Source organism: Macaca nemestrina, chromosome 2 (genome assembly GCF_043159975.1).
Source record: "Macaca nemestrina isolate mMacNem1 chromosome 2, mMacNem.hap1, whole genome shotgun sequence".
Classification (NCBI taxonomy): domain Eukaryota; kingdom Metazoa; phylum Chordata; class Mammalia; order Primates; family Cercopithecidae; genus Macaca; species Macaca nemestrina.
The window spans coordinates 63,255,054-63,399,232 of NC_092126.1; the positions used below are offsets into that span (position 1 = coordinate 63,255,054).

A 144,179-nucleotide genomic window follows, 5' to 3' on the forward strand; every position below is an offset into this window, starting at 1 on the left:
ACATTGAAGGGGCATAGCTGAATATAAAGGGGAGAAAAATCATAATTCACGGTGTGAGATTCCTAAGTAGCAGGAGATAGGATTCAAGACAGTAAGACTGCCTTGGTTATGAGGAAAGCTTCTCTAATGGAACAGTGAGGAGTGAAGGAGTGATATCTAAATGGGTTTCTAAGCTGGAAGTGAACTAATGGAGTTCCTTTCATATAGTTTCTCTTTGCCACTGCCCCATATTGAAATAGGAAAGGTCATCTACTAAGAGTGAGAGGGAAGCAAGGAGTTACAGGCTTGAAAAAACTGACGTCTAAATAGTTGAAGAAAGTTTGAATTTGGAGGTAATGAGTTTAGAGATACCAAGTCTAAATTTGTGTGTGCTCCATCAAATGCTCTGATGCAGTACCAAAGCAGCAGTTTGCCTAATGTATCATGTACATCTATCATTGCTTTTATCATGCTTTCATTTACCATTTATCTATCACTGCTTTTTATTTGCCTGTTTATGACTGTGTCTCTCCCAGTAAACTAAATTGAGAGCGCTTGCTACATTTAATTGGTTTGGTATCCCTAGCTCCTGGTTTACTGCCTAACCCAATGTAGGTTCTCAGATATTTGACAAAGGTAGAAATGAATAAAGCTTCTGCCTTTACTTGCAACAAACTTTAAAGGGAATTTCCCCTGGATGCTGTAAATGAGTGCTTATTATCTACCTATAATTATTGTGTATGCTTTACATGAATTAACTCACTTAAGCCATACGAGTAGGTACTATTACTATTTTCCATTTTTTCAGACGAAGAAACTGAAGCACATAGGGATAAAATAATTTCACATACATAAAAAACCAAAGCATTCTAATAATTTCATACTATAGCTGACTGCCCAAAACAGCAATCACTTAACTTTGTGGTTTGGATATTTTCTTTGTAAAAAATCTTATTATAATAGTTATTTCAATAAATCACCCATACAGTATTTCCAAAAAATAAACTGTATCAATAGTGTTAGACGATATTAGGTTACCTCTGCTTCATAGTATATAAAACTGGTATTTGAAAACCACGAGGATCCATTTCAACATCCTTATGGATGTCAGATATCCAGACCAGATGCTGGGTAAAATATCAAAAGTGAGGAAAAGGAAATAAGGAAATGGGCATTCATCTGGCAAGCTATGAAGTACCTTCCCTTTCTATTGAAGGCTTTCTAAAACTCAGATGCAATGAGACAAATTTAAAAACTGTACATTGAAGGCTTTTAGAGGTAGTCACTACAATCAGTTCATCTGAGAAGTTGCACCATTATCACAAGCGTTTATTGAGTACCCATAGAACTCATGGTACCTTCACGGTGTTTACAGAACTTTGTTTATATGCCGACCTTGCCCTTAAGGAGCTTACAATCTAGTGGAAAGAAAGACGGAGTAACTCAGATGTGATAGAGCAATGAGTGAACAGATACTACAGACTGAAAAATTACCATAAATATAAAACACATACTGAAAAATGAGGGTTAATGGGGATGGCAAGGATGATAGGTAGTCCTGGATATACTCCTGACTTCTTGAAGGAGATAAGTATCTAGAATATTCAAGGACGTAAAGTGCAGTTGAGAAAGCCAGGATGCAAACAAACACTTCCTAACTGCTGCCTCTTTTCTTGCTCCCTGCAGTTGAGAACTGCAGAAGAAAACGGGGATAGAAACTTTTTAGTATTCTTTTAGCACTTCTCATTCTGAGTTAGACTGGAACAAAGTCACCATTTAGGTAACTTAGTTATCCTAGATCATCCTAAACTGGTTAAAAGGAAAAAGATTTTAAAAACTAGCTTGTCTATATGAATTCTATGTACATATATAATTTAACCTTAACTAAAAGGTTAGGATGACTAGGACTGCCACTATGCTGAAGACCACTGAACTGAATATAATACTGACATGGCAGAAGTGCCAGTTTTATCAGTGATACACGTTGTGTACTGCATTGGGGGCTTACTAGATGTGTGGCAGAATATACCCATTTATGAAGGCAGCACATCAGCAAGTAAAAACCTAAGTGGAGGTAGGAAATACCTAGAACACACGATGTTTTATGCAGCTGAACAGGACAACCCTGAAAAGACAAGAAATACGGTAATACCATAGTGACTAAGGTTGTCTTGACTCCCCCCCAACCACAATTATGAATCAAAACATGGAATCTTTTTTTTTTTTTTTAAAGGTAAATACCCTCTTTAGCTGAGTCCAAGACTTTGGATATTACATTACTGTACCTAAAAAGGGTAAAATGGTGGCGAGGCATGGTGGCTCATGCCTGCAATCCCAGCACTTTGGGAAGCCAAGGCGGGTGGATCATCTGAGGTCAGGAGATGAGACCAGCCTGGCCAACGTGGTGAAACCCCGTCTCTACTAAAAATACAAAAATTAGCTGGACGTGGTGGCGCACGCTTGTGGTCCCAGCTACCCAGGAGGCTGAAGCAGGAGAATCGCTTGAACGTAGGAGGTGGAGGTTGCAGTGAGCCAAGATGGCACCACTGCATTCCAGCCTCGGCAACAAGAAAGAGTAAAATGGTAACTATGCACAAAGGATGGGGGAAAGGTGGCTCACAGGGCTCAAATATCAGAGAATGGAGAGGACAGGACAATGAGGGAATTATCTGGAAGGTAGGTAACTGGATTGAGAACCACAAAAAGTATGTAGATTTAAGCAGATTACAAGACATTTTAAACAGCTGTTTCAAAGTAAGAGTAAAAACAGGCTGGAGAAAATCTTGGTAAAATTAGAGTAACATAGTCTAGGATAGCAATCCATCAGTTATAGAGATCACAGGTAAGATATAGTCAGGGAAATCAGGATTCATGCTTGAAGAGTAATAGAAAAACCTAAGTGAAACAGGTTATTAAAATTTTCTTTATAAAGGATAAAACTGGAAGAGCTGATAGTCTGGAAAGGTGAAGTAATCTGGAGTAGGCAGCATACTTAGAGCTACAAAAGGTATGACATTTGTGGAGAAGGCAAAAATTGGGGCAGAAAATATAAATGACAAGTGAATACTGCAGTCCTCTGGTGGGAGGTAGATCAGAAAGAATCTGTAGGACCATTTACTGTTCTTCACAGTCAGCTGCTCTTACACCCAGAGCAGTAGCTGTCAATTTTATTGAAAACACACTTGACTTGGACATCCTGAGTCAAACTGCCATCACCTAAAGGGCCTGGATTTAGAAGGAATTTTCAAGATTATTGGAACTTCCGGGTTAAGTATTTAGGGAAAAAAATGTTAAAACTACCTTTCTTATACATGATTGGTGTGCTTAGTTTTTATCAATTTGACACTACAGTCCAGATTTGCTTCTGATCACATTGGAATATAGGTTTTACCAATGTTCATTATTTTTCAACTTCCTTTATTAAGACTGGTCGGGCACAGTGGCTCACGCCTGTAATCCTAGCACTTTGGGAAGCCGAGGTGGATAGATATTTGTGGTCAGGAGTTTGAGACCGGTCTGGCCAAAATGGTGAAACCCCGTTTCTACTAAAAATACAAAAATTAGCCAGGTGTGGTAGCGTACTCCTGTAATCCCAGCTACTCAGGAGGCTGAGGCAGAATTGCTTGAACCCTGGAGGCAGAGGTTGCAGTGGCCTGAGATTGCGCCACTACACTCCAGCCTGGACCACAAAGTGAGACTCTGTCTCAAAAAAACAAACGAAAGACTGCACTAACGCCATCAACGTGCATATTGATTTGAAGGCATCTTGCAGCAATTTTTAAAAGTTACTGTACATATATATTTAAAAGCATACACTTTATTAGTGTGCTTATTAAGACGTTTAGGGAAAACTTCTTTAAGTGTTCAAAATGTCAAGTTTGTTAGGCATCAATTTGTTAAGTGTTTGGGAGTATTGCATTGGATGTCTGGGCAAAATTTTTTCCCCCCATAATATTAAATTATTGGCTGACAGTTAATGAATTTTGCCAATGAGTACAATAATCAAGAAGTTACGAAAATGGTAAGATACTCAGCTATCTTGGCCTTCAAAACAGTCTATGGTGGATTCTAACTGAAATTTTATATATAAATGGTAAATAATCCACCAAACCCAAGGAGTTAACAATTAAAGTTGGCCTATTTATAGTTCACTTTAATAGCTACAATGGAAGATTCAATTTTGGAAACCCAAAAAGGTCAACTAATTTCAAAACTTCGGCAAGCTTCTATAACAATGTTACCCATTCCTTAGTAAACAAAAAAAGATCCAAAAAGCTATATTCACATTTTTTGCATTGGTTCACAAATTTAAATGAATTTAAATTACTTTTAGAATAGTAATTAGAAGCACTGGGCAGTATGGGAGTTGAGATGTGGGCCTTATTTGGCCCTTAGTAGCTGTGTGAGCTTGGGCAAATCACCTCAACAACTCTATCATCTAAAGGGGAGGGTTGGGACAGACTGTAATTCATGGACTCTTATGAATCCCCTAAAACTGTATGAAAAACTACCGTGTATATACACTTTTTGGGGAAGCTGGTCCAGTTTTCATTAGGTTCTCAGAGGCAACCTTGATCCCCAAATAAGCTTGCTATATTAATCTTGCTATGATAACTACATAAGGTTATCACTTCTAAATTGTTCCAGTTCTAAATAGTTATTTCCTTGTCATAGGAAGAACTCTAAGATGGCTCCCAAGATTCGCTGGTATACATACTCCACATAATCCCCTCCCTTGACTGTGAACAGGATCTTTGAATATGATGGATATCACCCCTGTGATTGGACTACAATGCAGGGCAAAGGTGAAGGGATTTTGCAGGTGTAATGAAGGTACTTCATCAGTTTGGCTTTGGGTTAATCAAAAGGGAGATCATCCTGGTGGGTAGGTGGCCTGATCTAATCAGGTGAGACCTTTAAAAGAGCGCTTAAGGCCCTCCCTGAGATCAGAGGTTCTCTTGCTGGCCTTGAAGAAGTTGCCACGATTTCTTCAGTTGCTAGGCAATGGATTTTGCCATATGTGCATAGAAGAGCACCCCCTAGCTTCAGATAAGACTGCAGCTCTGGCTGACACCTTTATTGCAGCATTGTGAGATCCTGAGCAGAAAACCATAACTAAACTCTTGATCCACAGGAATTGTGAAATAACGTGTTGTGTTTTAAGACACTAAGTTTATGGTAATTATACAAAAATTACACAGCAATTATTCTCTAAAGCCAAAATTTAGCTTTATCTTTGTAACTTTTTCCTTGACGAAACTGAGGCAATGGAGAATCCAAAAAGGGTGCCCCATAAATTAATGTTACAATAAACCCGGTCATTTTACAGTGCAGTTATACCTTTAAAGAAACAAACAACTCCTCACCCTATAAAGTGCTGCTGAGGTGAGCCTAAATGATACACTCCCTTTCCCCCAAATTATTCCAGATCCATTTTTAATGATTAATAGATAGCTCTAATTATAGAAATGCTCCAGGTTTGGTCCAGAGCAATGTGGAAAGTATTATTTCCACCATAACACACAATTACCAAAGTCTTTGAAAATTACAAAGGAAATATATTCAAAGATAGATTTTAGACTAGGGTGTCTCACACACCCGTAATATTTCTTATTTTTATAGCACTTGAGGTGGTCTCAATGCTCAAAAAGACAGTTTCAGACATGAAATGTTAAGAACATTTAGCTTATTAGGCATATTATTCTATGCCCCTATCCCCATCAGAAATAAGCCTGTGTTAAAAATGATCAATTTCCTATATCATTGGAGAATTAAAAAAAAGTGTTTAACTCAGGTAACCGTGGTGAACTGTCAACTGTACTGAAACAATTTCAGAGACAGAAAAGCCCTTCCTAGAATTTCTACTAGAAAATCAATGTTCTATATGAGGCTATAGATGGAAATAAAATATTTAAACGATAAGGTAGTCCTTATACCCAGAGATATTAATATCACCCTTACCTATTTTCCGTATCACTATTCTATACAATAATTTGTATATAAAATTTGTATACAAGCTTACTGGCTTACTTTGAATCCAATATTTTTTACTAAAAAACACAAATTATGTAAAGTATTGCTGTGTTCACCTTCCAATTACTGAAACCTTCTGTACTATGCTTTGTATACAATCCATCGTTTGGAGCTGTATGTTGAAGATACAGCAATACTCAAAATACAGTTCAAGTTGTCTCGGTCTGTTTTACTGTAGAACGAACGAAAGTTAAAACCTTGGTTTGGATGGGGAGAAAACAGAAGCACAGATGGTGTCAACTGGACAAATTCAATGGGCTAAAATATTACTATGTCCATACGGAAATGACAGAACCGAAGAAATTTCTTGTTATGCTGGTTCTAGGTAAAAAGACAAGAAGCTAATGTAAGCCATTGAATTATACTCTAACTTTACAAAAAAAAAAAAAAAAAAAAAAAAAAAAAATCCACACATCACACACACACGCCCCATGTAAAACATTGCTTTAAGTTTTAATGTTTATTTCCCCAAGACAGCCTAGCCTGCACTCTACTTGGATAAATTTTACAAGCTAGTTTTCTGCTGCTTCTAGTTTTAAACTTTAACCATGTTTCTGATGACAAGGAATGCTGCAAAAATACTCTAGTTCAACAAAGAGTTATGATCACAAAATAATTTTTATCCATTCTACAGTGTTTCAGAATTACCAGTTGATTTTTAAACACAAAGTAGATATAGATGCTAATGGTGGCTAATCTGGTATGTTTCTTATAGCAAACTGTTGTTCATGCAACACTTGTGCTCAAAGGGGAAGGCACAGGATTTCCTACAATGAGCCACCTTATAAAGAGTTCTTTTTGTACAAATTAATTTATGTCACATTTAATTTAGTGTGCATAACCTCAAAACTGAGGTATTATTCCAATTTATAAAAACCACTTGCATAACTTTTATGCAAGTTTTAAAAATACAAAGTTTTCTCCCTAAAGTGGCTCAAAATAGATTGTTCATGGCTGCCTACATCTAAGATAAAAAGATTCTAAAACAATTGAACAGATTAGGCATATTATTAAAGGTGTTCAAACCATTACTTGATTTGTACATCTACTCAAACCTCTTCATCGGTCTTTATTCAGCAGTACATATGCACCAAATTCCATTTTAGAAGTTTCCATATCATTTTCATAGAAAACAAGGTTTGAAAACAAGTAACATTTAAACACAGCACGGTATTCTACCACAACTGAAACTTTTTTCTTCTTCTTCTTTACAGGACTCAACAAAATCTAAAAATGAACTATGCTGTAGATTTACCTCATGCAAAGATCTTTATGTTATCTCTGAAAATGAAAAGGATGGCCTTTTAAGCACATTTTACTGTTTTATACTATTATGGCAACTTGTGTACTGCAACACAGTCTATTTTGAGGGAAATTTATGATTTTTTTTCATGCAAAAATCTACACAAATTAGTTTTGATGATATGGAAAGCTTTTCATAGCATCAAACATTCATCTGGTGCAAATGCACAGGGAAACCTTCCTGAAAAGTTTTCTGACTTGAGAAGCAACTAAAAAAAAGGCATACTAGGTAAAGTAAATAAAGACTTAAAAAAAAAAAAAAAAGAAAAAAAAAAAAAAGAGTGGGGTGGGGGGAAGGAGGTGGGAAAGGGGGAAAGAGAAAACACAGGCTGCAGAGTAAACCAATGTCTGCTGCTAAACCAGTCTTTGTTTTCATGTCCAGTGTACATTAACACTTATGATCTCATTTTGATGATTTACTAGGTTTGTTATCAGCCCCCTGAAGGTGAATCAAGCTTGCATGCGTTCACATACAGCACCACAACCACGCTCTCGTACACAGTCACTCCAGGACTAGGAGTCTGCTTCATGAGTGAAGAGCCCTAGATTTCAAAGATGAACCTGGCTCTCCATCACTGAGCCAGACATTCATTCAACATTGTCCATTCACACACTGCTTCATAGCAAGGCCTGGGCTCATTTTCCTTTGACTTATATGGGCAGCCTATTCTCTTTTATGTTTACAAGGCTTGAAGATGACAGTACTGCACTTTCCCCTCAATTGATATAGAGTAAGTCAATGTTCTTTCTCAGGCACTGACGATCTGTGACCTGTAGCCCTTTTTACTTTGAACAACCTAAATAAGCGTTCATGTAAAGTTTTCATTACATTTTGCCACTCATTCTCACTCGCACCCACTCGCCATCTTGACCTCATTTGGGCATTTTCTGTGATTCCAAATGAAATCTTCACATTTTCTTTCCCGATTTAATGCAGCAGCAGATCCCATGAGCCAAGCTTGATGGATCAAACCTTTTTATATATATGTATATATATATATATATATATATATCTCAGTGCTGCATTGTACCTAACTTCCACAACATCTTTCTAAAACTGGAACCCTTCTGTTGGTACATTGGCAGATGAATTGAAACCAAATGTTCCGCCTTGAATCGCCTCTGGAACAAGGCTAGGGTCTTCATCAATCTAGGTGAAAAAAAGGAAAATAATGTGATAATTAGTTTAAAAAATATATAAATAGTATTATAGTACTAATTCCCTTACCCTTAAAAAAAAGTCTGGAAAGATGATGAATGCCAACGCTGTCTTACCATCCTTTAGAAAACTGAAACACTTTATAAAAGGTTTTTTTTTTTTTTTTTTTTTTAAATGGGGTCTTACTCTGTCACCCAGGCTGGAGATCAGTGGCACAAACATGGCTCATTGCAGCCTCAACCTCTTGGGCTCAAGTGATCCTCCCACCTCAGCCTCCCAAATAGCTGCGACTACAGGTATGCACCACCATGTCTGGATAATTTTTGTATTTTTTGTAGAGATGGAGTTTCACCATATTGCCCAGGCTGGTCTCAAACTCCTAAGCTCAAGCAATCTGCCTGCCTTGGCCTCCCAAAGTGTTGAGATTACAGGTGTGAGCCACTGTGCCTACTCAAGGCTTTTTCTCAAGGGATGCCAAAATGAGAAAAAACTTAGAATATGTAAGACGGGCATTTTCCAAAAGAATGAAGGAACAGTAATGATGGCCGTAAGTCTCAAATAGAGGATGCAAAATTTGGTACTCGATTTCCCTTAAACCTGGGCAAGTATAGCTGGGCACGGTGGCTCACGCCTGTAATCCCAGCACTGTGGGAGGCCAAAGCGGGTGGATCACCTGAGGTCAGGAGTTCAAGACCAACCTGGACAATGTGGCAAAATCCCATCTCTACTAAAAATACAAAAATTAGCTGGGCGTGGTGGTATGCGCCTATAATCCCAGCTACTTGGGAGGTTGAGGCAGGAGAATTGCTTGAACCTGGGAGGCAGAGGTTGCAGTGAGCCAAGATTGTGCCACTGTACTCCAGCCTGAGTGACAGAGTAAGACTCCGTTTCAAAAAAAAAAAAAAAAAACCAAAAAAACCACAAAAGCCTGGGCAAGTACATAAAGACAATGACATTAAAAATGAAAATTAATGCCACCACTTTTGGAAAGTAAGTGAATCTTTGGTATATATCTTTCAATAGCAACTGGAGACAAATGGTATTTGGGCTTAAAATAGTAAAATACAGATTGAGTATCCCTAATCTGAAAGTCCAAAACAAAAAATACTCCAAAATCTGAAACTTTCTGGGCACCAATATGATGTTCAAAGGAAATGCTCATTGGAACATTTTGAATTTCATATGCTTAAGTGGTAGAAATAATTTAAATATTCTAAAATTCAAAAAAATCCCAAATCCAAAACTGTTCTGGTCCCATGCATTTCAGATAAGGGATACTCAACCTATAACAGTTCTGCTAATAATGGTTATTCTTATTATATACATTATTCTACATGCTTTACACCTAAAAGTTCCTTTTTGAAATTCCACAATATTACAAACCTGCAGTGTACTTCCTATAACTATGTATATCATCTGAATTATTCTTTTCACAATCTAAGACAAGAACGAAAACTACATGTTGAGGTATTAGAAATTATAAGGCTATTACAATTAGTCACCATATTGCAAATTATGATTTTCAAAAATCCAACTTTAAGACATACGATCAAAGTTACCCTTAAAAGAATATGCCAGGCTGGGCGTGGTGGCTCATGCCTATAATCCCAGCACTTTGGGAGGCCAAGATGGGAGGATTATTTGAGTCCAGGAGTTCAAGATCAGCCAGGGCAACATAGACAGATCTTGTCTCTACAAAAGACTTAAAAAGTTATCTGGGCATAGTGGCAGGAACTTGTAATCCCAGCAATTTGGGAGGCTGAGGTGGTAGGATCACCTGAGCCAGGGAGGGGGAGGTTGCAGTGGGCTGTGACTGTGCCAATGCACTCCAGCCTGGACCTCATCTTAAAACAAAACAAAACCTTTTCTGAATTTTATTTCTGGTTTAACTGGCCTTATATTCTAAATAGGACTAAGCTTAGACAACTATAAGTAAATAGTCTATAATTTTCTTTTCTAATATTGTCCTTGTCAAGTTAATGTCCAAACTATACATGCTTAACAACATGTTTAATAACATTCTATTCTTTTTGATAATATGGAAAGGCATACAGTAAAATACTTATACTTTGAAAAGTTGAGAAATCATTCAAGAAATCCTCTGGTGGCTGCATTGAATCACTATAAAATTTTCTAAGGAGCAACTGGTTTTAGATTTACTTTTCCAAAGAGGAAATACTAAAAATAAGTTAATACTTTAATTTCCACTACTATTACTAACAATCTGAAGATATTTTTGTATACTATACCTTACATTATACAGTGCCTTACATTTTTATTTCCATCTTTTTATTTTCATATTTGTTTTTGGTCATGAAATAAAAGTAACAGTGACCATCCATTCAAGTGTGGATTAACTACTGTCATAAAGAACTTATTATAGGATATACTAGTATCACTGTTTTGTTTATAAATATGGTATGCTATTAACAATTTTAAAAAATGAGAACTATAAAGACACCAAGTGAAAATAAAGTCTGACTCATCTAGTTTGGTCAAAAAAGTCCTTATCTTCTTGCCATTAGAGCTAATATGCCCCGAAGGGATCTTAAAATATTGAAATATTTATGTTTTCAAAGCTGGTGACATTACTGTCATACATCTATTTTAATTCCATTCCAAAAAAATACATACATGTACATCCCCCTAGCTTACTATATATATATAAAACTTCATCCAGATCTATGTTTATATATAAAACTAAGAAAACTACAAAATTATTAAATACATCATCTGAAGAGAAGAACTGATCAATGATCTCATAGGCCAATTTGTAGATGTCTTCATTTTCATGATTTTGAAGTTGTTCAATTTTCTCCAGTCCTGCAAGAAATTTTGTAATGTGAAACAACAGTAATATTTAAAGAGCGGTGACAAGTTAGAATAATCTTTGGAACACATAACCCAATTTCTGAATTGCAAATTTTTTGAATTACAATTTTTTGGAATTTAAAGGTGAATCTTAAATATAAAAAATCTTTATGCACAAAGATATAGCATATTTATCTTAAAATTAACAACCTGAGTATCTAACTGCTTGTAAATGTATAAGTAATGAGACATCTGCCTATTCATCAGAATACATAACCAATCTTTATAAACAGTAATAACATGTAAAATTCCATTTGTTTAAGTAAAAAGCAGAATCTTCCTACTTTCCAGCACCTGCCAAGTTTTTCTACTGAGCATGTATGAAAAAAAAAATTAAAAATACTGGTGATTAATAAATATGATGCTTAAGATACCTGTTAAGTTTACTGGAAAATGATGAAGATCTAACACAGTATTTCAGGGGAAAAGATAATTTTCCCTGTAAACATTAATGAGAATTATAGGCAGAAACACTAAAAAGTACATACTTAACTTGCTGATATGCAAATTGGATCCTGTTTTACTTTAGAGGAAAAATAATTTTAAAGTCTTTGAAAAAAGTGAAATTGCCCCTTCATGAGTGTTCTTCCTCTATCCATTTCTTAAACGGAGGAAGTTATCTTAGCCTCATTTCTCACCTACACACTCATTGTGGTGATCTTCCCATTAAAAAATTTGGTTACTACATACAGGCTGAGGACTTGCAAATCTATAGCTTCATTTATTTTCTGAGCTTCACATGCATAAAATTAAAATGCTTGTGTAATTCTACCAGGAAATTTCATAGCTACCTAAAACTCAAACTGTCCAAAACACAATTTGTTATTTGCCTTCCTCATTTAAACAGTTCATCGTACAGTTGTATTCTTACTTGGTGATAATCAACAATAGCTTGAAATCTAAGAGAAAGCCCAAGTTCCCCTTTCCCTCAATATCTCACAATCAAACCTCAAAAACTTGAAAGTCCATCCACTGGACTTTAAATCTCCTCATCTCCCCTTTGTCTCTATTACTACGACTGCCTTCATTTATTATGGCTTGGCCACTATATACTTACTTTTTTTTTTTTTTTTTTTTTTTAAAGACAGAGTCTCACTCTGTCGCCCAGGCTGGAGTACAGTGGCGTGATCTCGGGGCTCGTTGCAGCCTCTGCCTCCTGGGTTCAAACGATTCTCGTGCCTCAGCCTCCGGAGCAGCTAGGATTACGGGTGTGTGTCACCACGCCCGGCTAATTTTTTATATTTTTAGTAGACACGAGGTTTCATCATGCTGACCAGGCTGTTCTTGAGCTTCTGGCCTCAGGTGATCTGCCTGCCTCGGCCTCCCAAAGTGCTGGGATTACAGGTGTGAGCCACTGCGCCTGGCCATAAATACTTTCTTAACTGGTCTCTTCCTGCCTCCTGTCTTCATTTCATTTCAAGCCGTCATTCCAAAGGCTTCATTTCCCAGATATCCATGTTCCATCTGAACATATCCATCCCCTAGATCAATCAGCAATGGCCTGTCACCTCCTGTGGCACACTGGGGATTCCTGGGTCTTACCTCCAATGAGGTAGGCAATGTCCAAGAACTCATATTTTTATTTGAATGTATAAAGATATTTTAGTAATTAAAATGTTTACAAGTTAAAAAAAAGTAGTAAAAATAATTAAGTATTCCTATTGTTATTTTTTGTTACTTAATCCTTAATTAGTTCTGTAACACTATTCCCCATCTCTTGTTCCTAACTTGATAGTCACAGATTTTTTTAATGTTGTTGTTCTATCAGTCACTTTAGTAATTTTAAGTATATCTTTTCTTATTACATTAATTTTGAAGCCTCTCAACATTCCCACTTAGTTGAAGTTATGGGTTCTCCTACTTTTGCAGTTACCTCTCTTTTCATTAACTTTTCACCCTTCTGTCAGAAATACCTTTACTTTTGTGCTTATCCAGATAGATAACATTTACATTGTGTTACACAGCCACATTTGAAACTTTTATGTTCTGTCTGTATATTAACTCTAAGACTTGAAAGCTAATAAGTATTGTTTACATTCCAGGAGGCTCTGGTACATGGCCATGTTTGGAAACTACTGCCCTAAAGAATAAAGCATCTGCTGTGCCATAAAGCTTCAGACTTCACAGGAGGCCGGGCGCAGTGGCTCAAGCCTGTAATCTCAGCACTCTGGGAGGCCAAGGCCAGTGGATCACCTGAGGTCAGGAGTTCAAGAGCAGCCTGACCAACATGGTGAAACCCCGTCTCTACCAAAAATGCAAAAAATTAGCTGGGCGTGGTGGCAGGCACCTGTAATACCAGCTATTCAGGAGGCTGAGGCAGAAGAATTGTTTGAACTTGGGAGGCGGAGGTTGCAGTGAGCCAAGATCGTGCCACCGCACTCCAGCCTGGGAACAGAGCAACACTCTGTCTCCAAAAAAAAAAGCCTTCACAGGACGCTGGTTACTTCTCCAGCTTTGTCTCTTGGTGGTTTCTACCCCATACTGTGTGATTCAGCAACACTGAACTACTTATAATTTGCTGAATGCTATTTCTCACCTCAGACTTTGCTCATGGTGTTATCTCTGCCTGGAACACCTTTCATCCCTTTTTACTTTATTAATCCTTATTCATCTCTCAAAATCCAGCTCAGGTGCACTTCCTGCTTCTTCCAGAATGGATTAGGCATCCCATTTTGTTGTACATTTCTATTAGGGTAATTAGCACATTACATCAGTTCATATTTATCAAGACTAGACTACATGCCTTGAGGTCAAGGACTGTGTCTTGTTTACCACTGTCTTCCCAATAACTTATCACAGTGCCTGTTCAATATATGGCAGCAATTCAGTTACCTAAGCATATGTAAGAGGCTGAGCAGGATTGTACATATAGAATGTAATACTGACTTTATTCTGTTACTTCAATATCTAAGACAGAAAAACATAGATGTGCTCTATTAGTCGGCAAATAAAGGTAGTTACAAAGAGAACTTTAAGAAGTGGAATAAGAGCTTATAATAAACTTACCTCCACATTCTTCTATAAGATTGCCTATGGTTTCTGCCTCATCTTCAGCCATTTTTAATATATTACTTAGTCCATCGAGTACTACTTGCACAACTTGTGCATCTTTTACAGTCAGCAAGTTGCAAAAAGGTGGGATAACATTTTGCTGGATAAGGTAAGCCACCTGAAGAAAAAAAACAACATAAAATAATGCAATATAGGTAAACTTTGTGTGCCATGTTATCTCACTGGAATAATTCTGATTTTGAAATTTTGAGTATAGAAATATGACCTCATCTCTCTCATGTTAAGTGTGTCTACATTATTAATCTAACCTTTTTTTTTTAAATTTAGTTTCCTTTTTCCTGAACTTAGAAAAAAACAACATAAAGTTAAAATAAAGGAATCACTCAACTTCATATTAAACATTTCTTTGCCATAAGAAATATTTCCCTCAAAGATTTTTTTCCCTTTAAGAGTAAGAAATTATGAAATCAGTTAAGGAGGCTGTTAATGGAGGCTGTATGCTATTTTTATTTAATTAAATTAATTAATTTAATATATAGAGATGGTGTCTCACTATGTTACCCAGGATTTCTTTCTTTCTTTATTTAATATACAGAGATGGGGTCTCACTATGTTGCCCAGGCTGGTCTTGAACTCCGGAACTCAAGAGATCCTCCTGCCTCGGCCTCACAAAATGCTAGGATTACATGCACGAGCCACTGCATCCAGCCTGGATACTAGTTTCAAAAAACTACAACGGTTCAATGTGACAGCATCCAGTGGCTCTCATGTGCCTGGCTACCTCTCAATTCACTATTCTATTGATTTCATATTTTCCAATGATTTCAATATTTCATTAGTTATAATCTCCATGCATTATATTAGTATTTCTGTTCTGCTCTGTATTTATGTGAATTCACTGATAACCACCAGTCCACAGCTTTTTTGTTACAGTTATCAATTTACTGCTATTCAACTCTAAATTTGTTTTTACCTACTCTGAAACAGATCTCACCTCTTTAAAACTGCTTTTCCTTTGCCAGTTGGCACAATGTTAAGCTTTGTCACCTGCATGACCTGAGAGTGGGTGCCTCCTTTCCTAGACATCTTATATTCCTCACCCTAGTTCCTAAGTCCTAGCCATCTGGTTGAGTTTTTAATTCCTTGTTTGGTTTGCTGCTGAATTTGTTATTGTTGCTGTCTTTTTACTTTTTGTTGTTGTTGTTCATTTGTTAGGAGAATCTGTGATGCAGTTTCTTTCTTCCATATTAAGTTAAGAAGTCTGTTCATTTCTAATACTGTTAAAAAAAAACAAAAAATTCCTGACTATAGGGGCCTCAATTTTACCACAGATTAAAAAATTCTTGTAGGTCAACAAATTGGGAAAAAGAACACTTCTATGAAGTATGACTAAAGGAAGTCAAGGTGATACTTCTATGTGAAAAAGAAAGTTATATACCTGTTATATAAAAGTTAGTACCTGTTATCTTGCTATTATTTTATTTTTTTAATAGAGATGTGGTCTCACTGTGATGCCCAGGCCAGTCACAAACTCCTGGCCTCGGGTGATCCTCCAGCCTTGGCCTACCAGCGTGTTGCTATTATTTTAAATTATAACTTATTCAAATCTAAATCAAAATTACCTGTACTTTTATTTTACCAGTTTTGAGAAATAAATTTTAAAAAGCTCAACTTACTTGATCTTTCCTTCCACTAATTGTTAAGTTACTTATGGCCCAAGCAGCTTCTTTTTGAGTGCCAAAATCCCCCTGTAAAAAGGCAAAGCAAAAGGCTATAAAAATGGCCACATAAACTGGAAAAAATGTTTGCTGTGATGATTTTTCAACTGCTTATTTCCCAAGGTCTCCTTTTAGTCTTTCTGTATACATCATTTTTTCTTAAGACAGGTCTTTGAACTATACCCAATCTACCCTAAATACATGGAGACACTTTTCTGTGAACTCTCCTGGATACAAACTGAGTTGGTATTATTATTTAATAATATCAGATTAAATGAAGTTGGTGATAAAATGAAATAAAAATAGTAAAGAAAAAAATTTAAAAATCTACAATATCACTAGAGTCACGTAAACTAACATATTCTTTTACACACAAAGCTTTTACACACAAAAATGATACCCACCATTAATGAAACTATGATCAAGATGTTATACATTGCCTTTCAAATATGAAATGAAGAAATATTTAAAAGTCATTAAAAAATTCATATATATAAACTTCATAATCTCATTTTTGAGAATTCACCAAGAAAATAATATAAAGCAGAGTAATCCTTTCTATATATGGTTATCGCAGCACCGTAATAGCTAGAAAGTAAAAACAACTAAAATTCTCAATAAGCATAATTGTCTTATTATGGTAAATCTACTGAATAAGCAACTATTAAATATTAAGACAACTGGCAACCTGAAAAAATGCTTATGATGTATTAAAAAACCATATAAGTAAAAGAAATGCAAATTAAAATATCCATATCTCCTTTCATATTTATCAGAATAAGAAAATCTAAATATTTGTGTGTGAGGCTGGTAGGAGTATAAAATGGCATAATTCTTGTAGAGGGGAATTAGCCCTATAATAGCAAAATTTACATATATGTTTTTCTGTAGATCCAGTAATCCCAAATATAATTGGGCAAAAACATTAAAAAAAACTTACAAGCTATTCTATTTTTTTTTTTTTTTTTTTGAGAGGATCTCGCTGTTGCCTAGGCTGGAATGCAGTGGCGCAATCTCAGCTCACTGTAACCTCCACCTCCTGGGTTCAAGTGATTCTTCCACCTCAGTCTGCTGAGTAGCTGGAATTACAGGCATGTGCCACCACGCCTGGCTAGTTTTTGTATTTTTTGGTAGAGACGAGATTTCCCCATGTTGGCCAGGCTGGTCTTGAACCCCTGACCTCAACTGATCTGCCCGCCTCAGTCTCCCAAGTGCTGGGATTACAGGTGTGAGCCACTGCACCCAGCCACAAGCTATTCTTTTATTTATTTATTTATTTATTTATTTATTTATTTATTTATTTATTGAGACAGGTCTCGCCCCGACGCCTAGGCTGGAGTGCAGTGGCGCAATCTTGCTCACTGCAAGCTCTGCCTCCTGGGTTCATGCCATTCTCCTGCCTCAGCCTCCTGAGTAGCTGGGACTACAGGCGCCCACCACCACACCCGGCTAATTTTTTGTATTTTTAGTACAGATAGGGTTTCGCCATGTTAGCCAGGATGGTCTCGATCTCCTGACCTCGTGATCTGTCCGCCTTGGCCTCCCAAAGTGTTGGGATTACAGGTATGAGCCACCGCACCCGGCAGCTATTCTTTAAAGTTCTGTTTAACAACAAACACTGGAGACATCTCATATATCATCAATAATAGATTGACTTAATACATTATAGTGCATCCGTACAATGCAGTACTATGTAGCTATGAAAGGAGTAAGAAAAACAAGGAATAAGAAAAAAAAAAACAAACAAGGAATAAAGAAGCCCTCTATATAGTGCTATGGAAGTGACATTGTTTCTAAGTACATTACTCAAGAAATACATTCTAAAGGAAACCAATGTCAAAGAAATCTTAAAAGTACATTCAGTAGTCATGCTGTCAGGGGCAATATGGCTTTGTTTTTTTAAATATATATATATCAAAATATATATTTGCATCTCTTTTGTCTCATGCTGAAAATTAGGATAGTTTTTTTTTGGTGTCTGGGATATATGTCAATGTATATTGACATATATCCACAGATCTATACATACCAATATATAAGAAAAATAATTATGTTAATGTTTTTAGGAAGATTTTCAGCATAAAAGAGATGTAAATATAAAATCACAGGAATAAAAATTAAAAACTGTTATGTTAAATATCCAATAATATTTAATAGCTTCCTTTCATTCATGATTCATTTTTTATGAACTCTCATGTTCCTGAACTCATCTTTCACTTTCTACAACAATGCCTATCATTTACTTGGTTTACTCAGACCTAGAAAAAATGACAACACTGTAACAATGATCATCTTTATGGACGAAATATGATCCTTAAACACCATTCTCTACAAAACAAGATCAAGATATCATAGAAAAATAGTTAATTCCAGTTCTAGATCAGAAAACATGTAAGATAGGCTGGGAATCATATCATATCCAAAAGGTGTAGCTCTCAAAAACTAGTGATAACATAAAAGACACAGGTCACCAATTCTAAGAGGTTCCTGTTGGTCAGGAACAAACAGAGTGTCAAAAAGAGTAAACTAAAATGGATTATAACTTGCAAAATATATTTTAAAAATTCATAATTTCCAAATGACACTAAAAAAATCTACTCTGGTCTGCTTTCAAGGTTATTAGGAAATGTGTCATTCTAAAAAATGACTGATAAGGACAAAGAATCAAACATTTATCTTGCCTATCCTAAATGAACTATATTTCAAAGTATTAATAAACAACAGCTGAGAAAGAAATGCTCTTGGCCGGGCGTGGATGGCTCACACCTGTAATCCCACCACTCTGGAAGGCTGAGGTGGGTGGATCACTTGAGGTCAGGAGTTGGAAACCAGCCTGGCCAACATGGTGAAACCTTGTCTCTACTAAAAATACAAAAATTAGCTGGGTGTGGTGGCGTGTGCCTGTAGTCCCAGCTACTTGGGAGGCTGACGCACAAGAATCACCTAAACCTGGGAGGTGGAGATTGCCAGTGAGCCAAGATCGTGTCGCTGCACTCCAGCTTGGGTGACAGCAAGACCGTCTAAAAAAAACAAACAAAAAAAAAAACCAAAAAACAAGACAAGTTCTTTACTAAAGAATTATGGCCAATACACAAAAAATGACAGAATTAGAAAGTCACCATTTTGCAACTCCTAGTAAAACATCATTCCCTAACAATGATCACCAATGGCTACCTAAAAACCATAGGTGAAAGATTAATGGATAACTTTATAACCATCAGCTGGAATAGGCTGTAACACCTGAGGTCAGTCGTCAATCTTAATATCACTACATGTAAGACAGATTGTGTCTCCTTATGTGAATCATTAGGAAATAAGAGTTATGCATGACATATTCTTGCCTAAAAAACTGAACTCGATTTACAGGAAACAAAAACAGATTTATCTTCTCTTTAATTACAGATCAGTGTTCAGAAACCTCATGCTGTGATTGTTTCTTCTACTTTGTGTGTGTGTGTGCTTTTTTTTTTTTTTGAGACACGGTCTTGCTCTGTCACTCAGGCTGGAATGCAGTGGCATGACTGTGGCTCACCACAGCCTCAACCTCCCGGATTCAAATGATCCTCCCACCGTAGCCTCCTGAGTAGCTGGAACCGCAGGTGCATGCTACCACACCTGGTTAATGTCTTTTTTTAAAAAAACTTTTTGTAGAGATGGAGTCCCCCTATGTTGCCCAGGCTGGTCTTGAACTCCTGGGCTCAAGTGATCCTCCTGCTTTGGCCTCCCAGACTGCTGGGATTATAGGCGAGAGCCACTGCACCCACCCTCATGCTGTAATTGCGATAAGCTGTTTCTCCCAAATGCTAATATAAGCATGAGAGATGATAGGAAATATATGGCATACAATAGCATACTTATTTCCTATCTGATTTTGGACAATTTATTTGTCTATACCAGGGTTTCTTCATCTATCAAGTGGGGATAATCCCTAATCTTATAGGCTTAATCTCATTAAATGAGGTAATGCATGTAAAGTGCTTAGAATACTATGTAAGCATTTATTATCAACAGTAACAATATGAAATTTTAGTATGGCCTACGATAATGGCAATTTTGGTAAAAGAATGATACAGAGAAAGGGCTAGGATTTGCCCCCAACCCCCCAAAAAGTTTCTTGTATATAAAAACTGCTAGGTTCAAAAGTTGTAATGTTAATATTACTTTACTGTATTCATGCCACTGTATAGCTTCTAATTAAACAGAAAAGTATAAATTCACATAATGTCTTAGATTTAAATCCCCTTCCCCTTACATCAGATACATGATACATACAACATGATTTTCTTACCTTATCCAAAAGGTGTATTATCATTGGTACAAGATTGGCATCAATTACTGCCTGTACCTGCTGCTGATTTCCTGCAGTGATGTTGGAGAGGAACCACACTGCTTCCTGTAAAACAAGAGCATTTGAATATTTCTCATTAAAAAATAAAATGTGCATATGAACTAAGAAAAAAAAAGCATTCACTACACTGTCCCAATGATTTTATTGTGAAATGAGCTCCATAATAAAAATATCAGGAATCTCAATTCCTTTACACCCCCTTTCCATATTTTCTTTGGACAAATAGCTAATGGACCTAATTCAAATCACAATGAACTAATTTCAAGAATTCTGAAGAATTCTTGAAAACAATGCTCCCAAATAGTGTGACTCAAAAGAAGCTTGGCTGAAGAAATTTGAGTGAGCAAATATGAAATAATGAATGAGCAAATATGAGTGAGTATAATACAAATCCTAAAACAGCTGTAAATAAGATTCAGTGCCCTTCCCTCACATAATGTGCTTTATTCTCCATTCTATTCTGATGAAGAATGTTAGCTGAAGTAGATAAATATCAATTATCCACAATAATGGAGACATAAAAAACAAAATAGTACATTGTTTTAGTATACTTATTTGTAATAGTCATTCACTGCATCATTTCTCTCAAGGAAAAGTAGAACCAGATGTTTGATTGCTTTATTGGTCTATCTTAATAATCTTTTTATGTTACCCTTTACATCACAGTTGGTGCTACTTCTGACAAGATAATGGTGGCCTTAAGCGTTATAATCACAGATAACTAGTAAGTTTTACTCTAAAAAAATTAGTATTAGCTAATGTATACTAGGCTCTTTTGGATCAGATCACAGGACCATTTTAATGAACCTGTTAGAGATTTTAGGGTGCCGGGCTAGTTAGGTGAGCTGTTCTTGGGTTATAATCACTGGCAATGTTGTAATCAACAACCCATGTTATTTCTACAACGGCCTCAGATGCACTCCAATATCAGCATCACCAGTCAGTGCCCCCTTTCCACAGCCACCACAAGCACACACGCATGCATACACACTATACGCTATTAAGTACCTATAAAACACTAAACTTATAAGAATTACGTAACATACATATTAAAAATTTCCAGTCATACAACATTCAACACCCAATTATCTCTCTTTCATCATTTCCGAGAGAGCCAAAATACCACTTTTCATAATTGGTCTTATATATCAAAAAATAATTTATTAATGTTTGTTATAGAATAAAATTTTTATTTTCTCTTGATGTCTAAATGACAGCTTGTATTAAGAATCAATATTACAGACATTTCTAAGACTCTAATTTTACAAATAGAAACTGCTGACATTTTAAGTGCAATTTATTAAGTAGTATTTAATAGTACTTACTTTATTAATTTTCTCTTTGGGATGTGTCAGGAGTGCTGGGAAGTGTGAAAGAGCATCACAGTTCAAAACTACTTGTGTTTGCTCATCAGTTCCAGTAACAATGTTGCCCACAGCTCTAAGTGCAGCAGTCTGAAATGCACAATGAGATGATGTTCTATGTGAAATACTTTTTTTTTTTTTTTTTTTTTTGAGACAAGGTCTTGCTCTGTCCCCAGGGTGGAGTGCAGTGGTGCGATCTCAGCTCACTGTAACCTCTGCCTCTCAGGCTCAAGCGATCCTCCCACTCTAGCCTCCAGAGTAGCTGGGACTACAGCAGTGCATGACCCTGCCTGGCTAATTTTTGTATTTTTTGTAGACACAGAGTTTCACCATGTTGCCCAGGCTGGTCTCGAAGTCCTAGGCTCAAGGGATCTGCCTGCCTCAGCCTCCGAAAGTGCTGGGATTATAGGCATGGGCTATTGTGCCCAGCTGAAACACTCAAGGTGGCTTGTTAGGCACCTTATAAAAGATAAATGTATCCATTCACTCATTATTTCTTCCAACAAACTTATTTTTTTTTGAGACGGAGTCTCACTCTGTCGCCCAGGCTGGAGTGCAGTGGCTCGATCTTGGCTCACTGAAACCTCTACTTCCCAGGTTCAAGCGATTCTCCTGACTCAGCCTGCCAAGCAGCTGGGATTATAGGCACATGCCACCACACCTGGCTAATTTTGTAATTTATTTTTAGGAGAGATGGGGGTTTGCCACGTTGGCCAGGCTGGTCTCGAACTCCAGACTTTGGGTGATCCGCCTGCTTTGGCCTCCCAAAGTACTGGGATCACAGGCCTGAGCCACTGCGCCCTGCTCCAACAAACCTATTGTTTTTGAGCACTTACTGTCAGGCACTGATGGAGCAACAGAGATGTGAAGATAGATACATGTTCCAGCTCTTACAGAGCTTATATTATTGTAAGAGAGGAGTCAATAAACAATTAAGAAGGATAATTTTAGACAGTGCCATAAAAAAAGAAGACAGAACTTTAGATTTAGTGTTGAAAAAATAAAAACAGCTAGGTGTAGTGGCTCACGCCTGTAATTACAGCACTTTGGAAGGCTGAGGTGGGTGGAATACTTAAGCCCAGGAGTTTGACACCAGGCTAAGCAACATGACAAAACCCTGTCTCTACAAAAAATTAGCTGGGTGTGGTGGCACGAGCCTGTAGTCCCAGCTACTGGGGAGACTGAGGTGGGAGGACTGCTTGAGCCTGGGAGGTCCAGGCTGAAGTGAGCTGTGATCACACCACTGTACTCCAGCCTGGAGAACAGAGTAAGACCCTGTCAAAAACAAAAAGACAAAAAACATAGTGCTTTTCTGAAGGAAAGCAGACACCTGCTTAATATGAGATTTCACTATGGTATGAATTTGAATTATCGATTATTTTTCTGTGGTTGCATGAGGTCATTTCCCGTTAAGTAAAGCTTTTTACTCTAATTTTCCTTTCTACATGACAAATGATCCAAGTTTTTGAAAAAATTGAGATATAATTCATGTAACATAAAATTTACCCTTTCAAAGTGTACAATTCAGTAGTTAATATATTCAGAGTTGTGTAACTATTACAAGTATCTAATTCCAGAACACTTTTTGATCACCCCCAAAAGAACACCTGTATCCATTAGTAGTCACTCCCACACTGCCTTCATCCCTAGGTCCCTGGAAGACACTATGCCTGTCTTTAAGATTTTGGCTATCTTGGGCACTTCATATTAACAAAATCAAAACGTATTTGGCCTTTTGTGTCTAGCTTCTTTCATTTCACATAATGTTGTAAAAGGTCATGTTACAGCATGCATCAGTACTTTGTTCCTTTTCACGACCAAATAATATTTCACTGTGTGAATGTATCATATTTTATTTAACCATTCATTGGCTGACAGACATTTGAATTTTTTTCATTTTTTAGCTATTATAAATAACACTGCTGTGAATGCTTGTGTACAAATTTTTGTGTGGATATGCATTTTCATTTCTCTTGGGTATCTACCTAAGAGTAATTAATAGTCAGTTCATATTGTAACCTTATGTTTAACTTTTTCAGGCACTGCCAAAACTATATTCCAAAGCAGCTGTACCATTTTATATTCTCAACAGCAGTATATACAAATTCTAGTTTCTTACACCCTCACCAAAAGTTTGTTATTGTCTTCCTAACTATAGCTTACATCCTGGTAGGTGTGAAGTAGTATCTCACTGTGGCTTTAATTTGTATTTCCTTAATGACTAATGATGTTGAGCTTCTTTTCATGTGCTTACTGACCATTTGTTATATCTTCTTTAGAAGCCTGTTTACTCAAATATTTTGCCCAGTTAAAAACTGAGTTGTCTATTTTTGAGTAGTAACAGTTCTTAATATATTAAATATTTTAGATGTAAATCCCTTTGCCAATACATAATTTTCTAATACCTATTCTCTTCCATTCTATGTGTTGTCTTCTCACTTTCTTGATGGTGTTCTTCGAAGCACACACACGTTTTTAAGTTTTGTGAAGCCTGACTTATCAATTCTTTTTCTTTGGTTGCTTGTGGTGTCGTATCTTAGAAGACACTGTCTCATCTACGGTCACAAAAATTTATGCCTGTATTTTTCTTCTAAGAGGTTTACATTTTCAGATTTTATGTTCAGGTGTTTGATCTATTCTGAGTTTTTGCATATAGTATGAAGTAGGGGTCCAACTTCATTATTTTACTTGTCGATATCCGGTCATTCTTGCCCATTTGTTGAAAAGGTTATTCTTTCCCCAATGAATTGGCTTGGTATCCTTACTGAAAATCAACCAGCCGGGCAAGGTGGCTCACGCCTGTACTCCCAGCACTTTGGGAGGCCGAGGTGGGTAGATCACCTGAGTCAGGAGTTCGAGACCAGCCTGGCCAACACGATGAAACCCCGTCTCTACTAAAAATACAAAAAATCAGCCGGGTGTGGTGGCAGGCACCTGTAATCCCAGTTACTTGGGAGGCTGAGGCAGGAGAATTGCTTGAACCTGGGAGGCGGAGGCTGTAATGAGCCGAGATCGTGCCATTGCACTCCAGCCTGGGCAACAGAGCAAGACTCTGTCTCACACACACACAAAAAAGTAAATCAACTAATCATAAAATGTATATTTCTGAACTCTTGATTCTATCTCATTGATCTGCATATCTATATTTATGCCAGTATCACAAAATTTTATTTACTGTAGCTTTGTAGTGTTTTGAAAATGAGAAGTCCTCAAACTTTGTTCTTCTTCAAGATCATTTGGCTATTTCTAGGACCCTTATATTTCCATACGGATTTTAAGATCCCCCTTTGTAAAATTCTGTCAAAAACCAAAAGCACATGGGATTTTAAGAGGGATTGCGTTTAATCTGTAGACAAACTTGGGAAGCATGGTCATCCTAATAATATCAGACAATCCATGAACATGAATGTCTTTCCATTTATTTAGGTCTTCTTTAATGTCTTCCAAAAATGTTTTGTAGTAATCCAGCTTCTTTAACAAATAAATGGAAAAGAGGAAAGATAAAAGAAAGGAAAAGAAAGTTGCACAGTAAAAGAGGCTTAAAATATATAGCCAGTAGATGCACTGTATGGTCTTTGTCTGGATACTGATTTAGTAAAATTGTGAAAAAATAATGAAGCAGTAAATAAAATCCAGATACTGACTGAATATTTAACACTAAGGTTTTAAAAAGTCTACAGGTGGTATTGTGGTTATGCTAAAAAATAGGCTTAAATTTTAGAGCTGCAAGCTGCGTAAAATGATATCTGGAATTTGTATCAAAATAAATTTGGAGGAGTAGAGATACAGAGAAAAAAGCTACATGGGGTTCCACTACACTATTTTATTTTATGATATTATGGCATGAAAGTTAAAAAGTATAAGAAAATCTCTATAAGGTGTCAAGTAGAGTAGAGAATTTCAACTTTCCTTGAGCACTGGCTAAAGGTAAATTCCAAGCCCTATAGATTCTTAATGAAGTCCATTATGAAAACTGATGATACATTCTGGAAAAACAAAAAACAAAATACAAACCAAAATTCTGTACCAAGACATAAGTACCACACAAAATAAATACAAACTTAAGAACAAACATATGGCCAGAATATTTAAGATAAGTCATAAATACCCTTAAATGACAAATTCTTTTCTTTTTTTTTTTTTTTTGAGATGGAGTCTTGCTCGGTTGCCAGGCAGGAGTGTAGTGGTGTGATCTCAGCTCACTACAACCTCTGCCTCCTGGTTTCAAGCAATTCCCCTGCCTCAGCCCCGTGAGTAGCTAGGTCTACACGCGCATGCCACCATGCTGGCTAATTTTGTTGGTGGTGGTGGTGGTGTATTTTAGTAGAGACAGGGTTTCACCATGTTGGCCAGGATGGTCTCAATCTCCTGACCTTGTAATCTGCCCACCTCGGCCTCCCAAAGTGCTGGGATTTCAGGCAAGAGCCACCATGTCGGGCCAAATTATTATATTAATTCTTTCTGTATTTAGCTAAGTGTTCTTTCTTTAAAGTGCTTTAATTTTAAGGTACTGGGTCTCTATCTATGTATCAGTATCGCCTGAAGAGCATTTTAAAGTTCAAGTTTCTAAGAAATATTTTCTGAAACAGAATCTCCACGGGTTGAACAAGAGAAATTAAAAACATATTCTTTAAGCTCCACACATTTGCATTTGATGTTCAGGCATAATGACTTAGGCTACAGACTAACAGTTTTTCTTATGCGATTATTGTACTTTACAGATTCTAGCCATTAGCAGATTAAAATATACTATTTACTTCAGAAAAGTAGGAGGAGCATGCTGCATCTCCTCCATTACAACTGTGGCTTGACAGCTACTGCTTATATCTCTGAGAACTTCTCATACTGTTTTTGGCTCTTTCTAGATGCAAGTTCTTTGGGATAACTATTATGTGAAAGAATTTAAACAATAAAAAATAAATTTAAATAAGTGAAAAGGAACAATTTAGAAAGCCCCTAAACAGCACATTTCAGTACAGTGCCCTTATTTCAGCATCAATGAAGTTAAGAGTTAACTAAACTTGCCAGGTGAGTAAAAAAGGATGGCTGGCAAGGAGGACAAAGGTAAAAGTAGGGAAGTGACGGAAGAACAAAAAGAGGAAGAGTAGGCAAAATTAAGTGTCTGTCAATACTTGTTTCAGATGCCATGCATGTTGCTATAATGAACTTCCCTGGTCTACATTAAAAATAAGTAATCCGGCCAGGCACGGTGGTTCACACCTGTAATCTCAGCACTTTGGGAGGCTGGGGTCGGAGGATCATTTGAGGCCAGGAGTTCAAGAACAGCCTGGCCAACATGGCAAAACCCTGACTCTATCAAAAATAGAAAAAAATTAGCTAGGCACGATGGTGTGTGCCTGTGATCCCAACCACTCAAGAGGCTGAGGTGGGAGAATGGCTTGAACCTGGGAAGTGGAGGTTGTAATGAGCTGAGATCACACCACCTCACTTCAGCCTGGGTGACAGTGAGACCCCATCTCAAAAAAAGAAATTAGTAATCTACAATGGACTCTTCTTGCTTATTATTTATTTTCCTCTTTCCATCACAGATTTGTTGTTATGCTAAGGATATATTTTAAACTACTGAAACTGTCCATCTTTGAATGCCATGCTTAAAGCAATTAGTGGTAAGAAACACTTATAATTTTACTAAGAACAAACTTACCTGAACTTTAACTTCCTGGTGGCTGAGCAGAGGAACCAAATGAGGAACTATTCCAGAGTCTATTACCATCTGTATTTGTTCATTGCCAGCATCAGTAAGGTAAGAGAGGGCCCAGACTGTATCTACCAATATCTAGTGAATAAAATAAAAATTCAATCAACTTTTAAATATTTTCTCATTTTAGTAATTCTTGACCAAACAACGATTCTAAGATTGTTCAACTACCTTCTTCCTTTCTTTCTTCTCTCAGTTCAATTCATTTGAATCTGATCGCTATTGTATTAAACGTCATCATCTATAAATGTCTGTACTAAGATGTACATCTTTTAGCCATATTCAGGATTCCGATCCCAGATTAGTATCCAATCTTAGTTCACTAAGATACACACGCACACTACACAGCTCATAAAACAGGAGAAAAAGACATTCTCTTTCCCAAAGGCTGAGGGATAATAGGTCCAAAAACATTGTGGCTCATGTATAAAGCTGGAAAGACTACATGTCTCCAATATGCACAGTTGCTCAAAACATCTGGGCTAGATGAATATATTCAAGGAGTTCTCTAGTATCATAAGTACCATGTAGATATGCCTAAAGCCAATAACCCAAGCATTCGTATTACAGTATTATAATATAATAGTTAAATCTTTTCCAACCAGTTTGTTCTGCCTTATAGAACTGGAGGCAACTTTTTTTTTTTTTTGAGATGGAGTCTTGCTCTGTCGCCCAGGCTGGAGTGCAGTGGTGCGATCTCGGCTCACTGCAAGCTCTGCCTCCTGGGTTCATGCCATTCTCCTGCCTCAGCCTCCTGAGTAGCTGGGACTACAGGCACACGCCGCCACACCCGGCTAAGTTTTGGCATTTTTTAGTAGAGACGGGGTTTCACCGTGTTAGCCAGGATAGTCTCCTGACCTTGTGATCCGCCCGCCTCGGCCTCCCAAAGTGCTGGGATTACAGGCGTAAGCCACCGCGCCCGGCCAGCAACTTCTTAAATAGTGGAAGTCCCCTACAGCTGCAAGACATTAATCATAGGTCAATCTGTGAGATGAGATCTGTAATTAAAACAAAAAATACGTACTTCACTACAGCTGCTACTTACGGAAAAAAAAAAAATCTGTGTAATCAACTTCTACTAAATAGCCTACTATTTTTTTAATGATTATATCTTTAAGTACAACGGGCCATTGTTTGATCTTTCCTAGTACATTAAGTCCTAATTAGAAGTTATGACCAAAGGGCAGTATGACAAACAACTGTAACTGCTGCAAATAAATACACAAGTTATTGACAAAGACACGGGAATAATAATTGTGCCTAAAACTACTTCCAAAGCCTTTCTAGATTATGAACTCTGTGTCAAGACAAGCTGGAGAAGTATACAATCTTTAAAACTATAAACCAGGCAGGGATTGGTGGCTCACGCCTGAAATCCCAGCACTTTGGGAGACCAAGGCGGTGGACTGCTTGAGCCCAGGAGTTTGACACCAGCCTGGGCAACACGGTGAAACCCCGTCTCTATGAAAAACACAAACAATTCGGCATTTTTTTTTCTTGTTTTTTAAGACCCTGACTTTAAAAAAATAGTAAAACTGTAAACTAATGTTATGTTTAAGACACTCAAGAGAAAATAAAAAAATAAAAAAACATTAAAAAAAAAAGACACCCAAAAACTCCTAAAAGGAGAAAATAGCGCTTTGCCATTATTTCTTAGGAAATTCAAGAAAGCGCTAAAGATATTTCTTTTTTTTTTTTTTGAGACGGAGTCTTGCTCTGTCACCCAGGCTGGAGTGCAATGGCCGGATCTCAGCTCACTGCAAGCTCCGCCTCCTGGGTTTACGCCGTTCTCCTGCCTCAGCCTCCCGAGTGGCTGGGACTACAGGCGCCCGCCACCTCGCCCGGCTAGTTTTTTTGTATTTTTTAGTAGAGACGGGGTTTCACCGTGTTAGCCGGGATCGTCTCTCGATCTCCTGGCCTCGTGATCCGCCCGTCTCGGCCTCCCAAAGTGCTGGGATTACAGGCTTGAGCCACCGCGCCCGGCCGAAAGCACTAAAGATATTTCTAATGTAAAAAGAAGATATCAAACAAAAGAGTTTGCACAGGCCGGGCGTGGTGGCTCACGCCTGTAATCCCAGCACTTTGGGGGGCCGAGGCAGGTGGATCACGAGGTCAGGAGTTCAAGACTAGCCTGGCCAACATACTGAAACCCTGTCTCTACTAAAAAATACAAAAAAATTAGCCAGGTGTGGTGGCGGGCATCTGTAATCCCAGCTACTCTGGAGGCTGAGGCAAGAGAATCGCTGGAACCCAGGAGGTGGAGGTTGTAGTGAGTGGAGATCATGCCTCTGTACTCCAGCCTGGGTGACAGTGCGAGACTCCATCTCAAAAAGAAAAAAAAAAAAAGAGTTCACCCAGAAAGAGTGGTATCAACGTATGTGAAAAAACCTAAATTTCAATTTGCAAATATAACTGAGTTTCTTTTCTGGAATATCAACATATGCTAAAATTTGTTGACATAGGCCAAAAATTTCAAGTTACTTGCTCATAACTGTATATAAAAGCTAGATACATGTTTTTAAAGGACATGTCACTAATATGCTCAGATCAAAATCAAAATTCAAATCAAACTTCTAAAACATTATTTAGTAAGCAATATTATTTGTTAATCATGTTACTAAAAAGAATGATGCAAACAGACTTGAGAAATTCTTCAAGAAACATCAAAGGCAAGAAAATAGAGTCACAATCTCATCTAGATTGGAGGAAATAGGTGGAAAGAACACAATACATCTCTAAATAAAGTCAACCAAGATGTCCTGTTTTCCAGCAGAGGTATAAACTTTGAAGTTAATCTCTCTCTCTCTTTCTCCCTCTCTCTCTCTCGACAGGGTCTTGCTCTGTCACCCAGGCTGCAGTACAGTGACATGATCACAGCTCACTGCAGCCTTGACTTCCCAAGCTCAGGAGATTCTCTGGCTTCAGCCACCGAGTAGCTGAGACTACAGGTGCACACCACTATGCCTGGCTAATTTTTTTGTATTTTTTATAGAGACAGGGTTTCATCATGTGGCCCAGTCTGGTCTCGAACTTCTGCACTCAAGTGATCCTCCTGCCTCAGCCTCCTAAAGTGCTGGGACTATAGGCATAAGCCACCACACCTGGCCTCTTGTAAATCTTTCAAAGCAAAATATTATGTAACTGTTTGATACAGTAAAATTCTAATTTTAATTTGTTCCAGACAAATTAAATTCTGGCCAAAAGGTACAGGCCTTTAAATTGTAAAGAAATGAAGCAGCTTGTCCAACACTGGTCACCATGCCAAACTGTTTTTAAAGAACCACATGAGTTCCTGATTGTTGCTAAACATTTCATTCATATGTCTTCCCTTACCCAGTATATTCCTGGTTTCTCTAACACACCAAAGGCTGGTCTGGCTTTTACAAGCACTCAGGGCAGTTTTCCACCTCATTCATACTCCCTGAGTTGCTTTTTCCTCTGCCATCTGTGTTAGTAAAAATAAGCAAAATATATTTGCTATGTTTAAAATCTTGCCTGCACTGATTTTTTTTTTCCTTGTTGTTTGAATAATCAAGAGTTATCTTGATAAATGAAGCCACTGCCAGTCACTGTAACTGAGAAATAGAATAAAAAATGGAATTAAAGGGCAATTGATGTGCATGGTTTGGTATGTGTATATGAATACAAATCCATGCACAAACATTTTCCTTTCTCATCTTTCAAAAAACAAAAATAGCACTATCTGTGTGTGCTTTCATTGGCCAAACTGTCAAAATGAGCTTCCTTTATAAAAAGCACATGAACAATCAAAGACACGATCTTAGTAAGAGAAATCACTATTAACGGGCAACTTTAAAAACTTTTAATGTCAGTTTTTACAACACTAATATATATATATACATACATTATTGCCCACACCAAAATAACAGTTATGCTTGATTTCTTAACTGGTATTATATTTCGTGATATGGGAAAATCTGACAGTATGCTGACACAATGTGTTAGTACAGTATTTCCCCCCTATGTCACAGGGGAAGCCCTAGAAATACATACATACATAAATATATAATGGGACACATTTACTCACATTTACGTCTGTGTGATGAATTAAAACACAAAGGGCTGGAAGAATCTGAGGAGAGAAATATGTAGATTTAAAAACATACACAGATAAAAAACACATATATAATGGTATCTCTTTTAATTTTTTTTTAACTGTTTACCTCCTGAATGGTTTCCATTGGTGGTGGTGGGTCTTTGTGGCGACATAAGTTGACCATAACCCAAGTAACATTTCTTAAGAATGTTATAGGAATAGATGGACTTATGAAGGAAAGTAAAGGTTTCACAACTCCAAGACTTATGACATAATCTCTACACTGGGGCCCATCACCTGTAGAAAAAAAGGATTAACTCAATAAAACATTGACAGTAAGCATTTTCAGAAAACACAAAGCACTGGGAATATGCTGCTTCATGTATTTTAACCAGATACACTGTTCAGTTTTAGACAATAAGCAGGCTCCCATTCAAGATTTCTGAGCCAAGAGAGGCAACATAAGGTGATAAGGTATTTTTTTGCACATTATTCCCATCTTCAGCATTTTGCTGCTCACTTAATTAAACTGCTGCTTTTAACTTCTCTCTCAATATTACTCTCGGTTTAACAAACTTTCATGTGATAAAAAAGATGTATCAAGAAAACATTTGTTGAATTTGTACTTACAATCCAGTATCAGAGCATCAAGGTTATGAACTATAAATTACTCTATACACTTAGAAAACTATGTCAGAAAAAAAGGGTGAACCAGTGCTAGAACAGTGGTTCTCAATGTGATTACTGGGCTCTAGCTCAGGCCTCCTGAAGCAGAAACTCTATGGGTCTGGAATTCTGTGTTTTAACAAGCACCCCATGTAGTTCTGATTGCATGCTAAGGTTTGAGAACAACTGCTGCAGAGAACTGACAAGTTTAATTTCTGTATCTAAAGCATCACTGCAGTTTCTAATATATGAAGCCATGTTAAAAGGTTACCATAAGTGAAAACACCTTCGCTTGCACTATAATATTTGGAAATAAAATGTTTGTTCTTTTTGCATCCATATATTCGTGTTAATTACAGAATGTGATTGGAATAAAAAATGAAAGATCAAGATGCTGTATAATAGCTCTAAATCTAACATTTGGTATAAAAGCAAGAGTGAGGGACTCTGTATATAGAAACAATCGCATTCCTAATAGTATAAACCCAATGTCGAGAATGGTTTACAGGGAAATTCTCCTTTAAAAACTCATAGCCACTCCTTACTTCCATGTTAGCCCTGTGTAAGGGCAATAAAGAGGTGGCATATCAAAGTAACAATGATTATTTCCATGCAAGAATAAAGAATTTGGCAAAAATAATCTTTAGAATCATTCTCCTTCACTAGATTAGCAAGACCCCTACAAACAGTACCTCAACCCTCACGCATAATAGTTAGGTCTCTGAGCTATACTGGGGCACAATATGATTCAGATTTTTCACATCCTTTACTGGAGAATAGTTCTTTGAATTTTTGAGTTTAGGCTCTAGTTAAAAAAATAAATCCTTGAAATATCAGAATTGTCTTTATTTTCCTTACAATTATTTATTAGACAGAACCTGAAAGTTATGGTAATCATGGTGTTAAATAGTTAACTAGACTGTCAAAAGGCCATGGTTATCTCATGTTGATTCATGATGACAGGAAATAATATTACTATATTTTATACCTTACTAAATTCTAATGTACTAAAGTCTGCAAGAGAGAAAAATTTCATTTTAGACTCTTCTCAGAACTGTCATTATGGAGAAAAATTATTGATTTAAGTTTTGCCTCCTTTTTTCTTGTTACTTTCTTTGATGGAGAAAGCTGAGAAATAAAAATGGACCCCACTGATCGACGTGGGCATTAGGGGAAGAAAAAATGGATCCTAGCATGAGACAGGAGGTCTAAATTGTATATATCTTGCATAATTATTCAAAAAATTAAGAGCTCACTATATACCAAAAAAAATGGTATCTTAAGCAACAAAAATTCTATTTACTATGAGTTTATGCTTTTACAGTAATACAGTTCAAATTTCTGTAAGCTATTTCACAAAAGCTAGTACTGAAGGCAAGCTGTTTTCCCTTTTGGATTATTAGTAGCTATTTTTATTACTTAGTATATGAGAACAATTTTTGGACTAGTATTGTATTACAAGTTTTATACAAACCTATGATGTTTCCCAATGCCCACACTGCTTGCTCACAGACATTCTGATGGGGTGAATGGAGAAGCCTCAGGAAAAGTGGCACAGCATCTGATGCAGGAAAAAATAACAATACTTAAGGTTCAAGATACCATAAACCAAAAATCAGTATTTTTTTGCTGACACTTCAAAAAAAAGGGCAATCTATAAAACTATATTTAAAATATAGCCTCATTAAATGAATTTTATTGGAATAGCATTATTGGAAGAATTTCGACCAGCAACTATTTACTCAGTATCAAAATGAGTTATCCAGACAAATGTTAAATTAGGCTTGTGAAATTTCATTAACAATTAAACCTGGAATTAATTTCAAGATTAATTCCTTATAGATTAAGTATTATCTCTAATTTGAAAAAAAAAAAAGTACATTATTGAAGTAACTTTTTTTTTTTTTTTAGACGGAGTCTCGCTCTGTCATCCAGACTGGAAGGCAGAGGTGGAATCTTGGCTCACTGCAACCTCTGCCTCCCAGGCTTCAGTGATTCTACTGCCTCACCCTCCCAAGTAGCTAGGACTGTAGGTGTGAGCCACCACACCTGGCTAATTTTTGTATTTTTAGTAGAGACAGGGTTTCACCATATTGGCCAGGCTAGTCTCAAACTCATGACACTTCAAATGATGTGCCTGCCTTGGCCTCCCAAAGTGCTGGGATTACAGACATGAGCCATTGCACCCAGCCTGAAGTAACTTTTGAACACAAATTTATGTTAACACATGTGGGTCTTTAAGACAGGCTAGTGATTCTTGGGCCATGTGAGATCTTCTGAATCAGAAAGTGATTCTGTTACTCAACTGGATGGGAAACAGAGATACGTCTGTATCCAAACAAAATACTGCACTGAACAAACGATTCTTCTTTCCTTCTGATATTACTTTAAAAAGCACTATTTAAGTATATGTAGCTCAATCATGCTTGTAATAAAAAGTAATTCACTTATGGGTTTGTTTTTGAAGCAGTGCCTCACTCTGTTGCCCAGACTGGAGTTCAGTGGTGCCACCACAGGTCACTGCAGCCTTGACCTCCCCTGGCTTAACTGATCCTCCTACCTCAGGCTCCTGGGTTGTTGGGACTATAGGTGCATGCCACCAAGCCCGGCTAATTTTTTTTTCCTGCATTTTGTAGAGATGGGGTTTTACCATGTTGTCCAGGCTGGTCTCTAGCTCCTGGGCTCCAGTGATCTGCCTGCTTCAGCCTCCCTAAGTGCTGGAATTACTGGCATGAGCCACCATGCCCAACCTCATTTATTTATTATTTTTGGTATATTAAAGCAGACTAGCAAGGTCAAAAAAAATTCTAAGTCTTTTTCTAATCTTTAGAGAACATACATAACGGAATGGAAAAAGTATGAGAGGGAATAAAACATTGTTACAAAATCATAAAATTTACCTAATAGCTATACAAAACCAAAAAACCACAATAAAAACCACCTGAACCCAAAACTAAACCAGTTTTAATAGGATGTGAGGTAATTATCTTTTCTAAGTAATATTACAAGTGTCTACAATAAAATGATTATTTAGATAACATCTTTGTTCCCCTTCAAAATGTACAAATTAGTGCTTACATTTTTAATAAGCTCAGAGAAGTATGCTGCTTACACATTTAAAGAGGATTTTAAAAGTATCTTCTTCAAAATTATTTATTTTTTGTGTTTGGTAGAAGAACCAAATAGTATTCATGAAGACAATACACTCGGGGTTTTACTTCCAATAGTAATTTTCCACTTACATCTCTTGAAACAAAAAAAAGCAACCCTATTATAATAACAATGAAAAAAAAAATTCAAGCCATTCTTTCAACTAGGACTACTTTATAGAAGATTTCTTTAAAATATATGATATGGCCAGGCGTGGTGGCTCACACCTGTAATCCCAGCACTTTAGGAGGCTGAGGCGGGTGGATCATGAGGTCAGGAGATTGAGACCATCCTGGCTAACACGGTGAAACCCCGTCTCTACTAAAAATACAAAAACCTAGCTGGGCGTGGTGGCAGGCACCTGTAGTCCCAGCTACTCGGGAGACCGAGGTAGGAAAATGGCATGAACCTGGGAGGCGGAGCTTGCAGTGAAACGAGATCACACCACTGCACTCCAGCCTGGGCGACAGAGCGAGACTCCGTCTCAGAACAAAAAAAAAGATAAAAATCTCATTGAGAGAGGCTGAGGCCGGGTGTAGGGGCTCATGCCTATAATCCCAGCATTCTGGGAGGCCAATGTAGGTTGATCACTTGAGCCCAGAGTTAGAGACCAGCCTGGGCAACATGGCGAAACCCTGTCTCTACCAAAAAAACACAAAAATTAGCTAGGCACAGTGGCACATGCCTGTAGTCCCAGCCACTTGGTGGACTGATGCAGAACGGTCTCTTGAGCCTGGGAGGCCAAGGCTACAGTGAGCCGAGATTGTGCCACTGTATTCCAGCCTGGGCAAAAGAGTAAGATCTTGTCTGAAAAAGAAAAACAACAACAAAAAAAAAACAAAAACAAAAAAAGAGAGGCTGAGAGGCAATGTGGCAACAGGAAAAACTCCTTTATTTCTACTGATGTCCTATAAATAAAGTGTAACAATAATAATTTAATCTGCTACTATAATTAGGAAATGTTCTCATATTTAGAAAGGAATCAAGTGAATTTTTGGACATACAAAACATCAGTCACCAGAATAAGAAGATTAAAGCAACATACTTAAGTTGACCTATTTCAATAACTATGTAGTAGCTATTATTTTATAACGTAAATTGCCATAGTTTCTTGGGAAAATCACTGTTTTTTACTGACTTCTTTTAAAAAAATGCAATTATGTTTGTTAATAACCAACTTACTGGACTGAACTACGGCTTGAGTTTGTTCAGAAGTTCCAGATGCAATGTTTGTCAAAGCCCATGCAGCTTCAAACTGCAAAGAAGGACTACAAAAAAACAAGTATATTTAAACAGCAGGATTTTTACATTGGGCCAAATATCTAACCATTCTTCCCTCTACCATTTCAAATGCATTAAATATTTTGTTTCAAAAGGTATCTATCCATCCAGCATATTTTTTTAACCCTCAACAACTGTTTCAAACAACTCTTCAGTATAAAAAGCACACAACCTTCTCCAGCATCCTTAATTTTAGTAAGAAATCTTTTTAAGATACTTGCATACTACTCCCCAAACAGTTCTCTCAAGTACCTACCTGGTCAAACTACTTCTTGCCAATTAAGGCTTAAAAGTTAAATTTATCATTCTCAAGTTCCTGTTTGGCTACTACCTTCATCTCTTGGTGTTAACAAATCTTGCACTGTTTTTCACTTTGACTTTTCAACTCCATCCCTTAGCCCTTTTCTTTTTTCTTTAAAGATCAAACTAATTACTAGAGAGTCTTGTCTTCTCCAAAGGATACATTCTAAATTAAAAAAAAAATAATAATGTACTCACTTGTCATCTCTTTCAAGACAATGGACTAAAATGGGCAATATTCCAGATTTTATTAAGTCATCAATTGGTGGATTGCGATCACTGGACAAAAGCTTCCTGTAAGAGATAAAAACACCCTTGTGAAACTTAATAACATACAATATTATGATTAAATTTAAATTCATATTTGACAAATATTAACATAAATCTGAATATCTGGTACAAGTGCCTTTTCTGAAATTAACAATTTATATAATGCAACCTTTTCTCTAAATTTATAAAATGATATATAAATTAAATTTATAGAGATGACAAATAATTAAAAAAATAAGAATATAGATATGAACCACTTTACTACCTTTTTTTGAGATGGAGTCTCACTCTGTTGCCCAGGCTGGATGGAGTGCAGTGGCACAGTCTTGGCTCACTGAAAGCTCTGCCTTGCGGGTTCCAGTGATTTTCCTGCCTCAGTCTCCCGAGTAGCTGGGATTACAGGCATGCGCCACCACACCCAGCTATTTTTGTATTTTTAGTAGAGATGGAGTTTCATCATGTTTGCCAGGCTGCTCTTGAACTCCTGACCTCAGGTGATCCACCCGTCTTGGCCTCCCAAAGTGCTGGGATTACCAGTGTGAGCCCCGGAGCCTGGCCACTTTACTACTTTTAATGGTACAATAATATTATTCCCTCAGTAAAGCCCTGATTGTGACTTATAAAAAGAAAACTAATTTTTTTTTTTAAAAATGTTACTTTTGGACATAATTTTGAGTTCAGAGAAAAAAATGGGCAGATTTCTTCAACACAGCATTTACCTTGCTAAGCAAGGAATTAAGAGGTCACCAAAATATCCAAAATTATTCACACTACGTCACAATAGAGTCAAGTGACGAAAGCAGGTAGGCTGCTGGAATATGTTTAGAGCTGATATTAGTCCCTAATTCTTCATTCTAGTTTACACACCAAATTAAAAGTCATAAAAGTCCAACAACATTTTCATCTCAGCAACTAAAGAGAAATGGAATAAGCACAGTGACTGACAGGAAAACAGCCAGAGAGATGCTAGAGAATCTGAGGTAAAAAAGACAGACACATCACTGCTTTCATGGAGTTTATAAGATAAAAACAAAACCTACTGCCTATTTTCACATGTATGAGACTACAGGTTTAGCTGATAAGTCCTCAGTGTAGCCTAATCATATCTTCACCCACTGGAATACTCTGTATTACTATATAAAAGCAGTGTTTATGAAAGCTTAACCAAATCATGTCCCTATATAAACTTTGTGATGGCTGCTTATTTACCACCTTTATCAATGTAAACTCCTTGACCTAGCTTTAAACTACTTCACAAGTTGGCTCCATCTTATAACTAATCTTATTCTCTGTAACTCAACAACAGGTTAGTTGTCTGTCGCATCATTTCAATCGAAATAAGATTGAACCTATCCTAAACCCCTCACTTGAAATGCCCCGTCTTCTATGTATTCAAACTCTATTCAAAGTTCAAGTTCTGTGTTTTACATAATACCATCTTTGAATTTCAAGAGGATTTATACAGCATAGCCCTACATTTGGTGTTATCACTACTTATTTTTTTGGACAGGGTTTCAGTCTGTCACTCAGGCTGGAGTGCAGTGGTGCTACCTCGGCTCACTACAACCTCTGCTTCCCAGGTTCAAGCACTTCTCCCACCTCAGCCTCCCAAGTAGCTGGGATTACAGGCATGTGACACTACACCCAGCCAACTTTTATATTTTTAGTAGAGATGGGGGTTTCACCATGCTGGCCAGGCTGGTCTCAAACTCTTGACCTCAACTGATCCCCTGGCCTCGGCCTCCCAAACTGCTGGGATTACAGGCATAAGCCACCGCACCCAGCCCCCTATTTTTTTAAATACAGTTTTGCCTTTCCAATTAGCTTATAAAATTCTTAAAAAGAAAGAATTATACCACATGCTAGTTCCTCAACACACGGCACAGTGCTTAGCATAAGTGGAAATTAAAAAAAAACAGAAAAACGAAAAAAACAAATACTTAGAAAGAGTCTTAACCCAGTCTTAAACCTTCTCAAACAAGGCTTCATGAGATCAAGGGTGAAAATTTAATTAAAAAAAATTTTTTTTTACACTTCACTGAGGATATTTTAAAAGAGAAATGGCTTTTATTCTCTACATAATGGTGAATAATACAATTTTTACAAAATATAATATAAAACCAGCTTCATGCCACTGTCTTGATTTGTACTAAGGAACCTGCAATTTTACTCACAGTTGCTTTGCAATACCAGTGTAAACGTTAACACAGTGAAAAAAAGGCAAATAAAGTCTTAGAATTATTATGAAAACCAGTTTGCTCTTGCATACCCCATGAAATTGCCTTGGAATCTCCCAGTGATCCACAGATCATACTCTGAAAACCTCTTAGAGTACACTGGGCTTTAATTTTCTTGCAGATTGCATGTTGATTAGAACTGCCCCAAAACTATCAAATATTCAACTCTGACAACGATGAGCATAATCAATTTCTTAATCATTCTTCCTATAAACATTAATTTGCTATTTTGACAAGTGAATGGTTCTGTGATTTTTCTGCCTACATAAAGAATTCCTCTCTAAGAAGTTCTTTTACCTCTGGTATACAATACTGTAATTTTATAATTTCCCTATCAGTTCTAAGTTATTTAAGGTGGATAAACAAATACTGGAAAAGTCTAATAAATATAAAACAGATTCGTGTAGCACTGTATAAGGTATTGGATGGACCTATAAACTTTTGCCACTTTCAAATTCTGTAACTAGGATCAATTGCTTACTTGTCTCTTTCCTACTGATAAACTCAACATAGGGTGTTATTCTTACATTCATAAATACACAAAGCAACCACTAAATTGCATTATGATACAACCATGTCTTCCCCAACCTATTTATTAATACAAAGGTCTCAGTAATAGATTTTTCTGCCTCTTCCCTTAAAATATGAGAGAGCACAGGTTTCACAATAGAAATGTACAAAAGAGGCAGGGTACGGTGGTTCATGCCTGTAATCCCAGCACTTTGGGAGGCTGAGGCGGGTGGATCATGAGGTCAGGAGTTCAAGACCAGCCTGGTCAAGATGGTGAAACACTATCTCCACTAAAAAGACAAAAATTAGCCGGGCATGGTGGCGGGCGCCAGTAATCCCAGTTACTTGGGAGGCTGAGGCAGAGAACTGCTTGAACTTGGGAGGCAGAGGTTGCAGTGAGCCGAGATTGCACCACTGGACTCCAGCCTGGGCGACAGAGCAAGACTCCATCTCAAAAAAAAAAAAAGAATGTTCAAACAACTTGGTACTTCCTACCTGGAAAGACACTGGGAGTGTATGCAGTCATTAATCTCTTTTTTTGAGATGGAGTTGAGATTCTACTGCCTCAGCCTCCCGAGGATCTGGAATTACAGGTGACCGCCACCACGCTCAGCTAATTTTTGTAATTTTAGTAGAGATGGGGTTTCACTATATCGGCCAGGCTGGTCTCGAACTCCTGACCTCATGATCTGCCCGCCTCGGCCTTCCAAAGTGCTAGGATTACAGGCGTGAGCCACCGTGCCCAGCCGTCATTAATCTTAATCTACATCTACTTGTCTATGTACACTGACATAGTAAGATTGTAATTCTGGATTTATTGTTTGATCAATATGAGGATTGTGAGAAGAATTAGATACCTGGTAAGGATCTGAAGAATCTGACTTTATAAAATTAAACCTATTCATTAGTAAAAGGTAAAGCTTTACAAATAATGTTTTTCTTTTTCTTTTTATTTCTACGGCATTAATTTGTTAAATCAACTTTCCCTGGCATCTGTATGCATTATGTACATTAAAGCGTCAGTGTACACACTTTCAACTAAAAATAAAAAGTGTGAGTTAAAAAAACTGTCACCAATTTTAATACTCTAAACCAGAGAATTAAAAAAATAATAAATTTAGTTGATCTATTACTATTTACTATTGTTTGTCATCAAAGTTAAATTTGATTAACAGGGTCTACCCCATAGTAAAAATTCAAAATAGAACCCCTGTGTAAGTTATAAAATCTAAACATGTCTTCAAAATTTAACTTACCTAGCAGCTTGAACTGCGCTTAACTGAATTCCTTGGTTATCACTTGAAGCATTCTATAAAAAAAATAATTTATGATGTAAATATATAATAATTAGCTGCTGAGGATAAGAAATACAAATGAAGAGAGAGTAAAAATCCAACTTACTTGAACAATAGCTTCTAGAGAGGTATTTTGCTGGGAAAAAAGTTAAAGAGAAAACTCAGTTAAAAAGTCACCTTAAAATTCTTTATTAATGTTAAATCTTTCACTGGTACTTTTAATTTACCAGAATAACAATAACAATAACTTACCACTCTATAATCACCATCTATATCAGAGTCTTCACAGATATCTTCATGTGGTACATTCCTTCTCTTTAAGAGATGTTCATCTCTTTTATTCTTAAAAAAAAGAAAAAAATCAAACAAAGAATTTGAGTTAAAAAAACCTGAATACTTTCATACAAAGCTCAGGCAAACCTGTGCCTACAAACTGAAATATGAAGTGCCTTTTAAAAGTAAAATTCAAATGTAAAAAATTAAACCAAATTGTGAATTAACCACTCACACAAAACTAATTTGAGTCCCAATTCCCAAATATTACATTTTTAATGAACCGTGAACTATGTAAAAACAAACAAAACAAAAAGTTTGACTAAAAAATACAGTGTACAGTTTAAGCCAGAACCAAACACAAATATTTATTTAAAAGTACTAAACCATTTTACACATGATCTGGGAGCTCCTCTTTATCACCTAAAAGCAAAGTCAAAGCAGAAGTTGGGCAGTTCAAAGTTAGACAAAAACCAACAATGTCTTACAAAAATCAAGGGCCATTTCAACTTCACTTAAAATGCTGGGAGCAAATTTATAAATATAATCTCAACTATAATACTTAAAAGTTGAAGAAGTTTGCAACAAGTTCTTTTCAGGGCCTTACTACTGCCCGTTAATAGCAGAACTATTTAATATAACTGTATCTCAATGACTTAAACTTTAAGCTCTTTATATCTGTTTTTACACAATGATAAAGTTACAAGGTGTACCTTTTCAACTTCAAAAGTTTGTCAAATTTAGTCAAAATCTCTCCTTTTTCTAAAGAAAAATGCTTAGCAGTTGAGATTTTTAAAAGTTTAAATTTGGTAAATAAAATTTAGTTATACAATAAGTTATACATTTTACACAAAAACAAAATATATATTTGGCATCTTCTATACAATGCTCTGTTGTTGTTAGAATTATGCTTAGAAGTACCCAATATTAATCAGACTCACCTTCCTTAATTCAACTACAACTTCATTTCGTTGTCTTCTCATAGTCTACAAAAAAATTAAAGGAAAATATTTTTAAAATCACCTCAAATTCCATTATCCAGAGAAAACCACTATTAACATTTCAATATACGCCTCTGATCTTTTCTTCTAGCCATATGGATATAAAGTCAAATCTTACTCATAATAAAAATCATACTATGTAAATGATTTTCAATCTTCATTTCCCATTCATACTGCAAAACATGAAAAATCTCTTTGAAATTATTAATAGATCTATAATATTGGCTATATCATAATTTTAAAAACTATAACATAAGGTTTATAAAAACACAGAGGTACAAAGAATAAAAGAGCCCATAATCTCACCCCTCATATGAACCAATGATATTACAAAAAATAACACATGTACAAGATTAGTAAATTCAACTGCTTTAAAAAAAAAAAAAAAAAGCCAAAAAAAAAAAAGCCAAAGGAGCCCTCCTGCTCACCCACAATTTCCTTCTCTCATAGGAAACACTGTTAGATTTACCACGATTCTGACACACGTCTGTCTATCCTGTTCTTTACCTTGTTTTGGTTTACTTTGTTTATAGACCTTAGAGATATTCCATGGTGGTGTATAAAGACCTATTTCATTATTTTTCATGGCCACACAATTATTCTATGACATACAGTGGCCATTCTTTTATTTTCAAATATATTTTTCTCATTTTTAAAATTACTTACTACAGGGATGTGTGCTCACTGTAAAACTGAATGTTCAGAAACAATATAAGTTCAATCTGTTTTCATATACAGGTTCATCTTATTCTTTCTAATGATTGTGTATTATGTAGCGGTAACAATTCAGAAAGTCATATTAGATGTCTAATAAATATCACAAACCTAAATCCGAAACTGAACTTCTGATCTTTAACATACTCCACCCGCCATCTCAGCAAATGGTAATTCCATCCTGGCAGCTGCAAAGACCAAAAACCTTGGAGCCATCCTTGATTTTTTTTCTCTTACATTACATATTCAATCTGTTAGCAAATCCTGTTGGTTCAACCTTCAAAACATACAATCCAAACACAGATCACTGCCTCCTCTGCTACTATTCTGGGTCAACTTACCATTATCTCTCAACTAGATAACTGCAAAAGTCTCCTAACATGTAGCCCTCCTGCTCTTGCCCTCTATCTTCCTCCAGAGTCTATCATAATGACAGCAACCAGAGCAATCCTCATAGGACTCATAAGGAGTCTTAATTTTTATGTGCCATGGACTCCTCTGGCAGTCTGGTATAATCAATGGACACCTTCTCAAATAGTGTTTTTAAACACACACACACTATATATGTAGTTACAAAGGAAACTACCTTGATACACAGATGTAAAAAAGAGAGCTGTAAACATAAAAAAACAGTGTAAGTGCCTCTTTATTACCACATTAAATGGGATCTCAGCAGTAGGTCTAATAACTACTATAATTTCAAAGTAATGATGACCATAAATGCAACAACGAGGTGATTTTTATTGGTGGTAACAAAGTCACAGGTAATTCTAATATTACTATGGTTAACTGGCTACATTAAGTGAAGGAAACACTGTTTCAGTTATAAGTTAGTGAAAATAAAGATATAATTTCTTCTAAATTTCAGGGGCCCTCCTGAATTCTACCCATAGACTTCAAGGACGGAAAGGTCCAAGGACTCAGTAAAAAATATTTTCTAAAAGTCAGATCATATCATCTTCCTGTTCAAAAATATCCAAAGGCTCTCACATGCTCCACGTTGGACTTAAAAGCCCAGTCTTTACAATGGCTTATGTCCAGTCAAATCTTCCCACCTCATTCCCTCCCCAAATACCACCGTTTGGATCTTAGCTCCTACCTATCTCATTCTGCTGTACTCACACCAACTTTGCTATTTCTTGAACAAACTGGAAAGTCTCTTGTTGCAAGGCCTTAACTAATACACTATATAGTAACTTCTCAGAAGATGGTCTCCAGAGTCAAACTGCCCGGGTTCAATTTTTTTTAGCCATACTACTTACTAGCTCTTTGTACTTCAGTTTCCTTATCTATAAAATTGGGATAGTAAAAACACCTTCTTCATAGGACTGCTGTTAAGGATTAAATCAGCTAAAATATGTAAAGTACTTAAACTGTCCCTGGTACACAGCAGTGTGTGTGTTAACTTATTATTATTGCTGCTGCTATTTCCTCAGTTTGGAATGCATTTCCCTTACTACCTGCAGTGCTCAGTCCTTTATCTCTATGGGAAGGCTTTTCCCTTCCTGACCATCTGCCAACTCTCCATTTGGGTACTTTCTCTTTCTCTTTCTCTCTTTCTCTTTCTCTTCCCTGCCTTATTTATCGCTATACTATTTATCACTTTCTAATATACCACGTAACTGTATTTGGTACAGATATTTTTAAAACACCAAGAGTCAACTTTAAAATAATAAAATAGGCTGCAAAATGAGTAAAAATAATTAGCTAAATACTACAGTGTTAACATCTATCTCATTTAATCATTATAGCCTTATGAGGTAAGAATAAAATAATCCTTTATTTCTTTTTAAAAATAAGAAAACTGAGACTTAGAGAAGTTAAATTGCTTGTCCAAAGCTGGCTAGGATTACAACCCAGACAGTCTCACACAAATCCGCTTAACCACCAAGCCATATTGTTTTCCACACTTCTCGAAGTCAAAGTTCAAGTGAATTGGAGAGCCAATCGTTCACACTAAAGCAAAAGTACTGTTACCAACACAATGAACTTTGCATAATATCACAATATGAAATCAATAAGCGATTCTAACAACAAAAAACTATGACCTATGTCTCAGGCACAGAAAATAGTATCTGTAGGATGCATGACTTAAGACTGTTCAACAAATAAATAGACTTCTGAGGGATGGGGTATTTCCAGTTTAAGGAAAGTTTTTATTAGCAATCACTTCATCTAAAGTAGCAGGATTAAGGTACAATGGGCTTTAACTTCTTTTCATTAGAGCAAACTAATAAATAAATCCCAAACAACTACATACTGCATATTTACATAAATGTTTTGTTTACCCCCCAAAATTTTCTCCCATTATATTACATATTTATTAAATCCAGAGATTTGCGAAAAATTTTCTTTCTTTCTTTTTTCTTTTTTTTTTTTTGAGACGGAGTCTCACTTTGTCGCTCAGGCTGGAGTACAGTACAAGGATCTCAGTTCATTGCAACCTCTGCCTTCCAGGTTCAAGCGATTCCCCTGCCTCAGCCTCCTGAGTAGCTGGGACTACAGGCGCATGCCACCATGCCCAGTTAATTTTTTGTATTTTTAGTAGAGACGGGGTTTCACGGTGTTAGCCAGGCTGGTCTTGAATTCCTGACCTCGTGATCTGCCTGTCTTGGCTTCCCAAAATGCTGGGATTACAGGTGTGAGCCACTGCGCCCAGCCTGAAAAATTTTCTGTTTTTTCTTTTTACTTGATACTCATTTGTTACAACAAAATCTGGAGGTTTTTCAGTAATTTGAAACTACTAATATTTATCAAAACAACTTAGCACTGTAGTAACAACATAAGACCAGGCTATTACCACTTTCACAGAAACTTTGCAAAATAAGAAATTTGACAATCCCTTTATTACACAGCAAGAGTTTTCTTTTCCTCTCCAAGGTAGAGAATGAACGAACTGGTAGAAAGAAACTCTATGAACCACAGCCTGGCAGCATTTTGCCATGTTTTTACAGCAAACAACAGTTGTTCTTTGGGACCCCATGAAAGGGGTATATAAGACTTTCTAAGCCTGTCCTTAAAGAGCAGGTTTTGTATACTACATGAAAATATGTTAGTTGTGAATTTACATGACTTATACTGATGCAGTAAGCAGTGATGTCAATTAGAATTCCAGAAAGCTGACAAACTGGCCAAAGGCTTATGTATAGGCCAAAGAGCTATATAAAGGACAAAGACTGTAAGTGGGGGAGGTTGAGGACTGCCGCTGCTATTGTCTCAGAGGAGGTGGACAGAGTTTAGGCAGATCACTCAGATATTTTATAGTTCTTTGCTTGTGAGACAGTTATAAAATTATAAATTCAGGCAAAAGGGGATAAGAAGTTGACAAAAAATTTCAAACAAGTCAAAACAGAATGCTAGTTCTATTTAAAAGGAAAGCAGTTCATGTACTTAACGAATACTTACTATGCATCCATCACTGTGTTAAGCACTAGGGATTAAACACTTTCCCTGCTTTAATGAGGTGTAGATTCTAGTATTTTCTTTCCACTTAATTGCTACTTGATTTACAATTAGTGGCTACTTGATTCCTGCTAATTTTCAAGTCAGTTTTACCGACACATGGTTTTTCTTTAAAGTCCTAAAAATTGTTAATTTAAAATACGATATAGTAATTACTGTATAATTTTGGATATTTTAAATTTTCTTGAGCAAAGTTGGGATTTAGTTAGGACTCAATCTCACTGGAGAAAAAGTTGAAAGAAAATTCTTTCTAATAATACAAAGATAAGAAATATAATGCCTTGATTTTATTTCACCCAGTCTGACTTTCACTGATACCTTAGGAAGGTTAATACTTAGGTAACAGCACTACAAAAAGAAAATAAGAATTAAAATATTTATACAGGCATGAGAGATCTTCTGTGTGGTAACTAGGATATATTCTAAAACTGAATTGTGATAATGGTTGCACAACTACGAAAATTTACTAAATATCATTGAATTTTGTACTTAAAATTGGTGAATTTTATGATAGGTAATAAAGTGGTTTTTAAAAGTTATACACACACACTACAGACACACGCCTTCCCTCCCCAACATGAGTTAACAGTAAGTATATTACTAATTTAGAGCCTTCTGGAAAGCATTCATTCAAACATTTATTAATCACCGATTTGCCAAGCATTAGAAATACAAAGATGGACCAGACACTGCATATCTATGCCCTCAAGGAGGTAGCATTCTTATGATACAGAAATATAATTTAGTAAAATAGTAATAAGGCCCAAACTTAGCAAATAGCAAGTGCCGAACACCATTCTAAACATGTTACTTGAATGTACTTATTTAATACATGTATTAATAACATGCACACAAGGTGCTCTGACAGTAAAGAGAGTAATTACTAAAGGTAACATATAAGCTTAATTTTCAAGACTGAACGGCAATCCATTTAGAGAAAGGCATTCCAGGTAGAAAATACAGCATGTACAAAAAGAAGAACTATGAAAGATGGCATGTGTGGAATCTGCTGAAGAATACCAGAAGCCAGAAATGAACAGGTAGGCAAGGAGACAAATCAATCACATAACATAAAGCTAAGCTACACTTTCCAGAGAAAAGTGAGTTACTGGTGATTTCAACCCAAATTATCATCACAACCCAAACACATTTGGCAGGTAAAACAGTTGTTCAACCCGATTACATGGCGAACCAAAAGTTAAAATAGCATAACTAGAAAAGTATGTTTTCCTATTTCTTGTTTTTCTCTCTCTGCAGCAGCAGCCATCATGGTGTTTAATCATGCCTTTGTCAAATAGTATTTATGTTGACAAACTGCATGTAATTTGCAAATAAATTACATTATGACAATAAAAGGGAAATTTTAAATGCCTAACACTGTTAAATGCTTACTCAAGTGGGTCAATAATTAATATCTCCTAAGGATAAAAACCCATATTAAAATCCTTCATTTAGAAAAGTTCATTTAAGAAGTAAGTTTAGTTCAAATTTTCAATCTGTAGATTTATTTCTCAGAGGTAGCACTTATTAATACTAGTATTGAAGGCCTGAAGTTCTACTAGTGATGAGCAAAAGCCTTCTCAAGCAGAATCAAGTTCTTATCTCTTCAAGAAGTGATAAGATTAATGGACACTGAGCATAAGTGAAGAAGAGTTTGAAAATACATTGAGTGTAGGAGGCCAGACTTAATCTAGGCAAGCTATTGGAGCAATATTAAGAACTAATTCTAGTCTATAGATACCGTACTTTAAAATGATCCATATCTAAACTGTAAGCATTGAAAATTTATTAGTACATAAATATAATTTTTTAAAATTGCCAAAATGTAAAAAACTGTTAGGTGTTAACTCCAAAGAATGGAATTAGAGTTGTACTATCTCTTCAACATTCAAACAATAGGAACATGTATTAAATTAAAAAGTTATACATATCTATTTGGAAAAGTTACAAAATAAAGAAAGGAAAAATCTGAATTCTCAGAGTTCTCTATATTCATCTATCTTTTGCAAGAGATGACATACGATAGAAGAGAAAATAAATGCATACATCTCCCAAGATGGTTTCCTAGTATATGGTTATACTACTCTACTAGCATATGGCTACTACTCCCAGCTCTACCTTTAATGAAATCATAGGCAAGTCACGACCTTTATGGGTATTAATTCCTTCACTTGTAAAGATAATTCGATAGATTCCTAAGATCTTTTACGCCTCAAAAACTGTATCTTTTTTTTTTCCGAGACAGAATCTCACTCTGTTGCCCAGGCTGGAGTGCAGTGGCGCAACCTCGGCTCACTGTAACCTCAGCCTGCTGGGTTCAAGTCATCCTCCTGCCTGGAGTATCTGGGACTACAGGTGTGCACCACCAAGTATGGCTAATTTTTGTATTTTTGGCAGAGATGGGGTTTCACCATGTTGGTCAGGCTGGTCTCAAACTCCTAACCTCAAGTGAATCATCCACCTCGGCCTCCCAAAGTGCTAGAATTACAAGTGTGAACCACCATACCCAGCCAATTTTTTCAACTTTAGAAAACAATGTCAAAAAGTGTGTAATTGTCATTTGTAGTTACTATGCATGGCAATGTAGTTTCTATGCTAAGAATCATGAAAAAGTCATAACTCAAAATTATAAACAATAAAGAGCTACTTTGTGGCTCTGGTACAGTTGCTTGGTGTTTTCGTATCTTGCACTTTTCTCGCCTTAAGTTATGCTATGATGCCAAAAGGACATGTGAATCCTTGACCTTTCCTTTTCTTTTCCCCGAGATGGAGTTTTGCTCTTGTTGCCCAGGCTGGAGTGCAATGGCGCGATCTCAGCTCACTGCAACCACCGCCTCCTAGGTTCAAGTGATTCTCTTGCCTCAGCCTCCTGAGTATGTGGGATTACAGGCGTCCGCTACCACACCCAGCTAATTTTTTGTATTTTTAGTAGAGATGGGGTTTCATCATGTTGGCCAGGCTGGTCCTGAACTCCTGACCTCAGGTGATTCACCTGCCTCCCAAAGTGCTAGGATTACAGGCATGAGCCACTGCGCCCAGCCTCCTTGACCTTTCAATAGCTAGTTTTGGTAGCAGAGACAATTACCAAACTGTGTGTGTGTGTGTTCATGTATACGTGTGCACTGGCAGAGAGATGGTGTTTGACAGGGAAAGAAAAAAGTTTAGAAACGACCATAGGTTTGGTGAGACACATGTAACCTCTCAGGGATGGGAAACACTGCAAGATAAACTTTCAGAATCACTTATAGAAGGCAACTGAGGACAACCTACAAATAAATCTACTCTAGTAAACAAGCACATATATAAGTTTTATATGAGCACAAGGGAAGGTACTCTAGGATTAATGGGTTATAAGGGAATTGATCAAATGCTACCAAGAATGATCACTTCTCTTCAAACCCCCTGCCAAAGATCATGCCAGTGCACTCCAGCTTGGGTGACAGAGAGACAGACTTTATCTCAAAAAACAAAAAACTTTGAATCCTTAACAGAAGAAATAAAATTTCACAAATTATTTGAGTGACTTGAAGAAAACTCAACTCATAGGAAAAGACACTGGGAAAATTACCGAGGAAGAGTAAGAGAAGAAACGAGATATACCCAAATTAAGAAGGTCATTAGAACCCAAGCTTTTATATTACTGTTTGAAGGAATCTGATTTCCCTGCTGATTTGGTGCATTCTCAGAGGAGAAAAACAGTTTTTTTTCATTTACAAAACAATACCAAATGTGTAAAGCAAGAGAGATTGAGGAACATTTTCCTTCTATGATGTAAGAACATAATAAACTCAAACTCATGGTTTTCTTATGGAAAAATTTAAACAGTATTACAGGATTTTGTAACTGGTGAGAACAGAAATCATTTAAACTATTTCATTTTACAGAGAAAGGAACTATGGCCCAGTGACTTCAAGAATACCAAAGCTTAGATATCCTGGATCCAGTCCAATATTCTTTACACTACTTCACATTACTTTTTTCATTCTAGGTCTACTTCTGTTACATATTCCTTCAAATAAACTATTTTTCCTTCTCTTTTTCTCTTCAGTGTTTACTTTCAAAATATTCTTTAATTTTTCCTTGTGAACTTATGTTCAAAGACATGAAACTTAGCAACAGAAAAATCTTCATTGAAAGGTAAGTTACTGAATTACTTTGCCAAAGCACTATTTTAAAAGCCCTCTAGTTATGTTCACATACTAAACAGATATATACATGTGCATAGGAAACCATTCATTCACCCAACACATGTTTACTGACCACCTACTATATGTCACAAACTGTTCTGAGTGTTAAGGAGAAAACAGAGAACAAAATGACAAAATCTCTGTCTTTGTGGCGTTTATTGCATTTTAGTGTGAGAGACTGTAAATAAAGTTAAAATGTATAGTGTTTCAAAAGCCAGGAAGGACATTTTTAAATAAAGACCTTGAGAAGAGTGATCAAGCCAGGTGGGTAGCTGACATGCAATGAACAAAGAGGGGTAGGAAATGGAGGCTAGCCACCGTACAGATTTTGGCATTTACCCTAAGTGAGCTAGGAAGTCACTGGGGGATGAGCAAAGGAGAGAGGAGAAAAATGTTCTGACTTAAAAGAGAATTACTCCAGCTGCTATGTTGGGATTATACCACAAGTGCTGTAATCCTAGCAAGAGATAACACCTTGGACCAGAGTGGCTGCAGTGGGGACCATAAAACATGAGTCTGAATATATTTTGAAGACAGAACCTGCAAAATTTGCTAACAGACTAGATAGAACTGTCAAAGAGAGGAAACAATGATTTTAAGGTTTTTGATCCAAACAACTGAAGGATGGAACTGCCATTTACTGAGATGGGGCAGACTGACTGATTAGCAAGTTCTGGGGCGTAATATCACTTGTAGATATAAGTTTAATATAATGCATCAAAATGAGATGTGAAGTAGTCAGTTGAATCTTGAGTTCAAGAAAGAGTTGAGACTAAAAATATCAATTTGTAAAGTTGACAGCGTCCAAATAATATTTAAAACCAGATCACCAGATGAGATTACCTGTGAAATGAGCATAACCTGAGGCACCACAAAATAAGACGCAGAAGACTAAGAGAGACAGTGAGATAGAAGGCAGTCAAGAATCTGTGCGAGGCCAGGCACGGCATCTTACATCTGTAATTCCAGTACTTTGGGAGGCTAAGATGGGTGGATCACTTGAGGTCAGGAGTTCAAGATCAGCCTGGGCAACATGGCGAAACCCTGACTCTACTATAAATACTAAAATTAGCTGGGCGTGGAGGTGTATGCCTGCAGTCCCAGCTACTCGGGAGGCTGAGGGAGAAGAATCGCTTGAACCCAGGAGGCAGAGGTTGTAGTGAGCCGAGATCGTACCACTGCTCTCCCGCCTGGGTGACAGAGCAAGACTCCATCTCGAAAAAAAGAAGAATCTGGGCCGGGCGCGGTGGCTCAAGCCTGTAATCCCAGCACTTTGGGAGGCCGAGGTGGGCGGATCACAAGGTCAGGAGATCGAGACCACAGTGAAACCCCGTCTCTATTAAAAATACAAAAAATTAGCCGGGCGCGGTGGCGGGCGCCTGTAGTCCCAGCTACTCAGGAGGCTGAGGCAGGAGAATGGCGTGAACCCAGGAGGCGGAGCTTGCAGTGAGCCGAGATCGCGCCACTGCACTCCAGCCTGGGCAACAGCGTGAGACTCCGTCTCAAAAAAAAAAAAAAAAAAAAAAAAAAAAAGAAGAATCTGTGTGAATATGGAACCAAGTGAAAATACTCTTTTTTAAGGAACCACAATCAACTATATCCAATGTTGGGGACAGGTCAAATAAGATGAGGATTACTAAATGCACATTTACTTTATAAACTAACATGGTTAATCACCAACCTTTGTTTGGATAAACAAAGGTTCCAATATCGCTCCCCATCCCTCATCTACTGAATTCTGATCTGTTTCTGCTACCATTTATTCCCATCCCTGCACACTATTTAATATGCTTAAAATGTCACTCAAGACTTAGAGCTTCTAACCCACGTCTCATTTATCGTGGTATAGTACTGGACTGAGTAAGTTACAAAACTAAAACTGAGCCCTAGTATCTACAAAACATTAACTTTTCTCAAAATGGAAATGAAACTCACTCTCCAGCCCTTCTTTGGTCTCTTAAGCCACACTGCAAAGCGATTCCCGTTTCTGGTGATGTTTCCAGGGCAAGCTTTTGACTAAATCTGTGTAAACTGACCATAATGGTTCCCTTCTACCAACTGGTCAGTGGAGTAAATGGACAACATTTGCAATCCCAAATTAACCAATTCTATAAGATGAATAAAAAAAATTCCAACTATGAAATGTCAAATATACAAAAAAATTTCATGACATCCAATGTATTAAAGTTATCTTGTCATACTTGCCTTTTTTTGAATAAACGTTTTAAAGTGCTATGAATACTGCTAGAATCTCACTCTATCCACAATCCTCTCCTCCCCTTATTTTTCTCTGCCAGATGCAATGATTTTCCTAATTGCCTGATTAGATTCTCATGGGTGTTTTGGTGTTTTTACTGCGTATCACCAATTTTATATATTTAGGATTTTTACATGAATGATACCATACCATACAAAAGACTACTTTTCAAGCAGTTTTAGATTTACAGGAAAACAGTAAAAAGTACAGGTAGTTCCCATATATTCCCTGCCCCCACACAGGCAAAGCCTCCCACTACATCAACATCCTGTTACCAGAGTGGTACATTTGTTACAACTGATGAGCCTACATGTACTATCACCCACAGTCCATAATTTACATTAGGGTTCATTCTTGGTGTCGCATACTTCTATAGGTTTTAACAAATGTATAATGATATGCATCCATTAGTATCAAAACAGTATTTTCATTGCCCTAAAATCCTCTGTGCTCTCCTTATTCATCTTCATCACTCTCAACCCCTGGCAACTACTGATCTTTTTACTGTCTCTATAGTTTTATCTTTTAAAGAATGTCAGATGGTTGGAAGTATATAGTCTTTCAGTTTGTCTTATTTCTTTTAGCAACATGCATTTAAGATTCTCCACATCGTTTCATGGCTTAATAGCTCATTTCTTCTTAGCATTGACTAATACGCCACTGTCTGGATATACCACAATTTATCCACTTACCTACTGAAGGACATCTTAGTTGCTTCCAAGTTTTGGCAATTATTAATAAAGCTGCTCTGTGTGGACCTAAGTTTTGAACTCATTTGAGTAATTACTAAGGAGTGCTATTGCTGGGTCATATGGCAAGAGTATGTTCAGTTTTATACTGCCTCTCAAAGTGACTGTACCATTTTGCCTTCCCAACCAACAATGAATCAGAGTTCCTGTTGCTCCACATCCTCACTGGCATGTGATGTTGTTAGTGCTCTGGTTTTTTTGTTGTTGTTGGTGGTGGTGGTAAAATATACATAACAATAAAATGTACTATCTTAACTACTTTAAAATTTAGAAATTTAAGAAAAACTGTAGTAAAAAACACATAAGCTTTACTATTTTAACTATTTTAGAGTGAGTTCAATAGCATTAAGAACATTTGTACTGTTGTGCATCATATCTCCCAAAACTATCCTGGTCTTGCAAAAACGAAACACTACATCCATTAAACAACTCCCTATCTCCTTCCCTCTATCCCCTGGCAACCATCATTCCTCTTCCTGTTTCTATGCATTTGCCTATTCTAGGTACCTTGTATAAGTGGAATTATACAGTATTTTTTTGTGTGTGACTGGCTTATTTCACTTGGCATAATGCTTATGATTCACCATGTTGTAATGAGTCAGAATTTCCTGCCTTTTGAAGTCTAAATAATATTCCACTGTATGTACATACACATTTTATGTATCTATTTTATACATTAAATAACCTTTTGCTTCCACCTTTTGAATACTGCAAATGCTGCTACTATAAACTAAAGTGTACAACTATCTTAGTTACTGCTTTCAATTCATCTGGATATATACCCAGAAGTGGAATTGCTGGGTCATATAATAATTCTGTTTTTCACATTTTGGGAACCACCATTCTGTTTTTCATAGTAGCTTCACCATTTTACATTCTCACCAATAATGTACAGGATTCTGAATTCTCCACATCTTCACCAACAGTTATTTTGTTTTTGTTATTTTTATAGCAGTCATCTTAATAGATGGGAGATGGTACAGTTGTTTTGATCTACATTTCCCTAATGATTACTGATGTTGAGGATCTTTTCATGTGCTTATTGGCTATTTTGTTTATCTTCCTTAGAGAAACATCTTTTCAAGCCTTTTGAACATTTTAAAATAGGATTTTTGCTATTGTTGAGTTTTAGGAGTTCTTTATATATTCTGGATACTAATCTTTTATCAGATATATCATTTGCAAATATTTTCTCACATTCTGCAGGTTGTCTTTTCACTCTTGATTGTTTTCTTGGCGGCACATCAACTTTTCAGTTTGATGTTGTTCCATTTGTCTATTTTTGCTTCTATAGTTTTGAAGCATCTTATCCAAGAAATCAGTGCCAAGACCAAAGTTATAAAACTTTCTCCATTTTCTTGCAGTTTACCAGTTTCAGATCTTATGTTTAAGTCTTTTATCCATTTTGAGTTGATTTTTGTATATAGTACAAGGGTCCAATTTCAGTCTTTTGCATGGTGGATATCAAGTTTTCCCGGCACCATTTGTTAAAGGACTATCCTTTCTCCAATGTATAGTCTTGGTGTGTTTGTTGAAGATCATTTGCCTGAATATGCAGTGGTTTATTTCTGGGCTCTCTATTCTGTTCCACTGTTTATGTCTTTATGCCAGTACCATACTGACTTGACTACAGTAGCTCTGTAATATGTCTTTCAGTCTGGAAGCATGAGGTCTCCAGGCCTCTTCTTTCTAAAGATTGTTTTGGATATTCAGAGTCCTTGTGGTACCTTATGAATTTTAAGGCTGCTTTTCTATTTCTGTAAAAAATGCTGCCATGATTTTGATAGGGCTTGCAATGGAATATTTAGACTGCTTTGGGTTATCATGGACATTTTAACAATATTAAGTTTTCCATCAACATTGGATTTTTTTCCATTTGTGTTTATTTCTTTCGGCAATGTTTTGCATACAAGCCTTTATTTGGTTAGGTTTATTCCTGTTTTTTTTTTTTGACACTATTGGAAATGAGATTTTCTTAATTCCCTTTTCAGATTGTCCACTGTTAGTGTATAGAAACACAGCTGTTTTCTATGTTGATTTTGTATCCTGCAACTTTGCTGAATTTATTAGTTCTAACCATTTTTGTGGAATCTTCAGTGTGATTGTGTCATCTGTGAACAGAGATAATTTTACACCTTTGTTATAGATTTGGATGTCTTTCATTTCTTTTTCTTGCCCAACTGCTCTAGCTAGCGTTTTCAGTACTATGTTGAAGAGAAGTGCCAAGGGTGAGCATCCTTGTTTGTTTTGAAAGAGTCTTACTCTGTTGCCCAGGCTGCAGTGCAGTGGCAGTCATTTCAGTCTCAAAATCCTGGGCTCAAGCAATCTTCCCTCCTCAGCCTTCCGAGTAGCTGGGACTCCATGTGCATGCCAGCATGCTTGGATAGTTTTTATTTCTTCTTTGTAGAGACAGGGTCTTGCTATATTGCCCAGGCTGCTCTCGAACTCCTGGGCTCAAGTGATCCTCCCACGTAGGCCTCCTTCCAAAGCACTGGAATTATATGCATGAACCAGCACACACTGCCACTGCCTTATTTCTGATCTTACAGGAAAAGCTTTCAGTTTTTCATCATTGAATATGTTGTTTGCTGTGGGCTTTTCATATATGGCCCTTATTATGTTGAGATAATTTCCTTCTATTCCTAGTTTGAGTGTTTTTACCATGAAAGGGCACTGAATTTTGTCAAAGTTTGGCACTGAACTTTTCCTTCATCAACTGGTATGACGGTGTCATTTTTGTCCTTCAGTCAGTTAATGTGGGGTATCATACTGATTTTCATATGTTGAACCATCCTTGCACCCCAGGCATAAATTCCACTTGGTCATGGTATGTGATCCTTTTAATGTGCTAATGGATTTGGTGCACTAGTATTCTGTTAGGATTTTTGCAACCATTTTCCTCCAGGATACTGGCCTGTAGTTTTTTTTTCTTATAATGTCTTTCTCTGGTTTTAGTATCAGAGTAGGGCTGGCCTTGAGTTTGGAACTCTTCCATTTTTTGAAAGAGTCTGAGCAGGACTGGTACCAATTCTTCTTTAAATGTTTGGTAGAATTCACCAGTGAAGCCAATGATCCTGGGCTTTTGTTTGTTGGGAGATTTTAAAATTACTGTTTCAATCTCCTTACTACTTACAGGTCTAGTCAGATTTACTACTTCATGATTCAGTATTGACAAGTTATGTGTTTTAGGAATTTATCCATTTCATCTAGGTTATCCAAGTTGTTGGCATACAAAGCCATACATATCCTTTTGCAATACTCTTTTCTCTACAAAAACATATGAAAAGTAAAAACATTGTCTTACAGGAGAAAATACCCAAATATAGGTACATAAATAACTGATCTAAGAGTTCAGTAAAGGGAAGATTCATATGAATTGATGTGATTAGTGAAAACTTAACTGAGTTGTGGAGGTTTAAGTTCAACCTGGAAGCATAAATAAGAAATGGCAAGGTAAAGGGGAGACTAGAAGGTGTTTCCAGGAGAGACCCAGCAAAAGCAAATATAGAAAAAGCAGAACTGAATGTTAAACGTGAGGTGGGTTCAATAGCCTGAAGTAGAGAGTCAGAGATGAAGTTAGTTGGATGGGGGAGTTATCAACTAAAAAGGTAAGAATTTGGACAAGTAATTTCACTTTACTAGCATTTATGCAGTAAACACTCAAATACCTGTTAACCCAAATTGAGAGCCTGAAATGCCTAGCTAATTAAGAACTTCTCAGTGCCTCTTAGAGATAATAGGAAGCCATTGAAGGTTTCTGGGTGGAGAAGTGAAAATAGCAATGATGTTCTGGGAAGTTTACCAAAGTAACTGCATTCTAATGGTTCTCATCTGGGGTGAGTTTGCCACACAAGGGATATTTGGCAATTTCTGAAGACTATTCTTGGTTGTCACAACTAGGAGGGTGGGATGTGCTACTGACATCTAGTAAGTAGAGGCCACAGATGATGCTAAACATCCGACAGTGCACAGGACACTCCCCCACCCCCGACAAATTATCTGGCCCAAAATGTCAACAGTGCCAAGGATGAAAATCTTTGCTGTATTCTAACATGAGTTACTCTCATGAGAATTCAAATTAAGTTCAAATATGTTTGAAAAAATGTACACATGAAAAAGGAAACAAACCAAAAGACTAACAGTAGTGAGAATATGAAAGATTATTTTAATTTTTCCAAAAATTGTTTTTAAAATGATCATGCATTACTTCTATCAAGAGAAAGAATTGACCTAAAAATTCTGACCTCATCACTATGCAGTCTATACATGTAACAAAATTGCACTTGTACTCCATAAATTTATATAAGAATACATAAGATAACCTTAAAAATAAAAATTCTAATTTAGTTACTAATTCTAATCAGAGTACACTCCTGTTTTCTTTTAAAAAATTTTTCATTTAATTCCCTCAAATAGTTACTTAAATGCTGACTATATACCAGGCTCTGTGATGAGACTTAAGAATATAGTGGTATACAAAATAGATTAAGTTTCAGGGAGCTTATAGTCTGATGGGAGAAACTAACATTGAGTAAACACACAAATTATCATCAGTGCTCTTAAGGAAACAAGGGGATGGCCTCTGTGAGTAAATGACTTTGAAGCTGAGATTCAAAGGATGAGAAATAACCATGTAAATGAAGGGAAGAGAAAGGAACAGGAGGGGCAGAGAAAGCATTCTCACAGACAGAGCAGCAGAGGAAAACACCACTGATGTGTTAGTGGAATTAAAAGAAGATGAATGAATGACACTACAAGTAACTAAGGGAGACAGTAGAATGAGACGGAGGAGAAGTAGACAAGGACCAAATATGGTATGGCCTTGGAGGTCTCAGTAAGGAGTATGGAAGCTCAATGTGGTGAGAAGCTAATGAAGCAGGAGAGGTGAGAATTCATTTACTTCATTATTATTATTTTTAAAAAACAAGGTAACCACTCTGGAGATGAGACAATAACGATTTGCCTCAGATTATGACAGTGAGTAGAAAGTTAACAGGAAAGTAACAACGGAGGTGGACATTAGCTAAAGTAATGTCATATTTACAACCCTGTCTAAAAGAAACTGCTCTTTCCAGGGGTGCTCCTGAAGAAGCAGTCAAATGATGTTACTTTTCATGTGATACCCCCATACTCCTCACATCACAGAAGACTGGTAGTGGGAGTTGGGAAGAAAGCACCTGACTCGGGAAGAGCCAATCCATAAACAGGCCAGTAGTAAAAACAATCTGCTTCAGCTTGGGCACAGCTTATTAGCTCAGTCAGATTATCTATCTTAGTAATTTAACATAGAATTACATGAAGACTAAGACAGTCAGTAGCTAGGGAAAATAAAACTTAGTAGCTGACTTAGCAGCTGGCAGAGCAGAACTCTGAAGATCCATCAACACCTACCATCAAAACAATCCTACTGACATGTCTTGGATAATATGAGAACTGGTCCCTGAACTTTCCTAACATCCCATCCTACTTGACCTAGTCTGAATAAGGATGTGTTCCTTGCATTCTTAAAAGCCTAATTCAAAACAAGTCCCCACTAAGATAGGATTTTAATTCTACAGATGCAGAAATGGAGGCTGAAAAAAATTATTATTAAATTTTCCTAATGGCAAATAGCTAAAGAGATACAATCCTAGGTGTTCCCATGTTAAAAACTAAGCTTTTGCATAAATCTCAAGGAGATATCAGACACAAAACATTTAGGCTTTTCTTTCTCTTCAAAATTAAGGTATAGTACTCACTGTAAATTTGAGTTTAGGAAAGAAACATAAGGAATCTAGCTCATACTGACTGAATATACCCATAGTGTCAGCTTAAGGCTGACTGAGAGATCTTAGAGATTTGGACCTGTTAGAATGTAAACTTCATGAGAATAAGAACTCAGCCTGTGTTATGCAGAACCTCCAATAGAAGCTCCAATACAGATGCTGAATAAACATTTGCTTAACAAATGAATTCAATACAAGGAAGGGTAGAAGGGAAAGTCAGTGAAAAAGAGCTGCTTAGAGTTCAACTGTGACCCCCAAACAGTGGAAAGTTTCACAACTTCCACTCATCTCTTACGTTTTCTATTGTCATTTTAAATATTAACATAACATCTTTATTGAGATATAATTCACATACCATATAGTTCACCCATTTAAAGTATACAATTCAGTTATTTTAGTACATTCACAAAGTTGTGCATTAACCACCATCATCTAACTCCAGATGACTTTCAACATCACAAAAATCAGCCCCACACCCACAAGCAATCATTCCCCCTTTTCCCTCTGTCCCAACCCCTGGCAACCACTAATTTATTTTCTGTCTCTATGGACTTCACTATCCTGGACATTTCATATTGTGATACTGTTAAATATTTGGTCTTCATCCCATTTCCAGATATACAACTTCTAAAATCCTTAAAATCTATGCAGTGATGAGCGTCTTTTGAAGGCTAATGAGATGACTGGTTCCTGGGGGGCCCTAGATAGTTTCAGAATGAGGTGTGATCACTGGAAAGACCAAGACATGACTAGAAAATTGGCACTTTCAGCGCCACCCTCCAACCTCTGGGGAGGGAAAAGGGGCTGAAGGTTAAGCTGATCACCAATTGTTAATGATTTAATCAATCATGCCCAATGAAGTTTCCATAAAAACTCAAAATAATTGGGTTCTGAGAACTTGTGGATAGCTCAACACACGCTGGTGCCTAGACAGCATGAAAACTCAGTGCCCCTTCCCGCATACCACATCTGGCTGTTCATCTGTATCCTTTGTAATATCGTTTATTTAAAAAAAAAATCAGTAAACATAAGGAAAGTGTTTCCCTGAGTTCTGTGAGCCATTCTAGCAAGCTAATTGAACCCAAGGAGCAGGTAGTGTGAACTCTATGTTATAGCCAGTCAGTCAGAGGCACAAGCCTTAACCTGTGCTTGTGATTCCATCTGAAGTGGGGGACACTCCCATGGGACTGAGCTCTCTACCTGAAATCTGATATTATCTCCAGGTAGACAGTGTCAGAATTAAATTGAATCAGTGGATACCTAGCAGGTGCCCGTTGCAAAACTGACTACTTAGTTGGTGTGTGGGGAAAAACCCCATATATCTGGTGTTAGAAGTGTTGTGTTGAGTGACTGTGTGAAAGGACAGTGTAGGAAAAAGAGTTTTTTATTTTACTTATTTACTTATTTACTATACCCTCTCAAATATAATTGGAATTATAGAATGTGATCTTTTGTGACTACCTTCTTTCAGGCAGTATAATGTTTTCAAGGTTCATCCATACCATTGCATGTGTCAGTACAATAGTTCCCCCCTTATCTGCACAGGATGTGTTCCAAGACCCCGGTAGATGCCTGAAGCTGCAGATAGTACTGAACTCTACATGTAGTATGTTTTTTCCTATGCCTACATATATATGATAAAACTTACTTTATCAATTAGGCACAGTAAGAGATTAATAACTACTAATAAAATGAAACAATTACAACAATATACCGTAAAAAAATTGTGAATGTGGGATCTCTTTCTCTCTAAATACTAATATCTTATTGTATCGTATTCACCTAGTTTCTGATCACAGTTGACTGCAGGTAACTGAAACTGCAGCTAAGGGTGAACTATTATACTTCATTTTATAGTGGAACAATACTCCATTGTATGTATATACCATACTTAGTTTATGCATTCATCAGTTAACGGGTATTTGGGTTGTTTCCTTCTTTTATTTATTTATTTATTTTTAATTATTATTATTTTTTTAGATGGAGTTTTGCTTTTGTTGCCCAGGCTGGAGTGCAATGGCCTGATCTCAGCTCACCACAACCTCTACCTCCCGGGTTCAAGCGATTCTCCTGCCTCAGCCACCCAGGTAGCTGGGATTACAGGCATGCGCCACCACGCCTGGCTAATTTTGTATTTTTAGTAGAGATGGGGCTTCTCCATGTTGGTCATGCTGGTCTCCCAACTCCTGACCTCAGTGAGCCGGACCGCCTTGGCCTCCCAAAGTACTGGGATTACAGGTGTGAACCACCGCGCCCAGCCAGGTTGTTTCCTCCTTTTAGCTGTTATGGATAATGCTGCTATGGACACTCATTTACAAGTTTTTGTGCAGACATATGTTTTCAATTCTCCTGGATTTATATCTAATTAGAACTGCTGGGTCACATGTTAACTGTTTAACTTTTTGAGGAATTGCCAAACTGCATTCCAAAGCAGCCGTACCGTTTTACATTCCCATCAGGCGTGTATGAGGGTTCCACTTTCTCCACATCCTCACCAACACCTGTTATTCTCTATCTTTTTATATACTGCCATGCTAGTGGGTGTGAAGTGGTATCTCATTATGCTTTAGAGCTGTGTTTCCCTAATGACTGAGATGGATCCTATTTTTTATTTGTTTATTGGTCTTAATTAAGCTTTTCATCACTGAGTATCCCTTATGTGAAATGCTTGGGAACACAGGTGTTTCAGATTTTGGATTTTTGTGGATTTTAGAATGTCTGCATAATACTTAGAGATTGAGCATCCCTAATCCAAAATCTGGTATGCTCCAATAAGCATTTCCTTTAAGCATCACGTAGGTGTTTAAAGTTTCAGATTTTGGAGCATTGTGGATTTCAGATTTTTGGATTTGGACGTTGAACCTGTACTGTCATTGTTTTAAAGCTGGAGAATAAAAAGGAAATTGGGAAAAATTATTCATGACATTAAGAGAAAAAATGTGAACAAATTTAAGGTGTTTGATAACAGCTGATCAACAATGAACCCAATTCTATAGATATATCTGTAAAAAAATGAACATCTCCACATAATATTCAAAAGTGAAATAAGGAACCAAACCTACCCTAAATAGGTAGGATGACAGGTGTGTGCCACCACACCCAGCTAAATTTTTTATTTTTTGTAGAGACAAGGTCTCACTATACTGGCTGGGATGGTCTCAAACTCCCAGCCTCAAGGAACCAAACCCTCTGCACCACTTTAAAGAGAGATGGAAAATATTTGGGTTTCATACCTACTAAAGAACCAGGAGTGATGTAACAATTATTTGAAAACCTTAAGGTATTATCTTGCTTGTTTTTCTGAACCAGTAACAGCTTAAAGTGGCTAAAAAGTCAGTGAAAAGACAGAATAGGTGGCGAACAGGACAGGGCCATTTAATACAACCAAGCAGAGACCACTTAATTTGATCTTTCAGGATAAAACTACTCAACTGAATACATTTATGTAACACCTACCTCAAGGGTCCAGAAAGACATACTTCAAAAAACATAAAGAGTAGATATGTGCAAACTAAAGTTTTCATTAAAGAACAGGACATTGAGATAGACTGTATGATTCACCTTCTAATATTAGACAATTCCATACTGAACTAGTAAAAAACACACTATCTTAGGATTCCGACTTTTGTTAGTAAAAAAATTCATAAAATTCCAAGTTTGTCAAAATACATCATTAATTAAAACATAATTTACATTAAGTTTAAAGTAAATAAAAATTTAGGGAAAAAATGACAGGTGACCAAATTTTGTCCAAATAGTGAATAGACAACAATAGAAAATAAGTCAGCATTTAAAAATTTCTATCTATCTGAGATGAGATCTCATTCTTGTCACCCAGGTGAGAGTGCAGTGGCATGGTCACAGTTCGTTGCAGCCTCCACTTCCTGGGCTCAAGCAATCCTCCTGCCTCAGCGTCGTAAATAGGCACGACTACAGGTGTGTGCCACCATGCCCAGCTAAATTTTTTATTTTTATTTTTTGTAGAGACAACGTCTCATTATATTGCCTAGGATGGTCTCAAACTCCCGGCCTCAAGCAATCTTCCTGCCTCAGCCTCCTAAAGCAATGGAATTACAGGCATGAGACACTGCCTGGCAAAGTTTAGCATCTTTAATAATCAACTTAATCTTGCATTACCAACAAATATCTATGACCTTAAATCATTTTCATTCTGGGTGCTAAGTAGTGTGAATTATAGTTATTTTCTGATTATATTTACAATCTTTTGAGAAAACAGTTACAAAATCTACATAAAGCATTTAGTAACCCACTTACAACATAGGATTAAAGAAATGAAGTCATAAACTAGTACATACGTGACAATTTGGCTGAAGTATGTGGGAGAAAGCAGGCTTTCAGGTGACTGTTAAATAAGTGGAATAGGAAGCCTTCCCCAATTTGTGTGATGTGGTTTGGATTATGGCACATAGAGGTACAAGAGGAATTTTGTAAGAAAAATGTTATTCTGATATGGAACACAGGGGTTTACTTGGATGCAATGTGTGACTACGTAAGTTGGCAGAAATAGTAAGAGGTTCCATTTATTCTGCATGTACTTTATGCTAGGCACTGTTAAGCATTTCAAAGGCTTAGAGAGAATTAAGTTAGCCTCCGTAATTATTAAGTGGAGAAACCGGAGTTCAAACCCAGACCTAAGTGACTCCACAGTCCATGTTCCTTTAACCCCTACACTATAAGGCCTTGTAAGAGCCTGCATTAATTAAAAGTGACACTCATGTGCAAAAGAAGCAATGATAAACCAAGAAAGTGGTACTCGAAGTATGGTCCATGGGCCCCTATGTGGGTTCTGAGACCTTTACATAGAGTAGACAGGGTCAAAACTATTTTTCTAATGATACTACTAATACTTAAAAAAAAAAAAATTGTATTAACATCTGAATTGATGCCAGAGGTAAGACTGCTGGTGCTTCAGAATGAATTAAGGCAATGACATCAAGACGCAACAGTAGTCACTGTATTTCACAGCTAAAATTTTTTTAAAAGTCAGCTCACTTAAGAATGTCCTTGAGGAAACAGTAAAAAATGATTACTTTTATTAAACATTGGCCTTTTCTAATTGGTGAAAAAAATGGAGATTACATATAAGCCACTTCTGCAGCATACCAACTTCTACTGAAGGAAGACTGTCTCAAGGAAAAAGTACTTGTGCAACTGAGTTGTGAACTGACCTAGCCACTTTTTTCATGGAACACTATTTTTACTTGAAAAAACGACTGACAGACAAATCATGGTTATTCAGACTTAATGGCTGGAAGATGTTTTCACAAAAATGAGCAAAGTGAGTCTAGGGCTTCAAGGATAACCATTTACAGCATTTATTGCTAATGATAAAATTTCAGCTTCCTCTGAACTTGTCCCAGAGGCATGGTAAAAAAAGAAAAAAAAAATTGAGCCTCCAAGGGAAAGTTAGAATTTTAGAAAACTTGTATCCACTACTGTGAACCTGACAGATTCTCAATACTTAAGATTTTTCTGAATTGTGTGGTTAACAATCATGAATTTTTTTATTGAATAAGAATATGTTAGCATTTGGAAGATCTGCATAACTCATGACATAATGTTTTCCAAATAATCCAGTGCATGGTGTTACAAAAAGCATCAGTAAAAGATGGGTAAAAGTTACATCTGAAATGCAAGACAGACCAATAGATTTTAATGTAACAGTGTAAGAAAACTTCACTCATATGGCTTCAGGTTCTACATTGCAACTAATCTTTAAGAAATTACCTCTTGGGGAATTATGGTGCAGTATCACTTAATCTCCATAATTATCCTGAAAAGCCTATGAAAACACACATACCTTCCTTCTTCAACTGCCTGTCTGTGTGAAGGTGGATATTCTTCACACACTTAGACCAAAACATGTATCACAATAGACTGACTGCAGAAATAGATGAGAATTCAGTTGTCTTAAGTCAAACATTAAGACCTGAAAAAAAGGTTCAACATGGCCATTCTTCTCACTATGTATTTTTGGTTTTGAAAAATGTCCTTATTTTATAGGTGCCAATATAAAGATAGCTCTCATATTAACTATAGAAAAAGGAAGAACTCCAACGCTGTCTTTTATCAAACCTAAATGAAAAACACAGAAAACAGTGTTTTCTAGTGCTTGAAAGTCCACAAGTGACACACAATTTCCAAAGAACCCTCTGAGAAAAAAAGAAAACATTTACTGAATACCTATTATACCCCATGGACTATGCTCAGTGCTTTCACATAAAACCTTTTCATCGAATTTGAGACCAGTACTAAGGCTGAAAGTCAAATGGAGTAAATATGGTACATACAAAAAGAACAGACTCTTGACACACCTGAATTAAAATCATTCCCTTGAATGTTATCTTATTAAATCAAAAGCACAAGAGTTTCTTCTTTAAAATTTCTTCTTTAAAATAAATTCAATATTTATAAGATTGAGAGAAATGTGAATACAGTTAAAAGCATATACAGTGGGTGCTTAAAAGGTTCCCTTCAGTCATACTTCTTTCTTCTGTTCCAAAACTAAAACAGCGAGTAAGTACCAAAATCAGCGATCAAGGTTAAATTTGATGACATGCTTTTGTTTCATTCATCACTACAGGCCTCAAATAGATGAATGCTGCTCCAGAAAACATTAAAAAATATCTTAAGGACCCACAACCACTATCAGGTATTAGAAATCAATGTTTAAAAACTACCTATGCATTTTTTTTTTCTAAAATAGCTTCATTCTTTAAAATCTAAATCACTCCTACAATTCTTCCCAATCTTGTATATTCATTTGACATACTTAGTGACTATGAAATATAAGGGCATCTTGGTATCTCCAAGAAAACTATCAATGAAGCAATTCTCAAACTGGCTACCTTGTAAACCAGCAAAGTTGGCAGGAAGCACCAAAACAATCATTTAATTCCTAACTATATTTCTATCAGATATTTCATACTGTCACATGCTTGGACTATTATGTGAAAAATTAGACAGGAGTTATTTTAAGTATAGTAAATATGTTCCAAGATTTGTGGTGAGAGAGATCAGTCTCTAAAAGTTAACAAGACTTAATACCTTAACAATGCTTTTCACTCTGTACACTTTAACAAATCACCAAGGCTCTTTCAAAACAACAAAAGAGCTGATCAATTTATTAAACTCTTGCCAATCAAGTACCTTTTTTAAAAAAGTTCAAGCTGACTTCATATTTTGTGTTTGTGTGGATAATCACAAGTTTCTAATTATGTAGCATTTTAATATTCTTTTATATTTAGGGTAAGTTGTTTTCTTAAAGTTGTGTTTTTAAAAGATCTAGTTATATTTTATGCTCTATTTGAACCCAGACACTCAGAACTTTCATAAAAAGTATGCAGGTTTATTAGGAAATCTACCAGAAAATTCCCCTCTACTTTAAAAAACATAAACTATATGAGCTTAATTTACTTTATCCTGACAAATTTTTTATTTCAAGTTTGGTCACTATCCATTTCCTGTGTTGCACTGCATACCCTCTTTTCTATGGTTACTATTCTCAAACTAAGACTGGGGATCTTCAACCACACTGTAAGAAGCAGCCATGCCATGGTGGATATCATCTGATAGTTCCTGAAAATTATTTTAAATGGGTACTCAACCCCATATGCCTTCTTTGATGCTTTTTGTCTTTCAAGAAACTTAACATGACCACATTTTAGAGGAGCCATAATGGTAGGAACAAATATCAGATTGAAATCTATGAACTTTCAACTCCAACACTCAGAAATTAAAACTTTAAAAGGATCACTAATGTGGTGTGTCTTAACTGCCCTTCAATGAGCAACTACATGTCTCTGTATTAAAAACTTTTTCTATTTTGTTCAATGTAACAAGTTATACAAGCAGAGAGAAAAAAGAGCCACTGAAAATAAGGGAGTAAGAGAATCAATTATACTGAATCCTATTAAATCCCTTCCCTCCCCCCAAACAGAAAAGCTGAAGGTGATAAAACGCTCAGAGAATTGCCAGGCATCTTCCTAACATTACCTATTAATCTTCACAACACTCATGAAGCAGATGTCAAGTACCTCTAGTTTTACAGATGAAAGAACCATAAGACTAAGCGATTTCCCCCAAGGTCATACACAAAGTTAGAGATCAAATTAAACTAAACTCTAGGACTTTGTACTCTTCATCATTTCTAATCAAATAAACTGTTAGATCAAAATATGCTACAATTACCTCTCCCTAAATGCTATACTCCGTACATGGGCTGTTCCAGTAAGGTAGCCACTAGCCACATGTGGCTATCAAGCACTTGAAATGCAGCTAGTCCAACTGGAGGTATGCCATAACTGTAAAATACAAACTGGATTTTGAACGTATGAAAGGAATAATATGAAACCTCTCAATTATTTTACACAAATTAGATGTTGCAATGGTGTTCTGGATGTACTGGATTAAGTTAAATTCACTGGATGGCACTGGCCCATAATTCTTTCCAAAGACTTCTCATGAAATAGATGCCATCACAAGATCCCAGTCAAAAAGCAGTTATTTTCTTAGAATTTGCTGTATTCTACATACATTATGTAATGCAATGTAGTAACCATATCTAAAGGGTGATAAGTGTTTAGAGAGATGCAGCATACATGTAAGTAACAAATACACAAAATAGACCACCGTAGTGTTCTCTAAACATAAAAAAGAATGTTTCTATCTCATTACAAGTATATGAAATTTTCAGTAAGCCACAGTGTGGACAAAGTATGACTTTCCATTAGAGTCATATGTTATTTCCTTAGGTGGAAAAGTGAAAATATTCCTACCCCTAATGTATGCAAAAGGATATTAAAGTCACCAGAGGACAACCATAAGGCACTATGAATTTCTAAACAAACAAACAAACAAACAAACACCCTCGTTAATGTCAATGTATACTTGTTTTTTTAAAGTCACACATCACAATCTTCTTCTAATACAGCCTCAGCACTTAATCTGATTTTGACTAAAGTGCTAAAAGATATGAGGTAGGAGGAAACATCAATTTAAAAAATAAGGATAACTTCAGAAAGTCTGACAATTCCACCAAAGGTTGAACGTCAGTTTCCATATGATCTAGCAATTCTATTCCTAGGCATATAGCCAAGAGAAATAAAACATACGTCCACACAAACATGTTCTTAGCAGTATTATGTAAAATAGCTAAAAAAGTGGAAACAATGAAAATGTTCATTAACTGATGAACGGATAAATAAAATGTGGTATATCCATGAGCTGGAGGATCATTAGGTCATAAGGAGAAATGAAACACTGATACATTCTTGTTACAACATGGATAAACCTTGAAAACATTACACTATGTGAAAGAAGTCAGTTACAAAAGAGCACAAATTGTACAATTCCATTTATATGGAATGTCCAGGATAGGCAAATCTAAGAAGACAAAAAACTGGTTGCCTGGGGCTGGGGTAGTTGGGAATTGGAGAGTGACTGTTAATGAGTACAGGTTTCTTTTTGGCGTGGTGAAAATGTTCTAAGATTGATTGTGGTGATGGCTGCAAAACTGCGAATACACTAAAAGCCACTTTAAGTGGGTGAATTGTATGCCATGTGAATTACATTTCAATGAAGCTGCTAGAAAAATGAAGCCAGAAATGTAGAGGAAAAAAGGGTTACAGGGATCTGTCAAGCACCTAATTGCTCTTTTTCTGGATTCTGTAATTTTGTGGTACTTATCAGTTTTTAAGTTTTATCATTTGTGATTTTTTTCTCATTCTAAGTATTCATATTAGTAAAAAACATTTTCACCACCACAAGTAAATTTACTGAAAAATCATTGTTATTTAAGAAGCTCATTTTTATAGCATGTGAATTATCTCAATAAAGATGTGACATCTTTGTATTAAAAAAGGGATCACAACGGTAATACGTTAACCTTAAAAGAACCACAGAATTAACAGCCCTGGACACTTAGTACTCCCTCAAATTATGAAACCCACTAAAACGCATAAACTACTTTAAAGATAATATTAACAGCTTTGTAAAAAGCCCAAAAAATATTTCAGTCAAGCAAACGCTCAAGTTCAGAAATGTCATGGGAAGTTGAAGATTTCATTACGAAAACATACCGAGGAACAACATAAAAAATACTGCTTGACCACTTTCCCTAAAAGCTAAACTCGTGATTAAGATGCAGAAGGGAAGTATTAAAATAAATCTATTTATCTAAACTATTAAAGCTGAAGGGAAGAAGTCTTCTATCAAAAATCTCAGTGGGGTGTGGGGTGTGTGGGTATGCGTGTGTGAATGCATGTATTTAAACCATACGCCCCATGTAGACAATCTGGGGAGCAGCTGTATCTAAGACAATGATTTTTTTTTTTCTTTTTTAAATAATCAAACGTGATGGTGCCATTCCCTAGCCCACCCCATCCCCCACTACCACCACCAGCAGGTGGAGGGAAAGGATACTGTAGACTAGAGGATGACAGCTTTGTATAACCCTTTGGACTTTATATGTAAGAATGCAGCTGGTGGTCTCCTCTCAGGAGGGGGTAAAGAGATTTGTGGACAAGCTGAAATAAGGGGTATCCTTTGCCTGGAAGAGGGCACACCGTGAGCCACATCTTGAATCAGCTATATCCAGAGTAAAACACAGGCCGCTGGAAGGCACTGTTAGCATCACCAGGATGGCCTCTCACGCCGGGGGTGTTTTTTTCAACGGAGAAGTTGTCCTGTAGTTTGGATATTGGGGGGAGGCAGGGGTAAAGCGGGAGTCGGGAAGACCAGAAAAAATGCCTTTAAGTGGAGACGCCTCAGGCCTCGCTGAGGAAGTTCAGAGCCCCACTCGGTCGCCACACGCTCACCCTCCCACCCCCACCGCCCTCCTTCCCGCAGCGCCAGACGTCGGTGCCCGAGCGAGAGCCGGAATCTCCGCCGCTGCCAGGGAGGGCCGCGGCCCGGGCCGGGCAGCGCCGACCGCACACGCACGCCTCCTCCGCACGCGCCGCGCCCGGCCTCCCCGCCGCGCGGCCCGACCCCTCGCACCCGCGCCGGGCCGGCTCTGCCGGGCAGGCCTAGGCCGCGCCGGCCGTACCCGGGCACCTCGCTCCCCGGCGGAGGCGGAGCAGGCCCGACATAAACTTCCCGGCGCGCTAGCAGAGGCGTCACGGACGGGCCGGCCCCCAGCGCCATTCCCCGAGGCCCGGAGGCGGCTCCCGCCCCTACTCCCCACACTCGGGGTCCCGGCGGAGACCGGCCCCAGGCCCACGGCCCCCACCCCTCCGGCGTCGTCCAGCAGTTTACCTCCAAGTCGCGGCCTTTGTTCTTGAAATTCTTGAGCCGTTGGTTGTCCAGTTTCTCGTTGTCCGCCATGGCCGGGCCGGTGACTCCTTCCCCCGCCCGGGCCCCGCGGGATCCGCCCCAACCACCGCGCCGCACCGACACTCCCAGGAACCGGGTCGCCGCCTGAGCTGCTGTGCTCGCCGCGCCGCCGCTTCCTTCCTCCTCTCACCTGCCTCCGCCGCGGCCTTCTCCTCTCCCCGCCCGCCCCCCCGCCCTAACCCCAGCGCGACTGCAGCTCCGGCAAAGACAACTGTGGGGCCGGGCGGCGGCAACGGCGGCGGAATGTGCTGCCGGCTGAGAGGGGGAGGCAGCCTCGATCTGAGGGCCCCGGAGCTGCGGCCACGCCCATCGCCTCCAGCCCAGCTCGCCCATTGGCCAACCAGGCTCCGGTGCGTTCGACCAATGGGAAGGGGCGATGGAGAGCCGGGGCGGAAAGAGCGAACGGAAAGGGGAAGCGAACGACGCTGGGAGGAGCCGGCTCGGGGCCGGGAGGGGTGCGGCTGGGGTAGGCAGGGAAGGACCACGTGCCTTCGGAGAGATGGGGAGGAAGCGACAGAGAAGTACACTTCAGGGGAAACCAGCAAGGGGAAGGAGAGGCCGGGGAACGCAGCAGGGCGAGTTGTTTTGCATCACTCGTCCGGGAAGCCCTAGATGCAGGGGTCCAGGGTCGAGACAGCGTTAAAGTAACGTTCTTCTCTCCCCGGGCGCGCCCTGTCTTCCTGGGCATTCCTTGCGCTCTCTGTTCGCTTTGCAGAGAGATCTGAGCTTCGCTCTTTCCCAGGTCGGACGCTCGCAGCTCCGTTCCCGGGCTGGGGCTCCCTGCCGTCCAGGGTCGAGTCTGGGGGCCAGGACCTGCAGGGATGACGTGAGTTGAGGAGGCTCAGCGGAAAGCGACAGGAACGCTGGGTGGAAAAGGAAAGGGCCCAGTAGACGTATCTGATTTATCTTCTGTGACTAAGCGCCCGCAACAGGTAGGAATTTAGGCAGAGCTGGTGATCCTTGGACAATAGCACTTCCTAGGTAATTCGTCTTAGAAAGTTAAAGAAGCTGCTTGACCACAAAGTATGAACTTCTGGAGGGCGGAGCCCGTGGCAGCTGACTGGGAATATTGTCTGTTGAGAAAGGAAATGAATTCCAGGGATACCAGGGACAACATTACCAGAGGCAGAAATGACACGAGATACAAAAGAACGTATTCAAAAATTTCACAAAACAGAAATGGAAAATTATCTTAAAATATATTGAAATATCAACGAATAACATCTCAAATGTCCAGGGATATGTAAAGCAGCAACTCTGGTCGGAAGCAAGGAATCGAGGCGTTGGGTGTGTTTAAACTTGGCTAGGCAGGGAGAAGAGACCCTGATACAAACTCCTTCAGAATCGTTGACTCCCGGTCCTTTCTAGTGTATTTTTTGAGCAGAACAACGTGCAGAGATAAATGTTTAAAATGCATATGTTTCTTAGGGAAACACTTTTAAAGCCAACAGAGGGGAATTTTTTTTTTAAGTTAAAATGGAAGAAGTCAGTGGGTTTAACAGATGTGAACAACTGAGTTTCCTTTGGGGGAGAGGTAATGAAAAGAGCCGGAGTACTTTAGGAATCACTTTGGAGAGGATATTGTAGTGGGGGAAAGGAAAGTAAAAGCTTAGGAAGCAGAGTAGTACCTTTAAAGTCGTCAATACTTTATAGACCATCAACTGGGCTATGGACAACAGAAGCTGTGCCTGGGAATAACTCACACTGAAGGTTAACTTGAATATAAATTTAGAACAGATCTTAAATACAAATGATGATGTTCATTATAAAATGTTATTCCTCAAAGAGTCATTTAATTGAAGTAACATTGTATTTGCATACCAGAGCACTGATGTTTTTCAAAATGTGTTTAGGATAAGAAAATTCACTTGAAAAGCTGGAGTATGTGTGTATTTTGTGCCATCATGGATTTTATCATAAGCAGTGTTCAAGAAAACAAATTACCAGCGAATTCCCACCCTATGAATAAAAGTTACCTTGTCAACGTATCAATAGATGAACATTTTGTTACTTCTTGGAATACATGTCATGGTAGCTTTCATGATGAAGTTTATAGAAGTGTCCGTTACATGTCTTCGTGTCTCCAGCTACAACTGAGTGTCTCTGATGATTAAACAACAACCCGAGTTTTCTCTCTGCAGAAGACTCCTAAAAAAGGGTTGCAATTAGTTACCAACTCAGAAAGATGCAATACAAATAGGAAATAACCGCAATTTATGATTTTATTTGTTTATCTAAAATCTGTCTTCCTCCCTAGACAGTAAGCTCTCTGAAGTTAAGAAGCATAGTTGTTTTGTTCACTACTGTATACCCAGCACCTAATAGTACTTGGCACATAAGTACTCAGGAACTATTTGTCAAATGCAAGAACGTATGCCCCGAAAGTAGGAGTCAGGAAAACCAGAAAAAATGCCTTTAAGTATTACAGAAATGCCACAGGCCTCCACTTAAATTGAAAAACAAGCTAACACCTCTTGATAAAAATGTGGATTGAGATCAATAAGCAGCTTCTCCACTCCTTCTGGAATCTCCACCTGGTTCAGCCTGCCTGCCTCCGCCATGTCCATCAGGGTGACCCAGAAGTCCTATAAGGTGTCCACCTTTGGCCCAGGCTTTCAGCAGCCACCTCTATATGAGTGGGTCCAGTGTCTGCACCAGCTCCTCAAACTTCTCTCCCTCGTGGGGAGCAGAAGCTTCTGGGGTGGCCTGGGCAGAGGCTATGGTGGGGCCAGCAGCATGGGAGGTATCACCACCATCACGGTCAACCAGAGCCTGCTGAGCCCCCTTAACCCTGAGGTGGACTCCAACATCCAGGCTGTCCACACCCAGGAGGAGGAGCAGATCAAGACCCTCAAGTTTGCCTCCTTCATAGACATAGTACGGTTCCTGGAGCAGCAGAACAAGATGCTGGAGACCAAGTGGAGCCTTCTGCAGCAGCAGAAGATGGCTGGAAGCAGCGTGGACAACATGTTCGGGAACTGTATCAACAACCTTCGGCAGCAGCTGGAGCCAGGAGAAGTTGAAGCTGGAAGCGGAGCTTGGCAACATGCAGGGGCTGGTGTAGGACTTCAGGAACAAGTATGAGGATGAGATCCATAAGTGTACAGAGATGGAGAATGAATTTGTCCTCATCAAGAAGGATGTAGATGAAACTTACATGAACAAGGTAGAGCTGGAGTCTCATCTGGAACGGCCGACTGTATGAAGTGGCGATCCAGGAGCTGCAGTCCCAAATCTCCAACATGTCTGTGGTGCTATCCGTGAACAATAGCTGCTCCCTGGACATGGACAGCATCGTTGTTGAGGTCAAGACGCAGCACGAGGAGGTTGCCAACCGCAGTTGGGCTGAGGCTGAGAGCACGTACCAGATCAAGTATTTGGAGCTACAGATGCTGGCTAGGAGGCACGGGGATGACCTGCGGCATACAAAGACTGAGATCTCCAAGATGAACCAGAATGTCAGCCAGCTCCGGGCTGAGATTGAGGGCCTCAAAGGCCAGAGGGCTTCCCTGGAGGCCGCTGTCACAGATGCTGAGCAGCGTGGGGAGCTGGCCATTAAGGATGTCAATGCTAAACTGTCCGAGCTGGAGGCCACACTGCAGCGCATGAGTACCAGGAGCTGAGGAACGTCAACTTGGCCCTGGACATGGAGATCGCCACCTACAGAAAGCTGCTGGAGGGCTAGGAGAGCTGGCTGGAGTCTGGGATGCAGAACATAGGTATCCATACGAAGACAACCAGCGGCTATGCAGGTGGTCTGAACTTGGCCTATGTGGGCCTCACAAGCCCTGGCTTTAGCTATGGCCTGGGCTCCTGCTTTGGCTCTAGCACAGGCTCCAGCTCCTTCAGCTGCACCAGCTCCACCAGGGCCGTGGTTGTGAGGAAGATAGAGACCTGCAATGGGAAGCTGGTGTCCAAGTCCTCTGACTTCCTGCCCAAGTGAACAACTGTGGCAGCCCCTCCTAGTCTGTTCCTCCTGTGGCTGCCACAGACTCCGGGAGGGAGGCTGCTGTGTGGGGGAGCACAGAGAACAGGAGACCCCCCTGAGGCTCAGCCCACCTGCAGGGGAGTTTACTGCCTGGTGATCCAACACACACACACACACACACACACACACACACACACACACACACACACACACAAAATTGTAGATTGAGTTGTTATTGCTTCTAGTTTACTGAGTTCCTTCTATTAATATAAATTCTTGATTTGGTATCATGCTCATTCTGGGGTGAAAAGTTTAGGGAATAAATCAGACATACATTTCAGGGAAAAAACCCCTGCGTATTTAAAAGTAGTTGTGACACACTTTGTTAAACAATTATCCTTAATTATAATTCTTAGGTAGTCTATTGGCTTACATTTATTACTTGAAATTGTCACTACTCGTTTGCCAAGTTTATATGTTTAGTGTCTGTACTTCCGGTTCTTCCCAGATAGAAGATACATAATTTATCAAATGGGCAAAGAAGTCCTTCAGGGAGTTGGTAATAGCTCTACATGCTGATTGGTAATTGAATTAGCAAGATATAGTAGATCTAACTGATTAGGAGGTTTCAATTTTATTTGCTGGACTAAGGAAATAAAATGCAGAATTATTAATAACCATTTCAATATTATCTTAATTTGGGATGTGATAAATTATCACAAACTGAGTGGCTTAAACAACAAATACTTCTCACAGTTAGGGAGGACGTGAAGTCCATTATTAAGGCAGATCTGGTATGTGGTGAGAATTCACTTCCCGGTTTGGAGATGGCTATCTACTTATTGTATCCTTGTATGTTGGATAGTAGCCAGGAAGCAAGCTCTCATTTCTCTTATACGGGCACTAATCCCATTCATGAGGGCCTCACCCTCATGACCTAATTACTTCCCTCAAACCTCACCCTTAACGCCATCACATGGGGGTTAAGATTTCAACATAAATTTTGGGGGAGCACAAACATTTAGTTCATGACTAACGCAGACTATTTAACAAAGACACTTTTTTGTGTATATGAAGTATAGTTGTTATAACCAAACACCAGAAAACCTATTCTGTATCTGAGACCTGTTTTGCAATAGGCTATTTGGTGTTAGGTAATGATCTTCTGACTTGTAATCACTCTTGGTATTGGGAAAGTCTAAAATATTATGGAGATACTTGCTTTCAGTGTGTTCTGAAATTCTCTGAGTCACTTTCTGAATAGAGAAACTCTGTTCTGCAACAGACATTTGTGAAAGGATTTGTGAAGACTTATACAGGATTTTGGTTGATCAAATGCAATCTCAAAAATAATTATAATTGTGAGTTAAGCAGTTTAGACTCTTCTCATGATACATGCATTAAACTGAAGATTATAGAATCTTTCTTTGTAATATGGATCCTATGGTTCTCTGTTACTGTTTGGGGGAATACCTGAGATTATGTTTGATTTCCGGAGCAAAAGGCTGGATAGTTAGTGTTGGCTGAAAAGAGAAGGAATTTTTTTTTTTTTTTAATTTTGAAACAGGGTTTCACTCTGTTTCCCAGGCTGGAGTGCAGTGATCTCGGCTCACTGCAACCTCTGCCTCCTGGGTTCAAGCAATTCTCCTGCCTCAGTCTCCTAAGTAGCTGGGATTACAGGCACTCACCACCACACCCAGCTAATTTTTGTATTTTTAGTAGAGACGGGGTTTCACCATGTTGGTCAGGCTGGTCTCAAACTCCTGACCTTGTGATCTACCCGCCTTGGCCTCCCAAAGTGCTAGGATTACAGGCGTGGTACTGTGCCTGGCCTCAGGAATTTTATATGTTGCTAAATCTTACTAAAATATAATTGATTTTGTTACGGTTGGACTCCTGCTTTTTTGAGAGAAAAATATTAAGACTTTGGTAATACACCTTTATTTTCTCTGGAAAACAAAGTTGATCAGGTAGTAGAGACTTCATTCATTCATTTTCATTGCCAGACTTTTCTGACTTATAACTTGGGGAGCCTGGAGAAACAATTATTACCAAATATTGAGCACCTACCATATTCTAGGTCTAGGCGTTTTATCTATGTAAAGTGTTTTAAAATTATTGTTGTTATTTCTATTTCTGCTATTATAGGCAGATAATTTTGACTGAAGCCCCTGGTAAAAGATGATGAATTAAAGCCTAGCCATTGATGTTGTTATTATTACTATTTTTGAGACAGAGTCTCATTCTGTTGCCCAGGCTGGAGTGCAGTGGGGTGATCTCCGCTTACTGCAATCTCCGCCTCCCAAGTTCAAGCGATTCTCTTGCTTCGGCCTCTGAGTAGCTGGGGTTACAGGTGCCTGCCACCATGCCCGGTTAACTTTTTTGTATTTTTAGTGGAGACATGGTTTCACTGTGTTGGCCAGGCTGGTTTCAAACTCCTGACCTCAAATGACCCACCTGCCTTGGCCTCCCAAAGTGCTAGGATTACAGGCGTGAGCCACTGCACCTGACCATTGATGTTAACTTGATTGAGAGGGATGCATCTAGTTTTTCTTTAGCTTAGTTTTTTTAAAAAAACAAACAAAACAAAACAAAACACTTAGTTTTAACTATTTCATTGGAGAAAAACAATTACAGGCCCAGCCTCCAGGCCCAATAGTTCTCATTTCAGGCAAGCTCCCTACCCCTATCTTTTTTTGTTGTTTAAACTTTTTATTTTAAACTAATTACAGATTCACAGGAATAACAAAAAAATGTACAAGGAGATCCCATATGTCCTTTACCGAGTCTCTCCCAATGGTATCATCTTGTATAACTGTAGTACACTATCAAAACAATGAAATTGGCATTGATATAATCCACAGAGGTTATTCAGAGGGGAGGCAAGACATTAGAATGTAAAGAATACATGGAAGTATGAGGCAATATCCATGTATTGGAACATTTTATAACCTTATACTTTACAGGAAAAAATTCTATAATGACAGTGATGACAGTTGTTACCAAATATGCAGTACGTACTGTATTCTAGGTTTAGGTATTTTATCTGCGTATTTTATTATAGTTATTTGTATGTCTTTTATATTTCTGCCATTATAGGCAGGTAATAGTTAATGAGCACTTATGTGGCAGTCAGTCTTCTTTTTTTTGAGACGGAGTTTCGCTCTGTTGCCTAGGCTTGAGTGCAGTGGCGCAATTTCACTGCAACCTCCGCCTCCTGGGTTCAAGTGATTCACCTCTTGCCTCAGCCTCCCGAGTAGGCGCGAGCTGCCACACCCAGCTAATTTTTGTATTTTAGTAGAGACGGGGTTTCACCATGTTGGCCAGGCTGGTCTTGAACTCCTGATCTCAAATGATCCACCTGCCTCGGCTTCCCACAGTTTTGGGATTACAGGCGTGGGCCACTGCGCCTGGCCTGGCAGGCATAAAAAGCATGTGTAACCCCAGCTATTCGGGAGGCTGAGGCAGAAGGAGAATCACTTGAACCTGAGGGGCGGAGGTTGCAGTGAGCCGAGATCGCGCCACTGCACTTCAGCCTGGGCAACAGAGAAAGACTCTGTCTCAAAAAAAAAAAAGAAAGAAAGAAAAAGAGACTGCCATCTAAGTGCTCAATAACTATTACCTGCCTATAATAGCAGAAATACAAAAGGAATACAAGTAATAATAATAAAATACTTTATATAGATAATGTATGTATGCAATATATGTATGTTAACTCATTGAATCCTCACCACCACCCTATGAGTTAAGTATACTCACTTTACAGATGATAAAATGAAGAACAAAGAAGTTTGGTAATTTTCCCAAGATCACACAATAGCTGGCATTTGAACTGGGCATGACACCAGAGCTAGCACTCCTAATTACCATGGAGGTACATAAACTTCACTGTGCATAGCAACTTTTAAAGGCAGGCATTTCCATTTTCTGTATGAGGAACCTGAGGTTAAAAGAAGCAATTTGCTCAAGACCCTACACAACTAGCAGGTGCTAGAACCCTAGTTGGATTCCAGCCCTGCCTAGCTGTAAACCCCTGTGATTTCTAGTTGACCATTCTAGATAGACCCCTGGCCTATCACACTGATCTCAGCTGAATCTCTGAAGAGGTCGCGTTCTGAAATGCCCAAGGGAATGGTTTGCAAACTTCAGAATGCATTAGAATCACCTGGAAGGTTAAAAACCAGATTGGTGGCCTCTATCCCCAGGGTTTCAGTAAATTTGGGATAGCCTTTGAAGATGTGAATTTCTAACAAGAGCTCAGATGATGCTAATGATGTTTCAGTTCCTAGAATACACTTTGACAACCACTAAATCTGGCCCAACAGAGCTCATTATAAGGTGGTTTCACCATTAAGATAAGAACAGACTTAAGGGTTAATTAGGCATCACAGTAATAGATCATATATCATGCAACACTTCAAAGTACCGCATGTCAGCTGGGCATGGTGGCTCACGACTGTAATCCCAGCACTTTGGGAGGCCGAGGCGGGTGGGTCGCTTGGGCCCAGGAGTTTGGGACCAGCCTGAGCAACATGGTGAAATCCTGTCTCTACAAAACAAAAAACAAAAACAGAAAAAATTAGCCAGGCATGGTGGCATGCGCCTATAGTCCTAGCTACTCGGGAGGCTGAGGTGGGAGGATCGGCTGCAGTGAGCGATGATCGCACCACTGCACTCGAGCCTGGGTGACAGGAGTGAGACCCTGCGTTAAAAAAAAAAAAAAAAAGGAATGAGTGTGTAAATTTATTGTTATAGATTTCTTACTTGAAAAAATGTACCAAATAATTAATATTTCAAGGACAACATTGAACAAGCCAGTAATACCCAGTTCCATATTACTTTCTGAATAGAGGTATGTACTACTTTCCTGGGTTTCTCTCTGCTTCTGGTTTTCCTCTTGAATTTTCTCAAATACTGTTTTGTTTATGGCATTCTTCACCAAGACTGGCTCCATTGAGCATGCAAAGTCTATTCTGAGTTTTTTGGTGTTAGCTTAAATCTCACATACTCTGCCACTGCTTTCCCTAGCTCCTTGAAGGATCAAGCCTGTCCTCGTTCTTGAATCAATTCTCAAAGAGGCAGATTGTCTCCATTAACTATTCTTCCTCTGTTTCTGAATTTTAGCCCATTTGCCAGATACTCTGTTTCCCTTCTACTAGTCTCCTTCTCAGGGCCTTCCCCCTAGAGGTCCAGTCAGGAGGATTGGAGTTTCCTGACCTATCTGGACTGACCTTTTGGAACGATTTCTGACACCAACAGACAAAACAGAACTACTGGGTTAGCTTCTCTCTTTTTAGTCACCCTGTTCAGGGGGATTCCTTTACAATCAAAACAAGGAAAAAAGAACTCTTCATTTTTAATCCTTTTTTATTTCTGCTAATGGTGCTACACAGTTACTTGAACTGAAAACATTAAGTAACTTTGATTTTTCATCCTTTTCTTTTGCATCCCACACTCAATCAATGCCAAATTGTAATGATTAAGTATCTTCACAGAGTCTCTCACATTTGCCTACTTTTCATTCCCAATGCCTCTGCCCTTTTCAAGACTTGTAAGAATTGTTTCATATTCATGATATTTCAGAATTGGGAGAAAGTATAAATATTACCTAGATCAACCATCCATTTTGTGCTTGAATTTTCACTTCCAATATTCCCATCAGGTGGTTTTTCCAACCTCAGTACTTCTTGAGTAGTAGCCCATTAGCTTTCAGAGGATACCGTTAGAAAGTTTTTCTTGTAAGACACATGTGCATCTAATCATTTGAAACAAAAAGTAATTGTAATATTTAGAGTAAAAGTAGTTAAATATGGAAATAACAAAGGGCAAATGCATTAAATAGAGCCCTTTTTGTATTTATGAAAATGATATAATTCTTTCTGCAGTAATACCACACACCTGAATTATAGGTTCTGTTTCGAAATATGAGAATAGTAGTGCTAATCAGACTGGTGAAAATTAATTCTCATGAATATAAGTGTCAATAATTTTAATGAAAACAGACTAATGTCCTAAAACGGACGACTGCCTTGGATAATCTCATATAAGGATTCTGTTGCATTTATTAGTTGTTTTTCTTTATTACTGAGCATAGGTTATATGTGATATATGGTACCATGTATACACACATGATTATAATTGTGTAACATGAATTAAAAGATAGTGTAAGATCAAACACTTCTAAGGCATGGGATTTAGTCTTGAAATACACACCTCATAGGATTTATCAGATTTCTATTTATAGTCTGTCACCATGTTATACAAAACCCTGAAGTCTCTTGGAGAACTTCTCAAATAAAATTTCAACGGATTCTCCAGATGCCTATGAAGTCAAAGGTTTATAGTTCCTTGTGTGCCATTTACACTTAGTTACCACTGGTTACCTTATGATGGACTTCAGACAAAATCTTTGACAACAAATCTTTTAATGTTTTTCTTCTTCCTTTCCACAGTGTTGAATCCTGGAATCCCTTGTCTTTCACCTATATGCTTATCCCAACAGTTTCATTAGGGCCTGTTAAAAGTTACTGTTCATATAACTAATGAGAATATGAGCCTGGTAAGTGTTAGACCATCTTTAGTGCCCATTAGATATTAGAATGTCTTGTGCCCTTGCTTTTTGGCTACAACCCTAAGATCTGCCTAATCAAACTTGATGTTCTACATGGCAGAACATAGCTACCATACTGATCCCAAATTAGACTTCCCAGGTTTTTAGTTCTACTTATAAATAGAAGCATCAGAGGAAACGTTTAACTTGTAGACAGATCAAGTCAATTAATGACTAGTAACAGTACTATTTGGTTAAGTCAAGGATATCATCGGACCATTTAGAGTAGTAGAAAAATATCAGTACCCAAGTGACCTAGAAGAGCTATTTAATTTATAGGGATAAGAAATACCTGTTGTTTTATATTTATCTTCTTACTTTTTTCTTATGCTCCTGCTTGTGACATGAAAAGAGGAAAAAAATACCCTGCATTTATTATCGAGATAGTCATTAGAATGGAAAACTCTTTAAGAGTAGTTAAATTTTGCCACAGAAATCTTTAGTAATACCACACGCCAGGATTATAGGCTCTGTTTTGAAATGTGAGCAGGGCCATATATCTCTGTCTTCTCGCTGGATTTCAGTCAGTCCTCTTGGAGGCACTCTTGTGACATGTGAAGTGATCCAAAGGGTATTCTGGCAAATCATTGATCTTGGCACCCTTAAAATGCTAACTCCTTTTAGGGATAATTTAAATACAATTTGTATTGACTTTATTACTCAAGATAATAACAAGGAAGGAAAGGGAAGGATAAACCACATGTGTGTTTCAAGCAATAATAGTGACAGTAACCTGTCAAGTGATAGATAATTTAAAACACATAAATTGCCGGGCGCGGTGGCTCAAGCCTGTAATCCCAGCACTTTGGGAGGCCAAGACGGGCGGATCACGAGGTCAGGAGATCGAGACCATCCTGGCTGACACGGTGAAACCCCGTCTCTACTAAAAAATACAAAAAACTAGCTGGGCGAGGTGGCGGGCGCCTGTAGTCCCAGCTACTTGGGAGGCTGAGGCAGGAGAATGGCGTGAACCCGGGAGGCGGAGCTTGCAGTGAGCTGAGATCCGGCCACTGCACTCCAGCCTGGGTGGCAGAGCGAGACTCCGTCTCAAAAAAAAAAAAAAAAAAAAAAAAACACACACATAAATTGAGATGACTAAAAGTCAAAATGGGGAGGGGGTGGAGTTAACATGTAAAATTTTTAAAAAATTATTTTCTTTGTTTTCTATTTTTTGAGATCTAAGATATTTTATCATCTCTATAAAATAACTTCTTATGTCTGCAAAGTGGTTTTTATAATCCTCAAGGTAACCACAACACAAAAACCTATAATAGATACACTAAAAATAAAAAGCAATGAATTAAAAATACTACCAGAGAAAATCACTTAGCCATGAAGGAAGACAGCAAGAAAGGAAGTAAGAGGAGAGAAGGTACAAAACCACCAGAAAATAAGAAACAAAATGGCAGTAGTAAGTCTTTGCTTACCAATAGTAACACTGAATATAAATGGGCTCACTTCTCTGATTAAAAGGCATAGGGTGGCTGAATGTATAAAGAACCAAGACTCAGCTACATGCTACCTACAAGAAACCAATTTCGCCTATAAAAATATATATGGACTGAAAGTGAAGAGGTGGAAAAAGAGATTCTATGCAACTGGAAACAAAAAAAAGAGCAGGAGTAGCTCTACTTATATCAGATAAAACAGACTACAAATCAAAGACTGTAAGAAGAGACAAAGCAGGTCACTATATAATAATAAAGGAGTCAAATTGGCAAGGGGATTAACAATTATAAATATCTATGCACCCAAAACAGGAGATCCCAAGTATATTTTAAAAAATTAATATATCTCAAGGGAGAGATAGATCACAATACAATAATAGTGGGGGACTTTAGTACTCTACTGTGAGTAATGGACAGATTATCCAGACAGAAAATCAACAAAGCAACATTGGAGTTAAACTACACACTAAACCTAATAGGCCTAACTTATTTACCAAATATTTTACTCAACTGCTGCAGAATACATATTCTGTTTAACAGCACATGGAACAGTCTCCAAAACAGACCGTATCTTAGAACACAAAACAAGTCTGAACAAATTTTAAACAGTAGAAATCATATCAAGTATCTTTCCTGGCCTGGTGAGGTGACTCATCCCCACATTCCCAATACTTCGGGAGCCTGAGATGGGAGGATCACTTGAGCCCAGGGGTTTGAGAGCAGCCTGGGCGATATAGTGAGACTCCATCTCTACAAAAATTAAACAAAATTAGCCACGCACAATGGCACCTGCCTGTAGTCCCAGCTACTTGAGGGGCTGAAGTGGGAGGATCACTTGAGCCTGGAAGCTTCAGGCAGCAGTGAGCCATGATCATACCACTGCACTCCAGCCTGGGCAACAGAGCAAGACCCTGTCTCTAAAAAAAAAATAAAGTAAAAATAATTTTTAAAATTACCATCTCTGATCACAGTGGAATAAAACTAGAAATCAATAATAAGAGAAACCTCAAAAACTTCACAAACAAGTGGAAATTAAACAACATGCTCCTGAATGACAAATGGATCAATGAATAAATTAAGAAGGAAATTAAACATATTTGAAGTTAACAAAAAGGAGAATACAGTATACCAAAATATGTGGGATGAAACAAAGCAGCACTAAGAGGGAAGTTTATAGCAATAAACACCTATATCAAAAGAGTAGAACAACCTCAAATAAACAACTTAATGATGCACCTCAAGGAACTAGAATAGCAAAAACAAACAAAAATCAAAATTAGTAGAAGGAAGGAAATAAAGATTAGAGCAGAAATAAATGAAATTGAAACTAAAAAAAAATTATGGAAGATCAAAGAAATAAAAAGGTTTTTTTTTTAAAAAAGATAAACAAAATCACCAAACCATTAACTAGACTAAGAAGAAAAAAGAGTGAAGGGCTAAATAAATAATCAGAAACAACTGAGACTACAGAAATGCAAAGGATCATTAGAGATAATTATGAATAACTATATGCCAACAAATTTGAAAACCTAGAAGAAATGGATACGTTCCTGGATACAGCAACCTACCAAGATTGAACCATGAAAAAATAGAAAACCTCAACAAACTAATAATGAGAAATGAGAACAAAGCTGTAATAAAAAGTGTACCATCAAAGAAAAGCCTAGGACCTCATAGCTTCACTATTGAATTATACTAAACATTTAAAGAAGAACTAATACCAATTCTACTCAAACTCTTCAAAAAAAATGGAAGAGAAGGGAATACTTCCAAACTCATTCTATGAGGCCAGCATTACCCTGATACCAAATCAGAGAAGGACACAACAAAAGGAAAACTACAGGCCAATATCCCTTATGAAAATAGACACAGGAAAAAAAATCCTCAATAAAGTGCTAGCAAGTTCTCTTTCCCATCTTGCAAGACGGTGGGTGAAAAAGTTGAGAAAGTGGATACTAAGGAGAAGAAACTTTAAGCCAAGAAGGCTGATGCTAATGGCAAGATAAAAAAGGGTAACAAAAAGGCCAAGCAGGGGAAACCTCATTGCAGCTGAAGTCCTGTCTTCATCAGAGGAATTGGCAGATATTCCCAATCTGCTATGTATTGAGGAAAGATTATGTACAAGAGGAAGTATTCAGCTAGTAAATCAAAGATTGAAAAGAAAAAGGAGAAGGTCCTTGCAACTGTTATAATATGAAAGCAGTTGGTGGTGACAAAGTTGAAGGTACTCAGCTGGTTATACTTTGCAAAATGCATAGGTATTATCCTACTGAAGACATGCCCTGAAAGCTGTTGAGCCACAGCCAAAAATCTTTCAGTCAGCACAGAGAAAACTGCGAGGCAGCATCACTCCCAGGACCATTCTGCCGATCCCCACTGGGCACCACAGAGGCAACAGGTTTTCCTGAAGCAGCTGGGCAGTGGCTTCTTACTTGTGCCTGGATCTCTGGTTCTCAGTTGAGTTCTTCTATGAAGGACACACAAAAAATTTGTCATTGCCACCTCCACAAAAATTGTTACCAGCAATGTGAAAATCTTAAAACATCTTACTCATACTTACTTCAAGAGGAAGAAGCTGTGGAAGCCCAGACACTGGGAAGACGAGATCGTCAACAAAGAAAAAAAAAAAAAAAAGGAGATTACAGAGCAGTGCAAGGTTGATCAGAAAGCTGTGGACTTGCAAATTTTACTAAAAATTAAAGTGATTCCTCAGCTCCAGGGCTACCTGTGATCTGTGTTTTCCCAGATAAATGAAATTTATTCTCAATAATTATAATTCTAAATATCTTAAGAATAATCTAATTAATTTTTTGATGTGTTATTGAATTTGGCTTTCTAGTTTTTTAAAAAACTGTATCTGTAAATACACTAAAGAAAAACAACACATCAAAAAGATAATTCACTATTATCAAGTGAGATTCATCCCGTGGATGCATGGATGGTTCAACATACACAAATCAATAAATGTGACATGTCACATTAATAGAACCAAGAACAAAAACCATATGATTATTTTAACAAATGCTGAAAAAATATTTGATAAAATTCAACATTCCTTTGTGACAAAAGCCCTCATCAAACTGGGCATAGAAGAAATGTGACTCAAAATAATAAAGGTCGTATATGACAAACCTACAGCTAACATTAGTCTGGAAAAAAACTGAAGGCCTTTCCTCTAAGATTTGGAGTGAGACAATAATTGCCACTTTCACTACTTTTATTCAACAGAGTACTGGAAGTCCTGTCCAGATCAATAGGGAAGAGAAAGAAATAAAGGGCATCCAGATTAGAAAGGAAGAAATCAAATTACTCTCATTCACAGATAACATAATCTTATACTTAGCGAAACCTCAAGATTCCACCAAAGACCTGTTAGAAGTTATTACAAAACTCAATAAAGTTGTAGGATACAGAATCAACATACAAAAATCAGTAGCGTTTATATACACCAACAGTGAACAATCTGAAAAAGAAATCAAGAAAGCAATCCCATTTAAAATAGCTACAAATAAAATAAAATACCTAAGAATCAACTTAAAGAAATGAAAGATCTATATGAAGAAAACTATAAAACACTGATAAAAACAGTTGAAGAGGACACAAACAAAAGATATTCCATGCTTGTAGGTTGGAAGAATTAATACTGTTAAAATGACAATGCTACCCAAAATAATTTACAGATTCAATGCAATCTCTATCAAAATACCAGTGACATTCTTCACAAAATAGAAAAAACTTCTAAAATTTATATGGAACCACAAAACACTCTAAATAGCCAAAACGCTCCTGAGCAAAAATAACAAAACTAGAGCCATCACACGTCTGACTCTAACACTTACTACTGGCAGAGGGGTGGAGTGAAATGACAGAATAGAAGGTCGCAATAATTGTCTCCTCACCCCCCATGGGAACACCAAATTTAACATCTACACACACACACACAGATACACACACACACACACCCCACTTTCAATGAGAACCAAAAATTAGGTGAGCCACTCACAATACCTTGTATTAACTTCACCTTACTGAAAGAGGCACTGAAAAGGTCAAGAAAAAACAGTCTTTAATTGTGGTTTCCTGGTACCCCCCACAGTGGCTGCATGGTGTGAAGAATCTGTGTGCTTGGGGAGGGAGAATGCAGTGATTGTGAGACTTTTCACTGAACTCAGTTCTGGCAAGCCTTGTCATTGAGTGCTGGAGTGCTCTGGGGCTCTAAATAAAGTTGAAAGGCATTTTAGGCCACAAGGACTACAACTGCTAAGTGGGTCTTAGTGCTGAGCTGGGCTCAGAGCCAGTGGACTGGTGGTGGCACATGACCTACTGAGACACCAGCCAGGGCAGCTAAAGGCGTGCTTGCGCCACTCCTCCCCAAACTCCAGGCTGAACAGCTTGCAGGTCTGAGAGAGATCCCTTCTTTCCACTTGAGGAAAGGAGAGGGAAAAGCAAAGAGGACTTTGTCTTGCATCTTGGATACCAGCCCAGCCACAGTAGGATAGGGTAATGGGCATAGTCATGAGGCCCCCATTCCAGGCCCTAGCTCTTAGACAGCATTTCTAGACACACCTTGGGCCAGAAGGGAACATGCTGCTTTGAAGAAAAGGACTTAGCCATGGCAGGACCCCTCATCACTTGCTGACTAAAGAGCCCTTGGGCCCTGAATAACTAGTAGCAATATCCAGGTATTCTGGGCTGTGGTTGAGACTCTGAGAATTGCCAGCTTCAGGTGAGACACAGCACATTCCCAGCTGTAGTGGCTATAATGAGAGACTCCCTCTGCTTGAGAAAAGCAGAGGGAAAAGTAAAAGGGAACTTTGTCTCGCACCTTAGATACCCGTTGGGCCACAGGAAGGTAGAGCACCAGGCAGGCTCTTGAGGTCACTAATTCCAGGTGTGGCTCTTAGATGGCATTTCTGGCCTGACTTGGGTCACAGGGAGCCTACTTTCCTGAAGGGTGAGTCCCAGGCTTGGCAACATCCACCACAAGCTGACTGAAGAGGCTTTGGGCCTTAAGTGAACATTGGTGGAAGCCTGGCAGTACTCCCTGTGGGCCTGTGGTGGTGGTGGCCACAGAGTGAGACTCCTCTGCCTATGGAAAGCAGAGAGAAGACTGGGAAGGGCTCTGTCTCATGGTTTGAGAAACACAAGCCTGTCTGGCTTTACCACCTGCTGATTGTACAGTTCTAGGTCCTTGAGCAAACATAGGTAGTAGCCAGGTAGTGGGTAACAGCAAGCCTTGAGCAAGATTCTATACTGTGCTGGCTTCAGGTCTGACCCAACACAGTCCCAATGGTGGTGGCCACAGGGGTTTCTTGTGTCACCCCACCCCCAGCTCCAGGAGGCTCAGCACAGAGAGAGAGAGAGACTCTGTTTGGGAGAAAGTAAGGGAAGAGAACAAGAGTCTCTGCCTGGTAATCCAGATAATTCTTCCAGATCTTATTCAAGACCACCAAGGTGGTACCTCTATGAGTGCCCAAGAACCACAGCATTACTGGGCTTTGAGTTTCCCCTAATACAGATACAACTTAGATCACAACACCCAAGTCGTTTCAAATACCTGAAAAGCCTTTCCAAGAAGGACAGCCACAAATAAACCCAGACTGGGAAGACTACAATAAATACCTAACTTTTCAATGCCCAGATACTGACAAACATCTACAAGCATCAACACCATCCAGGAAAACATGACTTCACCAAACAAACTAAATAAGGCACCAAGGAGAAATCCTGGAGAGATGAGATATGTGACATTTTAAACAAAGAATTCAAAATAGCTGTGTTGAGTAAACTCAAAGAAATTCAAGATAACACAGAGAAAAAATTCAGAATCCTATAAGATAAATTTAACTGAGATATTGAAATAATTAAAAATAATCAGGCAAAAATTCTGGAATTGAAAAATGCAATTGATGTACTGAAGAACACATCAGAGTCATTTAATAGCAGAAATGGTCAAACAGAAGAAAGAATTAGTGAGCTTGAAGACAGGCTATGTGAAAATACACAGAGGAGACAAAAGAAAAAAGAATAAAAAGTAATGAAGCATACCTATAAGGTCTAGAAAATAGCCTCAAAAGGGCAAACCTAAGAGTTAAATGGCCTTAAAGAGGAGGTTGAGAACAAGATAGGGGTAGAAAGCTTATTCAAAGGAAAAGGAGAATTTCCCAAACCTAGCGAAAGCTATCAATATCCAAGTACAAGAAGGTTATAGAACACCAGCAGATTTAGCCCAAAGAAAACTACTAGGCATTTAACAATCAGACTCCTAAAGGTCAAGGATAAAGAAAGGATCCTAAAAGCAACAGGAGAAAAGAAACGAACAACATGCAATGGAGCTCCAATACATCTGGAAGCAGATTTTTCAGTGGAAGCCTTACTGGCCAGTAGAGAGTGGCATGACACATTTAGAGTGCTGAATGAAAAAAACTTTTACCCTAGAATAGTGTATCTGGTGAAAATATCCTTCAACCACGAAGGAGAAATAAACAGTTTCCCAGACAAACAAAAGAATGAAGGACTTTATCAACACCAGACCTGTCCTATAAGAAATGCTAAAGGGAGTACTTCAAACAGAAAGAAAAGGATGTTGATGAACAATAAGAAATAATCTAAAGATGTAAAACTGACTAGTAATAGTAAGTATATAGAAAAACACAGATTATAACACCCTAACTGTGCTGTGTAAACAACTATTAAGTAGAGAGACTAAATGATGAACCAATTAAAAATAATAACTACATCAACTTTTCAAGACATATACAGTACAGTAAATAGAAATAACAAATAGTTAAAAAGCAGGGGATGAAGTAAAAGTGTAGAGCTTTTACTTTCTTTTTGCTAGTTTGTTTATGTAATCAGTGTTAAGTTGTTGTTAGCTTAAAATAATGCGTTATAAGATTATATTTGCAAGCCTCATGGTAACCTCAAACCAAAAAACACACAACAGATACACAAAAAATAAAAAGCAAGAGAAGAAATCATACTGCAAGAGAAAATTACCTTCACTAAAAGAAAGACAAGAAGGAAGAAGATAAGGAAGAGAGGTCACAAAGCAAAAATCAAATAACAAAAAGCAGGGGTAAGTTCTTATTTATCAGTAGTAACATTGAATGTAAATGGACTAAATTCTCCAATTAAAAAGCATAGAATAGCTGGATGGATCAGAAAAAGAGACCCAACACAGACTTGGTGCCTATAAGAAACACAGTTCACCTATAAAAACACACACAGTTCACCTATAAAAACACACAAAGACTGAAAATAAATGGATGGAAAAAGGTATTCCATGTCAGTAGAAACTAAAAAAAAGGGCAAGAGTAGCTATACTTATATTAGACAAAATAGATTTCAAGACAAAAACTATGAGAAGAGACAAAGAACATCATTATATGATGATAAACGGGTCAATTGAGGAATAGACTATAACAACTGCAAATAAGTATGCAGATATAAATCCACGTCTTTACAGTCAATTCATCTTTGACAAAGATGCCAAGAACACACAATGGGGAAAGGACTCTTTTCAATAAATGGTGCTGGGAAAACTGGATAACAAAACGATACCCCCATCTCTCACCATACACAAAAATCAAATCCATATAAAGACTTAAATCTAAGACCTGAAACTATAAAACTACTAGAAGAAAGCTTTGGGGAAATGCTGCAGGACCATTGGTCGGGGCAAAGATTTCTGGATTAAGACCTCAAAAGCATAGGCAACCAAAGCAAAAATAGACAAGATTTCTTGTTTTTTATTTTATTTATTTATATTTATTTCCAACTTGTGTTTTAAGTTCAGAGGTACATGTGCAGAATGTGCAGGTTTGTTACATAGGTAAATGTGTGCCATGGTGGTTTGCTGCACAGATCATCCCATCACCCAGGCACTAATCCCAGCATCCACTAGTTATTATTCTTGATCCTCTCCCTCCTCCCATCCCTGCCCTCTGACATGCCCCATGTGTGTTGTTCCCTGCCATGTGTCCATATATTCTGATCACTTAGCTTCCCCTTATCAGTGAGAACATGTGCAGTATTTGGTTTTCTGTTCCTGCATTAGTTTGCTAAGGATAAAGGCCTCCAGTTCCATCCATGTCCCTGCAAAGGACATGATCTCATTTCTTTTTATGGCTGCATAGTATTCCATGGTATATATGTACCACGTTTTCTTTATTTAGGGTGTCATTGATGGGCATTTAGGTTGATTCCATGTATTTGCTATTGTGAACAGTACTGCAATGAACACACCCATGCATGTGTCTTTATAATAGAATGATTTATATTCCTTTGGGTATATACCCAGTAATGGGATTGCTGGGTTGAATGGTATTTTTAGTTCTAGGTCTTTGAGGAATTGCCACACTGTCTTCCACAATGGTTGAACTAATTTACACTCCCACCAACGATGTAAAAATGTTTCTTTTTCTCCACAACCTCGCCAACATCTGTCATTTTTGACTTTTTAATAATTGCCATTCTGACTGCTATGAGATGGTATCTCATTGTGGTTTGGATTTGCATTTATCTAGTGACCAGTACTGTTAAGCTTTTTTTCATGTGCTTGTTGGGAGAATGTATGTCTTCTTTTGAAAAGTGTCTGTTCATGTCCTTTGCCCACTTTTTAATGGGTCGTTTGTTTTTTAAGTTACTTATGGATGCTGGGTATTAGATCTTTGTCAGATGCATAGATTGCAAAAATTTTCTCCCATTCTGTAGGTTGCCTGTTTACTCTGTTAATAGTTTCTTTTGCTGTGCAGAAGATTTTTAACTTAGTTAAATTGACAAATTGGATTGCTTCAAGCTAAAAAGCTTCTGCACAGCAAAGGAAGCAGTCAGCAAAGTGAAGAGACAATATACAGAATAAGAGAAAATATTTGCAAACCACCTATCTGAAAAGACATTAATAATCAAAATATATAAGAAGCTTAAACAACTTACTAGCAAAAATCCAAATAATCTGATTGAAAAATGAGCAAAAGATCTGAATAGACATTTCTCCAAAGAAGACATACGAATAGCCAACAGGCATGTGAAAAAATACCCAACATCACTAATAATCAAGGAAATGCAATGCAAAACCACAATGAGATGTCATCTCACCCCACTTAAAATGGCTTTTATCCAAAAGACAGGGAATAATGGATGCTGGTGAGGATGTGGAGAAGGGGGAACCCACATACACTGTTGGTGGGAATGTAAATTGGTGCAGCCACTATGGAAGACAGTATAGAAGTTCTCCAAAATCTAAAAATAGAACTACCATATGATCCAGCAATTCCACTACTGGGTATATATCCAAAAGAAAGGAGATAAACATATCAAAGTGACATCTGCACTCCCATGTTTATTGCAGCAGTATTCAGAATCAACCTAAGTGCCCATCAATGAAAGAAAATGTGCTATATATACACAATGGAGTATTATTCAGTCATTAAAAAGAGTGAAATCCTTTCATCTGCAGTAACATGGATGAAACTGGAGGTCATTATGTTAAGTGAAATAGGCCAGGCATAGAAAGACAAATATTGCATGTGGTCACTCGTATGTTAGAGCTAACAAAGTGGTTCTCATGAAGATAGAGAGTAGATTCATGGTTACTAGGCTGGCAAGGTTAATGGGGAGGGAGGATGGAGAGAAATTGATTAATGGTAAAACTGTACAAATGTATAGTTTGATAGAAGAAATAAGACCTAGTGTTAGATACATCAGTAGGGTGACTGTAGTTTACGATAATCTATTGTATATTTAAAAATAGCTAGAAAAGAATAATTTGAATGTTTCTAGCATACATAAAAGACACATATTTAAAGTGATCAATATCCCAAGTACACTGATATATATAATCTTTACAAGCTATATTAATGTATTAAATTATCACATGTACCCTCAAACTATGTACATCTGTTATGCATCAATAAAACAAAATAAAAATACACATTATACCTACAGTTAACAATACGATATCATATGCTTAAATTTTGCTGTTATTAATAAAATAAAAACAAACAAAAATAAAAAATACAAATAAACAAAAAACACACACACACACCCACATAGCCCCAATCTCTAGCCTCAATCTCATAGTAAGGTACAAACAAAATTTTTAATTATTAATTAAAAAATAATCTCCCCAATAATGTGAAATATGTTGATAAGGTAAATTAAAGCTTTAACTATGGCTAACACCTGAACAGGCTCCGTGAGGCACTGGGGAGGCAGATGGTTTAGATCAGTTTACCTGAGAGCTTCTACAACTTCAAGGTGAATTAATAGGTAATGATTAGACTAATATTTACTTATTAAACAAACCTTCAGAAAGTGCTCGCTTCATGTGAACAATGTTTTAAGCACCTCAAATGAAAATTCATTATCTTATTATCTGATCTCCATGTTACAAATGAGGAAAAGAGGCCCAGAGAGGTAGAACAATTTTTCCAAGGTCACATAGTTAGTGGATGGAAGAGCTAGGAAACTAGGGGAATCTTCAGGGAAGGCCTACAGTATCCCGAGTGGCTTAATCTCATGAACTTTGGAAACTGACCCACCAGTCTCATTTCCATGGCTGAGACTGCAGTCAAAATGTAGCAGGATAGGAACAATGGGGAAGGAAAGAGAAACCCAGATTAAAGTGGGAGAGGGGAATAGAGTCACGGAATCTCTGATAGCGAGCTGCCATATTTTGAACAATCAAGGTTATAAAAGCTGTCTGAATCAACCTTTCTTCTTAAAGTTCTGGAAAACTAAATTCACATGAAAATGAGCAACAGAAAAATATTGAGGTCGGATGCCATACAAAGTTGTTAAGGCTGAGTATGGCTTATCTGAAATGCTTGCAATTAGAAGAGTTTCAGATTTAGGATTCTTTTGGATTTTGGAATATTTGCATATACATAATGAGATATCTTGGGAATGGGACCCAAGTTTCAACACAAAATTTATTTATGTTTCATATTTGCCTCAGGCACGTCACCCGAAAGTGATTTTAAACAGTATTTTAAATAAGTTTGTGCATGTAACAAAGTTTGTGGTAAGTACTTATGTGTGGAATTTTCTACTTGTGGCATCATGTTGGCACACAAAAAGTTCTGGATATTGGAGCATTTTGGATTTCAGATTTTTGGATTAGGGATGTATAAGAAAAAAGAGAATAAAGAGTAAAATAACATCTATACAGACAAAAAAGTATGCCAAAAAGACATACTCAAAAAACAGGTCCAATGTACTGCATTATTTCAAAATGAAGTAAAAGACATTAAGAAAATTATATAAGGAATGAAAAAATAAAAGTAATTCAAATTCAAAAATGAAGTGACAGAAATCAAGAAACGATTAAAAATTACAGTAACAGAATTTGGGTTCCCACTCTAGGGGCTGGCTCTACTGAGAACCACACCTCAGGCCCTACTGGAGCTGCCTCCAGTGTTATTAATGAAGGAGCTGAGTTTCTTTACTTTTAAAAGTGGCTTTAAAATATTTTAAAATAATAAATATTGTTGAGTGATTGTAGTAAAGATAACTAAATAAAACATGAAAAATTTATTTTAGAATGTTGTGGCTGCTTCAGTAGAAAATTCAAATTTAAATCTCAAGCCCTGTACTTTTAATCCAAAGACTGTGGCACATTACTACATTGATTGTGGTTTGGTGAAAAGTGAATATAATTTTCTGGAAGCCAAAACCAAAAAAGTGAATTTAATATGGGGTGACAAATGTCAAAATGTATTATGGAGACATTATACATATGTAGAAACTTACCCCAAATTTAGTAGACAGAATAATCTTTTGTAATGTCACATATGCATTGTTATTATAAATTGGAATTTTGCCATCATAAAGATGTGAGGAATATGTTTAAGAAAAGGATGCTATCAGCACGCCAGGCACGGTGACCCACGCCTGTAATTCCAGAACTTTGGGAGGCCGAGGCAGGTGGATTGCTTGAGCTCAGGAGTTTAAGACCAGCCTGGGCAACATGGTGAAACACAGTCTCTAAAAAATATACAAAAATTAGCTGGGTGTGGTGGCACATACCTGTAATCCCAGTTACTTGGGAGGCTGAGGTGGGAGAATAGCTTGAGCTTGGGAAGCAGAGGTTGTGGTGAGCTGAGATCACGCCACTGCGCTCCAACTTGGGTGACAGAAAGGATGCTGTTAGCAGAAAAACTGAATGGTATACTTACAGCAAATCATTCTCAAGGTGAGAAAGCACGTGTAATTTTAAGAAGCCTACTCAATATGACTTGTTTTACAAACCAAGAAAATTGAGCTTGGCCATGCATGGTACTCATGCCTGTAATTCAAGCACTTTGGGAGGCAGAGGTGGGAGGATTGCTTGAGGCCAGAGTTTGACAACAGCGTGGGCAACATAGTGAGACCATTCTCTGCAAAATATTTAAAAAATTAGCTAGGCTTGGTTGGCACACACCTGTAGTCCCAGCTACTCTCAAGGCTGAGGTGGGAGGATTGCTTATGCCCAGCAGTTTGAGGCTGCAGTAAGCCATGATGTCACCACCGCACTCCAGCCTGGGCAACAGAAAGAAAGATGCTATCTTGACTTTTTTCAAGAAAGAAATTCAAGCTCGATAAAGTCTGTTCCATGGTGGGTATGTTATTCTGTTGTGAGAAGACACTACAATGGAATAAGATAAAACCTGAGATACAGTGACATAAATCCTGAGTGTGTGTGCATCTGTGAGTGTGCACATTGGAGGTAAACAGGTGTCGACTCCATGTATTCCAATCACTGTGGCAGATTTTTCAAACCATAGTACTCAGGCCAAGCCCATCCAACCCTGGTTGAAAGCCACAAATATGGATTATTAAGGCCAATTTGAGAGAGATTTGAGCTATCTGCAGAGGCTGTGCTATAGATAGTCTCGGAAAACTCTCGTATCCCTAAAATTTTTTGCAGAAAATATCAAATTAAATGAATGCCGAAAAATCTTAAGGGAAAAGGGGTGGCTTTGTCAGCAAGTTGTTTTAAAAATTTTCATAACTTGTGCCATTTCTTTGAACCAACATCGAACTGATAGAACATTTTTAAACTAGATTTTGATGGCCGTGTGAGTCCTAGGTCCTGATTCCGACTTCTTCAAAACCATTTCTGATCTGGACTTTGGAACCCTAAAGTGGACCTACCTCACCAAGAAAGGAAATGTAGGTGACCTAGATCTGTTTGCTTATTATTCATTAATAAGGTAATTTGCTAGTACAACGGAGCCACAGATGATTGCAGATAGCATTAGCCAGTTTGTCTGAGGCTCGTTTCTGGGTGCATTTGGACACTAGACCCAGGGTGAGTTTTGCCTGCTTTGTTTCCTAGCACCTTAACGTCAGTGTTGCACACAGCCATCCTTTCTTACCTGGTGACTCAATCCTTTCGTGACTTGTTTAGATTCTCTGCTTTTTAAAAAACATGCATTTTCCCAACTCATGGTACATTCTTAGGAGTTTTGAGATGAAAATAAGAGACAATTTAACTCAATTCAACTCAGCCCATTTTATTTTTGTTAGCAGTTTGAACAAAGAGTCCTTAGCGTAGAATCAAAACTTTTGATTAAAGAGATTTGAATTTTGGAGAGTTTAGTTTATTTTTGGCATCATGACCCTGGGAATGCAGATAATTAACTTGTTTCTGTTGACTATATAGACATTCAGTTTTGTTTTTAGATGATATAACAGAACTTTATAGTTAGAATATCAGTACGTTCTATAGAACTTTGGAAAAAACACGGCCTATCTCCAAGGCAGATACAAAAAACTACTTATGTAATTTTTGGTGTTTTTCATGTAACTAATTCTGTTGTTGTTATTGTTTTTAAATTGTGATTTATGGTGATTGTAAGGTAATACATACATGTGGTTAAAATAAACACATAAAGAAAATCAAACAGGCCGGGCATGGTGGCTCATGCCGGTAATCCCAGCACTTTGGGAGGCAGAGGTGGGTGGATCACTTGAGATTTGAGATCAGGAGTTTGAGACCAGCCTGGCCAACATGGTGAAACCCCATCTCTACCAAGAATACAAAAATTAGCCTGGTGGGGTGGCGAGTGCCTGTAATCCCAGCTATTCGGGAAGCTGAGGCAGGAGAATTCCTTGAACCCGGGTGGTGGAAGTTGCAGTAAGCCAAGATTGCACCACTGCACTCCAGCCTGGGCAACAGAGTGAGACTTCATCCCAAACAAGCAAGCAAACAAACAAACAAACACATACATAAAAAACAGTACAAGATTATCTAGTGAAAAGTCTTCTTTTCAGACCTATTCAGACCTATTCCTAAATCTGCAAGTTTCCTTCTGAAGAGACTCTCACAGTTTCTGTGGCTAAGGTTGATAAGGAGGTGAGGAATCAATCCTTTTTGCAACTCAATCTTAGTCTTTAAAGATTAAACAAAACAAAACAAATTGGGCCATAAACCTCTGCACTGTTGGAAAGGGTCACACAGCATTGGTTTCCTAAGAGTCCTCACTGGTGTTTCATGCAAAATGGATAAGATCCAAGGTTTAGAAATGATTGCACAATAAAAATTAGAATTCTCTGTTGTGGATCATTGAATAGGTGCCACTCAGGTTACAATTTAACCAAGCTAAAGAAACCAAATTATGGAAACAAATGGTAATAAGTAGAACAATCATTAGAGATTTGAAACAATTTGAGTTTAATTTATAGTTTATGGAATATTCCTTTTCCATCAATGTCATATAATTTGAATGACTGTTTAAAGTAATTGCCTTTGGTGAAATAGGATTTTTCAGAGATAGCTGTATTACCAGAGAAATTCATTTCCTAGTTTTATAAACCTAATTGTAAATGTTTATCTTTGTATTCACTGTTATCTGATTTTTTTTTTCATATAAGAAATTCCTTGTCTTCTCATGGTCAATACCCACTTGTCTTTGATATTTGAATACTAAATTCTAAAATCAATCTCCCTTTACAGTTCATTGCATTAAGCTACTATCTTAGAACATAGGATAGATATTTTCTGTGAAAAAGTTATTTATGTTCTGGATTATTTTGGGTTGTATTTGAATAGCTCAGAACCCATTATTTTATTAGTGTGATCTGAATTATTTTCTTCCAATTCATTTATCTTGACATGTTTATATTGAATTCATCTGTCTAATTTTTACATTTTTAGAGTCATTGTTAACCTCAATGGTAGTTTACAATCCACACAATAAACATTCATTTCTCTAACCAGCAAATATTCAATGAATATCCACTATAGGTCAAAGGCAGATAAGACACAGCATAGTTTCTTACAGCCTCATAGTGTTAGATCTGAGAGGCCAAACAACGTGGAAAAACAAAAACAAAAACAAAAACAAACAAAAAAAACAAAACAAAACCAAAAGCTTGGACAAATCAGTTTTATAAAATGTTAATACAGAAAATACATTCATAAATCTGAACATCCCCTTGATGGTGAGATATTGCAATAATAACATTGACAGAATAAGCTTTACTCTTGCATAGAAAAACAGTTGCCTGTTATCCACAGGTATTAATTATTGGACAGGAGTTCAGAATGTTTGGTCGTTCACGATTTTAATTTGTGTTCTACAAACTCTAAAAGAGTTGTTTGGTCCTGGTACCAAAGGGTTTACTTTTTGGCAGCTACTGAATCAGTAGGGGTAAGATTGGTCAACTGAGAAGGCCTGGTTTGCTTAGCACTAACTTGCTGGAATTGATTACGAGGGAACATTGCCAAAATAAATTGATGTCATTAGCATTTTTATTCATAAGTAGTAGGATAAGTCCAAAGCTAGCCCTGTAACATCTTGGTCTGTTTCTGTAGCAAATATATCTACCTTCTAATGCTTGATGTGTATTTTTATGGAAAAACAAAAGTCATATAGTTCAATTATTACCTAATTACAACATTCTTTTGTTACCATAAGCAAGAGAAAGAAGCATCTTTCATCTTTTAAGTGAAGCTCTTGAATTTCTCCCCAAATCTATTCCCTTCTACTTTTTCCTTTTATCAATAAATGGTAACTGTCCCCCAATTGTTTATGCCAGAAACCTGGTTGTCATCCTTGAAAATTCCATCTCCCTCTGAAAGGTACTTCACATCCAATCAATGACCTTTCTACCTTAAAATATTTATTAAATGTATCCACTTCTCTCCATCTTCATTGTCATTTGCCTAATCCAAACCACCATTGTATCTCTCTGGATGACTGAAAACCTTACTGGCTGTTCTGTGTCCACAGTTGCCCTTTCTTCAGTCCAGTCCCCAATAACTATGAGAATGACAGTTTAAAGGAAACATCATATTATGTCATTTCTCTGCTTAAAACTCTCAGTGGCTTCTCAGTGCTCTTAAGAGAAATTCAAACATCCTTGACATGGCTCTATGTGATTGCTACTGTCATTTTGAGCTCTTGCTCTCCATGCCCCAGCCATGTCACCCTCCCTCCTCCAGTGAACCTCAAACTCTTTTCTCTGAGGGTCTTCTAACACGTTTCCTCTGCTGGCATCTGCTTTCTCCATCTCTGGGCAGGAACTTATCCATCAAGTTTTAGCTTGAATGTCACTGTGCCCTCAATCCTGATCCTGCATGCTAGATTGGATCCCCCTATTATGTTTTCCTCCAAGCACTCTATTCTCATTTTTTAATAATACTTACCAGTAATAATTATGTCATTATTTGTATAATTATTCATCCAGTGTTCATCTTTCCCATTACTATAAGCTCTGTGAGTGCAGAGACCTCACCTGTTTTTGCTCATGCTGTATTTGAAGCATCTAGCGCGTGTCCTAGCACAATAACTGCTTAGTAAATAATTGTTGAAAGCAAATGAGGGCAGCTACTCACTAAAACACAGAATGATTCAGTTTTACTGTGTGAGATCTTGGGTATTAAAATATTTTTAATTAATTCAGAACCTGTAAAATAATCAGTTATCTTTACTGAGCATTGACACCATATACTATGGTTTAGCAAGTTTTTCCCTTTCTCTCTCTTTTAAGACAGTCACAGAGTCTATATATCTTCTCTGGCCTTTCACTGGAAGGTTTTTTGAATCTCTGTAAGAAGAGAACGTTTACCATGCACCCACTTTCCTTTTGCTACAGGGCTGGCCCACATGTTTTACTCTGCTATTCTTAAACTCTACTGGGTAGCTTTTCGTGAATGCCCCCAGTTCCTGATGCCGCCTGTCTTTGACTCCACCAAGATGGTTGTGCAGTTCTAGTTATTGCTTCTGTGTCTTGGTTCTCAGATATAAGTCTACTTCCCACTTGTCAATGATGTTGCTACTGCCACAGCTCATGATTTCCATTGAGCAGTCTTTGCTTATTCCCATTGTCACAACATTTCACTATTTAGAAAATTATTTCTGTTGGAAAACCGGGAAATCTTGTTATTTTTCTTCTATACTTTGGACACCACTGTGACATTTTTTCCTAATTTTTATCCCTAAGCCAGTTCTCTGTCCGTAGGACAGACTCTAAGGAGGCCTCATTTTCTCTACCCCATGGCCTTCACACTTTCCTTTTCCCTTGAGTGTGTGTGTATGTGACCTGTGACTTGCTTTTAACCAATAAAATACAGAAAGGTGATAGGATATACTTGGTTACATATATGTTATTGTGTTAAGACTGTAACATCCTTCTTGCTGAGACGCTTTCTCTCTTGCTGCCTTTAAAGAAGCAAGCTGCTGTGTTGTGAGATTCCCTGTGGAGAGGACATGTAACAAGGAAACTGAGGGCAGCCTCCAGTCAACATCTAGTAAAGAACTGAGACTCTTAGTCTGTCATCCTAAAAAGAACTGAATACTACCAATATTCATGTGAGTATGGAAGTGGATCTTCCCCTAGTCAAACTCAGATGACAATCCAGCCCTGGCCAACATCTTGATTTTAGTCTTGCAGAGACTACAGCTAAGCTGTACTTGAATGCTTGACTCACAGAAACTGAGATAATAAATGTGTGTTGTTTTAAGTCACAAAGTTTATAGTAATATTGTTATGCAGCAAAAGATAACTAATACATCTATTCTTTTTTTATTATACTTTAAGTTCTGGGGTACATGTACAGAATGTGCAGTTTTCTTACATAGTTATACACGTGCCATAGTGGTTTGCTGCACCCATCAACCCATCACCTACTATCCCTCCCCTACCTCCCCACCCCCAAACAGGGGGTGATGTTCCTCTCCCTGTGTCCACGTGTTCTCATTGTTCAAATCCCACTTATGAGTGAGAACATGCGGTGTTTGGTTTTCTATCCTTGTGTTAGTTTGCTGAGAATGATGGTTTCCAGCTTCATCCATGTCCCTGCAAAGGACATGAACTCATCCTTTTTTTATGGCTGCATAGTATTCCATGGTATATATGTGCCACATTTGCTTTATCCAGTCTATCACTGATGGACATTTGGGTTGGTTCCAAGTTATCTATTCTTAACTGAAGTGCTTTTATCTCGCACTCTTTTCCCACCCATTTATGGATAAGAAAACTTTCAGCACAAAACTTGGTCAAAACTTTGTGAAAAAGTAAATATTATGGCATCCTCTTCTTACATGTAATTATTTACCTACAAAAAAAATCTAATCAAGTATGATTTTTGTCTTAAGAATCCTTATGATTATCCCGTCTACCTCCAGGGGTCATATGTATGTACACATTCAGAAGTAAGACCTTTAATAATTGATTTCATCAGTTCCTGGCTAGGGAAATATGGCTACAACCACTTCTTCCTTGATAAAACCTCTCTCATGAACAGGACATCTCCCATTCTAGCACAGGGTAATCTAACACAATATCATCTGTTAATAATCTAATAGCTAAAGATATTTCTCTAAAAAAGGTTGTCTTGTTTTTACAAATTTTCTAAAAGTTACATTTAAAAAGTAACAAAAGCCAGATGAGATGGATTTTAGTAGTATATTTTATTTAATGGAAGATACCTAAAATAATTTCAGCATGTAATCAATGTAATAAAATTAATGAGACATTTTTTCTCTTTTCCCCCTAGGTCTTCAAAATCCTATTTTTTTTTACACTTAGAGCACACTTTGATTTAGATTAGCCATGTCTTACATGGCTCAGTAACCATATGTGGGTTATTCACTAGTGTAGTGGACAGCACAGCTTTAGATAGTTACATGAGCATGTTAAACGACAGACATAAAATAATCCACAAAAAAATCTGCTTGAGGCAGCTGATTGAAAATGCATATCACAAATACATGTGTAAATAGAAGATCTGAGTACCTAGGCAGATGTGGATCAAAGAAGGAAGCTCTATTAGGGTTCTCCAGAGAAATAGAACAAATAGTATACATATAGATGTACAGAAAAAAATTTATTATGAGGGATTGACTCATGAAAGCTGAGAAGTCCCATAATCTGCTATCTGCAAACTGGAGGTCCAGGAAAGCTGGTGGTGCTCTATCTCAGCCCAAAGATCTGAAAACCAGGGAAGCCAATGGTACAAGTCTCAGTCGGAGCCCAAAGGCCCAGTGTCTAAGGACAGGAGAAGATGGATGTCCCAGCTAAAGAAGAGAGTGAGTTTGTTCTACTTCTGCTTTTCTTTAAATTTTTATTATTTTTTTAATTTTTATTTTATTTTTATTTTTTTCTAGAGACAGGTTCTCACTCTGTCACTGAGGTTGAAGTGCAGTGGTGTGATCATAGCTCACTGCAATCTTGAACTCCTGATCTCTAGCAATCCTCCTGCCTCAGCCACCCAAGTAGCTAATTTTTTGACAAGGGTGTCTTTATATTGCTCATACTAGTCTTGAACTCTGGCCTCAAGCAATCCTCCTGCCGTGGCCTCCCATTGGGATTATAAGTGAGCATGAACCACTGGGCCCAGCCTAATACCTCTGCCTTTTTGTTCTATCTGGGCCCTCAATGGATTGGATGATACCTGCTCACAACAGTGAGTGTGAATCTTTCTTACCCAACCACTGATTCAAATGCCCTTCTTCCAGAAACTCTCACAGACACACCCAGAAATGTTTTACCAGCTATCTGGGTGTCCCTTAGTCCAGTCAGATTGACACATAAAATTAACCATCACAGAAGCCATGATAGGTGCTATGATTTAATAAAGGCACAATGAATCCTTGGCATATGCGGATTTTACATCTGTAGTACCACCTGCCCAAGAGTGACTCAAAGGATCTTGATATGTAGGTCTTGTAACCGTGCTGTGGTGTGAATTTGAAGCAGCCTACTACAGGAACAATGCCTTGGCTGATGTGTAAGTCTGTCTGACCTCCCTGTGTCTGCACATCTCTACTTATCTCATAAGTGGTAACGGTCACTAAAAGCCTGACGGAGCCACTTAATTTTTTCATTTATATTTGTGGCATCTTATGGTGGAAATCACACGCATGGCAAAATATACAGACTGCAGGCACTGAAACTGAATCATTTGCTAATGTCAGATTTTTTTTTTTTTTTTTTTGCGGGGGGACAGAGTCTCACTCTGTGGTCCAGGCTGCAGTGCAGTGCAACCTCTGCCTCCTTACTTACTGCAACCTCTGCCTCCTGGTTCAAGCGATTCTCCTGCCTCAGCCTCCTGAGTAGCTGTGAATACAGGCACATACCACCATGCCCAGCTAATTTTTATATTTTTAGTAAAGATGGAATTTCACCATGTTGGCCAGTCCGGTCTCGAACTCCTGACCTCAAGTGATCCGCCCACCTCAGCTCCCAAACTGCTGAGATTTCAGGCGTGAGCCACCACCCCCAGCCCAATGTCAGATTTTGATGGAGCAATGAGAGGCTTGTGAGAGTAGACTGGGTTCTCCTCTCTGCTTGCATTTAATTAAAAACTATGGAGTCCCTATGAAGTGTTAAGCCCCATTTATTGAAAGTTTTTATCATAGAAAACTTCAATTTTTCTTTCTTTCCTAGATGTCAAGCTATCTTAGTAATATTTGTTAATATTGTTGTTTAATGAGCCTAATAGAAAATTCTTACTCTTAATTTAACAAATTATTCCTTTCAGAAAATTTACATGTTAAGGTTCCGTGAAGGAGAAATGAAAGATCTTTACCTGAGGATATGTAAGTACTCTTCCGTCAGATACAACTGATTCTCAGTCAGAGGGCTAGAGTGTGTCTGAAGGATTATCCGGACTCCATCTCTTTCTCCTTGATGGAGAAGAACTATGTTATGAATATGCATTAAATTTTGGTGGTAAGCATGCAAATATGTTTTAAATATTTCATAATTTAAAACAATCATTGGACTGGACGCAGTGGTTCACGCTTGTAATCCCAGCAATTTGGGAGGCTGAGGTGGGTGGGTTACTTGAGCTCAGGAGTTTCAGACCAGCCTGTGTGATGTGGCAAAACCCCATCTCTACAAAAAATACAAAAACTTAGTTGGATGTGATGGTGTGCGCCTGTAGTCCCAGACACTCTGGAGGCTGAGGTGAGAGGATTGCTTGGGCCCAGGAGGTGGAGGTTACAGTGAGCCGAGATTGAGTCACTGCATCCCAGCCTGGGCAACAGAGTGAGACCCCATCTCAAAAAAAAATTTTTTTTTTTTTAAGGAAAGAAAGATCATACAACTTGTTCTCTGATCTCTTTCCATTAATAAAGGAATTCTCAATCTTGGTACTACAGCCATTTTTTGCTGGGTAATTCTTTGTTGTTGAGGGCTGTCCTACGTATTGTAGGATCTCTGCCTCTGTCCACTAGATGCCAATATCTTAAAGTTGTTCTCTCATTTCTATTCCCACAGTCATTATTTATTTTGGGCCCTCAACACCTCTCATCAAGACTCCACATCAGTCCATGGAATAGCCTGTGCATTCAATCTCTCACCTTGGTAATATACCCTTCACATTGCCATAAAAAGAGTGATACCTATAATTTATTTAGCATCTACTGTGTGCCATTTGAGCACTGATTACTTTCATTTGTCAGCTCTAGTCTGATCTGATGAAATTAAGAAACAGAAAAGTTAAGTGACTTGCCCCAAATGACACTGCTAGTGAGTATAAGAAAAGATTAAAATTTAGGTATGCTTAATTTCAAAGCCCGTGATCTTAATGTCATCATACTGCCTAAAACACGACATTGCCCTGAAACATAACTGGAAGTTGTTTCTTCCTTTTCACAAACTTTCAGTGTCTTCCCAGTACATGCCTCACTCTTCAAGGCAATATGATTCATCCATTCTTTTCTGGCATCCTTTCCCATAAATATTTCCATGCACACTGCATTCTTTTTCTTTTTCTTCTTCTTCTTCTTTTTTTTTTTTTTTTTTTTTTGGAGATGAAATCTCACTTGTCCCCCAGGCTGGAGTGCAGTGGCACGATTTTGGCTCACTGCAATCTCCGCCTCCTGGGTTCTAGTGATTCTCCTGCCTCAGCCTCCTGAGTAGCTGGGATTACAGGCGCCTGCCACCACACTGGGCTAATTTTTGTATTTTTAGTACAGCCAGGGTTTCACCATGTTGGCCAGGCTGGTCTCGGACTCCTGACCTCAGGTCATTCGCCTGCCTCGGCCTCTCAAAGTGCTGGGATTACAGGCGTGAGCCACCGCGCCCAGCTGCACACTGCATTCTTATCTCACTGGGCAGCGACCAGCTTCCCAAACTTGCTGCAATGCTTAAATCTCCCCAAAATTCATATATAAAAATCCTAACTAGGTGATGGTATTAGGAGGTAGGGCTTTTTGGGGGATGATTAGGTAATGAAGGTAGAACCCTCATGATTGGGATTAGTGCCCTTAAAGAAAAGACCCCACAGAGCTAGCCACCCTTTTCACCATGTGAGGACACAGTGAAAGGTATCTTCTGTGAAAAAGAAAGTGGGCCCTCATCAACCTCCGAATCTGCCAGTGCTTTGATCTTGGACTTCTCCGTCTCTAGAACTATGAGAAATACATTTCTGTTGATTATGAGCTACTCAGTCTGTGGTATTTTGTTACAGCACCCTGAACAGACTCAGGAACTTGCCATGTATTTTCATGCCTTTGCCCATGCTGTTTCCTCGATGCGAAAAGCACTTTCTATCTTGTTCTCTTCTCTAAAATTCTAATCCTCCTTCAAACCTTAATTCAGATTCCTTTTTTGTCCAGTGAAACATTTCCTGATATGCACAGGATTGTTTCTTCTTCTTACTCCCATAGCACATTGCTAGTTGCATATAGCTTTAAAATCATTCTGTTTTATTAGGTGCTTTTCCATATATCTGTCTGTAAATACCTGGAGGGCAGGAATCCTTCCTTATTTACACTCTGCTTCATTCAAAAGAGACCAAGGCAACTAGAGGCTTCCTCTTTTTAGCTCTGTATTTCCTAGAACACAGCACATCTGAATTTCTATAACACAGCCACACACGACACTCAATAAAATTTGGTCAAATATGTGGGAAGGTGAATGAACAAACACATGACAAAAGATTTATGATGCATTTTTCCTGACTATGAGCATGATAGAAAGTTTGGAAAATACAAGGAAGAAATAAGTAATCTGTATTCTCACCATAGATATTTCGGAAAGTATCTTTCTGGTTAGCTGATGCTGAGCAAATGGCTTAGAAAATCACCAGTTAGGTGTCATTTGGTATAGGTATAGGGTAGATCACAGTTGCATAGAGCCTTGCCCTGTCAGCACCTGGCAGAGGAGTATACTTGTGGGTAAAGCAGGACACATCAAGGGGCTTTTCATAGACATTATTTTATTATTTATAGGAATTTTTATGTATAGGCATAAAATTCAAAAGTTACAAAGGGGTATTAAGTGAAAGTAATCTCCTTCCACTCTTGTCCTTCAGTCACTTAGTTTCCCTCCCTACAGGTAACTATTGTAATCAACAGATTTTATTTGATTTTGTAAGATAATTGCTATGGTCTGAATAAATAATATGTCCTCCAAAGTTCATATGTTGAAACTTAATCATCAATATGATAGTGTTAAAACATGGAGACTTTAGGGGGTGATTAAGTCATAAGGGCAGAGCCCTCATGTATGTGATTGGGGCCCTATGAAAGGACTTGAGGGAGTGGGTTTGTTCTTATTCACTCTTTGGCCATGTGACAACACCCAGACAGCGCCATCTATGAGGAACCATCTTTCACCGGATAGCAATCCTGGCAGCATCTTGGCCTTGTGCCTCTCAGTCTCCAGAATTGTGAGGAAATAAATTTTTAAAAAATAAAGGACCCAGTCTTAGGTAATTTATTACAGCCGCACAAACAGGCTAAGACAATGATTATTTCAAATAGTACTTATTTGGAAAAAATGTTTATACATTACTATTATGTCTTAGACAAAAAAACTGCTATTAAAAATCTAACATCTAAATAATAACTTTGATTTAGCTAGAATTACCAGTAAATTGCTTTGTAAAAGAATGATTATTTTTAAACTCAGGTCAATGACTAGTCTTGAGGTTGCAATAAACATGTTGCATTTGTTCATTGTGGTGGTTTTTGTGTCTTCAGTGACTAACAGTAGGCTTCTGGAGAAAAATCATATAACCATATAATTTGGCACCTTCAAAACTGCCCCCACCAATCCTTTTTTTTCTCCAAATCAACCACTCTCATGAGTGGCTAATTTAAACCTGAATTCTCAAACTTCTGATCCTGTCACCTTCCTCTGCACTTCCAGCAGATGACCATGCTTCCTCTTTGCAGGGAAAAAGAAATCATTGTAAGGGTTTTCTCATAGAACAGGCTTCTGGCAAGCAGATGCACATGTAAGTTTGGAAGGAACATGTTGTGGTTGATTTTTTATGAAAGGAGACAGTCTGAGGCATGGATTTATATTGATTCATGGGCTGAGTTAAGTCAGGTCACGAAAGAACAAGATTGAAAAACTGTGATAAGAAGATACAGGGAAAGAAGCACATATGGACACTTTTAAATTGTGCCCAGAGTATGAAAATAACAGGGTACCACGAGGATACTTGTCAAATGACTCCTTCAGTAGGGGAGATTCTCAATGACTAAGTGGACAAAAGGGTTTTTCCTCAGACATCTAAGTGTTCAATGGGCTCATTTAAAAAGTTTCTACAGTACCAGGGAAGGAGTTTATGCATAGATTCAACATTGACTTCCCTCACTGGGGCTTATATGGCTAGTTCAACACCAGAGTACCAATGATAACTACTGCAGTGATGAATATCCGAGGCCCTGGTCCAATCCCAAGCCCCGGAATAGGAACCAGTCATCTAGTGGCAGGTTGATTACGCAGGTCGTCTTCCATCATGGAGAGGGCAGCGGTTTTTTCTCACTACAACATGTGTGTACTATAGATATAGGTTTATTTTCCCTGCATGCAAAATTCTTACCTGCATCATTATCCATAGATCTACTAACTAATTCACTGATATTCCATTAATGATTGCTTTTGACCTGGGAATTTATTTATTGGCAAATGAAGTAAAGCATTGAGCTAATTAATTCTGTTGATATTCACCAATCTCACCATGTATCCCATCACCCAGAAGTGGAAAGGCATTTAGAAAGACAGAAGGTAAATTGGGAGGCCCAGTTTAGGTACCAGCTGGGAAATACGAGCTTGCAGGGTTGTAGTGCTAGCACTCAGGATGCAATAAATGCATATCATCTTCCATGGCCACAATACATTCGTTTAGGAGCAAATGGATGTGAAGTAGGTGTGACATCTCCCACTAAATTCTTGTTTCCTGTCCCTGTAACTTTTAATTCTGCTTGTCTAACAGTCTTATTTTTTAAGGGAAGAATGGGTCCATCAGGAGACACAAAAGTGGTTGCATTGAACTGGAGGTTGAGACTGGCACCTGATCTTTTTGGACTCTTCATGCTTCGTGAACAAGGGAAGAAAAAGATTGCATATATTGGCCGGGGTGCTTGATTCTTGTTTTAAAGGGGTAGAGTTTCTACCAGACAATGAATGCAAGGAGGAGTATAATTGGAATCTAGGGCATCATTTGTCTTCTGCTACTACCATGTCTAGTGGCAAAAGCCAATGCAAAATCTTAGGAATCTATATGTCAGAGTCATAAAAGGCCTTTTAGGAAGGAAGTTTAGATAATCTCATCAGGTAAATGATTCATCTAAGTTTCTGGCTGAAGGCAAAGAGAACGTAGAATAAATAGTTGAGGAAGGAAGTTATAAATCCTAGTTATGGTCTCATGATCTGTAGTACCTACCTTTATTTTCTTCCTTGCTGTGTTCTTTTTTTCCCTTGCTCTTTTCATCTGTGTTTAACTTTACAGTTTAGTCTACAGATTTCAGAATATCAACACTGAGTTGTGACTTTGCATGAAAAGGAAAAAACATTACCCAAAGATACATGGAGTAATTGATGAGCTTCTGTATCTCAAAGGGAGACAATGAATGTAGCTTCTTTTGTATAAGAAATAATTAAATTATGAAAGGCAAGAACATGTTGTTGCAATTTGTGGTTTGAAATTTTAACATGGGAAGAAGGGTGAATGGATGGTGAATCAAAGGGATGGACAGCAGCAAATATTACTGATTGGCTCATTCCACACCTTTCCAATCCCATTGTTACATGGCTTCCTGGGCTTTAGAAGCTGGAAAGCTAGACTATATTTCCAAGACTCTCTTGAAGTGTAGCTGGGGTTGCTCATGGTTTCTGCTGGCAGACCCCCATCCCCCAACAGACTTGGCAGGCAGAAGTGAACATCACAAGGCAGAGGCCACAAGGTTCTTCTGGCAGGCACAGTCATAAAGGCTTTTTTCTACTGCAGCTGTTGGAGAGGTTCTGGTGACCAGATCCTGCGTTCATGGGTATCAAGCAGCATGTGGTGGCAGCAGGGACATATCTGCTGGAAAGTTCCCATGGTGTGGTTGATCACTTCTTCTGGCTGTGTTGGCTATGAAACATTCAAGCTTGGTTTCTGGGCTCCTTCAGACATGCTCTAAGCTAACCAATACCCTGTAATAAATCCCTTTCCACTTAAACTAATGAGAATGTACTCTGTCTGAGACTAGGACTCTAATTAATGTGTTTCTAAACCAGTCAACAGCAAGGGGAATAGGACCCCCCAGTTTTGAGGTGGGCAGGAGTGGATGTTTGACAATCAAATCTCTTGACCTCACATTCTGTTCTTAGCCACTCAAATTTGGCATATACATCTTCTGCTACTGCTCTTGTGAAGATCACTAAGACTCCCTGTGTAACCTCTTGGCACCATTTGATCCTGTTGCCCACCTAATACTTTTTTTTTTTTTTTTTGAAGTCTCTCTCTTCCTTTAGCTTCTGTGTACATAGTCTTCTGGTTTCCTTCATTCTCTGTGTTTCTCCTCAGTATTCTTTGAGGGACCCTCTTTCGCTGCTTCTGATCATTTAATGATGAGGATTTCTCAGTGTTCTATAATTAATCTGCTTTTCTTCTTACTCTACATATTATTCAGGGTGATTTTAGATTCTCTCTACTTACGTGCCTTTAATTAATGCCTGCACAATGCCGACTTCCAAATTTATTTCTTCAGGATAGTCACCTCTCCTAGGCACCAGCTGCAGTCTAAATATCTCCAACTCAGTGGCTCCTAAGCACTTTAAACACAGCATGGAAGAAACAGAATTCATCAGCTTTCTACTCTTACCTCCTCAAAATATCTCAAATTAGCAAACTTCTCTTTCATTGTGTTTCCTGTACTGGTGAATATACATATACCACTGTCCACAGGGTTGCTCCAGCCAGAACTGGACATCAACTGTCAATCTCTCTTTTGCTTAGTCAGTCTTCAAGCCCTGCTCTTTCTAATTCCAAACTATTAATATGTCTCAATTTTCTTCTACTGTCTTAGTTTTAGATACCACCATCTGCAGTCTGGTTTACTGCCACAGCCTGCCAACCAGTCTCTATTCCTTCAATCTTGCCTCTCCCTAGTTCATTCTTCACACTGAAGGCAGACTAATACATCCAGATTACATGTTGAGTCATGTTTTTTCCCCGTCCATGGAATAACTTTACCCTTTTCACAAGGCTTGCAGTGTCTTCCATGGGCTTGCTTGTCTAGCATCATTTATTGTGCTCCTTGCTCCCTGTCCAACATGCTTTATGTCCACCATATTGAACTTTTCTCAGGTCGTAGAATATGCCATGTTCTCTTGAGCTTGTGGAACAATGTGCCATAAAATTACACTCTATGTCTCTCTAAGGGTACTGATTTTAACTTGGATATTATTTTCTTCAGCAAGTCTTTTTCTTCTGGGCCTTTGTTCCTGCTTTGTCTTCCACTAGCAGGCAAGGTACCTTCCACTCTCCCTATAATGCATTTGTGACATGCAGTTGTGACTCTTGATTTACTTTTCTATTTCATCTCAATGCACCTAGCATTGTGGAGGCAAGAGCTATGACTATTTTGTTCATTGTTAATGGTCTCATCACCTAGCAGAGTAGTTGGCACTTATTTGTAAAATGAGTGAACAATTGACACAATTAATAGGGTAGTATATGTTAGGGGAGTAATAGTTAAATAATTGCTCAGTAATTGCTGCCCAGTAGTCATAATTGTAACAATTTAGCATTAGCTAAAATGAAACAGTTGAATAAATCTAAATCACTATCCAGCAGTGTGTTCCTTTATACCATTACCAACTTAAAAAAAGGTTTATTGAGGTACAACTTACAACAAAAAGTATAAATCTTAAATCTAAAGCTTGATTGATTTTTGCTTATGTATATGCCTATATAACCCCCACTCAGATCAATGTATGGAACACTTCCAGCATCCCAGAAGGCTCCCTTGCCCCCTCTTCCAATGAGCATCCTCCCAAAGGTAATCGTTATTTTGACCTATATCAATCAGCACAGATTTGTTTGCCTGATTTTGAACTCTACATAATGGAATTATAGAGTATGCAATTTTTAATGCTTTTCATCATTTTGGTGACATTTGCATTTTTTCATTGCTATAGTCATTCCATTGTGTGAATACGCTATATTTTATCAATTTTACTGTAAAAGGACATTTTGGTTGTTTCATCTTTTATGAATAATTTCACTTATTATGAGTAAAGCTATTATGACTATTTTTATATATGTCCTTTGGTAGATGCAAGCACTAATTTCTTTCAGGTTGGTAGCAAGAAGAGAATTTGCTTTATCATAGGCTATGCACATGTTTAGCTTAAGTAGATATACTGCCAAATATTTTACCAAAGTCATTACAATTTATACTCCTATTGATGAATGTATGAGAGTTCTAAATGTTCTATATCCTTGACATTGCTTCCTATTGTCTTTTGCCAACTTACAAAAAAGTACACAATCATCCAAGATAAAAACTGAGACTACAAATTACTATGGTACTATAAAAGCATTCAAAATAGGCTTCCTGAGATTGGCGAGTTTCCAGGGGTAAAATAGTAAGAATGGCTAACATTGAGCATTTGTTGCTTGCTCGGCATATTCTAGACACTTTATGTAGATTACCTTATTTAATCATCACTATAGCTCTATAAAGTAGGTACTGTTATCCTCATTTTGTGGATGAGGAATTTCAGGCATAGAGAGACATATTATTAATTTATAGAGTTTTAAAGAGCTGATCTATATAGATGAGTGAATGCAAACTCTCATTACTGACAAAAAAGTCAACCTGGAAAGCAGCCTGCCTCTTATGAAAGGAAGACTACTTAGCTTATTCGAGATAGAATCTGGATTAGAATCCAGATCTCCCAAGTTCTCATCTGGCATTGTTAATAAATCAACAGTGCAAAACCTAGATAATATTAACAGTAACCCAAACAAACGTTTTTAAAAAGTGCCTTATTCCATTCAGAATTTAGTTATTATAACTTTGGTTTGTGGAATAGTTTCACTGAGTTCTAAAGCCATTTGAAAAGTGTCAAGCAAGATAACAGAAGAATAGCATTCATGTTTTGTAGGACCAAAAGCTTAAACAATTTGGGCAAGACAGTTGTTAAGAAAAATATTATAGAAATATCTTAACTTTTGCAAATGTTACAAAAACGTATGACCATGTGCTCCAGCCTCCAATTATAAAGAGTTTCCCCAATTATCCCTCTTCTGATATTCATGCCTTTGTATGGTTCTTCTTCCATATTGTATTGCAGCTGGTCTGTGAGACCAGTGGAATATAGAAGTGATGATATGTCACTTCTGAGGCTAGGTTATAAAAGACGTGATGACTTCTACATTTCTTGGATCATTCACTCTGGGAGAACATCGTTAACATGTTGTATGAAACCTCAGACAGCCCTGGGGAGAAGCCTGTGTGGTGAGAAACTGAGGCTTCCAGCTTACAACCAAGTCAGTGGACCATTTTGGAAGCAGATCCTCGAGTCCTGGTCAAGCCTTCAGATAACTGCAGCCCTGGCTGACAACCTGACTGTAACTTGTTGAGATATCCTCAGCCAGAGCCAATCAGATAAGTTGCTCCCAGATTACTGACTCTCAGAAACAGTGTGAGATAATTTATTATTTGAAGCTGGTATGTTTAGAGTAATTTGTTATACACAAATTGGTAACTAATACAGATCCCTCACAGGCCTTGGAAGAGACCCATATAAGTGAAAGGCCCTAAAATTTAAGTTTCATAAGCTTTACAATAAATTGATTTATGCCTATGTTAATAGCCAAATTTATTAGATTGTTGTAGCAGAGACAGTTAGTTCTCCACCAAAATTTGTGCTTTTTTCCACTGCAGCTGTAACTAGTCTGTCAAGCCATGAGCCACATTGGCTAGCTTGCTTTGCAGCTAAATGTTTCATGTGACTCAGCTCTTGCTAATGGAATGTGAACAGAAATAATACATGCCCTTCTAAACCGTGCTTTCAGGAGACTGGGCATTGTGCTCCTTTCCTCCTCACGGTCCAGGATGGTAACAGAGTGACCTCGGAAGCCACATATTGAGATGGCATAACCCCTGTCTGATTGTGTCCCTGAACGACTTCAGGGAGCACAGTCTTTCCACCTCTTGTTTGGAACACCTACTCCGTACCATTTCGTTAGAGAGAAATAAGCCTCTATTCCATTTGAGTGATCATTTTTAAAGGTCTGTTTATTAAAATGGGTTAGCCTGCCTTAACTGATTGCAGTTATGCTCTTCAAAGTTTAGATACTTGATTTTTTTCTCTTCAGAGTCTAGTCTTGGTGTTATTTATTTATTTATTTGTTTGTTAATTTATTAACTTTTTATTCTGTAAATTTTCAGTGATACAAAAGTAGAGGATATCATAGTAGAGGAAGTCTGATGTACCTATCGCTTGGCTTTGGCATTTATGTTATAAGGTCATTTCCCATATCCTATGTATATATGCCATATCTACATATATACAGCCATCCCTGTGCTCCTCTGTTCCCTCATGGATTATTTCAGAGCAAATCTCACAATCTCAAACATCATATCATTTTGAGGGGAAAGTTTTAAATGTCATGTAAGAAACCTCCTCCACCTGGAGGAATTCCAGCACCTGGAACTCAGTGCTTTTTGTAAATAAAGTGTTTTTTGTAAAGTTGCAAAAAAGGCCAATTCCCATTGCTTGACAACACATGATGAGGACAGTGAGAGCTGTAAGGTTAAGTTCGTCTGCTGGAGGGAAAGGCACAACTTATTCCCACAATCTACTTTCATCCCATTCAAGCTGGACTTTGAGCTTATAAAGGGACCTGACCGTGCAGGGCAGGCTGAAAGTATGAAGTGACCAGCATGAAAGCCAGGTGGAGTGGCAGGTAGTGTCAAGAACTGAGGCTAGATAACCTGGGTTATCTAGTTCTATGCTCTTTAACCATTTACTGAATTACTCAGTTCTTCACTTCTTCTCATTTGTAAAATGGAAATAATATCTATTCTATCTGTCTCACTGGCTTGATATAATTAAATCAGCTAACATATATTTAAATTAAGGCTTTATATAATTACTGGTTTCTAATGTGGAAGTAAATGTGAGCGATGTTTTTAATTTTTATTTAATGTTTGCCTTTAGAGCAGAATTTGTAGTCACTCAAGCCACAGGGATCTATTAAAATCAGTGTTAACAGTGGGAATCATTATTTTTCCCAGGTAGGTTTTGGATATGAATCAGTACCACTATCCATGAAGGGAAAATTATGCTGCAATTTGTATATTTCTAATTATCTTTCATCTGAGAAAATTGGACAGCACCACGGTGAGCCCCTGAAGGAGGAAAGGGCAAATAGAATCTTGCCAGAACTTTTCCCTGAGTGGCTTAGCTTCTCCCCACTCACCAATGGCTAGATTTTCACCTGGGCAGCTTTGGGTGATCTGGGATATGGAGAGGAAGCAGACACCACATTTCCAGATTTTAATGACTTCCCTGCTACATAAAAATGTCTCTTTCTGGATCACTAAGCTCATGCCAACTGGGTTACAGTGTTGGGCAAGGTTGGTGTTGACAGAGAAGGAGGCTGAGCAGGTTGCTTGCTCAGCCCCACTGTGGGCTCCCTGAGCTTGCTATGCCTGCTCGGCAGCCCTGATTCACTTCATGCTGGCGTCTTCAGCCTTCACCTTAATCTCTGGCTGTGCCTTTTATCCTCTTTTACCTCTCTATCTTCTTTATTCATTTACAATATTTAAGTAACGCCATCATAGAACTATTCTTAAAAAGGAAGTTTACAATAATTAAAGTGAAAAAGAAGCAATATATATTTCCTTCTCTCCTACTGAACCTGTTGAAACATTTCTCCTTCCTAGTTTCTGTTTTTTTAATGATACAAGAACCTGGTAAGTTTGAGCCTTTTTGTTTTTTTAACTTTTTATTTTATAGTAGTTTTAGATTTACAAGAAAGTTGCAAGAAAATACCAAGAGTTCCTATATAACTTTAACCCAGTTTTCCCTCTTGGGTAATGTTAGCATCTTACATTACCAAAGTACATTTGTCACAACTAAGAAACCAACATTTGTACGTTGTTATTAACCACAAACTTTATTTGGATTTCACTAGTTTTTCTACAAGTGTGTTGTTTCTGTTCTGGACCCTGTCTAGGATATCGCATTACATTTGGTAGTCATGCCTCCTTAGCCTGCTTTTATCTGAGTTTTTCTTATTTTTCATGACCTTGACAGTTTTGAGGAGTAATAGTGAGATATTTTGTAGAATGTCCCTCAATTTGATTTTTTTTCCTGGTTAGACCAGGGAGATAGGTTTTGGGGAGGATGACCACAGAGGTGAAGTACCATCCTTACCATATCATAGCGTGAATAAATATTACCAATTTGACTCAACACTGGTTGTGTTAACTTTGATCACTTGGTTAAGGTAGTGTCTGTCCAATTTCTCCACTGTAAAGTAACTCTCTTTCCTTGTCCATACTCCATTCTTTAGAAGCAAGTTACTAAATTCAGCCCATACTCAAGGTGGGAAAAGGGGATTCAACTTCGCCTCCTAGAAGAAAAGCATCTACAAAAATTGTTTGGGATTGCAATAGAAGGAAGATTTATCTCTTCTCCCTTGTTTATTTATTTATTTAATCAGGTTCTAAATCGGCATGAACTCCTGAACATTTATTCTATACTTTGGGTTATAATTCAACACTATGTTTTTCGTTTGTTTGTTTGTTTGTTTTTGAGATGGAATCTCGCTCTGTTACCTATGCTGGAGTGCAGTGGCACGATCTGGCTCACTACAACCTCTGCCTCCTGGGTTCAAGTGAGTTTCCTGCCTCAACCTCCTGAGTAGCTGGGATTACAGGTGCATGCCACCACGCCCAGCTAATTTTTGTATTTTTAGTAGAGACGGGGTTTCATCATGTTGGTCAGGCTGGTCTTGCCCTCAAATCTTTTCAGGTTTGTTTTGGGAGCACTTTCACATTTGCTCCCATATCTCTTTGAATGCCCTCATACATTTGTTTTTTGAGAGTTATAGGATGCTCTACTTTGCATTGTCCCTGCCCCAGCCCTAGAATCAGCCATTTCTCTAAGGAGCCCAGATTCCATTTACTAGAGAATGGTATTAGGATTCAAAATTTGAGCATTGAGTGTGCTCGTTGTTACTGGGAAGAGCATTTAAAATATATATAGAAATTGTGTTTGTTTCAGTACCAGCCATTTGCCAGTCACCTATAAACTTGATGGAATCCCATATATTTTACTCTATGGGTTAAAATCTGTGTAGATTACACTGTTAATCTGTGTAGTATTTATCTGTTAAATGAATTTCCCATTTAAAAGAAAAACTAACTGAGGTAGATAACATAGCAAGTTGAGATTTAAAAAAATATAGCCTTGCAAAGTAAATATGACAGGATAATTTATATGAACAAAAATCTTCTCGTTCCATTAATAAATTTTGAGCAGAAAATCTCTTTATGTGCACTTAAAATATAATTCAATTTAACAAAATTTAATCTGAGCATACCTTTCCAGTAACACACACTGTTTTAGCCGAGCTTCCCTAGAAAACAAAACCTGAGGCAAACTTTACCTGCTAAAAGTTTATGGAAAATAAAATCCCAGGGTAGGAAAGGTGAAAGAAAATGGAAATGAGTCAAAGAAGGAGGGAAAGAAAATACAATGTGGTGTGTTATCAAGCTGGCCACAAACTCTCAAAGAACACAACTTGCTCAGTTACATGGAACTTCTCTGGAGAAGACATACAAAATCCTTGGGGCCAGGATAAACCATGGCAGGAGAAGAAATTTATCTGTTGGCTCCTTCTAATGGAGACTGTGCTGCAGTTCAATCCTCATTCCTAAGGAAGGCTGAGTAAGTGGTGTTAGGAGATAGGTGATGGTAGTTCAAGTAGCAGAAGCAGGGGGTAGAAGGTGGGGATATACAAATTTATGGAGGTGCATAGGTGAGTCTAGTATACATACATGGAGCAAAGCAAGTTGCCTACATTTATTATGCATTAAAAAACTGGAAGCAGCCAGACGTGATGGCTTATGCCTACAATCTCAGCACCTTGGGAGGCCAAGGTGGGAGGATTGCTTAAGCTCAGGAGTTCAAGACCAGCCAGAGAAATATAGCAAGATTTTCCCTCTATAGAAATAAAAAATAAATAAATAAATAATTAGCTGGGTGTGGTGGAACACGCCTGTAGTCCTATTTGGGAGACTGAGTCTGAGGATTGCTTGAGCCTGGGAGTTAGAGGTTACAGTGATGTATAATTGTGCCACTGCACTCACTCGCCTGGGTGACAGAGTGAGACCATGTCTCTCTAAATAAATAAACAAACAAACAAACAAATAAATAAATAGCTGGAAGCAAAATATATTTGGAATTATCTTCTTAGAGAACTGACACTTCCCTATTAGTACTACCAATAATAATAATTCCTTACTTTTGTATAGGCATGTCAGTTTCCAAGGGATTATATCTGGCTCAACTATTGGTCTCAGCTTCAAATAATGAAATAAGTATAGATTCACAGGAAGCTGCAAAGTTAGTATAGAGAGGTCTGGTGTTGGGCGATCCCATCTTGTTTTCCTCATTGCCATTGATTACATCTTTTGTATTTGTAATACAATATCGAAGCCAGGGAACTGACATTGGTGCCATGCAGGTGCAGGATTCTATATCGTTTCATCACATGTAGACTTCTCTAACCACTACCACAGTCAAAACATGGGACTATTCCATCACCACAAAGATCTCCCTTGTGCCATCCCCGTATAGTCACTCTTCCTCCTCCACCTCTACCATCCCTAACTCCTGGCAACTGCTATCTTGTTCTCTATCTCAATAATTTTGTTATTTCAAGAATACCATATAAATGAACTCATACAACATGTGACCTTTTGAAATTGGCCTTTTTCTAAGATGCACTTAGTTTTACATCCTTGCTTCACCACTAGTAGCTATGCGATTAGGATAATATCTGAGCTTCGGTCTTTCCATCTATAAAATGGGGGAAATAATATCTTCTTCATAGCCTATTGCGAGGATTTGTGAGATAATATTTGTAACACATTGCCTGGTACATATAAAGGACTTAAAAACTATTAGCAACTTTTATTATAATAATTATTTTTATTATTAATGCTATCTGTGAAGGTGTTGCACATTGGACAAAACTTGAGATTTGGAGATTTAAAGCTTTGGTTCAAATTCCATTTCTCACTTTTATATTCTCTGACCTTGGATAATTAACTTATCTTGTCTTTTTCTTAGACCATTATCTGTATTGTTGTGATAATTAAATGAGATAATATATATGGAAAAGCACAGCACACCCAGGTGTCCTAAATACCTTCATTTTTAAAATTCCAAGCCTACTAAAGGAAACTGTAAGCCAGACACAGAGCAAGTTTAAACAGATGTTTGTTTTACATTCCTAGAACAGGGGACGGTGTGAGTTCCCAGACAGAACATGACAGCAGAGCCTAGGTTGAGCAAGAGAGGAATGTGGGAAACAAAAATGTTTCCAGCAGTTTTTCCTTCTTTCTTTCTTTCTTTCTTTCTTTCTTTCTTTCTTTCTTTCTTTCTTTCTTTCTTTCTTTCTTTCTTTCTTTTTCTTTCTTTCTTTCTTTCTTTCTCTTTCTTTCCTTCCTTCCTTCCTTCTTTCTTTCTTTCTCTCTCTCTCTCTCTTTCTTTCTTTCTTTCTCTCTCTCTCTCTCTTTCTTTCTTTCTTTCTTTCTTTCTTTCTTTCTTTCTTTCTTTCTTTCTTTCTTTCTTTCTTTCTTTCTTTCTTTCTTTCTTCTTTCTCTTTCTTTCTTTTTTTTTTATCATCATGAAGATCCAGTGTGTCCTACAAGTGAATGTTTGAGTCATTCTGAATGAAATTGGGAAGATATGATGATTATGTCTAGTTTGGTGTGCTTAATCTATCTTTTCTTTTGGGGAACTCCTACTGCATTCCCTTGGCCCTTGAGGGTTGTCAGTTACAACACTCCATTTCACTCCTCTCTTTCCCCTCAGAGAACAGAGATGACCACATGACCGGAAATGTTAGTAAACATTTTCTTCTCTACATGGAAGAAAACCTGCCTTCAGTAGAACAGACTGAGACAGACAGCTGTGAGAGAGAGAGCTTGAGATGGCCTGAGCTCCTGGATTCTTCTGCCCCTGAAGCTGGACTACGCCCCAGACTTCCAAGTTGAAAAAACCAATATAGTCCTGGACTTCCACTGCTTATACTTATTCAAGTTGGGTTTCTGTAGCTAAAAGTGTCCTGGCTAATACAGGAACTTTTGCAAAATGCACAAGCTTGGGGTCCAAGTCTGGAGTTTCTGATGTGATAGGTATGAAATGAAATGTAGCTGAAGCATGTGCATTCTTTTTAAGCTTCTCTAAGCTCTATATCCCAGCTCAAAATGAGAACCATTGCCTGTTTTTTTTTTTTTTTTTTTTTTCCTTTTTGGATTTCAAATTCACAGGACAAATTTGGTCATATTCAGTTTATGGTATGTTATCATTATTGGTTCACGCAATGTCAACATTCCTCTCTTATTTTGCCAACTACATTTTATTGCCATACTCCACTTCCCTAAAGACCACAATTCTAGTATATTTAATGAATAACTTCTTTTTTGTGTGTTTTTGTAAAATGTGTTTTGTTGTTTTCTGTGCATGTCTTTCTCAGTTATAAAAACAGCAGTATAGCTCATTCTGTTTTTTACTTTAAAAAATTAATATTTATATTTAAGTGCAGTTTTAAGTTTACAGAAAAATTGAGCAGAAAGCACAGAAGGATCCAATAATACACCACCCTGGCTCTCTGGCAATTTGCCTTATTGTTAACATCTTGCTTTAGTATGGTGAATTTGTTATAGTTGATGAACCTATATTGATAAATTATTATTAACTAAAGTCCATAGTTTACATTAGGACTCACTGTGTTATTTAGTTCTATGGGTTTTGATAAATGTATATCTTGTATTTACCATCACAATATTATACAGAGTAGTTTTACAGCCCTAAAATTCCCCTGTTGTTCCACTTAGTCATCTCTTTCCCCGCTGTCTAAAGCCCTGACAATCACCAACCTTTTTATTGTTTCCATAGTTTTGCCTTTTCCAGAACGTTGTATACAGTAAGTCCTCACTTAATGTTGTCAAGAGGCTCTTCGAAACTGTGACTTTAAGCAAAATGACCTATACCAAAACCAATTTTACATAGGGTAGTGGATATTTACAAGAGTTAAGTTCCTAAGGCATATTTCTGGTCACACAAAAAAATCACTAAACTTCTAAATAAAGACTCCAAACACTTCTAATATTAAATATAGAAATAAATGTGAGCTACACACACACTGAAGAAAGAGTAATAAAAACACATAAGATAATTATTTATCCAGTTTTTGGTGAATCAGTGAGTGATGACAGTCAGAGTGGTCATGGGCTAAATCAAATAATTTTGCAGAGCAAAAATTGTAAGGAGCAGCTCCTGCCATCACACAGTTCAAAAACAAACAACAGCAAATATGATGGCTCGCTGAGAGCTTTTGTCTTGAAACATTTATTGTTGTGCATTTGTGAAATTATTGTATACTTTACATATTTTTGTTTGGCAATAATTTGCATTCATTCATTCATTCATTCATTTACTTTCCAGCCCACTCATTCCAGTTCAGGGTTGCAGGTAGCCAGGACCTATCCCAGCAGCTCAGGGCACAAGGCAGGAGCCCATGCTGGACAGGACTCTATCCCATCACAGGGCACACTCACACTCATATCCACACTCACTCAGATTGGGACCATTTAGACACACCATATTACCTAATGTACATGTCTTTGGAATATGAGAGGAGACCAGAGTACATGGAGAAAAGCCACTCAGACATGGGGAGGCCTTGCAAACTCCACATGGACAGTGGCCTAGGCCAGGAATCATTTTTTTTTTCTCATCAACATTGTAACCAAATGTCTTTGATTGAAATGACATTATTAGAGGACCTGCTGTAATTGGAATCATATCGTATGTCATTCTTTTAGATTGGCTTCTTTCACTTAGCAGTGTACATTTAAGATTCTTCCATATATTTGCATAGCTTGTTAGCTCATTTCTTTTTATTACTGAATAATATATTATTGTGTGGATGTACCACAATTTGTTTATCCATTCAGCTATTCAAGGATATTTCCATTGCTTCCAAGTTTTGGCAATTATAAATAAAGTTACTACAAACATTTGTGTGCAGGTTTTTTTGTAGGAACACAAGTTTTCCACTAAGTTGGGTAAATACCAAGGAGTGCTATTGCTGGATTGTACGGTAAGAGTATATTTACCTTTGTAAGAAATTCTAAACTGTTTTCCAAAATTGCTGCACCATTTTGCATTTGCACTAGCAATGAAAGAGAGTTTCTGTTGCTCTACACTCTTGCTACCATTTGGTGTTGTTAGTGTTTTGGATTTTAGCCATTCTAATAGGTATGTAGTGGTATCTCATTGTTGTTTTAATCTGTATTTCCCTAATAACATAGACTGCTGAGAATCTTTTCATATGCTTATTTGCTATCTGTATATATTCTTTGGTGAGATATCTGTTCAGATCGTGTGTCCATTTTTCAATTGAATCGCTTGTTTTTTATTGTTGAATTTAAGAGTCCTTTGTACATTTTGAGCACAAGTCCTGTATCAGATATGTGTTTTGCAAATATTTTCTCACAGTCTGTGGCTTGTTTTTTCATTGTTTTAACAGTATTTTCACAGAGAAGAGAATTTTGTATTTTAACCAAGTCTTACCTATCAATTTTTTTAATGGATTCTACTTTTGTTGTTATATCTAAAAGTCATTGCAAACTGAAGATTGAGTAGATTTTCGCCTGTTATCGTAATTTTTATTTTATTTTTTATAGATATAGGGTCTCAGTCTGTTGCCAAGGTTGCAGTGTAGAGGTGCCTCCAACTTCTGGGCACAAGCAATCCTCTCACTTCAGTCTCTCAAGTAGCTGGGACTAGAGGCTTGTGCCACCACACGTGGCTAATTAATTTTTTTTTTTTTTTTTTTTTTTTGTAGATATGGGGTCTCAATATGTTGCCTGGGCTGGTCTTAAACTCCAGGCTTCATGCAATGCTCCTGCCTTGTCCTCCTGAAATGGGATTATAGGTGTCAGCCACCGTGTCCAGTCCTTGCCTATGTTATCTTTTAGCAGTTAAAAAACAAAAAAAGTTGGCTGGGCAGGGTGGCTCATGCCTGTAATCCCAGCACTTTGGGAGGTTGAGGTGGGAGAATTGCTTGAGCCCAGGAATTCAAGAGCAGCCTGGGCAACACAGCGAGAATCCATCTCTAAAAAACAAACAAACAAATAAAAAACAAAAAAGAGCTTCTAATTATGTATTTATTTTAATTTTCAATTTTCGTGGGTACACAGTAGATGTATATATTTATGAGATACGTGAGATATTTTCATATAGGCATGCAATGCATAATAATCACATTAGGGTGAGTAAGCATTTATCTTAAGCTTACATCTCCGTCACCTTAAGCATTTATCCTTTCTTTGTGTTACAAACAATTCAATTATACTTTTAGTTGTTTTTAAATGTACAATAAATTATTGTTGGCTGTATTCATCCTCTTGTGCTATCAAATGCCAGATCTTATTTATTTTATCTAACTATATTTTTGTACCTATTAACCATCCCCACTTCCTCTCACCCAGTTTTTATAGCTTGTGTTTTACATTTAGATCTATGATCTATTATATTCCTTAAGGTTTTTATGAAGTAGTAAGGTATTGTGTTTTTAGGATCTACCTATTTTCCTATGTATACATTTAATCTGTGGTTTAATTGTTGTATAGACCTCCATGGTGTGCATCTGCAAGTTCATCTGTCCACTTCCCTGTGACAGACCGCTAGTTTGCCTGCAACTTCTTGTCACCACAAATAATGCTAAAGCAAATATCTTCATACATGTCCCCTTATGGATCTATATGAAAATTCTTTAGATTCATGCTCAAGATTGGAATTACTGAGTTATGGAGCATACTTAATCAAACCAAGAAGTGGCAGGGTGCTCACCAGCATGGCTGTACCATTCTGCACTCCTGCATTATCTAGCTTTCTGATTTTTGCCAGTCTAATAGTTGTAAAAGATCCCACTGTTACTTAAATTTGTATTTCTCAAATAATCATTGATTTATTATACTTTATTTTGTTTTTTGAGACAAAGTCTTACTCTGTCACCCAGGCTGGAGTCCAGTGGCACACTCTTGGCTCATTGCAACCTCTGCCTCGTGGGCTCAAGCGATCTTCTCACCTCATCCTCCCGAGTAGCTGGGACTACAGGTGTGCCCCACTGTGCCTGGCTAATTTTTGTATTTTCGTAGAGACAAGGTTTTTGCCATGTTGCCCTGGCAGGTCTGGAAATCTTAGGCTCAAGTGATCCACCTGCTTTGGCATCTCAAAATGCTGGGATTACAGGTGTGAGCCACTGTGCCAGGACCAATTTATTGTATTTTAAATTCTGATATAAGAGGCCACTGCAATAATAGGGTAATTTTTTTTATTTCTAAAAAGTAAATACAAGTTAACCAGTAATAATCTGAATTAATAAATGTTTGCAGAAATTAAGATAAGTTAAATAGTCCCTTCCTGTCTAAGAAGTAAAATGATGGAAAACAAAAACCCCAAATTTACTTTATTAATCATTATAAAGAGAAGGACTTTCAATCGATATACTACTCTGAGAGCCTTGAAACTGAACTCAACCTGATAATTAAGGGAGTCCAGTTGATGTGGACTTTCAAAGAAATATTTGAATGACAGGTAATTTTTAAATCAAATAAATTTCCAGGTCATATAGAGGTTAGATAGTTGACTTTTGAACATCAGCTGTCTTAGAAATGAACAATAAGATTGTGCTGCATGGTAGGGAGCCTCTTGACTCCCAATAAATAACAGTGTTTTTCTGTGAATGGAAACAAAGAGTTGTCCTGGAATATGGGGATAGATACCACAGGACTCCAAATTCTGTAAACAAATAGAAGTGGGATCACTTAGAATTTTCTTTTCCTTCTGATTTTTGTTTGCTTTATTTTGCTTAATCAACAAACATTTATTTCTTATGGTTTGGGAGGCTGGGAAGTCCAATATCAAAGAACTGGTAGAGTCTGTGTCTGGTGAGGGTCTGCTTCCTAATTCAAAGAAGCCTTTCTTCTCACTGTGTCCTCTCATGGTGGAGAGCAAGGCTAGCTCTCTAGGGACTCATATTAGGAAACAAGCCCCAATTACGAGTCCTCCATCTTCATGATGTCATCTAATCCTAACAATCACCAGAGATATGGCCTCCAAATACCATCATATTAAGTGGTAGGGTTTCAACATATGAATTTGGGGGGGCATACACTCAGCCAAAACATTCCACCTCTGGCCCCCCCAAACCCATGTCCTCACATGTAAAATATATTCATCCCATCCCCCAAACCTCAAAAGTCTTAACTAATTCCAGCATGAACAATAATGTTTAAACTCAAATTCGAACCTGTCATTTCAATGTCATGTAAGTCAGATATGGGTGAGATTTTCCTTCTGAAAATCTCAGTTTTAAAACTCTTTTCTTCAAAGTAAAAAAAAGAACACAAATATCATAGCAAGGTTGCAAGTTCTTTGATTTTACACTTTTGAGAACTAGTTTCAAAGTAAGTTCTCAATTCAATTCTTTGAATTAAATTGAAAAAGAAAACTGTGCCAGAGAGAAAGGGTCAACATCTAAAGAGAGAGACTTGAAATTGTTCTAACGGCGACTGTCATGTGAGGGTGTCATCAGACCCTAAGATAGCTACAGTACAAAGAAATTTCCGTCTCTGTCAGTGAGGCTACAGGAAAACAGGCACCCTCTACATTTCTGGGAAACATCAGTGCAACTCCTCTGAGAGGCATTTTGGCAATATCTGTGAAATTTTCGTATGCATCTACCCTCAGATCTATGGATCTATGGAAATCCTGTTCAGGTTGGACTCAATCTGGAAGCTATTTCTTCCTAAAAGAAACTGAATATAAATCTCACTGAAAGCCTCAGTACAGGAGAACACAAAAGCCCTGATAGACAAAGAGCTGTGAATGTGGAAAACAGCGCTGATCTCAAGGCCTAGGAAGCTGGTTGCAGGTTCAGCACAATGTATTCAAGAAAAGCTAAACCTATGAACCATGGAGATGTCTTGCTAAAAATCTGAACTTTTGAGCAGCTGTAGCTGCTGATTTTGAGAATTCTTTTAAATGGGCTGTAAGAAAGCAGTCATTCTTGGGCAAACTGATATGTGACAAGAACAAGAGTGTGTTACTTTGAGGAGGGTCGGTAAAGCCTGGATAATCTAGGAAGTGAAATCCAGTTAAGAACAGAAACATTTCCTAAAAATTACTGAGAATTTCCACCACTTCTTTTCTGAAGAGACAATGGAATGTGACACCGGAATGCCTCTGCGCAGTGTTTGTTGCAGTATTAGGTGTGTGTATAATTTGTGAACTGCTTGCCCTGATTGCCCTGGCCAGAACTTCCAATACTACATTGAATAGGAGTGGTGAGAGAGGGCATCCTTGTCTTGTGCTGGTTTTCAAGGGGAATCTTCTTTTATACTGTGGTTTGGCCAGTTTCAATTGGTCCTTGAATTGTTTTTATAAAGCTCCAACTGAAGAACTCCTCCAACATTGTTATAGATAACAATCAGCGCTGAGTGGGCCCACATTGACGGTTGCAGTCGGTTGCCCAGGTGGACTGTGGCCCTGGCAGCATGGCGCCTGTGTGTTCTGTCTGGGGTGCTGGTTGTTAAAACGGCACTGGGCAAGAAATGATGTCCATCATGGTGACTGGCCCCATGAGAAAATATCACTTTATGTTTAGTACATTCTGTTCCAGAAGGGAAGGAATTATGTAATTTATTATAGAAATAGTGTCATATAATGAGTACTTTTTAAGAAAAGTTCCAGTGCTGTAAAGCAGTAGCTCTCTAACATTACTGTAATCTTAATCACTTGGAGTGCTGTTAAAACAGATTGCTGGGTTCCATCCAGACTTTCTGATTCAGTAGGTCTGGCGTGGGGACCTGAGAAGTTGCATGCTTCTATTGTCTGGAACATCACGTGGTGTCTTATTTTTCATGATTCTGAACACTTAAGATATATTGCTAAAAGACTGGAAGCATTCCCCTTGAAAACCAGCACAAGACAAGGACACCCTCTCTCACCACTCCTATTCAACATAGTATTGGAAGCTCTGGCCAGGGCAATCAGGGAAGAGAAATAAATAAAGGGTATTCAAATAGGAAGAGAAGTCGAGCTGTCTCTGTTTGCAGACGACATGATCCTATATCTAGAAAACCCCCTCATCTCAGCCCAAAAGCTCCTTAAACTGATAAAGAAACTTCAGCATAGTCTCAGGATACAAAATCAATGTGGAAAAATCACAAGCATTCCTGTGCACCAACAACAGACAATTAGGGAGCCAAATCATGAATGAACTCCCATTCACAGTTGCTACAAAGAGAATGAAATACCTAGGAATACAGTTAACAATGGAAGTGAAGGACCTCTTTAAGGAGAACTATAAACCACAGCTCAAGGAAATTGGAGAGGACAAAACAAATGGAAAAACATTCCATGCATATGGATAGGAAGAATCAATATCGTGAAAAAGCCATATTGCCCCAAGTAATCTACAGATTCAGTCCTATGCCCATCAAACTACCATTGACAGGAACTTAAACAAATTTACAAGAAAAAAACAACCCCATTAAAAAGTGAGCAAAAGACATAAACAGGCACTTCTCAAAAGAAGACATTGATGTGGCCAACAAACACATGAAAAAAAAGCTCAATGTCACTGATTATTAAAGAAATACAAATCAAAACCACAATGAGATACCATCTCACACCAGTCAGAATGGCAATTACGAAAAAGTAAAGAAACGACAGATGCTGGTGAGGCTGTGGAGAAATAGGAACGCTTTTATACTGTTGGTGGGAATGTAAATTAGTTCAACCATTGTGGAAGACAGTGTGACGATTCCTCAAAGACCTAGAACCAGAAAGGTAACCACCCAATGGGTTCACCTTGCCCGCTGCCTAGACAGAGCCGATTTATAAAGACAGGGGAATTGCAGTGGAGAAAGAGTAATTCACGCAGAGCCGCTGTGCAGGAGACCAGAGTTTTATTATTACTCAAATCAGTCTCCCCGAGGATTTGGGGACAGAGTTTTTAAAGATAATTTGGCAGGTAGGGGCTTTGGAAGTGGGGAGTGCTGATTGGTCAGGTTGGAGATGGAATCATAATGAGTTTTTCTTGCTGTCTTCTGTTTCTGGGTGGGACGGCAGAACTAGTTGACCTAGATTACCGGTCTGGGTCGTCTCAGCTGATCCATCAAGTACAGGGTCTGCAAAATATCTCAAGCACTGACCTTAGGTTTTACAATAGTGATGTTCTCCCCAGGAACAATTTGGGGAGGTTCAGACTCTTGGAGCCAGAGTTTGCATAACCCCTGAACTGTAATTTCTAATCCTGTAGCTAATTTGTTAGTCCTGCAAAGGCAGACTGGTCCCCAGGCAAGAAGGGGGTCTTTTTGGGAAAGGACTGTCATCCATTTTGTTTCAGAGTCAAATCATGAACTGAATTCCTTCCCAAAGTTAGTTTGGCCTATGCCCAGGAATAAACAAGGACAGCTAAAAGGTTAGAAGCAAGACGGAGTTGGTTAGGTCTGATTTCCTTCACTGGCATAATTTCCTCAATTATAATTTTGCAAAGGTGCTTTCAGAAATACCATTAGATCCAGCAATCCCATTATTGGGTATAAACCCAAAGGAATATAAATAAATCATTCTATTATAAAGATACATGCACATATATATTCATTGCAGCACTATTCGCAATAGCAAAGACATGGAATCAACCCAAATGCCCATCAATGATAGGCTGGATAAAGAAAATGTGGTTCATATACAGCATAGAATACTATGCAGCCATAAAAAGGAACGAGATCACGTCCCTTGCAGAGACATGGATGGAGCTCAAAGCTATCATCCTCAGCAAACTAACACAGGAACAGAAAACCAAACACCACATGTTCTCACTTATAAGTGGGAGCTGAACAGTGAAAACACATGGACACAGGGAGGGGAACAACACACACTGGGAACTGTTGTGGGGGCACAGGGGTAGGGAGAGCATCAGAATAAATAGCTAATACCTAGGTGATGGGGCTTAATACCTAGGTGATGGGTTGACAGGTGCAGCAAACCACCATGGCATATGTTTACCTATGTAAGAAACCTGCATATGGGGACCCCAGGCTTCAGACCCTTCACAGAACCCTTAGGGTGTCTGCTTCAGAGGGTGTCTTCATAGTTCTAGGCATCCTCATTTTTCCTCGCCATGTGGTTCCCCCTGCCCTGCACGCATATCCTGGAACTTTAAAGAAAAAATAAAACAATAAAAATTTTTAAAAATGACCTGAATAGACATTTCTATAAGAAGACATACAGATGTATGAAAAATATACTCAAAATCACTAATCATTAGAGAAACCACAATGAAATATCACCTCACACCTGTAACAATGGCTACTGTCAAAAAGATGAAAGATAACAAGTGTTGGCAAGGATGCGGAGAAAAGGGAACCCCTGTACACTGTCGGTGAGAACATAAATTAGTACAGCCACTGTAAAAAACTGAATGGAGGCTACTTGAAACACTCAAAACAGAATTACCGTATGATCCAGTAACCTCACTTCCAAGTATTTACCCCCAAAATTTAAAGTCGGTTTGTCAAAGAAATATCTGCACTCTCATGTTTATTGTAGCATTATTCATTTGTCTGGAATTAGAGAACATTATGCTAAGTGAGATAAGCCAGGCACAGAAAGATAACTATCTCATGTTCTTACTTTACGTGGCATCTAAAACAACTGAACTTATAGAAGTGACAAAGTGGTAGTTACCAGAGTCTGGGGTAACCACCCTTCTACTTTCTGTCTTTATAAATTTGACTACTGTAGCTACTTCATGTAAGTGAGATAGTACAGTATTTGCCTTTTTTTGTGATTGGCTTATTTCACTTAGTCTAATGTCCTCCGGGTTCATCCACAATGTAGCATGAAAGAAACACCTATTTATTATCTCACAGTTTTCTGTAGATCAGAAGTGTAGACACAGTGCAGCTGGTACGGGATAGTGGAGGAGGTTGTGCATGTGTCAGGGAAATAGGTATGTGAGAGCTCCCTGTACTTTCCACTCAATTTTGCTATGAACCTAAAACTGGCATTAAAAAAAATCTGTTAAAAAGGAAAGATGTATCGCTAAGTGACACGGGAAGCAGGGTGCTCATTACAACCGACCCTACTTCCTTTCCCGCACCCAAGGCTCCCAGGACCACTCTGCTGTGCTTCCTCCATCCTTCCAGCAGCACCTACCTCCAAATTGGAATCTGAAGTGGGAGTTACCTCTTGACTTTCACTCTTCTCTTTCTTTCATTTCCTGGCACTAATACACGTAAAGCAATTGTGAATAATACATGACAATCGAATCGAGCAATTAGGTTTTAGGAGTTCACAGAAAGAAACAATTAGGAAAGACTCATGGTGGAATTAAACTATAAGCTCCTTGATAGAAGGATGACATTTTACTAATCAGATAGAAGACAGCATACATGTCATTTTACTAATCAGATAGAAGACAGCATCTTGGGCGGGACAGTGGAGAGGCAGGCCTGAAAAGAGAGGTACTGGGGAGTACTAAGACGGAAGTTTGAATAGGAAGGATGGGGCTGGAGAGCCAGGCAGTGTTCAGAGTTGACTTAGTAAGACATGGAAAGGCGTGGAAGGTTTTATGGTGATTAAAGGCCTGTTTCAAGCAGATTAGTTAGGCAATGGAGTGACAGGGTGGCTTGACAGTGGAAGCTACCTAGCAGGCTGTTCTGGAAATTCAACCTGTACGAGCCAGCACTGGTCTCCTTCTCAACCACCTGAAATGTGTCTGATCCATGACATCCCTAGATATGATTTCCTCAGTGTGTCTGGGTAAGCTGGGCCACATCGTGTTCTGTTCATTTTCTTAAACTTTCTAAACATCACTTTCACCTGCAGTATTGCATGTCATTCGTTGTTCAAACTGGTACACATGTAAGTATCTCAAATACATATATGTATCTTATCCTTTCAAGCTCAAAATTTTACTTTCCATTTCACAAAAATTGGCTATTACTTCTGAATTAGCCTTTAATTTCTGTATACCACCTTACTTTCTCATCTCTCCAAGCTTTTTCTTTTTTTTTTCCTGCCTCAATAACTTTTCTCCTCATTTAATTGTCTAAACATATACTATCTTTACGTTCTTTTTCTACCTGGCTTAGTTTAGAGGTAAGCATTTCTATTGCCTGATCATCAAACTCACTAAAGTATACAGCGCCAGATGATTTTTTTTCTTCCCAATGTTGTTTCCACTTAATTTATGTCATCTATGATTCATAGATCATCTCTGAATTAAAACAGGATATTTTCTTTATTCAAATAAGAGAATACAAGCATTGTTCTTTATGTTATATGACTAACTCACATTTCCCTGGGCCATCATGACAAAACAGCAATGTGTGACTCAGTCTTTATTAGTAAAATATGGGGACCCCAGGCTCAGTCTTTATTGGTAAAATATGGGGACCCCAGACCTCAGACCCTTCACAGAACCCTTAGGGTATCTGCTTCGGAGGGTGTCTTCCTAGCTCCTGGCCTCCTGATTATCTCTCCTGATGTCAGTCGTGTGATTCCCCCTGCCCTGACATCCCCCTGCATCCTCATGGCACATGCATGGTTGCTTCTTAATTGCATTCTCAATGACTTTCTTGACACCCTTCTCTCCCAGCTTGCCCTCTTCCTGAGCCCTAAAGCACATGTTCCTTGTGCTCTGGTTTACAGGGCCTCTGTTCTTTATTGCCCTTTTCCAGGAAGAAAGCAGGAGTCCCAAGGCTGGGCTGAGCAGCAGTCATAGGGACACTTCACTGTGCTGCCTCACCACGCTGCCTCACGGCCCAGAGGAATGTATACTTTGGGTACCTCCTTCCAATGCACCCAGATTAAGCATGTGCACCTTAACTCTCATCTCAGGGAACAAACGGAATCATGAATTACTTTGAGTGATTCAGATAGTTATTCCATAAGCTTTGGACATTTTTAGATAGTTTCTACTATCTAACCCTATCTTTGAGAAATTTGAAAACATTTCCCCAACCTTCCTATTTCTTATACCCTCCCTAGATGCAATCCTTACGGTCTCAATGTGTCCAGGAATCAAAACCACCAGCTCTGTCAGCACCTGAATACTATCAAAATATCCAAATGTCCAATGTACAAACATTAGCTCTCATTCATTCATTCATTCAAAATTATATTTTTAGCATCTTCTCTGTGCCAGGCATTGTTCTCAGCACTTGGATTATAGCAGTAAACAGGACAGACAAAAATCTCTGCTCTCAGAAAATATATGTTTTCACAGAAGAGACAGAGTTAACAAATAATTTCAGAGAGTAATAAGTACTGTGAAGAAAATAATGCAAGCTAATATGATAGACAGTGATAAGGATGGTGAAGGAGACCTCCTTGAAGAGGTTTTACCGGAGACCTCCATGATAAGAGAGAGGCAATCAGGAGACGTCCTAGGCAGAGAATACTCCAAGCAGGAGAAAGATTAAGTGTAAAGACCTTGGAAGAGTTGGAAGAAAGAGTGACAGTGAGCCTTGGAAGAGTTGGAAGCAGGAGCACCAGTGAGCCTGGAATGTAATGTAAATGGGGGGGTGGGGAGTGAGGGGAATGATGAGAGGTGGGGTAAGAGAGGTAAAGGTCATATTACCTAGGGCCTTGTAAGGTAAGGAGGTTGGATTTTATTTGAGTACTACAAGAAGCCATGATCTGATTTAAGTCTTTTAAAAAAGTGAGGTATAATTCACATAACACACATTTTATTGTTTTAAAGTGTACATTTCATTGGTACTTAGCATTTCACAATTCATGTATCCATCATCACAAATTCCAGAACATTTTCATCATTCCCCCACAAAAACCCTGTACCTCTTAACCATTACTCTCCATTCTACCTTCCCCTCAACCCCTGGCAACCACTAATTTACTCTTGGTCTCTATGGATTTGCCTATTCTGAACATTTCATGAATAGACTCATACAGCCTATTGTGTCTGTTTTCTTTCATTTGTCATAATGTTTTCAAGGTTTATTCATGTTGCAGCATGTAACAGTACTTTGTTCCTTTTCTACGGCAGAATAATATTTCATTGTGTGTATATACCACATTTTGTTTATCCATTCATCAGTTAATGAGGATTTGGGCTGTTCCACTTTTTGGCTATTATGAATAATACTTGAATAAATATTCATATCTAAGTTTTTACATAAACATATGCTTTCATTTCTCTTGGGTATATAACTAGCTCTGGAATTGCTCTGTTATATGGTAACTTTATGTTTAACTTTTTGAGGAACTGCCAAACTCTTTTCCAAAGTGGCTGTACCATTTTATATTCCCACTAGCAATGCATGATGGTTCCAGTTTCTGCACATCATGGGCAACATTTGTTATTTTCTGTTTTTGTGTTTATAGCCATCCTGGTAGGTGTGAAGTGTTATCTCATTGTAGTTTTTATTTGCATTTCCCTAATGACTAATGGTGTTGAGAATTATTTCATGTGCTTGTAGTTTTATGTATGTCTTCTTTGGAGATATTTCTATCCAAGTCCTTTCCCCACTTTAAAATGGAATTTCTTTTTATTGTTAAGTTGTAAGAATTCTTTTATATTCAGCATACTTGGCCCTTAAGAGATATATGATTTATAAAAATTTTCTCCCATTCTGTGAGTTGCCTTTTCACTTTCTTGTTAGCATCCTTTCACCTTAGGTAAGTTTTTAAAAGATTACTATGTAGCAGCTATGTAGAAGATGGACTGTTGAGACAAGAAGAGGAACAGGGAGACAAATTAGAAGCTATCGTGGTAATCCAGACAAGAAGATAATGGCTTGGATGGCAGCCAAGGTTCTGGCTTTAAATTATTATTACCTGCTCTAGGTAGGCAGTGTTAAATCAGCTATCTGAAACTTTATTCCACTTTTTATTGTTTTGAGTCCAAGAGAGAAAATTGTGGCACAACTATTTGTGAGGCTTATATAGAATCAGGGGTCAGTCCTATCATGTGGTCTCAAGTGGCTCTGGACTTGTTGTATAAATTCTGACCATGGCTTTAGATTAGAGAACCAAATAGCAAATCCCACCCACAAAAGATGAGAAATTTTATTAATAAATGAATGGAATGGAATGGGCAGAAATGGAAACTCTTAAGGTAAAGAGAATACGCCACTTTCTTGGGTTGAGGTAGAAAAACAACTCAAAGGCCTGGGTCTGGACCATTGATCCCAAGTAATGAAGTTTCTTCAGGAAATCGAGGAGGAATTGGGTTGATTTGAAACTTATACTTCAGTCTGACTATAAGAGCAGAGGAAATGGGAAAATAAAAACAAAATAAAAGAAGACAAGATGATTAACTGGAGGGAGAATATACTTTTCTTAGGAAACAGAGTGAGTGCTTAGTTGGAGATGAATCATCTAGGAAGGTCAATATGAGCTCTTGGAGGTCAGAATGGATATCCCACCCAAAAGCAGTAGGAAGTGTAAACATCTAATTGTTCTTAAAAAGGAATTTAGAAAAGGTGAAGATGTGTTAACCATTATTAGCGCAGGAGTAGTAACTGTGCCCAGTGAAAACAAATGGAAAGAGATAAGATCTTTGGGTGAATCCCTTTGCTTGCAAGAAGCCAGATCCAGAAACAAACTGAGAGGCTCTCCTGAAAAGCGCAGATGAAGAATCCAAAATAAGAGCAATTGGAACAACTTTTTGACTACTGGTGTGGTTGTACCAAGTGGTAACAAATAATTTAGGGGGATTTGAGTGGGGAAGACCAGGTAGATAAGCATAAAATATTCAAATAGTTGCCAAACGGTTAGATTCAGAGACAGACAGTCAATGCAGATGGTGCCTGTTCTATGAGGGCACCCGTCAGAGAAATTTATGAAGTTGGCATTTTAAGGGAAGGCGCAGTAGATATGAAAAATATAAATGGAGAGCGAGACAGAACAATAATCAGCCAAATCTAGGCCTAGATTGGGTGGTGGTTTGATGGGATCATATCTCCCAGGTGAGTCTTTCTAACAAAGGTGGGAGAAAGTTGCTAAGATTTGTTTGAACAGTGTAGCTTTTGGTAGCCCTAGACTTTATTGATTTCATATCTCCCACTAAGGTGGAGCCCTACACATTAAACTTAGAGGAATATGTTAGGAAAACCATTTTCTGAGCCAGAAGGCAAAGAGAAAATAGACAGGAAGGAAGGAAGGGCCTTAATCCCAGCCCTACATGTGTTAGAAAAGGAATCAACCCAATTAAGAAGTAGTTTAAATTTTTAGAAATTCAACTGGGTCTTTCTGGAAAGGAAAGGGTAACAGCAGAGGGAATGAAGCACCAGAGGCATATGCTAGTACTTCACTTAAAGATACACCAGGCGGCATGCTACTTAAGGCTTGGAATATTAAAAAATGGAGGAAAGATGGTAAATCCAGGAGCCCATTGGAGAGGAATTGATTCTCATAAACCACTAGAAAGAAACTCTGAAGCATCAAGAGTCACTCAGTTTGGAAATCTGCTAAGGTTGATTCTTCAACTGAATCAAATGTGATGACTAGGCAAAAATCCCTTCCCGAAACAGATTTTGTAGGCCTATGCAATTTCATGGCAAGTGGAAAAGGAAGCACCCTTTGTGGCTCAGGCCTGAAAAGGTCTGCTCACAGGTTGTTAATGAGACTCACATTCAGTTTTGCTCTGGGGTGCCAGAAACAAAGAGAAAATGGAAAATTAGATTATGAATAAGTAGAAAGGTGGGGGTGCCTGTGTTGATTAATACTGAGTGTCAACTTGATTGGAATGAAGTATGCAAAGTATTGATCCTGGGTGTGTCTGTGAGGGTGTTGCTGAAGGAGATTAACATTTGAGTCTGTGGACTGGGAAAGGCAGACCCACCCTTAATCTGAATGGGCACCATCTAATCAGCTGCCAGCGTGGCTAGAATATAAAGCAGGGAGAAAAACATGAAAAGGCTAGACTGGCTTAGCCCCCTAGCCTACATCGTTCTCCCATGCTGGATGCTTCCTGCCCTCGAACATTGGACTTCGAGTTCTTCAACTTTAGGACTCCGACTGGCTTCTTTGCTCCTCAGCTTGCAGATGGCCTACTGTAGGACCTTTTGATCGTGTGTGTTTAACACTCCTTAATAAACTCCCCTTGATATGTATATCTATCCTATTAGTTCTGTGCCCCTAGAGAACCCTAACTAATACACGCCTCAAATAAAGCTGGGTGATTTGGGCTGACACCGGTTCAAGTTTCTAACTTCGCAAGAAGATTGTGATGTCTCAAATGCTACTATCTTGGAAACAAGGCTATTTGCAGATCACCACCACCTTCCTCCAGCCTCACCCTCAGATATGTAGATAAAGGGTGTCAGAATTAACTACTAAATGGGAGGTTGATCCTGAGATTCACTGTAAATTCAGAGACTGTGAACTTCAGATAACTATCCCAGACTGACTCGCATCACTGAGAGGTTAAACCAAGTTATTTGTTTTTGGTCTGACCTGCTTCCATCCAATACCAATGAATCTCTGCTAGGGCCTTTGACAATACTAACTCAGGGCTATGGAATTTTATATTCTATGATAGCAAGATTGGCTTGTTTTCTGGATTTGGTGGGTCAGGGGCCCATGCTGGGATAGTCTTCTGTATTCGATTAAGGCTTGGAGCCTTTAAACACAGGACATAGTAGAGATGCATTCAACTTCTAAAGTCCTAAAGGACCTACATCCATTCCATGGAAGATAGCCAGGTTGCAGCTGCCTACTCCCCACCCCCTACCCCAGACCCTCCTAGCTGAGACTAGGCAAATTATTAATAAGAAATTGAGGAGGATAAAGTTTAAACTTCCGTTTCTTTGGGTTTTTAACTCCCAAGTGCATGAGAATGTGATTTTGGACGTTAATTCTTTTGACCTCTAAAATCCTTGGACTAATTTACATGGAGATTTAATTTTTAACTTTAATTTCCTCCCAGGAAAATCCATCTGAGAAGGCAATTAATATTCAAATCTGGGACTTTGTTTGTTGTTGGCAGTTTTATTATTGGAGTATTTTTATATTGTTATTTTAATCATTGCCAAACCTTATATTAGACAATGTGACGGGACATAGTTTGGGAAAGGAAATAAAATAAAGAAAGAATTTTCAGTTTTGGGTGCAGGTTTTAGAATTAATTTAATCAATGTGCTATTCTGGCCCATTTTAGAGTCCATGGGGTTAAACACAAAACACTGCCACCAGCATCCCAGAACAGCCATGGTTGGTGTTGGAGGAATAATTTTTTGAAGATGGGATGAAGACGGCCCGAGTAAATTTTTAATCTTGTACCCCATGGAGGGAAGCCACTCCACCAGTTAATGGTTAAGCCAAATAGGGTAAGAGAACAAAAATTGGGGGAATTTTAGAGGAGGGAAAACTTCTTTCCTATAACTTGCTTATAACTTCCCTGCCTCTTTACTCTTCATCACTCACTCCTCGCAGAACTTGTCAGACTTTCAGCCCATACCGGCAGTACTGGACAATGCCAGCATGCTCCTCCTACAACCTGCCTCCTCAAGATCTGTCTGCTTCCATCCAAAATGTGTAGTCTTCCCTATACCTCTGCTGCAAGTACTACAGAAGCAGGCACTGTCTGCCCTGCACAGTGAAGTCTGTGGTGGTCTCATGCCACCTGGGGCTAGGTAGGAAGCCTGTCTAGCTGTGAGTTCACTATTAGGATGCCTTCTTACCTGCAGACAGAAGAATGAGCTGTCAATATTAGCTGTAATACTGATAAAGGTAATATTTTGACCTCCATTTGTCTCCATTTGTCTGACTTTTGTGTCTATTTTCAGTTGGTTCTTAACTGGAGATGGGAATATAAGTGTTAATTTTTAGGCCCTCTTTAACTCTATTAGGATTACCATAAATTTTTTGAGATAGACCTGATAGGGCTTGCCAAGTTAGAATTAATTTGAGCTAGTTAATTAAAATTAATAACAGCTAATTCAGTGTGGGTTGTGAAGAAAAATGACAAATCGAAGATGATTTTGAGGTTTTTGGCTTAAGTCACTAAGTAAATAGTGGTTCTATTTAATGATATAAAGGCCCTAATTCTGAGGTGAGAGGTGTACATGTGGTGAGAATTATATGCTTGTGTCAGGGGAGGGTATATATGTGGTGAGTGATTTTTGGGGAGGAGGGTATAAATACAGGGACAATGGCTTAGTAAGGATGAGATGGCTTGGGGGCAGGGAGAATGAGCCGGAGGCCATTGATTTAGTTCCACATAAGAGATAAGGGCTTTAAGTAGGGTACTAGAAATAGAGAAAGGGGATTTAAGGTTGGAGACATTTAGGAGGTAGAATTAATGGAACTTGGTGACCTGTTGGATATGGATAGAGGGATGTGAAGAGGGAGTTGAGAGAGAATCCAAGGTTTCAAGTTTATGCACTTTCTCACCTAACTTAAACATTAAGTAGTTACATAAAGCTGTTCATTTGATAGATACTGCCATTTTGAATATGACAACTCTTTCAGCCACAATAAAAACATGCAGGGTATAGAGAAAGGAATATGGAAGGATAAACTTCTCTAGAGCCTAAGTCTTTTGTTCAAAAAAAAAACAAAAACAAAAACAAAAAAAAAACAAAAACAAAAGTCCCACAACTATTCAAAACTTTTGAAAGCAGCAGCTAAAGTGGATCTTTTGGTTGTGGTGGCCTTGATTTTATTAATAGACATGATACACTATATCAGGGATTGGTAAACTTTTTCTGTAAGGAACCAGATAGTAAATATCTTAGGCTTTGTGGAATGTGGTCACTATTACAACTAATGTACTTTGTTATTTTAGTGCAAAAGCAGTCATAGACAACAGGGTAATATATGGGCATAACTGTATTCCAATGAAACTTTTCTCATAAAACAGTCAGTGGGCTGGATTTGGCTTACAGGCCATAACCAGTTTGCTAATAACCTTCATAACAATACCTTATATGAGTGATGAGGTTGCCTTTCCCTCAACCCTTACTAGAAGGCAATGGCTAGTCCAAAGACTAGTTAATAAAAGGAGGCCTTGCAATGTTATACAAGGTTGGGAGGGAAGTGGTGCTCTTTTGATTGATGAGTTACAGCAGCAAGGGGAATATGACTCCCATACATGGACCTGTTGAAAGCTGTTGGCAGGAGATTAACTCTCCAGTGCAAGATGCATGACTTTTTTTAATGGGCTGGACAAAGAAGAGAGGGAGAAGAAAAAAGAAAACAAATTTATCCAGGTAGTGTTTTTCTGACCACATCTCTATCTTCAGGATATAAACCTTCCCTCTCCTCCCATCCAGCAGCAGAACAGGTGGAAGAATGGTTGTGATTCCTCGCCTAGGGACTGACAGGATTTCCAGATCACAGGAGGAGGCCAAAGACTTGCTAATACTGGGGAAGGGCCACTTCTGAAAAGGGAGGGTAGGATAACATAGGGGAAGGGAGAAGAAGGGAAAGCACTGAGGGCAGGGGAGAAGAGGGTGGTGTGATGAGAGACAAGGGGTCTGGAAGAACACTTTCCATTGCCAAGGAAACATTCATGGAGGAATATCATCAAGGTCTGATCAGTGAGGCCTATGCTCACAGATCATGCTCAGAGATGAAGCAATTCAATAAGGAGGGCAATGGCGAACTTCTTTCCACTATCAGATTTATAGAGATTGGAATTTGTCTCAGAATTCTTAAGAACTGTTTGACCCTAGTGTGTTTGCATGTGTTCACTTGGCCCGAGAAGGGGCTTAGACCCCTGGCCCCACCAGTTAATAACCAGAGACACTGAATGATATAAATGAAAACAAGAGAAGCTGAGAAAATTTGGATTTGATACACAATTATACAATTACAGAACTGCAAAGGACTGTAAGAGAGTATCTGACCTAGTCTTATGCCTTTAGAAAAGTTAGTCTTTCTTAATGATATGCCTAACAAAAGATCAGACATTCTATTTCAATAATCCATTCTGATATTTTCACTCTGGCAGCCTGGGAGCTCTTCTTTACATCCAATAGAAATTTCACCTACTTTACTTTCATTTTCTCTTATTCGATATGTGATATAGACAAAACTAAACCAAACCATCTTTTTGAAGGACATTTTATAGTCATTCAGATATAGTAGAGTGTCATTTATTAGGATGTTTGAACACTTGGAATAGCCACACAACAGACTTGTAATGATGTTTTCCTCTGCCAGTGTTGGCCCAGTATTCCACATCATGCCGTGCAGACAGGGTGGTGCAGATTATAATGGACAAATAGAAAATAACTTTGTCAGTGGCTATTCCAGGTGAAAAAAGTCTCATACATTTAAAGGAAAGTTCATTTCCTACTAAGCAAAAAAACTCACTGTCGTGCAGGCCAAAATAGACATTCAAAAAGGACAAGGGCTACAAAAGTAAACAGACATTGGTGAATCTGTTCAAATGAGTGTTGCATTCACCTCTCCTTTAGTTTTGCTAGAAGCAATTTCAACAAATTGTGTTAGCAATTTTCTCATACTTCTCTCTGCAGACAACAATTTCACACTAAATAAAAATGGTTTACTTTTTGTATTATTGCATACTTCTTTTTGGAGGGTAGTTTTAAGGAAACTAATATGCATTATGAATTCTTTTTGTGTGTGTGAGAATTGAAAAGCATAAACTTTTTGTTGTTTGACATCACTCAATATTTAGGGTTTTTCATAATGTGCCACATTTTTTTGGTTGTTGCTGTTGCCTCAAGTAAACTAGATAACTTTGCTTAATGTCAAATGACAATAAATCCTTAATTCATGTTTTATATAACTTACTTTTGGTGGTGGTGGTGGTGTTGTTAGAGATAGGGTGTTACTCTGTTGTCCAGGCTGGAGTGCAGTGGCACAGTCACAGCTCATTGTAACCTCAAACTTCTGGGCTCAAGAGATCCTCCTGTTTTGACTTCCAGAGTAGCTAGGACTACAGGCACATGCCAACATGCCTGTCTAAGTTTTAAATTTTTTTTGGAGAGACAGGGTCTTGCTATGTTGCCCATCTTGGTCTCAAACTCCTGGGCTCGAGCGATCCTCCTGCCTTGGCCCCCCAAAGTGCTGAGATTATAGGCATTAGCTACTGTGCCTGGCATTTACTCTTATGGAATAAAATGTTTTTCTAAGACATACAAGGCTTTACACTTTAAATAAATAAATATTTATTTATTTAGATTGTTTAAAAAACATTCGGTTTTAGATACTATTGTGTATTAATCAGGCCATGCTAGACTATGCCATATAACAAATTGACCCTCTAATCTCGGTGGCCTAACATAACCGAGACTTATTTCTTGTTCATGTTATGTTTTATTTGGATCAGTAGGGAGCTGTCTTCCACACAGTTTTTCAAGGACCAGGGCTGATGGAGACTCTGACACTTTATAGCTGCATCATCTGGAACAGGAGGCTCCATGGTGGCTGCAGCAGCAGAAGTGAGAGCTACAAAGTCATACTCTTAAATGCTTTGGTCTGGACGTGACACTCATGCACTTGCTCACTAAAAGATCTTTTATTCCCAAAATGTCCCTTTGCAGTTAAGATAAAGTCTCAACATTCACTTAATCCAGAATCTCCTGGTTGAATGATCTTCTCTTTAATAATGTCATCCTTCGTTCACCTTTTCTTAGGCAAATCCCAGTGTTGTTAGCCTTTCTATCTGTCAGCATTTTTAGTTAGAGACAGAAAACTCAACTCTAGCTCATTTAAATGGGAAGGAACTTATTAATGGAGACTAGAAAGCCTGATAATCATTGGAAAGGTTAAAAGAACAGGTCCTAGACTGAGCCAGAACCAAACTTGCAACAAACGCAATGGGGAAGCTACTGCTCCCACTGCTGACCCCAGAACCATGACCTTGGAACAGCCTGGGCCAGCAGAATAGATGTCTGGAATCTGCCTGTTTTTCAGGTAGTTTTTCACCAGGTGCAACTAGAGCCAGAAACTAAGTTATAGGACCTAATTCTTGACTCTAGAGGCTAGAAAGATTAAGAAATGTTAAGTTTTTAGAATTTACTTTGGGAAGACAGGATACACAATGTGGGGAATTATCAAAATGTGGGGTGGTTTCTCGAAAGATTTGGGCTGCTGCCATGAATAATAGATGTTCACTAGATTTTCTTTTATACAACTGATTTTACTCAAAAAAAAATTTTTTTTCTGTTGCAGAAGTAATATAACTAAAGATAAGAAAGAAGTACTCACACTGCTACCACCCTAACCAGGCTACTATTATTGTTTTGGTATTTTTCCTTTTTGCCCTTTTTCTTGCAGAATTCTTTTATTAAATAGTAGATAAAATCACATGACAATAAATATTGATTTCTAGTGAGATATTGGAATATAAACTTTCCCCCATGTTATTACATTATGTTTAAAATAATAAATTTTAGTATTTGTACAATATTGTCACAGTCGGAATGGTGATTTTTGTAATTATAATAATGTGATGCAAGTCAACGGGTATAACTTCTCTGATTAAAATTGTGTGTTTATTCTTTCAACTGTGCTACAATTAAGCCGACATCTTGTTACCTTATTTTCCAGTTTTTGTCAGGATGTGTGACCTTCCAGAGACACAGTTCAACATAATCTACATAAGGAAAAGAATGTGAAAATTTCAGACAATTGTTTTATAAGTACCAAAACATAATCCGATTCCACTCATTTGAGACACTCAGGATAGTCAAATTCATGGAGACAGAAAGTAGAAAGTAGTGGTTGCTAGAGGCTGGGGGAGGAAAGAGGAATGGACAGTTATTGTTTAATGGGTACAGAGTTTTTTTTGGGAGGATGAAAAAGTTCTGAAGATGGATGGTGGTAATGGCTGCACAACATTGTGAATGTACTTAATGCCACTGAACTCTACACTTAGAAGTGGTTAAAGTGGTAAATTTTAAGTTATTTATATTTTACCAAAATAAAAAATTTAAATGAAGAAGTCATAGCAGAAAAAAAGGAAAGCTAAAAAAAGCCTTCATTCTTCAGTAAAAGGAAATTTAGTATGTATCACCCATGCTGGCAGTTAGCCTTCCTTTATATAATGTCAGATAATTTTTTAAAATTCCAGATTCATTTACCTATGTCATCATAAACTTAAAGTAGTTCCTAATAATTACACAGAGCAAAATTCTGTGTTAAGTTATACCAAAAAAAGAAAAAAAGAGTCACACAAACTATAACCTTAGGAGAAATCTATTCATTTGTTTGAAATATATGTATTGAGCACTCACAGTGTCCAAGAATGCCAGGCCTTGTGTGAACACAAAGATGTATAACATATGATTCTCCCAAGGAAGAGACATTTAAATTCTCTTATCAGGATTTTTTTTTAAAAGCAGCAGTATGTTGGACTGCCTTTTAAGAGTTAATATTTAAAGGTACTAAAAGAATATTGAATTGGTAGTCAAGAGACTTTTATTCACAATTCTAGCACTGTGTTATTTTGAACAAGTTACCCAAACTCTCTTGGCCTCCATTTCCTAATGAGTAAGGAGAAGTTATTAGACTAGGTGAGAGCTCAGGTTTTTCATCTTGAACATCCTAAAAATACATGAAAATATCCCACAGGTTGTCTGTCAGTGTTTCTATGTCAAAAAAGAATAATAAACACACAAACACACACAAATGATATTTGCACTGAGAAAACGTGTAAAGTGGGTATCCTATATAAAATTCATGAAATACTAATATCACCTTACAAACTATGACGAAAAGAACAATTATTCCTTAAGAGTGATCTGTAACACTTGTAGTCTTCATCTGCTTAGAGTCTTTCAAAGTGTTAATGAACCACTGGACACGATTTTTTCCAAATAGGATCATTTAGTCTTACAATTAGGTAATAGACCCAGCTAAAAGAGGGCAGTTACTATTTTTAAGGGCTTAATGGACAACCAGGTTCTGAACAAAGCACTCTTCAAATATAATCTCATTTAATCCTTGTAGCAACCCAATGAAGACGGTATTATCTTGTTTTATGGGTGAGGAAATGGAAACTTAAGGGTTAAGTAATTTGTCAAAAGCCATATAGCTTGCAAGTGGCAGAGCCAGTTTTCCAACCCAGGTCTGTCTGTATCCAGAGTTCAATGCTTTCCATCACAACCTGTTTTGTAGATCTTTCTCTGAATTTAATTAATATTGATTTTCCTCTTATTAT

General features: G+C 38.0%; 1 protein-coding gene, 1 long non-coding RNA gene, 1 other non-coding gene and 2 pseudogenes across 4 annotated transcripts; 3 read left to right on the forward strand and 2 right to left on the reverse strand.

The window, feature by feature from the left end:
• Positions 1-3,878: 3,878 nt before the first annotated feature.
• On the reverse strand, positions 3,879-71,165 carry LOC105488527 (karyopherin subunit alpha 4). 2 transcript variants are annotated; one of them, XM_071091187.1, is made up of 18 exons: positions 70,957-71,165; positions 42,486-42,530; positions 41,524-41,613; positions 41,378-41,407; positions 41,233-41,285; positions 37,158-37,253; positions 36,561-36,646; positions 33,703-33,789; positions 31,690-31,859; positions 31,554-31,598; positions 27,452-27,583; positions 21,748-21,876; positions 20,363-20,467; positions 16,033-16,104; positions 14,351-14,513; positions 11,202-11,296; positions 8,346-8,464; positions 3,879-6,333 (listed from the first exon to the last, which is right to left on the reverse strand). In XM_071091187.1, exons 1-17 carry the CDS (start codon positions 71,023-71,025, stop codon positions 8,366-8,368), a joined length of 1,566 nt encoding a protein of 521 aa, XP_070947288.1. In that variant the 5' UTR covers positions 71,026-71,165; the 3' UTR covers positions 3,879-6,333; positions 8,346-8,365. The 2 variants fall into 2 exon arrangements, with proteins under 2 accessions (XP_070947288.1, XP_011751005.1); XM_011752703.3 differs by lacking the exons at positions 3,879-6,333; positions 70,957-71,165 and adding an exon at positions 70,266-70,418 and having other exon boundaries at positions 7,711-8,464.
• LOC112427842 (small Cajal body-specific RNA 7) lies at positions 21,198-21,530 on the reverse strand. Its single transcript, XR_003019593.2, has one exon. It is a non-coding gene; the product is annotated as a small Cajal body-specific RNA 7 (non-coding RNA).
• Positions 71,166-71,492: 327 nt separating the features above from the next.
• Positions 71,493-74,206, forward strand: LOC105488526 (keratin, type II cytoskeletal 8 pseudogene; annotated as a pseudogene).
• Positions 74,121-74,977, forward strand: LOC139361329 (keratin, type II cytoskeletal 8 pseudogene; annotated as a pseudogene).
• A 28,197-nt stretch (positions 74,978-103,174) lies between these two features.
• LOC112427833 (uncharacterized) lies at positions 103,175-120,377 on the forward strand. Its single transcript, XR_011619867.1, has 3 exons — positions 103,175-103,241; positions 103,995-104,052; positions 119,807-120,377. It is a non-coding gene; the product is annotated as an uncharacterized lncRNA (long non-coding RNA).
• The last annotated feature ends 23,802 nt before the right edge of the window (positions 120,378-144,179 follow it).

Bases quoted from the DNA above. Each gene is read 5' to 3' on its own strand.
- LOC105488527 (XM_071091187.1), bottom strand. From the start codon at position 71,025: ATGGCGGACAACGAGAAACTGGACAACCAACGGCTCAAGAATTTCAAG. The intron at 36,647-37,157 runs GTGAGTACATTA...GTTTTTTTGTAG, and splicing joins TGTCTTGAAAGAGATGACAA to TCCTTCTTTGCAGTTTGAAG. The intron at 33,790-36,560 runs GTAAGTTGGTTA...TTCCTGCATCAG, and splicing joins TCAAGCCGTAGTTCAGTCCA to ATGCTGTGCCACTTTTCCTG.